At 41.5% G+C, this 137,387-nt stretch overlaps 3 protein-coding genes and 3 long non-coding RNA genes across 15 annotated transcripts; 4 read left to right on the top strand and 2 right to left on the bottom strand.

The window, feature by feature from the left end:
* The first annotated feature begins 4,235 nt into the window (after nt 1–4,235).
* LOC117812443 lies at nt 4,236–5,410 on the top strand. Its single transcript, XR_004631217.1, has 2 exons — nt 4,236–4,841; nt 5,010–5,410. It is a non-coding gene; the product is annotated as an uncharacterized LOC117812443 (long non-coding RNA).
* A 9,732-nt stretch (nt 5,411–15,142) lies between these two features.
* On the top strand, nt 15,143–17,393 carry LOC117812444. Of its 2 annotated transcripts, none has more exons than XR_004631219.1 (3): nt 15,143–15,843; nt 16,964–17,070; nt 17,209–17,393. It is a non-coding gene; the product is annotated as an uncharacterized LOC117812444 (long non-coding RNA). The 2 variants fall into 2 exon arrangements; XR_004631218.1 differs by having other exon boundaries at nt 17,212–17,393.
* Nucleotides 17,394–22,905: 5,512 nt separating this feature from the next.
* LOC117812400 lies at nt 22,906–31,193 on the top strand. Of its 8 annotated transcripts, none has more exons than XM_034683129.1 (11): nt 23,083–23,275; nt 24,268–24,343; nt 25,249–25,383; nt 26,648–26,849; nt 27,518–28,576; nt 28,799–28,967; nt 29,139–29,272; nt 29,646–29,745; nt 30,498–30,597; nt 30,708–30,803; nt 31,118–31,193. In XM_034683129.1, the coding sequence occupies exons 4-7, from the start codon at nt 26,648–26,650 to the stop codon at nt 29,266–29,268; spliced, it is 1,560 nt and encodes a 519-aa protein (XP_034539020.1). In that variant the 5' UTR covers nt 23,083–23,275; nt 24,268–24,343; nt 25,249–25,383; the 3' UTR covers nt 29,269–29,272; nt 29,646–29,745; nt 30,498–30,597; nt 30,708–30,803; nt 31,118–31,193. The 8 variants fall into 8 exon arrangements, 6 of the variants coding, with proteins under 6 accessions (XP_034539022.1, XP_034539023.1, XP_034539020.1 ...); XM_034683128.1 differs by having other exon boundaries at nt 30,913–31,168; XM_034683131.1 differs by lacking the exons at nt 23,083–23,275; nt 31,118–31,193 and adding an exon at nt 22,906–23,069 and having other exon boundaries at nt 30,708–30,879.
* A 13,045-nt stretch (nt 31,194–44,238) lies between these two features.
* LOC117812438 lies at nt 44,239–115,757 on the top strand. Of its 2 annotated transcripts, XR_004631211.1 has the most exons (5): nt 44,239–44,355; nt 85,789–85,861; nt 86,864–87,945; nt 112,764–112,881; nt 115,429–115,757. It is a non-coding gene; the product is annotated as an uncharacterized LOC117812438 (long non-coding RNA). The 2 variants fall into 2 exon arrangements; XR_004631212.1 differs by lacking the exon at nt 112,764–112,881.
* On the bottom strand, nt 51,487–52,475 carry LOC117812423 (gamma-crystallin M3-like). Its single transcript, XM_034683168.1, has one exon. It carries the CDS (start codon nt 52,105–52,107, stop codon nt 51,553–51,555), a length of 555 nt encoding a protein of 184 aa, XP_034539059.1. The 5' UTR covers nt 52,108–52,475; the 3' UTR covers nt 51,487–51,552.
* Nucleotides 66,197–70,643, bottom strand: zgc:158291 (uncharacterized protein LOC572084 homolog). Its single transcript, XM_034683154.1, has 2 exons — nt 70,342–70,643; nt 66,197–68,962 (listed from the first exon to the last, which is right to left on the bottom strand). Exons 1-2 carry the CDS (start codon nt 70,459–70,461, stop codon nt 68,042–68,044), a joined length of 1,041 nt encoding a protein of 346 aa, XP_034539045.1. The 5' UTR covers nt 70,462–70,643; the 3' UTR covers nt 66,197–68,041.
* Nucleotides 115,758–137,387: the final 21,630 nt, after the last annotated feature.

The following is a 137,387-nucleotide window of genomic DNA, read 5'->3' on the forward strand; positions in this document are numbered from 1 at the left end:
GCCACAACGTGTTCACTTTCCCTACTTGCAAATGGCCTTTGCACACACGCACACACGCACACACAGTTGAAGCAGCCTTGTCTGGACTTGTTGAAGTGGTGTGTGTGTGTGTGTGTGTGTGCGTGTGTGCGTGTGTGTGTGTGTGTGTGTGTGTGGTCATCGTGTATTCTGGGTGGTGACAACACACCTGCTGACACTGTGAGTGGAATGAGGGGAGGAGAAAAATTACCTCACTGCAAAAATGTTACATCTCATTAATTTTTCACTTGTCCGTGTCTCGCCACAAGTATCTCCCATCATGCATTTGGTGTTTTTCAAAATATCCCTCACTGGAGTGACAGAGAGTTATGTTTATCTTCTCCCATTTTTCTTTCTGTGTGTTTAAACATATTTATATCGATATATTTGTCACCTCATCAACAGCTTATATTTCACATTTTCCAAGTTGTTTCAAAAATTATCCAGAAAGTCTCATATCCACTTCCCCGATTGAGGGAAGTAGATTATAGGGTTGCAATGACCTGACTCGTATCTCTCAGGCATGCTGGTTCATAAGTTAAACCACCTTACAACCTAATTAATGATTCACTTTCTGAGCGTCTCATAAAATATTGTGTTTCGTCTGCGGGAAACCAAACCTTGAGTTTAAGGAGTGAGTCTTCCAGAAGATGTTTTTATTCATATTTTCTTTGAATTTATGACAAATCTCTTGGTTTGTTTCATCTTCTGTTCATATTGTAAATAAAGAAATGTGATTACGTAAAACAACACCATAAATTCTCAAGCAGATTTGAAACTGATGTAGATTAATTTGATTAAAACTTGTGTTTTTTTCATCTGATGACTGGGCTCTTACAAAGCAACACTCTATAGTGCTATCATGTTCTTTTATGATCTATTTTTTATCATTTTTCCATTTCCCAAATCAAAAATTTATCTGCATCCAGCCTCTCTGTCTGACTCTGGCCCTGAGGGGGGAGGGGTTGGAAGGGCTCAGGGTATGCCCCAGTCTGCTCGGGCAGAGGAAACGGGCACCCTTGCTCTACGACCCCACCCTCACCTTCACCCTCCTCTGCTGGTGGGTGGCAGGAGGACAGAGCCCCATCCTGGGTTATGATTTCCTGTTTACTTTTTTATGAGGACTCTTGCCTGGGTGGCCTTGCCCGTCTCTCTCCGCAGAGCTTGTCTCGTTCGTCCACATGAGCTTCATTTCTTTGACCAACTTAAGCCTTCTCCATGAGTCTCCTTCAAAATATCAAGCACATCCTCATAGTGAGCGCTTACTTTACTATCAGACCAAACATCTGCAGAGAATACAGGCTTCTTCGTCAGATTCACATCTTCACTTTGTAACTGTTTCCAATTTTGCAGGAAGTGGGTTCTGCATAAACTTGTATCGCTGCGAAGACTCTAGCAGTAATTTTATTAATATGAGAAATAATACAAGCCAAAGTCTTTGCTCTTTATCCCACTAATGACACTATTTTTTGCTTCCTGTCCTGGCAGTGTGTCCTGAAATGAGGATAAAGATTAGCTCTAAAGTACGCATGCTGCATTAAAATACAGTGTATGAATGCATAAATTTGCAACAACTGTAAACTCTTAAACTACTAAAAACACACAAAGGAAGACATCTATGAAAAAAGGTCACACAAAGACAGTCCTGGTGCAGAAGTTCTGCAATTGAAGGTGCAACCCTAACGAAGCTCAGACTCAGACACTATAAGCGCACACTCAAATAGTGATACACTGAGACACAGAGAGAAGAGCAGTGTCCATTGATTTCTGGATGAACATCGATCACATGCACAATTAATTGTTCTTTGAGGCGTAGCGTCTCTGATCATCATCCGACTTCAGGTGGAGATCAATACGGAGAGACGAGAGCGTGGAGGAGAGGAAAAATTCAAAACCTTGTTTTACCAATCAGGGAAGAATAACAGTGTTTCATGAAGTGATAGAAACCTGCATAAAGAAGTGGTATATGATCTGTAACTGAAGCAGAACTTTCTGTACCACCTACAGCATTCACTGCTGAAACATCAATCATTCAATCAAAGCACCAAATCCCAACAAATGTTATCTGAAGACTCTTTACAAACAGAGCAGGTCTAGACTTTACTCTATGTTCTATTATTAACAAAGACCCAACATCAAGACAGGATAAGATCCAGTCCCATCTTACAGACAGGACTCAGTCTGATCTCATCTTAATCCACCATGAGCAGAGCACTTTGCAGCATTTAGCAAGTTACAGTGGCAAGGACAAACTTCCTTTAACAGGCAGAAACCTCCAGCAGGATCAGACTCATGTTAGACACATCTGCTGAGACCGAGTTGGAGAGAGGGATAGAGAGAGAGAGAGAGAGAGAGAGAGAGAGAGAGAGAGAGAGAGAGAGAGAGAGAGAGAGAGAGAGAAAGGGAGAGGGAGAGGATAGTGGTGAGAAGGATAGTAGTAGTTGGAGCAACTGCAACATACGTGCAGTATGCTTGAGTTGCTCCGCCATGTTGTATTGATGAATTAGCACACCGTTGTCTCTCCGTATCCAGCTAAATGGGAAATTAAAGCGAACTGTCACACAGTTCTGCACTGAAACTGCATCAATAATTCAGTCTTCCCCCCGGTCGACTCGAGTTCATACACACATGTCATAATGAAGAGATGTACACATGAGGAAAACAGTCTATATAATGATGATGCTCACAGACGAGTAAAAACGAGAACACGAGCTCGACCAAAACACACATTCAGGAGTTCCAGCCTGGCTTTGATAGGAAGGATCAATGGAATGTATTTTTCACTCTTGTAAAACAAAACCTTTGACAGTCACCTGTTTGGGAGATGATGTAAACCGAGGTTAGATTAAAAAAATATCTTAGAAATGTCCACAGTTAACTTCAGTCCAATGGTTCCTCTGGGATGCACTGTATGTCTAGGTTAACCGTACTGTCTCTTCTTGAGTATGACCCAGTGCAGTCCTGTGACCCCTTCACTGGGTCAGGCTTCGCTCAGGTTAGTACCAAGATGTCGGAGGTGGACACACACTGTAAAAGGACGCCACCAGACACTAAAGGAACTGAAAGTCGTAGCTCGAGGTCTAGCTAAGCAGTACCTCCAGAACATTACCCTGACCGGGATCAGGGTAGGTGGTATCAGATCCAGGCCCAGTAGAGCTTCCTGGAGAGGTTTGCCTCCTCCTTGGCCTCTCAGAGGAGCTCTGTGCTCGCATTGGTACCAAGACTTCTTAGACTGAGACCAACTACTTGCAGTCTTTTGCAGCTGCATCAAAGTGGTCCAAAGTATGGCCAAATAACTTATCTAAAACATGCATTTCTTGGTGTTCAGTTAAGGAGAAACTCAATCAGCTTTTGAAACTTGTAGCTGTTTTTTAAGCATGGAACCACAATTTCTAATGCACTCTGGATTTCAGTAACCAACAGGCTTTTGTAGAACACCACCTTGTGAATTTCCTGCTGCATTAAGTAAAAAATAATAAAAAAGAGGAGATCAACAAATGACAAATTTGGGCTGCCTGCTTTGTGGCATTTGCACCACCAAGACTGATGGTTAGCGTTACAAAACAAATCAAGAAACCACTACTGTGCGGCTCTGGAAGTGCAAAACGAAGCCTTAAGACCAGGGGTACTCAAATACAAATCTTAAGGGCCCCAAAAAAATTTTTCAATGAGGTCCATCCAATTAATGAGGTCGGTCAGACCATATGAAATAATACTGTAATATTCAAAACAAAACGTCCTTTTCGTTTAAAACAACAACAAAAATATGAACTACAGTTGTGGTTGTGTGTTTAGATGTGTCAAGAGTCCTGCTTGCAGCTTGATATAATGATTTTAGTGCATTTATTTTGTAGTTCTTACCTCTGAATTTTTAGGAGAGTTTCTTCAGAATTCCTATGCTTCGTCTTATAATGCCATTTTAAATGGGAAATCTTCATCACAGCTATAGTCTCCTGGCATATTAAGCACATGGGTCTTGTGGTGGTTGGAGGGTGAGTGAATTCAAAAGTTTCACTCCATTCTTCTTTCAATCGCTGATTTTCACCATCCACTTTTCTATGAGAAGCGAACTTGGAACACATCGTTTTTGTGGTTTCTAGGGTCCTACAGCTGGCAAAGTGTCAATATGCAATTTGCTCCATGAACGAAAGTGAAAGTTAAAAATTGCACGCGCAGCATTGGACTCTAAGTGACCCAGTAACAGCCTGTCTGCATATTGCTGACATGGAGACAAGTCCCGGTAAACATGCAGTGACCGGACCAAAACAAAGAGTGAAGGAATAACAGTTCGGGGGACACAAATAGGCGGCCGGTGGCCGGATGCCGCCTAATGAGGGCCTCTGCTTTAGACTATGCAAAGTGACCATCTAGAACTCTGAGTTGTAAACAATCGTAGTGTTGGAGAATTATTTTCAGCTCTTGGCTCATTTGGCAGTGTGGAGATCGAAACACAAACAAGGGAGAGAGAGAAATAAGAATCACCACTCCCCCTGTCCTCTAACTGAGCAGAAACCAAATCAAATCTCCGATGACTTTCTGTGAAATTCAAATTCTACCCCAAGCTGAACTCACCAGGGAGGGAAGGTTGATAAAACGAAGGACGGCAGAATGATCGGAGGAGAGCTGAATGAAAGAAAACATGGTCGAGGCGATGTGGATGATGATGATGTGAGCAACGGCAAAGCCCAGCGACTTGTCAGTCGGGACGAGATGTGATCGATGCTTACAAATCATCTATGAAAGCAAAGAGAAACATGGAGAGTTAGAGTGAAAGAGTGGGACGAAAAGAGGAGGGAGGATACAGGATGACTTCACAGGGAGATGTGAGTGACGACGACAGACAATCTGATGAAGAGTGAGATGACAGCAAAGTCCTCGTAATCAACTTATCGCCCTTTCATAACAAAACTCTCTCCTCTCCCTCCCTCACTATCCCCCCACACCCCTCCTTCCTCTCTCAATCTCCATCTCCATCCCTCTTCCTCCACCAGGCTTCAAGCTTCAGAGGCGAAGCTCCATCTGATCAATAATGGATGCTGCTGTCTCCTACACTGCTGGAGAAGGGCCGGTACATTAGGTAATGCAGGGGCTACATTTAACTGGATGGGCTTGTTAATGCGTCCCGCTGGGGAAACACCCTCCCAACGCCACCCCACCCTCTGAACCTCCCCCTTCTTGCAATACACATACACATGAACTCACCCATCAACACTCCCTGCCTGATCCCACACCCATCGCCATGCAGTGCAACTTTTTCCACAGGAGGAGTAGTTGAGCAGCATTCGCAGATTATGGATCAGAGTATAATCTGAGATGTTGGAACAACACCTAGATGGCATGAGAGAGTAAAATGTGTCAGTGGGTAATAAACCTTAATAAACAGATAAATGAAGAAGCTGTGGTCCTCCTGGTTTCTATTGGATGTGTGTGTGTTGTCTGAAAAGTATAACTGTTGAGCAAAACTGGGGATGCATAAAGGAAGAAGTGCCCACATGGAAAGGGAAAGGAGCAGACTGAATTTGCAAAGGTGCATGCTCATAACAGGGGAAATCCTTTCTTTTTAATTACCTCTGCAAACAAATATTTGTGCTTGAATTTAGAGAGTTCAACCTTTGATGTTGTCTCCGAATTCCAACTCTAATTTTCCTCCCAAATCGTAGTTGGGCCGTCAGACACAAAAGAGGAAGCCTAACATCTGTTGGGACCACTGGAAAGCCTGAAATATTGGTAATCATGCTTTATACTTGTCAGCTTACAAATGTGACAACCCTGCCTGTTAGATGTTTTGCAGCCAATTACCTAATGGTGCTTTCAAACAGGGTTGAGCATGTTCACAAGGAGAGACCATATGAATGTCCTCCTCTTATCGTAACAGCAACATCATAAGTCACATTTTCCTGAAAGCTTTGAGATCATAAGTTGTGACATGTCTTGTGACGTTTTCAGAAACAGTGGAACCCATGGAATCCATTTTCATACACATACTGTACATTACGCTATTACCATAGACTGTATAAATAATGGACATAGTATCTGTGACGTCACCCATCTGTTTCTGAAGCACTGTTTTGAAGCCAATCATCAGCGGGAGCCATATTTGAAACTCGAAACTCAACCTAACTTCTGTGGAGCTAGTGTGAGGTAAAGGGGCGGGGTTTGAGCCTCCTAGCCAACAGCTACAGATGCTCGATGAACTGCAGTTTATAACACTTCCACATGGGCTTCATATTTTAAGTATGGTAGTTGTTATTTCTAACTAAGCAAGAGGGTGACTTGTACAACGTAGTTTGATTAACGTTGGCCATGTACGGGACCAAAAGGAGGAATGGCAAGTGTTAATCTAGATCATTAACTTTATTGTGTCTACTTTTGATCCTCTACACAGTGTTTTAGCACAAAGACAAATGTTAAATTTAGTAATTCAACATACGAAGGAAGAAGGACAACGATGGTGCTCTATTGCCGTTACCCAAGAGTTGGGTTCCCATTCGGTTACCACATGAAAGCCAAGCCTTTCATGCACATGATTCCACCACTTGACTTTGCAACTAAATGAGCTTCAATTGAAGGCATCAGGTGCCAGTGAGTGTGGCTGGGCTGTCGTGGACTGAGATCACCTGGACCTGGTGTTCTCAGTCCATGAGAGCAGACCTTGTTTGGACATCAACAACTTTCCCATCTGTCTCCACATTGGAGACAGATGGACAAGCCATTTCCCATGCACCACGCTTCTGATTTATGTTATGTCTTGTAATTTAAATAACATTATCCCTCTTGTCAAAATATCATAAACAATGAAATAAATAATATTCAAGATGTTTCTGTTGTTGCTTTTTTGGGCACTGTGCTCAAACTTCTTTGATTCTAAGAGTGTTTAAGACAAAATCAAAACCTTTTAGCTGTAATAACTCGGACACCATGAAAGGTTTGGTTTGGTTTTTGGCATCAAAGAGCAACCTTGATGAAATTTAACCCTTTATTAAATGTGTACCACGTTCTGTTTGCACCGTATTGCTCTGTCTGATAGCGTACGCCTTCCCCATGAGATCCAGATCACATTGGCACTTCACGAAATCATGGATGTATCAAGATCTAGGTAAAGAGACATTAATCGAAGGAAACATGAATGTCCTAATGCAGCTGTTTCTTGTTTGGAATTGAAGGAGTCAAGCCAGCAACACTTTGTCTCCTAGAGGGATTATTTTCTCATTTTAATGTGCCTTACGCTGACTCCCTCCCCCATATGAGGATGTCCTAATTGGTGTGTATAAATTCAAGGTCCAACGCAAGGATTTATATGTATTTCTCATCGTGCCGTGTAATACTAGAAACTCTGGAGGATTTGTATTAATGCATAAAAGAGATAATCCTTGAAAACATATGTCGAGGTGATGCAATATGCATGCCATTGTTGGGGTGTATCATGTCTGCAAGAACTGCACAGCAAATATCATGTTAGTGTTTGTGCATCAGTCATGATGGATCCACAGCTTTTTATTTAGGATGCAGATTGTAGCAGGAATTGAGTCGGACAAACAGGCTCTTCCAAAGCGCCCCACAATCCACAAGTTAAATCAGACCAGATTTTGGTCAGAGATGAAGAAAATCAGTTTCTAAGTTATTGCTACAAATTTTGTTTGGTCAGAATCCGTTGAGCTGGTGGTTTCTCCGCAAAAAAAGACAATCCCTGAATCTTTTCTGTTTGGTGTAATGTAACAGCGTCTGAATCGTAGGCAACAGTTTGATAAAAAGGTGCGTTTTCACTTTCACTTTTCCATGTGCAGATTTATGCCCAAGGTCTCGGGGGCGACGGCACATCTTCTTGTCACTCCTCTCTATTTGAGAGGCCCTGGCTGGCCCCTCGCAGCCCCTCGTAGCCCCCAGATGAAAACCATGATTGGTCCTCTGTGGGAATTTTAAAGGCCCCTCAATTAGTCGTCCGTGGATCTGCCTCTTATCCCCATTCTGCATGCGGGCCTCGCCTGGGGTCCTGAACCCAGAGCTTCACTTGGCTCTCTTTAACGTGACGGCTGGACTCACCTTGCCAGGCGACATGTATCATATGCAAAAGAGAAGCAGGGCGAAGAGAAGCAATGAGCACGAGAAAGAAAGGAACGAGACCGGTGTGCAGAGAACAGACTGCATGAATATATCTGCATGAGAGAGCAGGAGAGAAAGCCCAGAGAGCATTTATAGGATTGAATTGTTCTGAAAGAGACATATGGAGTCAAGACATCGGCAAGCTCAAAGAAATCTCACTGATAATCTAGTTGTCTAAATAACTGACAAACAAAGCAATTCTTCAGGTGTGACAGTTGCTGTTACCTGAAACCTTTATCTTTCCTTTACCTCACACAAATGAAGTCCTAACCCAACAACATGTGGGGAACTTTGACAACAAAGTCATACTGCTCCCTTCAGGGCAAATGTAGGCAGTGGGCTGCTGTGGTCAAGGTCACCTCTGAAAAAATGACTGTCTCCATCATCATCTTAAACTAAGCAACAAGAAAGAAGCCCGTGCCCAAAAGCTGCAGTTCCTCAGGGGCCCACTTGAAGCTGCAAAAGCTAAGAAACCCATTTCACTGGAGATGTGAACGCAACTGTGGAAGTGGGCTTCTATATAACGGCATACCCATTCAATTCTGAGCGGCATGGAAGCTGTTGAAGTAGGAAGGCTGGTGAGAGGATTGTTGCTGTTGTCCCTGAAATTATAAAAAAAACACAGCAGCATGAACGAGGAAGGACTCAATCGTCTGCATGGGACTTGACCGATTTCTTTGCAGATTTGTAAACCAAGTACGTGCATTTGGCAAGGAACAATGCTTCTGGTGTGGAAGCAGACCACTCGAGGAGGTGCTTGGTCACTGTATGAAACAGATGTGCTTAATGTGACAATGCCTTTAGTGCACACGTCTAGTTGATCCAAGCTGGATATCCATCTGATGTTGCATGGAGGGAGCGGCCAGACTGACACGGAGCTCAGTCTTTGACAGGTTGACCTGAAGGTGACGTTATCTCCTTCATCAATTTTGAAATAACAGCAAGGAAGGATGAGATCTAAGCTGAGTAATCAGTACTCTGAATCATTTTGGCTAAACGAGGATGAGGTAGAAACGGTAACATGATTGTGCACGCTCACACACATACTCCACTTCTTGCATAAGCCAGTGCCCCACTTTGTCCACTCCAGTCAAAACAGTCCGAAGACTGAAACCCAAACAACCACACAACAGAGACAACCTCAAGCACTGAATACGTTTTACATTATCACAGCAGGAAGGGACAAAAAAAAAAAACACACCTCGGACATTCAGTTTCTTTAGGGGAGAGCTCATTTAAATATAGAATAAACAAGAATGAGATTAAAGATGGAAGAAGAGAGGGAGAAGGTGGTTTGGGAGGATTAAATACACCCTCATCCCTCCAGTCCATGTTAATGACCTCTGATGTGCGAGGGAAATAAAGGAGAGGAGGAGGAGGAGAGGTGAAGGGTGAGAAAGGGCGGCAGGTGTGGCTGTCATAATCAATATCAGACGCATGTCTCTGCTCTGATATTGAAACACACACACACATGCACACCTTTGCTCATCCATTTTTGTTTCCTTTTTACCTCCTACAGTTCCTTTCCTCCTCTCCTCATCTTTCATCCCTCACCTCCTCCCCTCCTCTTTTCTTGTCATCACTTCCTTCTTTACTCTTGTCTGCAACCTCCCTACAAGCTTGCTTGCTTACTTCTGCTCCTCCTCCTCCATCTATCCTTTCTCTCCTACTCCACTCTCTCCCCCCTCCTCCCTCGCTCCCTCCCTCTGTTGCTCTTTCACCCTCTCCACACTTGTCGTCCCGATTATGTAGATGAGTGTTTGTGGCGGGGCCCTAAAAAGCAGATTAGGGCCAGGGAGCCTCTTGATTGTGACATGGCTATTCCACAGAGGCCAGCAGGAGGGCGGCATTAGCTCGTGCATGACTCTGTGCGTGTGTGCGCGTGTGCGCGTGTGTGTGTGTGTGTGTGCGTGCATGTGTGTGTGTGTGTGTGCTTCAGAGTAGTGCTCATCTCCATCCCTTGTGTGTTCCCTCATCCTGACATGCTGCTGCTGGTGTCTACATGGATGATTGTGTGTTGCATGCATGTGCCTGTATGTGTGAAGGGAATGTGTGTGTGTGTTTGTGTGTGTGTGTGTGTGTGTGTCTGTGTTTGTGTCTAAGCATGTGAAGGGGCCAGAGTCAGAGTGCAAGATGGCAGGCCACTTAGTGAAGGCCTGTGTGTGTGTGTGTATATATGTGTGTGTGTGTGTGTGTGTGTGTGTGTGTGTGTGTGTGTGTGTGTGTGTGTGTGTGTGTGTGTGTTCGGTGTCCCAGGACAGGTCTTAATGGGAGTCATGGCAGTTGGACAATGTACCAGATGAAAGTGGCACCACTGGCTGTTATGGGATGCACACACACACACGAACATACACACAGTATATTTTATATTGTAGTCCATTGCCTGCTACCTTTAATGGAATACACTTAAGCCACACCTTTATAACATTCTGCAGAACAAGGAATCTACGTTGTTGTTTAGTTATCTTGGAATAACAAGAACACATTTTATGAAAAACTAAAATCTGCTCAGTATTATTTTGGTTTGAGGCATTGGGACATGATATTGTTAACGTTTAGTATTAAGTCGATGTTGCACTGGCACATTACAGCTCTGCAGGTTTTTAAGCTCATTCTGATCTGCAGGACGTTGCAGAATTTCTCCAGGGTCAGCTGAGCCAATAGTCCGTGCTTTATGAATATAAGATGATGCATCTGCAGCGCATTCAGGCTGGCTACGTGGCGACTTAAGAGATACTGTATTGCTACCCCTATAGTGCAACTGATGAAGTAAGAGTTACATTTCTTCAAAAGAATAATGTCCAAATTCAGGGTTTGGATCCTTCTTCTTCCCAGGTAAACGACCTAAGCGTAGATGCTCCGAGTGATGGGTTTTCAGTTTTTTTTGTAATGATCCAGATCGAATCGGTTCTTTTCGCTCCCAAACGTCCTTTCATGGTATCATTCAGCAGGCTTTTAGAGATCACTGGGTCCCACCAGCTCATCGAGATGTCTGCCACAGTTTTGTGTTCCTGCAGTGAAGTCCTGCTGCAGCTTCTTCATCATCTTTATTCCATTTTATGAAGGGTGCCAACAAGCATAAAAAAAACACTGCCGCCCCTTACTTTGAACCAGTTAGATACACTGTGTTATCGTTTTCTTATTTTAAGCACAAGATCAACATTTCAATCTTTTAAATACAGTTATAGCCACATAACGGATACACTACAACAGCCCAGAGATGGAGTTTAGGCCACAGCCTTACTGCCTAGCAAAAGCTGCATTGCTTACATCTGTCAAACAATAAGCCACACCCCTAATTATGCACAACTCTTGGCCTTCATATGATCAAAACAACGATAAATAAAGACATTTCATATACAGGATCCAGTTTTTTGTACCAGGTTGTAAACATGATGGAGTTTCCTTAGCTTTTCGAGCCATCCTCAAGTGGACACTCGAGGAACTGCACTTTGTACTAACGCTTCAGTCCTCAACAGAGGTTGCTGCTTGGATTGCACATTATATATCTTGTTTCTGTGTATGGGCAATTATCTGTAGGGCTATCTCTTGGTCAGCTCAGTGTCACTCTGCACTCTCAAATTTGCCAGGAGTTCGTGCTTGTGTTTGTATGTCTGTGTGTACGTCTGGGCATCTGTTTGTTTTCCTGCCCCTCTCTCCATCCCTCCGTCTGGTGTTGTTCAACCTCTCTCAGCCAGCTGCAGCGTTGCCCTACTTTCAGTCATCTGCCGTCTTTGCATTTGACAGCATGTTTAAAGAAAATTAATATTTCAGCTAGTGAAGAAGCGAAAGCTTCCATCTGACGTGTTTATCTCTGCTCGTCAGGCGGACAATAGCAAGAACTAAATGTAAAATACAAATACTGAGACATCTTTGTGTTGAATTTCCAAGGCCTCTCTTTTTTTAAACTGAGCTCCTGCACAGGGAAGAGAAAATCCAGATTTGTCAGTGATAAGATTAGAGGGGAAGTCACAGGCAATGATATGCTGAACAAAGCTTTAATTTTTCAAAAAGACTTGGTCCATTAAATTTGCAAGTGCCCGTCTCATTTTTCAGACAATGTTTAAACACTGTAGCTGTTTTAATTCAGAAGCCCGACTGTTTCTTCCTCACACAGATCTTGTTCTTGAAGGAAGTCAAGTGGAGGAGAGAGGCAGTTCAGTCTGTCTTTCTCTCTGTGAATGAAACAGTTTCTTATTATGTCTCATTCTCCTGATGGCTGCTGATGCTGTGGAGATGAAAACGATGAAGAGCACAATGAATACCATCTGCGTCTGCCTCTAAAGCCTAAAACATGCAGCTGATCTGACATTTAATAAATACGTAATAAAACAGCCACATTACTTGTTCAACAGCTCCTTTTCTCTGACCCTGGTCTTGAAACGTATCTGAACTCAAGTCAGAAGACAAACAGCTTAATCATCTCATAGAAGAATATATTGGAGTGTTTTTCCAAGTCACTCACAAAGGATGTGATTCACACAATAAAGCCACAATACATCACAACATGTATTGAAAGTTCTTGTCAGATAGTGTTCTCATGGCTCTGCAGTAACAGTCGTATGGTGTACCGCCCAATTCCAAAAAAGTTTGGACTTTGTGTAATGTTGGTAAAAACAGATTCGGATGATTTGTAAATCATTTAAAGGACATATTTCATTGAAAATAGTGCAAAGAAAACAAATCAAATGTTGAAACTGAAAAATGTTATTGTGCTCATTTTAAATTTGATGCCAGCAACCAGTTTTTAAAAAGTGGGAGCAGAACCATAGAGCTCTTAGAAAGTTGTGTTGTATATAAAAACACCTGGAAGAACATCTCCCAACTAATGAGGTTAATGACTCACAGGTTAGTCACATGACTAAAAAGTACACTCCAGAGGGGCTGAATCTCTCAGAAGGAAAGATGGGAAGAAGTTCACCACTCTGTGAGAGACTGTGTGAGCAAATAGTTCAACAGTTTCAGAATAATGTTCCTCAGAGTAACATGACAAAGAATGAGTGGATTTCATCGTCTACAGTTCATAACATCATTATAAGATTCAGAGAGTCTGGAGACATCTCTGTACAAAAGGAACAAGGACCAAAACCAAGACTGGATGGACCTGATCTTCAGGCCCTCAGGCAGCACTGCATTAATAACAGGCATGACTCTGCAGTGGAATTCACTGCATTAAAAACAGACATGACTCTGTAGTGGAATTCACTGCATTAAAAACAGACATGACTCTGTAGTGGAATTCACTGCATTAAAAACAGACATGACTCTGAAGTGGAAATCACTGCATTAAAAACAGACTCCACCTCCCTGCATGGGCAAATAATCACTTCAAAAAGCCATTGTCTGTAAATAGAGTTTATTGCTGCATTCACAAATGCAGGTTAAAACTATAACATGCAAACAGTTTAGTTATCCTCTTGTTAGATCGAGTCCAGCTCCACTTGAGTTTACAAATACTTTATTTTCAAACATTCTAGGAGGCTCTGCATTCCTCACTTCCTACAGTCATTTTTGTTGTTGCAGATTACGTGACATGCAACTTGAAAACTGTCAATACGTTTGTGTATGTGTAATGAATCCTGCGATTGAGAGGAGAATAAATATGGCTACAAATAGGGTGGAACCTCTTTGGGGACAGCACCAAGCAATCCGGCTATTTTGACTGCAATAATCACAGGTGAAGGCGTTAAATCCTGCATGGATCCTGGACTAATGTAGTGTGTTTAGGGCCGATTGAAAGAGAACAGAGAACATGCTCTGGAAAGGGCATTGAAGATGACTGAAGTGAGAAATGCACAAGCTGTGAGACTACCAGAAAGAAAGAAAAACAAAAATGTAATTGATGACTTAACAAAGAGTAAAAAGTTTCAGTTCCAGGACTTTGTGTACGCATGAGAACAGGCCCAGAAAACAGGGAACAGAAAAAACTTAACGGCATCTTTTTTATTGATGGTCGCAAGATATAGCAACCATTAGAGAGGTCAGAAGAGGTGCGGTGTGGTCCTCCAGGGTGGTTAAGATATAAAGAAAGAGCTAACATTGAATTATATGCTAATGAACGGCAACAACAGAGAGGTTGGCCCCGCAGACCGCAGCCTCGGACTGTCACACTGACCCTAATTAAACCCTATTAACCTTCCTGCAGTCGCTCTCACCTCCGTCTTCTCTCTGTCCATTAGCTCGCTGAAGCTAACCTACGCTGGCATGGAGGTGCGCTGTGAATAGCGATGAGCAGCCACAAGGACTTACCATCTACCTTTCTTGTCCCGTTTTAATTAACTGGTGTCCGATGTTGAGGTGAGGAGAGGAGGAGGAGAATCTTAAATTCTGAGTGAAAAAAGGAATAAAAGGTGGATGATGAGGAAGGAGAAGGTGTGGAGAGGAGGAGTAGAGGTGGGAGAGAGAGAGCGGGGTCGTCCTCTCTGCTAATTTGCTGACATGGGGGCATCGGGGAGGGCTGGCCTCCTAATAAGATTGTTTCTTGAAGGAGCAGAGAGAGCTGTGAAGGGAACAAAAGTAACTGTGCCCCGTGAATCCTGTAGTCAATTAGTCTGTATCAATAATTAAAAGCATTGTCTGCGCAGGGGCAGGGGCGGCAGATTGAGTTTCCCTCCACCAGCCTAGATTGTTATGACAAGCAGTGCCTACATAATGATATTAGACATTAATAATTCACAGCTGAGCCTGCGTCGCTGCAGGTGACAGGAGGACCACGCCGCGCTCAGGCAGCCATCAGTCAGCCGGCTCGCCAATTATCAGAGGTCAAGAATCAGAAATGGAAATTGAAAATTGTTCCAGGTGGCTGTGTGTGTGTTTGAGGTGTGTGAGGAATGTTAAGAGGGAAGATGGCAATATGGAGGAGGTGTGTCAGAGGTGAGGAAGAACTGAAACCCTCTAGAGGAAGTATTTTTACTGTGTTTCTTGGTTTCGCAATAACACATCTTTAGATTTGATAATGATGCTCGAACCAAAGTCATCAGTAAGTTTCAAGGCATTTGAATATCTCACATTGGGGGAGCTGGTTTAGCTGGACCAGGTGATCCATATACATCAGCTGCAGGTTCAGCTTCCAGCCACCTATACATTTGCTATCTCTCTTCATCTGTCCTATCCAATGAGGGCATACAAAGCTCCCAAAAAATAAATCAGGTAAAAGTGATATCACATTAATTAAATAAACATTTTGTTGTTGTTGTTTGAGACACTGCAGGCACTTCTTGTGCTCACGTTTTGGCTCAGAACATTCCAAGTGTTGGGGACAGCTCTACTATCTTCTTGTGCCTCTTGTGCAAGTTCTTTTTGGTTCGATGTCAAACCAAAAACAAAACCGTACTGACCGGAATATATGACCGTTTTTTTCCCCTTGAAAAACATCAGCTAATAAAGTCAGGGTTTGGTAATGAAAAACAAGTATTTGTTCCCAGCAGTGAACAGTTATTTATAAAACTAGAGTACCCCTCATGACTGAGTCCAGCCGTCGGTCACAACTACAGCATCCGTTGGATGAAAGATGGAGAGACATGGTGGTCGTCTGGAACAAAGTGGCTCAACAGCAGACCAAGTCACTCAACAACTGAGGCAGAGATATGTTGTAGATTAATTTTAGCGTAACAGTTATCAACACAGCAGAGTGATTGAACAAATGTCAAACAGTTAAGACATATGGAGTCACAGAGGGGAACATCCAGAGATGATGAGCACAAAAAGAGCATCTTAAAAATGCAGGTGAGTAATAAAAAACAGATCGAAGGTAAGCATCATCAGACCCTGAATGAATTTTACTTATTGAACTATGACATTTTGATTTTAAAATACATGAAACATGCTTTTATGTACTTGTTTAACATTATTTTTTTATTCAAATGGATGTTGAAACAAGATTTTGTCTTCAAAAAGTTTTTTTCTTAAGATTAGTCTTGAAAGGGGGGGTCGTCTTATATTCCGGCCAATACTGTAAAATGGTTTAACTGAAGCTAAAGAGGTTTTTCCCTTCCTGTTCAACTACTTTAAAATGTCAATGAATACTTTACTTTGTAAATCTGATCTTTAAACTCTGAGCTTAAAGCTCATCTGATGAGTTTTACCTGATTACGTAATGGACTTGAGTTACAACTGGTGTCGTTTTATGACACACAAAAGTAGAAAAGACCATCAGCTACAAGACTGATTATTTCTGTACAGATATTTCAATGTCTCTTACTGATACTGAGTGTTGTAGAGTCAGACAAAGTGATTCAGTATGCTGCAGAAACAGACGTGTTTGATATTTTAAACAGCAAGGACTTGATGAGTTTAATATTTGACTAAAATGAAAGCAGGATGAGATTTTTCATCATATGCATATCACCAAAGAGAGAAAGGGTGCTACTTTGTCCAATGGGGGGTGCCAAAATCGATGCAAAATTAAAGTTCTTCACCGGAGCCTCAACGTAACTAAAGTGCTTACTTGAACAATAAACCCCGCCTTTACAAGTATGGACAAGAGAGAAGGTACAGTCGCTGTAAACTCTTTTGATTATAGTCTACATTGTGTATTGCCTAATTCTCACTCATTATGCCGATTTTTTTTTATATGCAACACAATTTCATCAAATAAAATTGTCTACTACTTATTGGCTTAGCTTTAAGGATGTTAGGACTATGGAGAGTTGAAATATAGCCCAAAAAATATGTCACAGAGAAAATACCAGGGGAAGGAACAGGCAGAGCATTTCTATTCCTGAGTATCATGGCTCACTCTGCAATTCAGAAATACTGTATGTGAGTACATATGCTTAAATCTCAAGTGTGTGTGTGTGTCTGTGTGTGTGTGTGTCTGTGTGTGTGCATTTGTTTTTCCTCTCAGAATGTGGGTTGAGTTGATTGACAGGGAGGTTGCAGCCTCACTGGCTTCTCAACAACTCCAACATCTGTGCTGGTGGATGGACGAACAAAGAAGAAAGCTGCTGAATGGTACAGAGTGAGTGTGTGTGTGTGTGTGTGGGTGGGTGGGTGGGTGGGTGTGTGTGTGTGTGTGAAAGAAGGCAGATGCAGTGGCCATGTGTGCAAAACCACCACACACAATACGTCTGTCTCCACCTCGTGTCCCAGCAGGCCTTTGCTGTGGGCCGACGCTGAGAGTGGACGCTGCCTGCAGATCATGTCTTTCTGTTGGGCCCTGGTGGCGAGCTGCATGTCCAAGCCCCCCTGTCACAGCAGCAGAAGCTGGGATGACAGGGTCTCCAGGGGTTTCTCTGGAGGAGCTCTGCATCTGGACTCATTGGAAGTTTTTCTTTTGTCACATGTCATTTTTTTTTTTTTTAGATTAAATATGTAACTAATGACCTCATCAATAGGGTATGTTTCATTTCTTTCAGCTCAATAATTTAAGACTTAAATCTAGTGGCTGTTGATGTCCTGAAAACATAATAACTTCTCACTATTTCTTGGTGCCTTTGTCTTTGGGAAGATAAATTAGCTGTGACTTTCCTTCACAACCCAAAAAACACTTTCCGAAAATTTGGGCTCTACAGGAGAGGAAAAATTTGACAGAGCTGCCGGGCGGGTGCATCCTTTAATATACAGCAGAATCTGACGGCAGGTCTAGCAAAATTCTTGAAATTGGCGATTCAGGGAACCAGGAAAACACAGCCAACATTTGTGTATCTCATGTTAAGAAACTTTGCCTAGGTTTAGTACGGACATCCAACATTGAGTGTAACGGACAAATTCCACCGGATCCATGTCCATCTGATGGATCCGATAGGTTACTATTCTAGTCAATGTGTTAACTCCCACTGGATCCGCACTGTTGCATTCCGGCTGTGTCTCTGATCCGGCAGGTCGGAGTCCTCCGGATCAGATACGCAAGACTTCTATTTTTGCCGGATGTCGGAGCACGACACATCAATCTCAACAGAGCAGATGGAGCGGGACAGGAAGTCAGGCACCAAAACAAATTAAAACATCCAGTTAATTTTCCGAATAAAACACTCTGTGATATCGCCAGATCGTTTTTCACTGAACTACAACAACAAACCGTCATGATTGCGGAGCCAGGCCTGGAGTCAAGCGGTCAGAGGTTTTCAGAGGCCAATGAAGACAACATGGATGAGGAGGATAATTCTTGATTCAGTAATATAGTAACTGCAGAAATACCTCGGTCACAGCGGATTGCAGACGTACCAGACACGGATCTGTTGGAAGTCCGGTGTAAGTCTTACAACATGAATCAGTGTGATAGGTCTCCTTTAAGAAAGAAACAAGGGTCCATCATTCTGTTTCCTCATAAAGCTTGCAGGACAAAAAAGTGAAGGTTCATTTGAAAATCTCACAAGTCAAGACTCTAACTAGGTTGTGGCATGATTGATTGATTTCTTTGTTGCTGGAACAGCTGAAACTATAAAACTCTCAAAATGTTAAAGTTAATCCACTACAAAAAGAAAAAAGTTGGGCCGACAGTTCTTGTGGTGATAAACTCCTAAAACAATGCAAACTTTCATCACCACATAGCAACACATTTTGTTTGTTTTCTGTGAAAGTCATAGTGTAATGTGAGTAAATGCAACTGCATCCTGCTTCACATTAAAACTTTTTCAAATTTGCAGGGCTGTAAGTTAATGCAATGCAACTCCTGCGTAATTAGACCTAGCTAACGGATCTATTTTAAGAAGAATGAAGCTGTTGATACAGGCTGAAAGGAAAAACCTGCGTAGAGACAAGGTGAGACTAAATGCTGGACTAGAAGGTGGGGCAAATCAGACACAGGTGAAACACAATGGCAAAGGGTAAGGCTTTGGATGAATGAGGGAAGAGTGAGTGACAAATAAAACCAAGAAACATGAGCAAAGGAGTGATATGAGACATCTATTATGAAGTATCAATATGAAGTATCATGGACGTCAGAGTAGAGCCTGAATCAACCGTCCAACTCCAGCACATTAGATGGAGCTGACAAGAAGTGAAGACATCATCCTCGTGAGACTTTTTCCTGGTGATAAAGTATTTGCTGCTGCTGCTGCTGCCAACATCAAACAGTCAGCCTTTGCTTATTCACTTTAAAGTCTCCTCCAAGGCACAAGCTAATCGGGACTGACCTCAGCATCTCCCGAAAGCAGTCCAACACAACTTAGCATAACAGTTAATAATACATAGACCCATTACAGGGGAAATTGTATTCTTCCCGCCGGCCAGAGAAATGAATAACTCCAACTGAAGTGCGACTCAGATCATCTGATTGACATTTAACCCTGTCATCTCCAAACGCTGAGGGGTAATCAATAAATTAGTGACACGGCATCAGATCTGCGTGTTTTAATTGCTCAGCTGTGCATTATTTATCCATCAGAATTCGACGAGCGGCGGACGGACTCCGGGCGTTGATTACTGAGCTAAAGACTGATCACAGTGAATCCAAGATCGGACGTTCTGGAGCGCCGCAGCCAGACAAGAGTCAGGGAACAAGAGATAACACAGCATGGCTGCTCATCCTTCACTTTTTTAACCCAGACTGAGGCAAAAAAAGGAGTGTTCATGATTATGGTTGCAAAATCTGATTACGTCAAACACATAACTTTTTCATTGTTCGTCCTACTTTGATCAGAAGAGATTTTGTGCTTCCTGCACTTCTCTTAATTTTTTACTATGTCCTTCCATTGTTTGGCTTAAATGATTTCATTTGTCCTTCCTGTGCTTAATTAGCGTGCTGACAACACATGGATGACAGTGACCGAGGAGAGAGAAAGTTTGTGACTGTTATAAAAGAGCTGCTGAACTCAGTCCATTTGTCTTGAATTCAAATATGTAGACACTTTGTAGAAACCCTAACCAATGAATACAAATCTAATCCTGCTTTCTTACAGTTTAATAAAACAGAGTTCTGCTGCATGCCTTACATTATTTATATCTGACACCTACCTGTTGGCAGTGATTGAAAGCATGCATTAAACATTACTATCAAGGAATTATCAGTGTGGTTGCTGACGGTCTTGTTTGGCTTTGCAGGTCTCAAAGAGACATCCGTATTCAATCCAGTTTGGAGATCTCTTACAGGAAGTTCAAAATGAAAGGCTCAGCCATTAACTCTACAGGTAAGTCAGGTACATACCCAGTGTTTTCTTTTGGTGTTTCCAGCAGACAAAGAAATGTTTGTAGGGATGGATTCAGACTTTTTTGACCGGCTCGGTACGACCACTGTGAGTAGCTAGCATCTGTCTGCAGACCCAGAGGTGGCAGACAATTCCAGACTGATGTTGTTTGCGAAAGCACAACCTAGTGCACTGGGTCATCAAGGACTGCAACCCTAACCCTATCTGCAGCACCAACACAAGGGTCCTAATGATGCAGTGATTATTTGCCCACGCAGTGAGTTCCACTACAGAGTCATGTCTGTTATAAATAAAGTGATTTCAACTACAGAGTTTCAGTTCTAAAACTGCAGCCCCAGGCTCTGCAGACACATAAGACTGACTAGGGCACTGACTTGTGCAGAGGTGGCATGAACTACGTGTGTAGACTGAGACAAATTAACAGCATTTAGTTGCCTTTCCATTGACCTTAATATTTTTTGACTTTACAAAGTAACACGTCGCTGTGACAACCTATATATTATCCAGACACAGCCTTTCACCAGCATCTTACTGAAACAGCCTAAATATTTGATTTCATCATACTTTAAGTCCCATTTTCGACAGGGCAAATAGCCAATCATAGTTAAGTCCAGTTTCAAGGAGGGCTTAAGCCACCCCTGGCCATCCCTGTGGATGTGGGATGGAACCCTAAAAGAGCTCTATATATACTTGGTTTTTGATAACAGTGTCGACCAAACAGAGCAAAGGGGGAGCATTTTGATAAGACATACTGCATGCACATATAGTTCTTGCAATTTTTATAAGGTGTGTTGTGTTTAGGTGTCTGCAATGCAGCATTAAATTAAAGGAAAGAAGTCTACATGGATGCACTGCTGAACTTCAAATGAAAATAAAGGTCCGGATCTCCTGTAGAACTTCCAGCATCGGTGTCTGTGAAGAAAAATCAGAGATGTGTGGATATAATTTTATTATAACTCTGACCTTTACCCAGGTTTGTCCTGTGGGGAGACACTTCAGTCCATCTCTGCACTGATGTTTCCTGAGGTGCAGCCTGCAAAGTGATGCAAACAGAGGCTTTGACTTGCTTAAAGAGCCTTCTGGGTATAAAGTATAAATAATGTAACCTGCAGAGATAGACAGGGTTTTTTGCACCATTCTCTCCTTAAAGCACCCTCACTTTAGATCTACGATTTGCTGGGCCGGCCCATCATCACCCTGAGTAGGCCCCTCCCCTCTCCTCTTCCCCTTCGCTGTAATGTTTGCACAAGTTTATATATTTGTTTTGGCTGTGATTTGCCTTTCCATTAAAAAAGAATAAGGGCTTATGACATATTCAAAGAGGGCATGTCTGGAGTATAAAGTCTAGGGAGGCTATGATTCATTAATGGAGCCATGAATAGATAACTCACTGTTGTATGATATCATACCCACTGTTGAATTCATGGCGACATTCACATATTTTCTTGTTCAAAGAGTCACGATGCCATTACAAACTCTATATGAAAGGATTATAGGATGTTTTTAAACTATTTATGAGCACAGAGAGATATTACAGTGATGTGGTGTTTTCATATGTTCAGATTTTGTTGCATGTCAAGATTTTACTTTAAATTATTGAGAAGCTGACTCCAAAGATGTGTGGAAGTTAAAGCTTTGTCATCCAATCACCTCCGATCATCGGTCAATTCATTTATAATCCTGAATATTAAAGGCACACTGAGGAGTTTTCATGTTGTGCTGATTCTGGCGCCCCCTTGGATGGAACTGATAGTGATTTTTTTCTTGGATGGGGACTGCATTTCCCATGAACACCATTACCGACAGATCTTTTTAATCCTACTTTTCTTTGTTCAGACACTTATCAGGATGCTGAGTGATTTGTAGCTACGTTAAATTATGAACTGTAACGTAACAACGACGAAACTTTGTAAACTAAACTTGATTTTTTTACCGTTAGCTTACAGAAGGTGAGCAGATGTACCGGTTTAACGTTACCCATCATGATGTGAACTCTGATGTCCCAATAAATGTCTGAATAACATAAATATGGACACAGCTTAACTCTACACTGTAAAAATTGTCCGTAGAAATAACAGAAAAACACTGTTAAATCCCAACATTAAAAAAACGTAAAGGGAATTACAGCAAAACATTGTTTTCTTTACAGTGTAATTTAGTAATTTTTTAAACTAAATATAACTGTAAATTTAACATGAAAATGCTGTTTTTAAAACATAAATTTGTTGTTAAAATTACTTATTGATGTTATATTGACACATAAATACTGCATTGCAAAAAACAATGCAATGTATATGAAATAACAGTAAAATTGTGTTAAAATTACAATTAAATCCTGTAGACTTAAAACATGCATGGTTTCCAAAATGCTACAAGGAAGACTGCCTATTAGCCACTAAAAAAAAAAGGCAAATGGGGGTTGTAGAAATTAAGAATGAACATTTCATGATTACACACACACACACACACACACACACAGACACACACACACACACACACACACATATATATAGCGCAAAGAATTAAAAATGATAAATTTAACAACAGAAATAACCTGCACGTGCTGGGTTCGAACACTCATCCCCTGCCTCCCAGCCGGATACTCTTCCTATTGCGCTACAGGCTCGCTGCGTGCGAATTGAACAACAAGCAAAGGTAGGCTTGTACATGCAATCACTAAAGATAGATTATGTAAGTATAATACAGCTTAAATGTATTTAGAACAAACAGAGATGAAACCTTTGTAAATGTGCTCTTTTCTGCTGGCTTGGAAGAATGTCCGTCATGTTTTCACGTTATACATCTAAGGAGGTGTGGCCAAGGCTATCTGTATCAGGGGTGCAAATAGACAACGATAATCTCAAGGTAAGTAAACAATGCTATTTTTGTGCATGATAATTTATTTCACAAAGACTAGTGTAGCCCATGGTTTTCTGGAGATCAGTGAGTCGTGCGCGTGCGTGGCGATGTGAGGTCACACGCATCGCAGTGCCTTATGGTCTCACACACTGGTCCCTTGGAGTAGTTCGGCAGCGCAGCCAGTGAAACGTTCCTGTCGTCAAAGTTAGAAGGTAATTTAGTCAAACTATCAGCCTCTCGTTCTGTTAAGTCAGAGTTTAAGGTAGCTGTTATTTTGTTGAAGAGTGGTAAACCCTATGTCAACTTCATGTTACCAGACAGTTAGGTTAGCCAAGCTAGCTAACCAAGTGTACCAGTTAATACCCCTGAAGCATACTCAACTGTCAGGTGAAGTTAAAGGCAGTTTATTTTCAAGAAACTGTGTGTTTCATATACTAATTTCTTCTGTAGGCGATAACTGCTAACTGTAGCTGCATTTGCAGGCAGCTAATAACGGAGAGCTTTAGCAGCTAAGCTCTCCGCGCCTTTTTTCTATTGTTATTTTTGCGGAGCGGTGCAAAGTGAATATCATTGAATCATACTCAATCGTCATATTAAGTGAAAAGCCAATGTTGTGAAACGACACAGCGTGTCTTAATTTTATTTTACACTCATTGATAAGCAGACAACCATCACTGCTGGTTGATTTGCTGTTGGCTGCTAGCAGCTAATTGCTATTTGGCCTGTTTCAAGCTCCCCATGCAACGAATAGCTACCTGTTTCGAGCTCCCCTTGCCATGATTCGTTGTCGTTTTTGCGGGAGAACCTTGCAAACGTTGAAGGGTTATGTGTTGCATTGTAGGATTCATAGAAACGAACCACGCTGTGTGTTCAGGTGTGAGAGTGCAAATTGCAGGCAGACATTTTGCACGTATGCATCATTTAAGTGTCACTTCTATCGGAAGCACAATGTCCCAGCACCGTCTGTTACTGCTAACACAGCCATTATATCAACTTTTGTGTGCGCCATGCCACTTTGCTCACACCGATTCCAGACCGTGCAGGAACTTCTTGTACACTTAAAAAAACATTTAGTGGAGGGAAGATCTGTTAAGTGTCCAGTGGCAGGTTGTCAAAGCACATTTGCTGTGAAGTCATCATTTACAGCGCACTTGTCCAGGAAACATCCACACTGTTCAGTGAATAACATAAATGATCTTTACAGAGAAATCACACCGCAGTCCTCTGCCACGGCTTGTGAAGAGGTTTCGCAGACGGTGGATGGTGCAGCTGAAGTACCAGTAAGTACTGAACCAACACAGATTTCCGATGAAACCTTTCTTAGGAGTGTTTGCCTGTTCTATCTAAAACTGCAAGGACAGCTCCTGCTTCCAGATTCAACGATACAGGTAATCGTTGAAGAGATGCAAAATCTACATGATTTAGGACTTGATTACGCTTTAAGCAAATTACACTCCCTCATGAAAGATGAGTTAAATCTAACTGATGATGTAATGGGGAAAGTCTCTGATTGTATTAAGGATTCTGATCTGTTCTCTTCATCTCATAAAGGCCCGTTGAGAACAGCCTACACAAGAGCTCAGACATTCAAACGCATGTTTAAATATGTAGAGCCCAAAGTAGTAAGATTAGGATATGATGATAATATGAGACAAAGAAATGCTTATTACATACCTGTGAAGCAAACACTGACTAACTTACTAGAATCACAATTTTGGAAAAATTCTGTGTTGCAACAGACTACTGACACAGATGCATGCGTTCTTAGTGACACTTGTGACGGACAGGCCTACAAGTCCAATCCATTCTTCATTGCAAACCCAGGAGCCCTGCAGCTTATTTTGTACCAAGACGCATTTGAAGTAGTCAATCCTCTCGGCTCAGCAAAAAAGACACACAAAGTTCTCGCTGTTTATCTTTCTGTTGCAAATTTGCCAGTTCATTTGCGATCCAACACAGATCACATGTCCCTAGTCTTGTTGTGTAGAGAGAACGATCTAAAAAAGTTTGGATGTGCTAAAGTATTTGCTAACATGATATCTGATTTGAAAGATTTGGCAGAAAATGGAATTACTGTAGGAGGGGAAACAGTCCGTGGGGCTTTGTACTGTATAGCGGGGGATAATTTAGGGTCACATGGTATTGGAGGCTTTAACGAAAACTTCACGTCTCGTTATTTTTGCAGGTACTGTGAGGTAACCAGAGACGAATTTAAGAAGGAACCCAATCTTTGCGGCCAGCAACGAACTGCTGATACCTATGACGCTGCTGTCGCCTCTCTGTCTGAGGAGAGCAGAGAAGTCAAAGGAATAAAACTGAGGTCAGTTTTCAATGATGTCCCAAACTTTCATGTATGCCAACCTGGTCTCCCACCATGCTTAGGCCATGACATTTTTGAGGGCGTGTTGTCCTATGACCTTGGTCTGTACTTGAATTATTTCATCAAGACAAAGAAATGGTTCACATATACCCTTTTGAACAGGCGAATCAAACAATTCCAGTTCAAAGGTTCAGATGCTCTCTCCAAGCCATGCACTGTCCCATCTGGTACACTCAAACTCTCTGGTAATGCGGTTCAGAATTGGAATTTTTTGAGGTTGCTACCTGTTCTAATTGGCGACAAGGTGCAAAATGCTGATGATGACGTGTGGCAGTTGACTCTCCTCCTCAAAGATATTGTTGACCTAGTTTGTGCACAAAAGATTTCACTGCCACAGATAGCGTACCTTGAAATCATAATCCAGGAGTATCTGGATTCAAGGGCGTGTTTGTTTCCTCATAGTACTCTCAAACCAAAACACCATTACATGAGACATTATCCCTCACTAATCCTGAAATTTGGACCCCTCATTCGTCTATGGACGATGCGTTTTGAAAGCAAACACAGCTATTTCAAGCGATGTGCCAGGCATTTGAAAAACTTTAAGAACATTTGCCTAACTCTTTCTGAAAGGCATCAGATGTTTCAAGCATATGTCTCAGCAGGACCAGGATGTAGTGAGCTTCTGCTAATTAAAAATGGTTGTGCTTTCATTCCCAACCTTTACAGCGACACAGTCAATCATGCTGTTAGTGAATACGGATTTTCAGAAAAAGATACAGTTGTCTCGACAGAAATTCAGTACAGAGGTACAGCATACAAGAAGGGGGATTTTTTGGTCTTGAATGAGTCTATGGAATTTGGCGAGATTGTCATCATTTTAACTAAGGATAATGCTGTGTATTTTCTTATGGATTTACACAAATCAGACTGTCTTCCCAAATATCACCTGTACGCCATTACACAACAAAGTACAGAAATGAAGTGTGTTAACATTAACGACTTGTTAGATTTTTACCCATTGACCTCATACATCATTGATGGACACAGAGTCATCCCACTGAAACACAGCATTTTGTCAAAGTGATTTGGTCAGAAATGGTGGCTAGAATGATGAGTCTGAAGTATTTCAAGATTTTCACAGACTAGTTTGGGCCTAATTCATATTGAAGTTAGAGTTGTGCCCAATATGAATGCAATGTTCTGAAGTAAATGTAGTTAATCAGCTACATATTGTAAATATTTCCTTATGATTTAAATACAGATGTCTGAATCATTTCTACGCTCTGCCATCACGGAGGCCTTGCCTGACCTTCCAGACGTAGCAAAGGATATCCTGCAAGAAACTCTTCAATCTCTAGGTGTAGAGACCCATGATGACTTTCAGTTTGTTAAGGAAGAAGATTTGTTGTCAGCCTTGAGGCCCATACAAGCCCGGAAGCTGGTTGCTGCGTGGGGTCTAAAATGTAAGTCTAACATGGTTGTTTAAGATGGTCACACCCCTCCATTTAGAAACCCAACTGTTCCAACAATAGACTTCCATTATTCAGAATGGCGGGGTTTCCTTTTTCACACACACACACACACACACACACACACACACACACACACACACACACACACACACACACACACACACACACACACACACACACACACACACACACACACACACACACTAGTGTTGGTATTTTTCTTCTGCATGTACACCTCTTCTATGATATTTTTACCAGTTTGTTCAGTCTGGAAAGTAATTTCTGCGCCGTGTGTGTAGCCAGAGAGAGCCGGGGACAAGTCTACATTTAGACAACCCCCCATTCCGAATCTCTCTCTCTCTCTCTCTCTCTCTCTCTCTCTCCACACGGCGCAGATATTATTTTCCAGACTGAACAAACTGGTAAAAATATCATAGAAGAGGTGTACATGCAGAAGAAAAATATCAACACTAGTGTATGCATGAAAAAGGAAACCCTGCCATTCCGAAGTACGAAAGTCTATTGTCGGAACAGTGGGGTTTCTAAATGGAGACCTGTCCCCGTTTAAGATGTGATCAGTTATCAACATTGCTATTTAGTTAAATTAAAATGTAAAAACATCCATGTTATGTCTGTTTTGTGTATGTGTGCTTTTAAAGGTCCCTTCCAAGAAAGTGGTTCTTCAAGCCTTACTGCCTCACCAGGACCTTCCCCTTCCATGGTGTCTCTGTCGCCAATTTCAACGTCATCATCCAGCAGTCAGAGCCCAAGAGGCAGTCTTCCAGACTCATTCATGATACCATGGGGACAGTTCCCAGAGGCTTTGACACAGGATTTGGAGAGAGGAAGGCGTCCAAAACCAAGTATGAGGAAAGAGATGGTCAGAATTGTGGTCCGCGAAATGATGAAAGCAGCCACCTCATTAAGTAAGAAGAATGCTACTGATGTGGCTAGGCAATTAGTGTCAAAATACCCCAAGTCACTCCAAGATGTCATTGAGGGCGACATAATTGGCACAGGGTACAGCTCCCTCGTGAAACAAATTCAAAATCGGATCGAAAATGTGAAAAGACCTACAACACCAAAAATTCAAAAAAGAAAATCACACTACTCTGACACCGACGAAGTCCCCCCTGAAAAACGGGCAGCGATTCAAGACACCTATGGGTGCATCCGTTGGCATGTCAAGTTTCTGCCCCTTGGGGAAACGCCCGAAAGCCAGCAGCAGAAGAAAGAGGAGCTAAAAAATCTGTTCAGCCAGAATGAACAAAGCCCAGGTCCTTTGAAAATGCTGATGAAGTCCACATTCTACAGCCAGCGACAAGACGTGAACCAAGGGAAAGACATGAAGTACCTCCTGGAAAACTGGCCATATTGGTTTCATGAAAATGGCATGAATGTTCACTTTAACGAGCTCACTGGAGTTGCCCTGAAGGAAACCTTCTTGAAAAATGTGGAACAGAAGGGGGAAAGGCTCTTGAACTTCATGAAGACAGTTGCTGTCAACAAATCCAAAAGATTCTATCAAGCTGCAACAAAGCTACAGATGATGATGGGAGAACACCCAGGCAACACACAGGTCACAGAGATGGTGCTGCTTCTTCTGGCTTATTTTGACGAGAGAGATGATGTGATGTTCCATTACGTGGAGGACACTTGCCTGGCTGGCGAAGTGGTCATGGACCGAGTTCCCTTGACTCCCACAATTGTTGTATGTGGTAAGTTAACCTCACTCACCTGAGTTGAAGAGGAAAGGCTTACACATACAGTAGATGCTGTCTGGGAATAATGGATTCACACCTCTTTTTTCTGTTGGTGTGGGTTTTTTCATACATACTTGTTTTCACGCTTGACACACGAGTTAGTGACTGACATGTGAAAATGTAAACTTGATTTCTGGATTATTTTTAATTTTCCTTTTTTTCCCCCTTTTTTTTAAGGACAATCCTGCTATTCCTCCAGAAGGATGATGCTGAGTGTGGATCACGTCATCGTGAATGAGAACATCTCTTCCTTCATCTCGTCCTTGTGCATGCTGTTTGGGTCTTATTACTGCTTCAACATCCATTACCCAACTGCACTTGCATCCACCCTGGAGTTCCTACAGAGGTAAGTAGTTTTCTACAAGGTGGCGGTATTCATCATACAAAATACAGTGGTCATAGTACACTAATGCAAATACCTTGGGGGCAAAGGGTGTTTTGATGCAGGTTTCCTTTGTTGACTAATGGAGACGGTTGTATCATGTATAAGTGATATGTGTTCCCTCTGTATTCCTAGCTGTTTCTTCTCCATTAATCCAGAGAAGGGGACGAAAGTGGAGCGAACAAATGCAAAGCGCTTGCATGTCAATCCAAGAGTCATTACGTTGATTCAGGACCTCTCCGACCACGAATGGCGTTCCGATTAAAAAGGTACTAGTGCTAGTGCAACTATTGTCTTTGATTATTGACTGACTTTACAAATGAAATTAATGAGACAGTGGGAACGGTAACTGTACTGTTGCTATTGTCCTGTGCAAGGCACTGTTCCATGATGCTACGCATTGTCACGAAACAGGCACTGCCGCCATCCTGAGACAGCCAGGTATTGTCCAGGGGTGCTAGGCACAGTGCCTGACTGTGCAGGACAGACAGTGCCTGGCTGTCTCGGCACATTGCCTAGTGTCCCAGGACAGTGCCTGACTGGCACTGGGACAGTCCATGGGACTGCAGCAACCATACAGAAGTTATTTTTCCCACTGCTACTGATTAATGGAGACTTGTGTGTGTGTTCTCTATTCCCCAGGTGTTCCTCTGAGTGACCACAGCGGTTCATGTTTCCCTAAATGTTCTTCAGGGTGTTCTTCTACATGTTCCCGCCCATGATTGGAGAGCCACTTAAAAAGGTGCGTGTGCTAGTGCTAGTGCTACTGTTTACTTTGATTATTGACTGACTTAAAGGGAAATTTCGGTTTATTTCAACCTGTCTCCTATCTTCATGAATTTGCTTCGTGTGACTAGTGACGTGTAAATAATAGTTGTCATGTTAGCCATCATCTAGATACAGCCGGGACGCTGCTACTAGCTTCAGACCGGTTGAAATGAAAGTGAACGGACACAGGCAAAGTTTGTCCACTAAACAAGCTTGTTTTACACTAAAACCGGCACACATAGTTAGAAAATGTCAGAACATATAGAAATGGCATGTAAATGTGCGATGTTAGCTTACCTGTTACCCAATGCAGCTTTCATCCAACTTTCATCCACACGAGTAGAGGTAATTAGCTCAAACATGTAAACAAAGACGTCTTAAAACGGGTAAGCTAACACACACTTTTCCATGTAGTTTCTATATAATCTCTGACATTTATACTAACGATGTGACGTGGTTTTAGTGGAAAAAAGTTTGTTTAGTGGACTAACTTTGCCCATGAAAGTATGTCCGTTCACTTTCTTTTCAACCGGTCTGAAGCTGGTAGCAGCGTCCCGGCTGTATATAGACAACGGCTAACATGACAACTAATATTTACACCTCACTAGTCACGCGAAGCGAATTCATGACTATAGGAGACAGGTTGAAATAAACCGAAGTTTCCCTTTAACAAATGAAACTAATCGGAGTTCATGTATGCGTTTCTTTCTCTTCTCTATTCCCCAGGTGTTCCTTTGAGTGACCACAGCAGTCCATGTTTCCCTAAATGCTCTTCAGAGTGTTCTTCGAGATGTTCCCGCCCATGATTGGCGAGCCACTTAAAAAGGTGCGTGTGCTAGTGGTAGTGCTTCTGTTGTCTTTGATTGTTGACTGACTTAACAAATGAAACTAATGGGAGTTCGTGTATGTGTGTCTTTCTCTCCTCTATTCCCATAGTTGTTCCTTTGAGTGACCAAAATACGGGGCTGATAGTAAGGCAAGACTTCTAACTTCTAGATGTTCCCGCCCATGATTGGCGAGCAATTTAAAAAGGTGTGTGTGCTAGTGCTAGTGCTACTGTTGTCTTTCATTATTGACTGACTTAACAAATGAAACTAATGGAGTTCAATTATGTGTTTCTTTCTCTCCTCTATTCCCATAGTTGTTCCTTTGAGTGACCAAAATACGGGGCTGATAGTAAGGCAAGACTTCTAACTTCTAGATGTTCCTGCCCATGATTGGCGAGCAATTTAAAAAGGTGTGTGTGCTAGTGCTAGTGCTACTGTTGTCTTTCATTATTGACTGACTTAACAAATGAAACTAATGGAGTTCAATTATGTGTTTCTTTCTCTTCTCTATTCCCATAGTTGTTCCTTTGAGTGACCACAGTGCTCATATCTCCATTGTTTTTACAAAAATAAATTTGTATTCTTCTGAATCATTCATTGACTAACGAGTGGTTTGTTACAGCCTATCTTTAACTTAACATTTAGAAGTAATTTAAAGCGCTGCTGATAAGAAGAAAACTGTAATACATGTGTACATGTCCCGTTGGTTTTACGGATAAAAACTGGCAGCTGTGGTTGCCAGAATAATCCTGTTAAAAATACAGTACATACTATATGTAAACATTACAGAACAACTTGTAAATTTTACATTCTAAAACTGCTTATTTTACATGTCCCGTTGTTTTTACGGATAAAAACTGGCAGCTGTGGTTGCCAGAATAATCCTGTTAAAAATACAGTACATACCGTATTAAACATTGCGGAACAACTTGTAAATTTTACGTCCTAAAACTGCTTATTTTACATTGAATCCTGGTGAAATGTTCATGAAATCATTGTTTATTATACATTGAATATCCGTAAAATTAACAGTTATGTATTGATTATTGTACATTGCATACCTGTAAAATTTACATTTAGTTATCATTAATTGTACATGGAATCCCAGTAAAATGTACAAGTTGTACCGTAATGCTGTTTACATTTGACTGTATTTTTAACAGTATTATTCTGGCAACCACAGCTGCCAGTATTTTTCCGTAAAAACAACGGATTTTTTTTTACAGTGTATGAAGCAATCACACGCTGGCATAAACAGCATCTCCCCGTTTTATGGCGAGTGGCAACCAGCATAAAGAACCACTAACGCCCCCTATGAACAAATAAGTCACACGGTATTGCTGGAAGATTTTTTTTTTGCTCAATCTTAATTTGAGACCGTTACATACAGTTATATATTGCGACAACCCTTCCTGACATCTTGGTAAATGTAAATTAGGTTCAACACTGAGGTTTCCTTTTATTATTATCTGCTTGTGTGCTTTATTTTGAAAGTCTAGCCTGATGTTTTATATTAGTCTTAGTCGACTATAGAGCGCTGCATGTGAAAAACTGACATCAGCAAAGGGCCGCAAAATACAAGTTGCTTTTTTGTAAATTAGTCTGGAATAAGTGAAGCACTGCTGTTAATTTTTTTATATATATATTTTTGGGGCTTTTTGCCTTTATTTGATAGGATAGTGAAGAGAGACAGGAAATGTGGGGAGCAGAGAGGGGGGAAGACATGCAGGAAATGGTCGACCAGCCGGGAATCGAACCGGCAACCCCTGCGACGAGGACTATAGCCTCTATATGTGGGGCGCTTAGACCGCTAGGCCACCAGCACCCCTCACTGCTGTTAATTTGAAAGTAAACAGACCTTAACTTTAATCTGGAACAATGTGCAGATGGAGATCAGGTCAGCTGAGTCAGTAATCTGTTTTACAAACTTCTACCTGTAAGCCTTTCCTGATTTTGTCTGCATTAAAATCTTATTTTTGTAACATTTTATTTGAAAAATGTATTCAAATGAATTTATATCTTTAATATATTTGTCAGGTCTTAATCCTGTGTAATCCTGTACTCATGTTTTATTAGCTGCATGTTTTATTTTGCTGTCTCTGTGACGCACTGTGATGTGGATATATTGAAAAGTGCTCTATAACTAAAGTTAATTATTGTTTAGACTTTATGTTTTAGATCATAATCACATCGGTTTTAATCTCAGTGTGTTTTACAGGATTCATTTATTATTGCTAGTTAATGACGACTGCATGAACTCTTTGCTTTCTAGTAAATCCCACCGGACAACGATGGTGCTTCATTAGTTAATTACAACTGAATGGTAAAGAAAGAAACCCAGGTTAGGATGTGTGTGTGTGTGTGTGTGTGTGTGTGTGTGTGTGTGTGTGTGTGTGTGCGTGTGCGTGTGTGCGTGTGCCTTTTATGAATCAGCCAAGCAAAAAAAAAAAAAAAAAAAAACTACAGCACACACTGTTCTTTTCTTGGAAGTTGCGTAAGCTTTGTTATGAAATCAGCAGGGGGAGCCGACTTCAAGCTCATCTCATCAACACAAAGAGCTTGCTTCATGCACGATGCTCAAAGAGAAAAAACAACACAAAGATGTCAGCAGACGCACGCGGCCATTCATCTCCAGCTAATAACAAAGATGAGACTAATCCGGCTGCTGTTGTTGTTCTGGCTTTGGTGTGAATCGCTCCGTGCCGCTCGGCTCTGTTGTGCTTTAATAAGTTCAGCTCAGTTCAGTGTTGTGCTCTTTTCTCTTTCTCTGCCATTCTGCTCTCTTTTCTCTCCTCCTGCCTCCACACAGCCAACAGCTGGACTTCTCTCAGCGGATCTTCACCGGCTTGACTCTGCAGCACAACAGCCTGGCCTAATTGCTGTGGACTCTCTCCTCACCGGCCTGCTTCTGTTTTGAAAAAAAGGCTATGTTTGTAGCTGGCTGTTCAGCTTTTATCTATATTTTAAGCCACACACAAGGTGTAGAGTCGGCCTGGAGCTTGTTACAGGGCCTTGCAGCTGCATAATTCATGAGCAGGAGCTGCCCGCTGCAGCGGCTAAATAAAAGATCTGCCAGCGGTGGATGGCAGGACAGAGGAGCTCACTGTACCTGCCCTGCCACCTGTGTGTGAAGGCAGGTGTGTGTCTGTTTTGGGGTTGTTTTCCTGTGTGTGCATCACAACCCCTGAGTTTAAATCAAGGCTGTTTGACACTCACTGAAGGATACACACTCACAGTCCTCAGTGTGCTGTGTTGGAGTGATGTTGGGTGATCTGTCCATTACAGCTGCTGTTGTGTGTTTGCACAGAGGAGACGTCCACACTCAGGTCCAACATCAGATGTGTCATCTTGTGATTCTTCATCTTCAGATCAATCTTTCCTTCTCCAAGGAGAAAACAGAGACATAGGAAGTTTCTTTTTTTTTCCCAGCTGCAGCACCGGCCGTATGCGTTGAAGCAGTTTTGTGAATAAGTCACTTATGGGTCGTTCAAGGAAACTTTGCATAAAATTGCATGATTTACAAACAAGCAACCTTGTAAGGTGTCCTGTTTGATCAAGATGATGAAATTTTAAAATTTGCAGGTTGCAGACAGTGTGATTGCTGCTGTCCATGGTGCTGATTCTAGAGATACCCAAGCAATATTTCCCCGTTTTTTTTTGTCTGAAAAGGACAACAAAATGATCTTTCATTGAAAAGATGCCTATGTTTATCAACCTCATCACTTGCCATGCTTGTTAAGGGAAACTTTTGCAGGCTTCAATCTGATCTATCACTCCAAATGTATCACATTGTGTGCAAAGAATGGACCCACTATTGTCGCTAAGGATCTCTGGACCTCTGGGATGCAGCTGCAAAATTTGTTGTTTTATGCATCCCTTAAGACACGGGTTCCCAAAGTGTGGGACGAGACCCCCTGGGGAGTCGAAAGATGTTTTGAAGAATGTTTTTTTCTTTAGGTAATCTAAAATCGCATATGCTACCCGTTATTGTAAAAATATCGATAAAAATTGTCGCAAATAATATATATATTTTTTGTTTTCTGACTTTCTTTGTTGCCTGATGACTCCTGCAGGTTCATTCATAACAGCAGATAGGCTAATTTATTGCAGAACAGCTAAATGAAATATGAAGCAACATTAAATCACTTCCAGGGACAGTGAGGGTCACAAATCTTTGGCGCTTTATTTTTGGGGGTTGCGGGCTGAAAACTTTGGGAATCACAGCAATAAAAGAACTACAGTATAAGTCAGCATGGATTTCTAGCCTTAAAAACTATACAAACTAGCTGTGAAGGTACACAAAGGATAAAGAAAATGACATCCTAAAATATGAGTGCAAAGGATTTTATGTACCAGGTTTATTTTGACTGAATAAATATTGGCTTCAAGGATCGATTTTGAAATAAGTAAAGTCAGTCACCTTTGCATTAAATCACAGGGGCTACAAAGTCAAATTTGACCTAAATAGTTCTTTCAAAGTTCATAAATCTGTCCACTGTAGTTTCAGTTGGCAACAGTGAACACGGTAAAATATATGAGCTAATTTTTTCAGAGCTTTCTTTGTAGTGTAGAGTTTAGTGTGGAATGTATTGCTTAACTACTAATGACTTTTACCATCAATACAATTTCATTTTAATAGCAATAGCAATTTAATCTATAAATCACATTTACAGGTCAGCTGAATGCGCTTAACATTGAGGATTAACATAGACAAATTGTAGATACACCCAACATACATCAGACACAGCAAACAGCAATCAAACAAAAAGCAAGTGATGCTGCACATGCAGCCAGTCACACCAATCATCATATTCACATTTACACAGAGTAACATACACTCTGGAAAATAAATAGGTTTTGAGTTTAGTTCAGTCAGACAACTCACATTTACTTAAGATAAAGTTTATTGCAGCATACAGTATTGTGTTTGGCGTATGGGCTCCGAACCTCATTACTATTCGTAGATTATTTAAATGCAAACATTTAGGATTAATGAGATAGGACTAACCCCCCTCTGCCTGAACTGGCTTGCAGGCGGCGCTCCAGAGACGGTTTAGATGGACCTGAGGTCAGCGGGCAGTTTGTTCTAGAGAGAAGGACCGCAGTAACTAAAGCCCCCCTTTGTGGTACTGCACAGCTAGGGTTGCTAACTGTCCTGTATATTGGGCTAAATTGGTTTGTTTCACACGGGACCTCAATTGCCCCTTATATTGACTATTAACTCTTGTAAATACAGCAGACTGCACTCTACAGATCTTAGATCAGATAAAACGACAGATCATGTGCCAATCACACTGCCTGTCATCCAATCACAGGCCCCCTTTTCGATGGGCAAATGCGCCAAGTCCTGCAAAAAAGTGTGGAGAGGATTTTCTCTGTGATGGCCATTAAATGGTCAGACTCAAGAAACAGATGCAGCACAGAGCTGATCAGAAAAAAACTTCAAATATCTGTAAACTGTGACTTGTCATGTAAGGACTTCTCTCTGTTCAAAAGGACCAAAGACTGCTTGAGTCAGTCAAGAGCAGCAAAAAGTATCCATGGAAAAAGTACATGTGGTGAGTCATACTCCTCTTTTGCATTACATTTTTCTTTTGCCTGTTTTTTGATGTAAAGAGTCAAATTGTGGTTTCTTTGAGATTTATTCCTATGAGGTTACATAATGATACAGTAAGGATTACAGGGAATATACACACTTTCTGCATTTCCAGTTGAATCAGAATATGAATATACGCTGAATTCACAAATCATGCTCACACCACCATGGCACTGTGCACCTGTCCCTCATTTAGTAGTGAGAAAGTTTGCAACCCTATGCACACCCAAACAGGGAGCCACAGCAGCTCCCTCTGTGGGACAGGGATCTGGACAAAGAAGACGGCGTCATTCAGAGACTGCAAAGTAAGGAGGGAATGCATGACAGCTATTTTACTAACATTCATGCACTTCTGGCAAAAGTCCGCTTCATTGTCCTCAAATCAGTCTGAAAATGTAATGGGATAGCCTTAACCTTTTAAATGAAGTAAGGGTTCAAAGAGGAGGATTGGATTTCATGATACAACTTTGATAGGAACAGAATTACAACTTGATGTTAGTGTAGTGATGTAATGAGACTCGCTTAAATAAGTGCAAACGTGTCAGAAGCTCCACCTTAGAGAGCATTTTAAATCTGAAGCGCCTGCTGTACAGTGTTTGAGTAAGAGAAGTTTTATTCCAGCAGAGCACTAACCGTTCGTTCTGTGGTAGCAGATCAGGGCTGATTGTAAGAGATGAAATAGTAACAACATCAGGAGACAAGGCCGTCTGTAAGCGAAGAGAGGCATGAAACCGCATATGGAAGATGGCAGCTGTAAATTGGACGGTGGAGATGGTGGAGTCTAGCGGCCGTACAAAATGCATGAACCCACAGAAGAATAGCTGCTCGTTGTTTTCTCCTCTGTTCTGCTTCTCTCCATTCTCTCCTTCCTTCAGGTTTTTTCTCCTCAACTCACTCCTCGTCACACTCCTCCTCACGGGCCAGAACATTGCTAACATTTCTCTCATTCTCTTTGTGTTGTCTCTTCTGTTTTCTCTCTCTTCGTGAGCTCCGGCAGGTAGCTGCAGCTGCACGGGAGCTGTGTGGAGGGAGGACAGGTCAGGAGGGAGGAGTGAGGAGGCAGTTAGGACCAGGGATGCCGAGGTAGGGGGGAGAGACAGCGTGTGGAGGCGCGTGGAGCAGCAGCAGGCTGGGAGACACCCTGGATGCAGATTGAGAGAGAAGAGGAGGAGGAGGAGGAGGAGGTGTGTGATCCCTCTAAAAGCCTTGGTTCTTCCAGCAGGCTCAAATTATTACAAGCGTGCGAGAAACAAGGGCTCTGCTTGGGGGTGAGCCACCCAGGAGAGCACCTAGCCTGGGGGTGATTTGCAGAAGAAAGTAACACAGGAGAAAATAATAGGAGGTTGGAGTACAAGGAGGATGGAGGGGATGGATGGAGGGAAGGAGCAGAGGGTTTCAGAGCTGCTGTGGAGAAAAGTTAAGGGGATTTTTATTCTCCTCTGTTTTCCCATCGCTCTGAACGCCTCCTCGGCCCTGCACTCGTTCTCTGAGGCCTTTCATGCTCTCTTCTTCACACGGGCCTCTCTCACTCCTTCTTTGCTTTCTATCAATGCCCCTGTGCTCAACTTCTTTTTTCCACAAGGCCATCGTAGACGCCTGTTAATATGGTAACACAGCTCTTTAGGCAGACAGATCGTTCCTCGGCCTCCCTCCCTCCTCAGGCCTCCTCTCCTTCCCTCTCTCTCTCTCTCTCTCTCTGTGCCTCCATCAATCTGCTCATGATAGATGTCTGAAGGCTAGTTTGAAGCTGTCTCTGTTGCAGATTTTTGTCTATCTCTTCAGTCACTACAAATATTTCTAGGACCTATAGTGTGTTGATGGTAGGACTTTTTGCTAGTTTCACAGAAGCATACATTTGGTCGTGCTCAGATGTTGGGTTTTGAGGCTGCTCTGAAACCTCTGCCAGCTGAAACAGATGGAAAGGAGCTTCAAAACCATCGATGCACAGGTCCATGTCCTGGTCTCGCTCAGTGAGTCACATCGCAGTGAAGGCCGAGATGCAGCAGTTCCTGAAGTTTTTCTGGAAACGAGCATTTGCCTGAAGTTCCTAAGCTACTTGATGCTCCCCGTGATAATCGAGGGCAGAGGAATCTGGGTGAGCTGTTGTTTCTTCAGACGTACTCTAACACTTCCTTTTTATGTCACTCTTTACCCCACTGGATCCATGAAAACTTAGCGCGGTAGCTATCAGCCCCAATGACACCAAGGCCAACCGATATACAGAAGATACATTTTTACGTTAGTGGAACAAAAAGTACTTAATCATGAAGTCAGGGGGTGCTAGTGGCCCAGTGGTCTAAGCGCCGCACATACAGAGGCTACAGTCCTCGTCGCAGGGGTTGCCGGTTCAATTCCCAGCCACATCTCCTGCAAGTCTTCCCCCCGCTCAAATCATGAAGTCAGAAAATAAAGAATAAAGAACATTAAAAAACACGTCCAACACTGGAAGCCAAGCTCTCACTCAGTACCGCTCTCTGCATTCACCTGCACCCATTTTCATTACTCTTAAAAGAAGACCCAAACCAAAACAGAACACAGTATTGCACATGCTCAGTATGTTGTATGGCTTCACAAAGTAGTGAAGAAAGAAATATGTTTCTCTCTTTCTTCAGTGAAGACTGTCACAGTTTGTGTTTCATCATCAGTCGGCTAAGTGAATTGGTCCTGATGTTCAGTTAGTTTTGTTTTATTTAACACCTTGTTGAGTTCCTGTCCTTGTTTGTTAGCAAAATATCTAAAACCTTAAGACCTCTCACAGGGCTTCAGAAGAGAGATTGCCATTGGAAAGCTGTTTATTGTAAGTTTTTTTATTTAGCCTTTTACTGCCTTACAACTAGGTAACTCCCTTACCAGTTTTGAAAACATGCTTTTATTTTGAAAGGACACAAAACCTCTGCTTGAGTGGATGAAGTTACAGAAGTGAATTAAAACAGCTAAAAAACTAATTACCTTTAGAAATGTCCAGTTTCCCTGGAAAGGTCTGATCTGTTAGGCTGCTTCACACCAGACACAAATAAAATCTCATGAGTGAATTGCACGTAAAGTCTGAATGAAGACGTAAGTTCTTTACAGTGCATTCAACGTCTTCTTGCTTCATTCGCTCATTCAAAAGGGTTGAAAAAATCTAATCTTCAGCAAATCATTTGTGCTGCCATGGCCAATCAGAGTGAAGTATGGTGTGAAGAACTGACTGGCAGAGGTCCATTCATCTTGAAAACATAGGAAAAATATATCGTATCGGTGTGCAGCTTCAACAAACTTTGACTATCCGTTTGTTATGTGAACAGCAATAAACAGGAGCATGCTTTTAAAGAAAGTGAGTTGGCACAACATCACTGGCCTTGTGTCTTTGGGTACTCGCGACTTGACATGATAATTGATTGAGTTATCCCTGCAAATTAAATAAGTAAACACAGAATGTTTATGTAGTGTCAGTGACATCAGTCATTGTTTTCTGAGGCGAGGTTATAAGGCCAAATGATGGCAGTCATCATATATTTCAATCAATCTAACCTCAGGTACAGAGGTAGAGCTAAGACAGGCTTTCAGCCTCCTGGGAAACAGCTACAACGCACACTGTCAGCTTTACACATCCCCCAATGCATAACATTTGCTGTAATAACTACAAATAAAAATCTCCCCTCCGATGCCGTGTGAAGGAATAAATAATTGAGCCATACAGACCTAAACCATTTGTATCAGGCTGTAAACATGTTTATTTCTGCAGCAAAAATGAGCACCTTAATTCAAACCAAACGCGAATTCAAATCCTTCTCGTGAATTAATCACATGTAAAGTCTATAGAATGACGTGAACAGACGCGAGTAGTTGTCTGGCGGCACAAATCGCGCAACTTGGGGGACGCGAATGGTGCCATTTGCACAAATGACGCAAATTATTTGCATGATTCACGCAAATTCAAAATATCTGAACTCAAGCGAATCATTTGCTTTGCGATAGCCAATCAGCGCGCAGATCATCCGGTGACGTATGATGTGACGTATGGACCTGTTGAATTTCATTCATTTTCTAAATGGAGGAGAAAAAAATAGTGGCGGTGTTTGGCTTTCCAAAGCTGTACAACACCACATCGTGTTTCTTACAGAAACAGGAATAACAAGGAGCTTGATTGGAGGAAAGTGAGTGAGGACATCGGGTTTTCTGGTAAGTTGTGTAAACTTTTGTCTGTCGCTGGATTCCAGCTATCGCTTGAACTAGCGTGCGCCTCTGGAAGATCTGATGAACCCAGACATGGCGGCGTCTAGATCTCTGACGGTTTTGGGCTTTCCATAAAAGATATAAAGCAGTAACTCTCTCGAGGTGGTCAAACTCGGCCATGTTTGTGACCACACACTGGAAGTAGGGAGGGAAGGAGGGAGGACAGCCCCTCCCTTCTCACAAAAATATGCATCTTGACACGTGATCTCAGTGAGTCCTTCGCACAAATTGCGTGTTCGTTCGCGCCTGGTGTAAACGCGACATTACACAAGTACTCAAGCGGTATCCTCGGCTGTTAATGCAAGCCTTTAGTAGACACTGAAGGAACTGCGTTTATTTGCAATTAGCTTCATTTTTCAGAGGTTGCAGTTTCGTAAAGACACTTGCTGAAGTTATGCAAGGAGTAGATGGAGAAAGAAAGCAATGCCCACTGGTTTATCGATAAGGGATGAAAAATCCAATACATTTTTTAAAAAAGGAAATGATAAAATGGTCTGCAAATATCTTTTGATTGGTTGCCCAAGTAACTGCAAATTTTCCCGTGCAGCCACTGGGTCTGTACGCCGCGATTCAGCTGAACAATGATGCCAAATAAGGGAAGCCAATGGCAGGTAGCGCCCTCTGCTGTTTAGAAAAGGGTACCTCTATTCATTTTTCATTGCAATGATGTTATCTGTCCCTTATGTGTAATGACTTCCGACAGATTTATTAATGGGAATCCACCTCTCCCACAGAGGGACGGCACAGAAGTTGAGACAGGACAGTGCAAAAGGAATAGACGGAGATTACCACACAAGAAGAAGAAGAAGAAGAAGAAGAAGAAGAAGAAGAAGAAGAAGAAGAAGAAGAAGAAGAAGAAAGAAGAAGAGGAAGAGGTGCTCTGAGCTACATTAGTGTGGAAACTATGAAAGACAAAGCTATATGTAAGCTATTGTTATGTTAGTGCTCATGAGGTCTTTGGGTTGGAACTAACTGTTGTATAATTGTAATCCTACAGGCCCTAAACTTACCCAAGAAGACCTGCTGAGACCGCCGCGCTCCATAAAAACGTCCTCATTCCAAAAGGATAAAACTCAACCAAGGACGAGAACACACACTCGCTGACGCACTTACTGCTCTTCTCCACACCCTCCCTCTCTCCCAGCGATGTGAAGCCCACGGGCCACGGCGTACTCTGACTGATATGCATTCTGACATGTCAAATGGGGAGGCGGTGCGGCGCTGCCCGTGGCAACCAGGAGAAACATGCTAATAGCAAGGTGCATTAGTGCACTCACAGACAGCGCTGCTAATCAGAGAGGACATTCACCCCACTCTGACTCCCTGGCAGTGAGAGTGGCTCCTCTATCACTCCCAACACCCATCCACCATCCTTCAGAGACAACTCCCCCACCCACACACCCGCACTTACCTCCGCTGACTACACCTTAAAGTCTTGCTTGAACCCACATGGACCTACTAAAATCAAACATAAGAAGGAGTACTTTCACTTCAGAAACCATACTTCCATTGCCTCTCAAGGTTTTAGGGCTAACGTGTTTGGAGGTGCATCCATTAAAAGTTCTCACCCGCTGAACAAAAACCAATGCTGTCCTAAGAAAGGAGATCTTCTTAACATTTTATTTGTCATCTAAAGTCTTTGTCCTGAAGCAACATCTAATAACTTTTTCATTCTGCACTTGCGGGCCTTGTGTTTTTAAATCGGTGTGAAAGACATCCAGCAAATGGTCAAACCAGCGACTGTTCTAATGCGGACTGAAGCCTCAGTAAATGGGGCGCATGCTTTAACAACAAAGCCAAACCATCACCTAAGTATTGCCTCTTTTTTTCACGTTTATTTTTCATTAATGACCAACGCCATCAATGAGGTGTTTATCTTTATTAACAAAAATAATGCATAATCTGCACACGTGTGTCTGGACTTTAGCATCTGCAGTGTTCTGTTTTTTGTTTGCAGTAAAAGTAGCATCATCTATTAGTGTCTCACTGTGTTGCCTGCATACAGGACATCTCCACTATACTGCAAATAATATATGTGTGAAGTAGCTAACATCAGCGTTTTGAAGACAACATTAGAGGCATTCCTCCTTTTTTGTTTTATGGTAGATCTTTTATCTCCCCAGCTGGTAAAATATCTTCCCCTGAAACGAGCAGAAACTGCACTCAGGCTGAATTCATCTTCTGGACCCAACTCCCTTCCATTAGGTGACCATCATGAATATGCTAGCATGTATTAGGCTAATAAAAGCTATAAATATTAAATATACCATAATATACATACCCTACATACTTTCCTCCTGTCAGTTCAACTGCTGTATCATACAGAATTTTAAAACGGGAAGCATGATTGTTAAAAAAAAGCACAAAAAGTCGGCTTAAATATTTCAATATTCTTATTCAGCTTTATCATTCTGGAAGAAAGTTGCTGAAAGACTAACTTTCATGTTGTCAGTTTGGGGTTTAGAGTCTATGTCGTCGTTAATACATCGCAAAGATATATGAAATTAAAAGCCTGACATGAATTTCCAGCATTACACGTTAAATAGACATTTCTGAATGAGGGTTAAAGAATGGTTTGAATTTCATTAAATGATTTTGTGCTAGAACTTTGAAATATAAAACAGACATGGAAACTGGATTTGGTTCATATTAACTGAGCTGAGATGTACCGCTTTGCTCCTTGGGGAAACATGAACAATGACTTGAGCGTGCACAGATCATCTCTGGAGTGCGTGGTGCTGATGGAAAATGATGCACACGCTTCCTGCAGAAATAACAACTTACTGTTGGAGCTGCACTTATAACAGACAAACACACTTACTTTTTTAATATTTACATTTTTCTAAAGTACTCCTCACATTTCTCTTTACTTTCTATTATTTATTTAATTTGAATTTTTTATTATCATTTTCCATTTGTAAAACACTTTGTAGCCCTGTTTTGAAAAGTGCTATATAAATCAAGTTTATTATTATTATTATTATTATTATTATTATTATTTATATTAATATTATTATTATGATCACTATTACTATCACCATCATTATCTTTATCATTATTATTATTATTATTATTATTATTATTATTATTATTATGATCACTATTACTATCACCATCGTTATTATTATTATTAGTTTTAGTTCATAAAAACAGAACGCTCTCTGTCCTGCACTTTTGAGGGACACATGAGGAACATAGGGAAGTGGCAGAAGTGACTTCTAACAGCTGCTCTGGTTCTGAAAACCCTCCACTCTCAGGATCAGTGACCCAGAGCTCAAGGTATCAGATTTTATTAAACATGTTTTTTGTGAGGTCCACTTCTTGTGAGTTGTCATTGTTTGGACTTTGGAACTTCTGCTGCAACAAAGAGAGTTTTCACTTAGGAACTAACTAAATAGAGCATCAAGTTTTTGTTTTTCTCCTACATTTTGTGTGCAGCTCTCAAGCTAACAGCAAACACAGAAAAGAGTAGCACTCACCTCTTCCTGGTTGTCTCCTCAGCAGAGGGTGGAGTCAAAAGCTTGAGGAAGGCCTGAGCACCTGGTTAAGAGCTTCAGGAGCAAACCATTGAGATTCAGGGGGGGGGGGGGGTGGTAAAGGGCCAAATAAATCTGATACACCTGAGTGTTTTATGAGTATATGTGATTGATTCACTGTTTATAGTTAGTATTTTTGTGAAAATCCATTATGTGTGTTGTCTTTTGGTGTTGTGTCAGTCTTTATAGTTTGGGTCCCACAGAAGTGGTCTGTTCTATCTCGTTACCTGCAGCATGGAGGGTATTTAAAGCAGCTTGTTGTTTTTTATGTAAGTTTGGTTTGAGTCATGGTGACTGTGGGAAACAAGGATTTTTTTTTTTAAAAGGCCAGGATTATGCTGCTACCCAGTGTCTTTGTGGGGAAACTTTGATTTACTGAGGGAAGATTTAACCAAAGTCAAGAAAAGGTGAGTGCATGCACCTTTACATTGTACCTTGTCTCCTTTTCAAGCAGCTTTTAGTGACCAACAATTACAGGAGACTTGATATGATTGTATGCATGGACACAACTGCTCACACGTGGGAACAAGAAGACATCATTTAAAATGAGTAAAATGGGGCAAGAAGCATCCATACAGATGTACCAGTGAGTAATGTAAATGGGATACTAACTTTTTGTAGTTTAATCATGTCTGTTTTTATTGCTTGGCTTTTTGGTTGTGTAGCACGTGACTCAAACAAGACTTTGTGGGTATGTTTCCTTGATGAAGTAGTTTGAACAACCCCAATTAAAAAAAAAGGTTGGACCCTAGGTAAAATGTTGACCAAAACAGAAATTGATGGTTTGCCAGCCGTAGGGAGGACTTTGGGGAACTGAGGAGACCAGCTTCTTTAGTTTTGAAAGTGAAGTGTCCCAATCATGCCTGATATCAGATTTCAGTTGCTCAATAGTTCAAGGTCTCTTTTTTTGCATTTTCCATTTAATGAAGTTTGAAGGCCAGTTTAGTACATGGACTCTTCTACTACAGAGCCATGCTGTTGTAATACGTGCAGAATGTGGTTTGGCATCATCTTGCTGAGCTATGTAAGGTCTCATAGGTGTTACAGTAGCTCACTATGCAAATGTACATTGCCATTGTTTTCACACTGTTCTCCCAGCCTATGATAGTAGAAGGCACAGGAATGGTCACATTACCTCCAAATCCCTCCAATGATCAGGGTTAGTGTCCAGTAGCAATGTTAAACACTGGTTTTATGTTCAGTGACAGGATGGGCAGAATATCACACCCATAATCCAAGCAAGGAATCATGTGGGCCAAGAGTCAGGTGGATACAAGCGATGAAGCCATGCAACAAGAAGAGTTATTGCTGTAAGAACAAATGCTACTCTTTTAAATCATCTGAAAAAAGCTGAAAATGCGAAATATATCACGTTAACTCGTGTGATCATATTCAGTACAGCCTTGAACCCTCTCCATCTCATCCCCTCCATCCCCCCACTCATGCCCTGCTGACAGACAGCTGCACTACATGTGAAGTTGGACCAGATCTTTGTGATCACGCTAATTCAAAAGCTCCTGGATCAGGGTGAGGATATTATTTTTTACCAAAGGCATGAGTCAAACGGACTTCTTCAGCTCCGTTATACACACTCGCCGGTTTGATGCTCAGGACGTAAATCAAAGACTTATCATTCTATTTGATTTCATCCATCAACCATGGGGATATTATTAAAAGCTATCAAAGAGCCCCAATTGAAACCTTTTTGCTCCATGAGAAATGCGTACCCTCTTTCCCACCATCCGTGCAGTCCGGCTTTGGGGAATTAAATATATAAAGAAGAGGAATTTCATAAAAAAGAGGGGGGAAAGAATATTATCAGCATCAAGTGAGGATGATTAAACTTTAATGGCGAGCCAACAGTCTTCAGTTTCTCCAGCAGTGGCTCCAACAGGTCTTAATCCCCAGCGGCCGACATAACAAACCCCTGGACTGAAAAGAAAGTCAGGTAGAAAATTATCGACTCCTTTCTGCCTCCTCTTCAGGAATCAAACCGCTGACTTTATTTGGAATCAATAGTCTCCCCCGTCTTTTTGTTTGGTGATTGAATCGAGTGATTCCAGTGTGAGTCTGTCAGATCGTTCTTATAGTCAGTGTGCTCATTAAGCTCATCCCAGTGATAATGTTCTCATCAGAACTCATCAATCCATTATTTATGGCTCAAAAGGAATACAAAGTAGAGAGGCAGTCTGGATTTTCAAGCTGCAGATCAATGGAGCCCGCTGAGCTGCTGTCTACGACTCATTTCTGCACCCCCTCTTCCTCTTTTTTACTCCTTGTTTTCTGATGCTTGCTCCATTTACTTATGTTTCCTCTACAATTTTCTCCCCTCGTCTTCTTTCACCACGTTTTGTTTGTGCATCTCCTTCTCCATCTGTCTCTTTCTCCGTCCTTGTCCTCCTCTGCTTGCTCTATAACTCCTTGTCCATGTCACTTATCTCTTTGGCACTATCTCTTTGTCCTGCGTAGAAGCAAACTTCTTTCTTAAGGTGGATTTCCGGTTGTTAAAATGCATGCAGTGTGTTAATTGTTTTGTTATGGTGATGTTTACTAGAGTTACTGCTTTTGCCAATGCAGCACATATCACTGTTGTCCAAAGATCGACAGTGTCACTGTGTGGTGGAACAAAGGCTATATTTGTTATATAGGGATGTTTCAAAGTGACTAACATTGAAACAAGTCATTTATAAATACATTTTAATCTTGACAAACTCTCAGATAATATTCAAAATCACTTTATTTGACTGAACACAGGATCAAAGTCAGTGCGTAAATGCCAATCTGGTTTGCAGAGTGTGGCTAAAGTTAGCAGAGCTAGCACCGCCTGCCTTCAGTCCTCCTTGCAGGTTAATGTCCACATGTCTGTGCTGGTTCCTCCTTGCTCTGTTGGAGTGGTTATATGTCAGTTTAAGAAGACACAGCCTACATGCAATTGTATCTCCATTTACTAGATCAACATACTGACAAAACACGCAGCACTACCAGATGACATCGATCACCTGTGCTTGTTTACATCCAGGTAGTAGAGCTTTAGAATATCATGGCAGTAGCCATTAACCAGACAGTGATATTTTAGAAAAAAAAAAAAAATAGTTCAACCAACTGGAAATTCTGGTGCCAACTATAGTACCTGCGAGCAATTGATTTTTAATCCTAAAGAAGAGTATTAAAGCCACGGAGAAGAAAAAAATGATGAGAGGTGGTACCTTTTTTTTACTATGCATTTTGAGAGAAAAAAAAGGTGAAATGTTAAGAAAAAAGACGACGGTTGCTCATTGGTGACCTCACAGTGTTTCCCTGTTGCAACACTCCGTCACTCTTTAGTAAACACTTGACGTCTCACTCGTTATGCCAGTTCACTTTTGAATTAATACCAACACATTATCAAAACACATGGTAAGCATGTTGAAATGAAACTTGGTATCTGCTAATCTGCACAGTCTGTCATCCAACACTGCTTAGGTTTGAATGTGCACAAGATGCCATCACCATCTATGACCCATGACTTCCATCAGATCCGTGTCCGGTCGTCTCTGATCCACTGCGGTCCGGTTCCGTGCTCTCTCACCCGTCAACCCCCACCGGTTGCATTTACAGAACTGAGCACGAAGCAGGACCGCCGGAAAGCTGGAGTCATGTGATCGTTTTCCCACGGTAATAACTGCATTAACGAATATCCTCCTCCTCTTCTTATCCATGTTGTCTTTATCATCCTCTGAAAACCTCTGACCTGTTGACTTTAGGCCTGTTTCAACCAGATGTTTTAATTAAGTTTTGGTTCCTGATTTCCTGACTCGCTTCATCTGCCCTGTTGAGATTTATGCGTCGTCCTTCGGCATCTAGCTAAATCTTGTAACCTATCCTGAGAGCTCTGGCGTGCATCAGAGAGGCAGCCAGGATGCAACAGAGTGGATCCAGTGGAAGTTAACACATTGATTAGAATAGAAACCTATCAACTCCTGCGCCATGACGGATCGGAGAAAGACCGGACACGGATCTGGTGGAATTTGGTCGTGAGCTCATACCAATTTAAATGTGTAAATTATTATTGTTTATGAACCCATGGCTTCATGCAAACGTCAGGGAACTTCATAGACGTTTCCTTTGCAATCATTTAAGAACGTAACCAAAGTGATCAACTTCATCCCTCTCTCCTTCTCTGTCCCATCATACATCAAATTTAAACCTTATTTTTGCAATTTACATGATGAAAAAAAACTTGCTCTCTTATTTTGTATTCAGCTCCTCTTTGTACACTTTGTAATTCTTTACCCAAGCTCTCCAAACTGAAACTGTTTTGCAATCTTAACTAATTGTTGCTATACTAAAAGTAATAAAGAAAATCACAGACAGTTTTGCAGGAACAGATTATATTCTGATGCTCTAATCTAACTTTTCACATTAGCTAATTCCAACATATCTGCTTTTTTCACAATTCTGTCCAGCTGTTGCATATTTAGCCATGTGTCTGTAAACCGGACACTAAGGATGTACCTGGATCATCATATTTTAAAGCACAGGACCTCTGAGCAAAGAGGGGGAATATTCTCCTTCTCTACATCTCTGTCTTCTGTTCCTGCTTCTCCATATCCCATCCTGTTTCCTCCTCTGCTCTACTTCTTAATACTCCATGCACATCTTCATCACCATCACCTCCTTACGGTCTTCTTTCTATTTTGCTCCATTTCTCCCTCCCCTTCCTCTGTCTCCATTTCACACTTTTTACCCCTGCTCTCCGTCTTCTTCTCCACCTGCCGCACCTTTGTTTCCTCTCCTCCCTCTCCCTCATCCTCATCTTCTTCCTCTTCCTCATTTGTAACACCACCAACCAAACTTGCACAGATGAGGACCAAACAGGCTCACAAACGAAGCAGGAGCAGAATTTGAATTCATTGAGGGATTTATAGGCTGCGAGGCTTGTACGGTAATTCTGTTAACAAAAGGTATCCTTAGATGGAATTAAATATTTATCCGCTCTATGAATAACAATTGGCGAGGGATCGGAGAGGCAGTGTTTACTTTTGCAGGGCTGGTGGGGAGGAGGACTGACTCTGTGCTGCATCCCGCCTCGCTGAGCTGATTACAGAGAGAGGAGGGAAAGGTCGGAGAGGCGACCCCGAGGCTGCAGGCAGTCATTACGCACGGTACTGAGTCCTGTTCCTGCTGTAATCCTCACCCGGAAGCGAAGCCAAGCTGCCCGGAACCCAGCAGGGACTCGGCTTGATGTTCAGCCTGACGTTCAGGCTCCCGCTGCTTGTTTGTGGAGGAGGAGTTGTGGGGGAGCTGACCTCACTCTGCCCCCTGTAACGGCATCCGTTTGATCCACATGTAGTGTCGCACAAGGTTAGATATCATGCACAGAGGAGGCCTGTGTAGTCGACGTGATGATATAGTTCACCAAATTCATTGTATAACTTGTCTCTGACCTGAAAAGCACCCTCAGTCTTCTCACCGGAGCCCCAAACTGTGGGTTTGAAGCAAACACTCACAGTAATGGAAGGTCAATGACTCCTGTTTTTACGGTAGCTGGGAAGTGCAATGCAAATTTACAAAGGATGAAACTGTTTTACATAGTTGGAGGCAAATTTACATTTTGGAAAACATTTTTACATTTTACAAAAACAGAATTACATTAGATAAACACTTTTACCTTGGCCAAAACGAATAAACATTTAAAAAACAAATGTACGAAATTAAATACTTATACAAGCCGTGACACAATTTCACCAGTCCCGAAACTAATTTACAAACGGCAGATTCTATCAGAAAAGGAATGTACTAGGGCATAGGTATAATAACCATTTTTTAATGGTGACTACCTGTATTGGTCTGTGCTAGGTGACTACACTGGCTGGTTTTGGCATAACATACCTATCTCGTCAGGGTCTCTTATGTAACGTGCACTGATCCGCCCCCCAATGTAATGCTGATTCCTGCTTTCCTTTAGTAATTTTGGATTCCACACAACAGTCTGCCACTATAGCCTGCACTGATAGTGTAAACTTTTGTTACATCATCCATTTTATCAAAAGGTATAATTGCTCTCCAAGTTTCTGCTCTTAACAAGTCTTTGCTTCTAACTCTGTGTACTAGATTAGGTTTTTTAGCTGGAACCTGGCCTGTCCTGGCGGCTGCGTACTGTGTGGTTGCATCATACTCATCTGTTTCTGTGGTTGCCTCAGTGTTGACTCCTGCGTCGGCTGTTCCTCCTGGAGTTGAGTTGTTGGCAGCATCCACGCCAGGCTGCTCATTACCATCAGCAGATAGATCAACATCATCTTGCACCCGTGCAGCGGTTGAGGTGGTACCAAGTTGTGCTCCCCTCCACCTAGATGGCCATTGGTATCGCTCAGACCACCTCCATGTGGGCCCCTCTCGCCTCGTCGTGTTCCACTTTCCAAATGCCGGATGTGATCGAGTGAGCGGTTCGTTTTGGCGGAGATAAACACTTTCCTGTCAATCACGGGTCGTTCGGATGTGTCCTTTCAAAATAAAAGCCAAACGAAGTTTTAAGAAATAGTGATAATCCTGGATTCAATCAGAGATTAAGAAACAATCTCAGTTTCCATCAATTTATCATAGTTCAGACTAATAGAACAACCTCATAATGTATTCCAGCCAATCACATCTTGATCTGATGCATAAATTTAATATATCAGCCATTTGAGATTTGAAAAAATAGCGTTCTTCTATTTATTTGAACTAAAATGACTGAGTGGAAACTGAGATTTGTTAATAATCTCTGATTGAATATATCCAGGATTATCACGTTTTTTTTCAAATTTTGTTTGGCTTTTATTCTAAAATGACACATCAGAATGACCTGTGATTGACAGGACAGTCCGTTTCTCATTGTCAAAACAAACCGCTTGCTTGATTATTTCCGGATCACTTTGGCATTCGGTAAATTCCTTTTCTGTCAGAATCTGCTCTTTGTAAATTTGTTTCGGGGCCAGTAAAAATGTTCTGTTGCTTATGAAGTGTTTCAGATTTTCTTAATTTGTCTTCTTAAATGTAAACTTGTTTTAGCCTTGGTTAAAGTGTTTTGCTAATGTCATTTTGTTTTATAAAGTGTAAAAATGTTTTACAAAATGTTAATTATTCTCCAACCATTTAAAAGTGTTTGATCCTTTGTAAATTTGCATTGCACTTCCCAGCCACTGTATGTTTTAGTATCTGTTACATTTCATGTTTGATGCAACTTCATCATCACCATCACCATCACCATCACCTTCATTATCCCTGCTTATCTGGTAAAAAAAAATGCTGAATGAGCCTCATTTGTCAACAAAGCTGTCAATCAATCAGCTTTTTAATAGCAAATATGTATTTAAATCTGCTAGAATGAAGGAGGCAGACTTTAAGACCTGTACTGCAATCAGCCACCAGAGGGAGCTCTATAATTTTTGATGTCACATTGGAACAGCTGTTCTGTCCATGGTTCTATACTTCTACACACTCACTCACACACTGACAGCTTTTGTTAACCCTTTGCATTCATTCGTAACTTATTTAACCAATGACAAAACAAGAGGTTATTCATGTTTATATTTTTTATTTCTTTAGCAGTTTAGGCTTTGATTCTTTCATTCAAAGTCAGGAGTTTACTGGCAGGAGTCGGTGATACGCTTAATGCTCATGAACCTCATGCTGCTGTTGCCCATGTTCATGAAGTTCCTGTACTCGCCGGGCCTCATGTAGATCATCCTGCCTCTGAAGTGGGGCTGCTCGTACATCAGCCAGTGACCCTCCATCACGTTGCAGGACATGCACTGGGACATGCGGTAACGGTCCATGATGTTGTCACAGTCCTCCATCACCTCGTGCATCTGGCCGCCGAAGTTCTCCCTCTCATAGATCTTCATCCTGAAGGATCCCCTGTGCATGGGGATCATGCGGCAGGACCTGATGCAGTCGCTCATGCCCATCATGCTCATGTAGTCGGCGTACTCGCCCCTCCTCATGAAGTGCTGGTTACCCATGAAGTTGGTGCGGTCGTACACAATGAAGCAGCCTCTCTCCACCCTGCAGGAGTGGCACCTGTTCAGGTAGGAGGACATGTCGGGGCAGTCGCTCATGCACTCATAGGAACGACCCTGGAAGTTCTTCTCCTCGTAGAAGACGATCCTGCTCATCATGTTCATTCCAGTGGAAGTCATCTTGTTGGTCAGAGGGCTGCTGTTGCTGCTGCTGTAGCTGTTGCTGCTGCTAGACTTGGTCTGAACTGTACCTTTCCCTGTTTAACCCGTTCCTTTTATACCTGCTCCAAAGACTGATCCTTTTGTCTAAACCCCTGAGCCAGCAGCAGCGTCATAGAAATGCACAGAATATGGTTTACTCTTTCAGGGGCCAGTGGGCTCACAGAGTCTTTCTCTCAGCGTGGGGGTCACAGAGCGGGTGAAAGGGTTAACGGCCAGAGGTCACACCTTGACATTGTTTTTTCAGTGACGCAAACTCTTTTTTCATCAGCAACATTTTTTCTGTTCTTTGTTTCTCACATTTCTGTTGTTTGTAGAGTCTCTGTATATTTAACTTAAACCATTGAGGACTGTTTTAGAAGATGAAATATAGTATAGTGAAAAACTGAGGACCCATATGTAGAAAGTAAAAATGTAATAATAAAAGAATAAAAAGATAAACTAAACTTACTAAAATGTTCAAGAAATTTTATTCAGAAGAAAAGACTAGAAAAGCTGGGATATAGAAACACTAGAAACACAAAGACTTCCAATAAAACACAAGAAAAAAACTAAAGTAAAGATCAACTCATGACCCATGACCTCAGAACCCCCTACTAAAAGGACAGATACCAGACATTCCAAAACAAAAAGCCAGCAGTGGAACATGAAGTAGGGTGGGAAGAGGGGGGCTGGAAGGAGGGAACTGGGAAGACGACAGAAGAACTAGGAGCTGGTGTTGGCCTTGGAGCCCACAGGAGAACCAGGAGCTTGTGTTGGCCTGGGAGCCGGCGGGAGAACCACAAGCTGGTGTCGGCATGGGAGTCAGTGGGAGAACCAGGAGCTAAGGAGGCCTGGGAGCCGACGGGAGAACCAGGAGGTTGTTTCGGCCTGGGAGCCGGCGGGAGAACCACAAGCTGATGTCAGCCTGGGAGCCAGCAGAAGAACCAGGAGCTAAGGCGGCCTGGGAGGCACTGGGAGAACCAGGAGCTGGTGTCTGCCTGGGAGCCGACAGGAGTACCCGGAGCTGTTGTAGACCTGGGAGCTGACAGGAGAACCAGGAGCTGGTGTCGACCTGGGAGCCGACGGGAGAACCAGCAGCTGGTGTCTGCCTGAGAGCTGACTGTAGAACCAGGAGCTGGTGTCTGCCTGGGAGCTGACTGTAGAACCTGGAGCTGGTGTCGGCCTGGGAGCCGACGGGAGTACCAGGAGCTGTTGTAGACCTGGGAGCTGACAGGAGAACCAGGAGCTGGTGTCGACCTGGGAGCCGACGGGAGAACCAGGAGCTGGTGTCTGCCTGGGAGCTGACAGTAGAACCAGGAGCTGGTGTCTGCCTGGGAGCTTACTGGAGAACCAGGAGCTAAGGCGGCCGGGGAGGCGATGGGAGAACAAGGAGCTGGTGTCAGCCTGGTTGTTTAACCTCACCTTGACATCTGGCCCTGTGCTATGCAATCATTACAGTGATGGATGAAGGAATTTCAACAGAGCAGAGCAAAACTTAAGGTCTACTCAGAAACATTAAACGAGAGGACCTGTGCAGATTTAACACGGCTGAAAAAGGCTTTAAACTCAACCATTATCCTTTTTAAGTCTTAACTTGTCTAGAGTTTGAAAATAAAAGGCACGTCAGTTTCAATGGTGTTCCAGTTTTTCAACTTCTTTAAATTTCAGGTCCAGGTTCAGGTTCATACAAGTGGTGCCAGTGATCCTGAAAATGATCAATATAAAATCACAGGGTTGTGAATCATCTTTAAAACACCAGCTGATTTTTTTTCCTTCCTGGTTTTGCACATTTTTCCTCTCTGCCACAGCTTCATAAATACAATCAAGCAATGTGATGTTGCTCCTGTGACCCCTCTCTGACCACATGCAGGGTGGAAGGTCTTCTCCACTCCTGCAGATATAGATCTTTTCTTTAATTACCACAGGCCGGAGTGGCTCCCTGCTATACTGAGTGCAGCTGGCAGAGGCTGGAAACACTGGTTAAGCAAATTGGTATTTAACTGGAAACTTGCTGGCCTCGGAGCTCTGCATTATTCATCACCTAGACAAGAAAGTAGCGCTTCATACATCCCTTCAGCAGCAGCAGCAGCCTGAGCCTCAGAGCAGAGGGAGAGAGAGAGAGGGTGGACAGATATATAGGGCAGAGAAATAAAGCAACACAGTCCACAAGGAGCCAATCCCCCAAACACAAGCCCCAACCGTCCATGTACACACCCTTATATCCACACACACCAATTATTGGTTTCTCTGTCAGTTTGTTTCTGTTAGCTTGAACGGGACTTCTGGGAGGATGAGTTTTCTTTTTAATCAAAGTGTCCCAGCAGCCTAATTTTTTAGTTTTTATCCAGCCTATTTTGCAGATTTCCCTCTGTCTCAGTGTGTGCATGATGTTTATGCAAAAAGTGGTCCAGTCCAGCAATACTCTGGAGCAGCTATGATGCATAAAAACCCACCACTATGAGCAAAACAAGACTTAATTTATTTTTTCTACACTCACTGTAACATGAGTTTATTTACTTACATTTGAAGTAATTTACATTTTGAGTTATGCTGTATGGGCAACATGCTCCTCTGCAGCTACAACTTGTTTACTGTACATGGTGAGGATACACACAACCTACATGTGCACCTGCAGTGTGTTAACTCCATCTGTCAATAATGATGTGAAATGCATGCACCTTATTGCAGTTTCTGCAAAATTTGAATCATAAAAATAATAATTTATTATTTATCTTCTTTATTTAATCTCATAGATTTGCACAGACTTTCCTAATACACTATCTCACATTATTTGAGACTTGATTGGAAAATAAACGGGTAATTCAGAAGCATAGTTTAATATGCTGCAGCAATATGGACTCAAATCTGTTTTCCAGCATGTGGGCTTTTCACGCAGCTGAAACCAGAACTGTGCTCTCCGCCGTCAATAAATTTAATTTCATTAAAATTGTACTGAAACTAAACGCTGAAGTTTAGCCGGTGTCCGTCCGAGGAGCGAGGCTTCATGTTGTAGCCGCCCTGCGTTTCGGGCATCCTGTCAGTTTGAAAATGCATTATTGATGAGACATGATTAGAGAGGCCCGTAGCAGGGCGTCTCTTTGAACATTTTTCTCTGAATTAAGTGGAAGTTCGTATTTATTTCTTGTTTCTTCCACTCGGTTTCAAAATAACGTCTTGGATTGGTTCAGATGGGTTTGGATACTCCAGCTGGATGAGATATCCTCCATTTTTATTTCACGTGATTCTCCCCTTCACACTGAGGAGTGTTCGGTTTCTTAAAGAAATGCTTTTCTGATCAGCTGATTCATCGATGAAAAGATCCCACCTGTAAACCCAACAGAATCCTGACTGTCTGAGGTTTTCTGTGTGAGAGAAGCAGTCAGGATGTGAAGCTGTATCTCTGCAGCGCGCCTGGTTCTGACACTTGGCAGATATTTCCGCTGTTGACGGTCAGATGGAGTGTGATGGTTCCGCAGCCTGCAGGCCCGCGGGCTCCGTCACTAGCCCTCACTGCTGATTCGTATTTTGTGTATCGATGATGAGATGATTAGCATCAAGCTCAGGCGGCTGGTGAGGGGCTGATGTATCAATAATTCTGGCGTGTGCACGTGCACGCGCGCCTGTAGTACGTGTGAGAGGGAGACATGGAGAAATACTTTATTTTCTGTCCAGCTGTGGAGGAGTCAGGGTGAGGGTTATTTTTATGTTTGTGATTTAAGAAAAAACCCACTGGAACCAAAACGAACATAATAATAATAATAATAATAATAATAGCCTAATAATTGTAATAATAGTAATAGTAATAAGAAGAAGAAGAAGAAGAAGAAGAAGAAGAAGAAGAAGAAGAAGAAGAAGGATAATAAGAATAATACAAATGACAATAAAAAAAAGTAATAATAACAATAGTTCCTGCTATCGCCTGACACCTAAATACGTTGGCTACGCATGACAGTTTTTTGAAAGCCTACATCCTATGCCTAACGACAATGACATACGTATGAAATGCTTATTAAAAATACATACAACTGAAAATTAATAATTTTATTTTAACATGTATATTTCTCTCTGGTGTGATTACACCTCTTACACCTAATCAACTGCCCTTATTTTCTATTTTTCACCTTGAAATAATCGCCAACAGCAGATGTAAAATGCCATTTTGTGTGGTCGTTTTTGTCCTTTGTAGGCCCAAAAGGAAGAAAAAAAAGACAACTTAGAAATAAAAAAAAACATATCTTGTGTACCAAAAACCATTTCAGTTTTAGTAAACCTACATTTAATTTGAAATCCTCTGATATTTCGTTTCATTTTTAAGCTTGCAGGTTTATGTAATCTATTTGTTTGTGCAAAGCGCGTGAGTCATATGTATGTTGTGTGTTTTTTACAGAGGCACGTGCGCGCGTGTACAAAGCACCCTCTCCGCGGCGAGGCCTCAGCTCTCCTCGCGCGCATTAAATAAAGATGCAGGGACAGGTAGGTGCTCGAGAGATCAAACGTGTGCGGCGGGCAGACGCGTCTTGTTGTTGGTTTAGTTTTTTATCTTATCAGAGAATATGAGTCGTGTTGACTTTACGCAGCAAATATACAGTCTGTATTAACCGAGTGTAAACGCCAGATGAATATTTAAATGGAGGGCGCGAGCTACATTATTGATAAGAATTGAAATCGCATATTTAACGTGAAGCTTGACACAAACGAGACAGAGAGGCTAACCGGGGAACGATACCGGAGTGAAAGATTAATTTCTTATTGAATATCAGTCTCAGAGTTCGGTGTTTCTGTCAAACCACGCAGGCCCCTGACGTGAAGCCTTCATCATGGATAAATAATCACAAAAAATGTGCAAGGTATTTTTTATTGTATTTTATTATTGTATGATCGGATTTAAGATTATTTATCAAAGCTGAACTATTGTATGGAGAAAGAGAGAGATAAGGAGAGGAGGCCCTTGTTTAGTATAGTCTTCTTCTTCTTCTTCTTCTTCTTCTTCTTCTTCTTCTTCTTCTTCTTCTTCTTCTTCTTCTTCTTCAGCAGACTAAAATAAAAGAGGGTTTCCCAAGATCTGGGATCCCTGGTCTGTAAATATTGATATCGCTGCTACGATATTGTTATGGTTTTCATAATTCATGCCATTGCATTTTTCATAGCGTCTGGAATTTATCCAGTGGATCCTGTTACTGTTATATATAAATATTCAGCCACAACACACCAATAATATCACCAATAATCTCATTAAAATAATTATTATTATCCTACATTTACTCCTGCACCTCTGCTTCAAAATATTCCCTTCTTTCTTTGTCTCTCTTTATTATAATTAATATTTATTTCATCTTATACCTTGTATATTTCCCCCTCACTGTTTCTCACCACTGTGCCGATAATAAAGTGTAATAGTGCGGTGGGTGTTGAATGAACAGTGGGACTGTCATCGTCTCTCCGCCCATTAAGCCTCATATCTGCGCTGTTTGATCACCGCCTTGCCCGCCCCTAATGCTCATTAGGCCTGATTAGTTATACAATGTTCCTAATTACGGCCGCCATGTTTTAATTACCGCCTCATATGCATAATGTCGTCACACACCCAGCCTCAGCGTCACCTTCACGCACACACCAGCGCCCCCCTCATCCATTACCATACTGCCATGTGAACCTCTCCTGAGGATTTTATAGATTTTCTTGAGGTATAACTTCCTTTTTTTTTGTACATTTAAACCTTTTTTGAGTTATGCTTTTGAGCAAAAATGTTACTCTACGTCTATTTTGTTATTTTGACCTTTGACCTCCCTGCAGAGCGCCTTCTGAAAATTTGGAGAGCATATCTATTTCTATCATTTTTGTAGTCCAACTCTGTAATCGGCTTTATTTAACCGACAGTGACATGCACCTGACAGGAGGAATGAGGCTTTGCAACATGCTCCTTAAAGTGTGTGTTTTCCATGTGTGTGTGTGTGAGAGAGAGAGTGTGTGTGTTTAAATCCCCCAAAATGAACACCCCTTCAGACGACTGAAACGCAGGATTGATCTACGGCCGTCGCTGATAAATATTGCATCAACAGAATTGAACACTTCCACTGTGTGTCGGAAGCTTGTGTGCCAGTATGTGACTGTGTGTGTGTGTGTGTGTGTCTGTGTGTGTGTGTGAGTGTGTGAGTGTGTGTGTTTAAGTTCATGTGTGTGTTGCTGCCAGCATGGACTTGTTTTTTATCTCCATATTGAAACACTAACAGGGGTCGATAGCCCTCAAGATACAATAAATAATAAGTGGACAAAAAATAAAAGTGTGCAAATTAGTCCAATGCTGCCGACATCCCTCTCACTCCCACACACAAACACACACTTTTTCTTAATCCCTAATACACACACACACACACAGACACACACACACACACACACACACACACACACACACACACACACACACACACACACACACACACACACACACACACACACACACACACACGCACACACACACCACACCCTCCTCTGGTCCTGTTCCAGCCATGCTGCCAATAAGCGGCTGGCTTGCCCATGCACCTCTGCAACAGAGTGGTTCATGTGTGTGTGTGTGTTGTTGTGTGTGGATGGTGGGTTTAAGGGGGGTCTATGTTTGCATTAGTGTGTGTGTTTGAGAGAATGAGAGAGAGAGAGAGAGAGAGAGAGAGAGAGAGAGAGAAAGAAAGCCATAGTAATGTAACAGAGGGCTGATTCTCCAAGGCCCCGGCGCTGCACTCAAGACTTGGAGCTTCATTAAAATTTCATCGCCGCAGCGCTCGGCCAAGGTCTATTTATGAAAATGCGCTTCCTTGCTTCATGGAAAACACAAACCGGAGAGCAGCGGATGGAGTAATCTAAAGGAGAGAGTGGAATTAACAGAATCATACGCCTTATTGGTATAGATTCTGCTCCCCTCTGAGCAGCGTAGGTCTCTATAATGTGCTGGTGAGGGACAGAGAATCGTAGAGACCACTTTCCAGTTGACTTGATGTGTATATCTTCCCCCGGTGCTGCATGAGACGAAGATGCATGTTTTCATAACAGAATATTTTGTGCACCAGGGATGCGTTGAGGCCTGTTTTTTAAAGCCTTCTATTTCTGTATCCGTACCTGGTAGGATTTTTTTGTACAAATGCACCCTGTGAGCGTGCAGCAGAGAAAGAGACGAGGCAGAATCAATCTATTTGTCCAAAATGAAGCTCTGCCTGCTGATCCAGACACCAGGGTGAAATCTGTGAACAACCAATTCAAATATGAAAGCATGAGAGAGGAGTTTCAGAAAAGCATTCAGTGAGTGCTTTATGCAGAGAAAATGGAACCCACATTTAAACATCTCCCCCCATCTCCTTCTAAACATGTTCATGCACAATAAGAATCAAGTGCTGCATGGAGGTTGAATGTAATAATCATCATCCTGCTACTTTATCATCTGATGATGTCAAGATTGTTTAGAATCTCATCTCATCAAATACAGAAGCTTTAACGGTGGCCCAACACGCCAAGATATGACAACACAGGGTTCATTTTGTTGTCATGTAGGATGCCAGATGTGCTGTTAACGTCACGTGATGTTGTTTGAGGAGCCTGAAAGTCCACTGTGTGGAGGCTGGGTGCAACATCCTCAGAAAGTCATAATACGCAAGTCACATTTTTCCAACATCATGTTTGTTGTAGATAAACGCAAGTTATTTTCAAGAAGTAATGTACAATGGTTACCTAACCTACCTCAGACTACAGACACTCTGCAAGCCTTAGTGTAGTCTGTATCAGAGTCCGGTGTGAACTGGTCATTCACATGGCATTTGCATTAAAAAAAAGCATCAGAGAGGTCAAACTCAGCAGAAGTAAACAGAAGTATAGGCATACTTAACCACCTTATGTTGAAACCAAGCAGCAACCTCCGGTCTTAAAATATGAAGCCCATGCGGAAGTGTTATAAACTGCAGTTCATTGAGTGTCTGCTTGAGGCTGACTGCAGAAACACAAGAAACCACATACACACCCATTCAGAAAACATGATCTTTGCAGCATTAATAAACATGTTTACAGCCTGGTTGAAAAAGCGACTTCAGTCTAAATAGTTAATTTCACAATCGGCACACTGTACGGGGGTGATTTTTTTTATAACGCGACACTTCAGAAGATACAAAGATATATGAAGATTACAAGTTTTGCCCATTTAAGGACATGACTGACTTTGACTGACAGTCAGGAACACTGTAGAGGAGTGTTGGTGAGGAGGCTCAAAGCCAGCCTCTTTACCTCGACAGAAGATAGGTATAGTATTGAATTGTACTATTTATTTTGACATGTGCTGCTGACCTCTTGCCAGGTCACCCTTGTAAAAGAGATCTTAATCTCAATGGGTTCTCATCTGGTTAAATAAGGGTTAAATAAAAAAGGTTGAGTTCAGCATTTCCAATATGGCTTCCACCGAAGATTGGCTTCAAAACAGCGCTTCAGGAACAGATGGGTGACGTCACGGATACTCCGTCCATTAATTATACAGTCTATGGTTGAAATTGATGTGCAGTAGAAGATGGCGAATCTCTGAGCAGATGAAGGAAGGGAAGAGTCCTGCCAGTGTAACTCTGACGAGTGTCACTCAAGAGTGACGTCAAAGCTGCTTGCATTCTGACCTGGCTGTTCACACTGAGGTCACATTGAATTCTCATTACAATCAGTGTCTATCTAGCTTTGTTTCAGATACATATTGCAGTTGGGACTAAAGAGTTGTTGCAAGTTCTCTTTTTGGCCAAAGGTGCTCTGAAACAGCTGACTGGGGGAGCAGCTGAAACGAGTTGTGAGGGGGATGAAGGGTCCTCAGTGATGCTGACTGCTTTCCTTCTGCACGGCTATAAAGATGCAACCTGTGTCTACTTTAAGACTTCATGAAGAGCAGCCTGATCAGATTCCCAGTTACTGATGCTGTCTAAACTAACAACAAATCAGATCTCCTTTTGATTTCTGCCCGCAGTGAGAACAGTCAGGATGCCTTAACCAAACCAAACTGCAATCATGCACAATGTTAAATGTGTTAATTATTGTAGCACGCCCAGAAGTGATTAGATGTAGAGTGCTTCAGTTAGAAAGTCTGGAGTCAGTACAAAACTTCCGATTCAGTTTCCATAGTTGAGCTTTAGTTGTTAAATTGCTCACTTATGTTGCAAGTTAATTTTCTTACCTTCTTATAGCTGCCTTTTTTTTTCAGCATGCTGCAGTCAGGCCAATCTTAGACCTCTCAGAGCAGTTTCAGTCATTTTGTTAACTAATTTCAAGCACCTTTAGTTGCTCCTGTAAATCCTTATTTGTGGTATCAGCTTGTACAGATGAGGCTGAGGTTCTGAATGTTATAGACAGGATATAGGAGGTGGACTTAGCCACTGTGACACCTGCAACAGAAACCTTGAGGGGCGTGTCCATGCTACTTTGGCTACAGTAGTGTTTACCCTCTCTGTCTTTATTATCAACTGGAACAACCATCATTTAAGTATCGTACAGACTTTATATTCCTTTTGTTGTTTTTTTAATTTAAAAAGAAACCAAACAGAGTGGCGACACATCCCTAAATCTACAGAGCGTAATTCTTTCGGACTTTTAAAAATGTTTATGCAAAGTCACAGCTGAAAACACTTAAACACATCCTCATTAACAGACTGAAGTGTAAGGATGGTTTCTGGGGTGGCCAACCAGGTTCCAAGAGGAGGGTCAGTGCCACCTTTGGTCTCCCCTATGTTCACGCCCCTGGATGTGACCATATCAGAACATGAGGATGGAGCTGGAGGAGAGAAGTGAACAGTGTTTCCAGCAGAATAAGACGTCATGTGATGTTCCTCTTTAAGGTTAAAGAAAGATAGGAAGCCAGGAGGATTTGTGGATTCTAACACAGTCATCAGGGAGCAGCAGGTGCAGGAAATTAAACCAGGTTCAGCCGCTTCTCTGGCCTTAAGTGATTAGTCTGACTCACACACGATGGGCGCCTTGAATAAAACCATGAACATGCAACAAGGTCACATGCTAGATATGGTTATTTGGCTCACAGAGAGATATCTGCTATGTAGTGCTTACATATAACATGCTATACTCCTCTCATGGGGGAAGAAGGTACATGAACTTTTCCTCTTTTTAGCAAATTGAACTGCACAGCTGTGTGTCCAGACTTTACATGAACATCTTCTTCAAACTCAATTGTTTTCTGGGACCTGCGTGCATACCTGTTTGTTTTGTAAATTGTGGCAGTGTTACATGATGCTCTTTGGGGATTGACTCACTGTTTGATGAAGCCTCAAGTGGCCTTTGTAGGAACTGCAGTTTTGGTCTGATATAAGCATGACTGTGATCTCTCTGTATCCAGGTGTTTAACCGAAGAGTCGAGATCAGATGGATGGTCTTGGCAGTTGGTTCATTGAACTCTCTGCTTAACTAAACTGGCTCAAGAGGCCAGAGCCAGACTGGATGACTTCTATCTGGCTGCAGATGAGTGGAGTCGCTTGGCTGACTGTGTACCTGAGCATGAGGCCTGTTAGAGCTGCAGGAACGCTGTAGTCTGATTTGCTCTTGTTTGGATCTGATACAGGAAAACTCAGCAGAGGAGAACGAGGCCCCTGTTTCTTAATTATTTAAATCAAACAATTAACTAGTGCTGTCCTGGGAAAAGCTCTTTTATCCGCTCATGCACAACAACAGCAGCCTTGGTCCTGGGTGGAGTCTGGAGGAGGACGGATCACATGGAAAACAACAACCAATGGAAGAAAACTCAGTCATTTCTTTTGTACTTTTTAATAATTCAGATCAGCTTTTTAGACTGTACAGGTGCGGTGCAGCGTGCAGGCAGAGGCCTTCAAAATCACAGCTTCCTGTTGGTTTACAGAGCATTTTATTTCTGAGAGGTTAGAAGTTGTGCTGAATGAACTGGTTGCACTCTGTCATCAGTATTCAGGGATTATTTCTCACTTAATCTCTCAAAGAATAGCTTCAACCTTTCAGAAACATTCCCTTCCTGAGTGTTTTAAAGAATCTGTAGCAGCTTCATGGTGTTTATGTTTCAGGATATTTTAGCAGAACAATGGGTGATAACTTCTCTCCACCTCAGTCTTTGCAGATGTACTATAGTGATGTCTTATTGCGTGCTTATTTTCTGTTCAGTGTATAATTAGCATCCCGTCACTTTGTCTCGGGGAAGCCTGATACACTGTTCACATTGATTACACGGTCAATTATATTTTTTATAGGCTTCAACTGGAGAGCCGCTCCTCGATTAAACTTTGATGAAGCCATGTACTACATTCTTTGTTATAGACCAACATGCCAGCCACTGTCTGCCAGGCAAAAATATATTTCTGGATATTGACAAATGCACAATATACAAGTCGATTTTCTTCATCTTAAAATATGAGAATGAAGTCAGGAGGCCCGTGGACCACATCAGAGTTCCTCCATGACTCAAAACACAACATTTAACATAAGAAATGTAATATGTTTCATGCATATTTAGTAGTCAGACATTTCAGGAATAAAAACAAATGTAAATGTTTTGCATAAAACATTATACAATGTTTTATTTTGACAAGCAATTTATGATCGTATTTGTTTTGCATTATTTTTACTCTTATTTTGAAAAGGTCTCAGTTTGTAGTCATTATTTCCTCTTTAAGGCCCAGTTTATTGATTTATTTCCTGTGTTTCCTCTAAGATAGTCATCTGTTTTTTCCTCTGGAGGATCTGTGAAAGGATATTTGTATGATTTTGATCCTTTATAGAAACAAGTTAATGCCTTCATGGAAGAGTATGCTAAGAATAAACTCCGTCTTTTGTTCCTTTGGCCCTCAGTTTAAATGTTGAATGCTTTTATTGTTGCTCTTCAGAGTTTCTTCAGTCAGCTGTTTCAAGCAAATTCAAGCATCCAAAAATAAAGTCACATTCATCGTCCCTTGTTTCCCTGTCTGACCTGCTGCTTCTTCTCCAGCCTCTCTGTGTGACTTTTTTTTAAAGGCCTGTATTGAGTTGCACCGAGGGGATGGGGGCTGAGCTGCTGTTGTACAACAGAGAAAAGGAGCTTCTTAACAAACACTTGCAAAAATCAATAGTATCATAACAGCTGATATTTATTATTCATTAATAACGAGTTTACAGGCCTAAACCACCTGCTGAACCAAAGAGACCCGTTTAGAAAACTATAGAAAGGACTTAATCTGATGCTGGTTTATTCTCTGGAATAAATGTAGATGAGGATTCTTCAGAGTCAGCTTGTGAGTCTGATTTTGGTCGTTTCTGATTAATCTGCTGCAATATTCAGATTGCATTGACCATTTTTTGCTGCCATGATGCTTCCTCAGTGTGATATTATTCATAATGCAAGAGCAAAAACACTGCAGTTCACACATTTAAGGTTAGGCTGCCTTTATTGTGTATCTTTTGGATATCTAGTGCGTTTAAGATGAAGTCTCTTGTCTGCAGAACTTCCTCATTTATCACCATCTTGCTCAGCATGCATTAATTCTGGTCATCTCTGCTCTGTTAGTGCCCTGTTTATGTGTGTTTTTGTGTTAGTTTGAGAATTTTAAATGCTCCAAAAATAGGAAGTAAAATATTTACTTTATGTCCTGGACAGAGGAATAAAATGATGTTTACGTTTAGGTTTCAGAACCACACGCTGACAGCTCATAATCATTCAGAGAGCATATCTCTTCCACCAACAATGTGCAGCTTTGAAATGTAAAATGAGCTTATTTGTTGTTGCTCTCTTGGTCTCTTAATTGCAGAGGAGCTGAGCTCCTGATCTGTACGCCTATCACCTGACAGTGTCATTAGGCTGGATATGAGCTGTCTTAAAGTTAATTAATGAGAGAGTTGACATCCTGAATTTTAAGAACGCTCACATCACCATAATAACAAAACAAAGACAAAGTTTTAAACTTGCATAAGGGTTGTTTTTTTTTTTGCAGGTTTTGCAACCCAGAATAAGCTCCATGTGTGTTGGTGTTTTCTGAACTGATTTTGCTAATCTGAAGATTTTTAGACAACATAAAGAAGAAATTATCAACATTTTCTTTCCCTAATTTCTTTCCTGATGAGTTAAAACTGCCTTTAAACACAATGAGAACCACATTTTTGTAATTTTACCTCTCAGATTATAGATTCATTACCAATCTTGTTAATTGTCCAAATATTGGGGGGACGTCAGGGGGGCTAATGTCTCAGTATTTCAGAGATCTTAGCTACGGCCCTGCTTTTATTCTTGAGGCAGGAAAATTAGATGAGGCTGTTTTTTTATTATGGTGCAAACATATTTTGCTGCTTTATAAGTCGTTTCATGCAGGTTTATGCAGCCGGAAGTAAACCACTCGGATTAAAAAGTTGGCGTTGTTCTTTCTTTGAAATATCTCAGATCCCTGAGTCAGCGTGGAGAAATTACATTATATTTTTTTGTGGTTGAGTCTGAGTTTCTTTTTTGCTTTCCGTCGGTCTGTCTCAGCTCCTCCTTCTAAATGTTCCAGAAGAGTTTCATTCCCTCACAGAAACGTTTGTTCAAAACTAAAAGCATCAGATCTGCGAGGCTCCTCCTTGATGTGATAGAGCCGTGTGTTCTCCTCGTAGCCGGCAAAGCTGATCAATATGAGAGTCACTCAAGTATCAAATCCTATTCATCACCGCTGGGAAGCAGCTTTCAGACGGACCTCCTTCACCTCCAGGCTTCTCCTGTTTCAGAGCAGCAGCTGCCCTCCTCCTCCTCCACCACCTCCACCTCCTCTTTGCACACACACGCGGAACATATACCCAACACACACGCAAACTGTATCCAAGAGACACACACGCGCGCACACATGCTGCTGCTCAGAGCTCAAATTGCATCGGTCCATTAAATCTATCTTTTGAAAAATGCTTCTAACACCTCTGTCAGCAAACACAGAGCAGCCGATGAAAAGCTGATCAGACTGACGACAGACAGTCTGATTTTAGAATAGGTTAAAAAGCAACACGCGCAGCGTTAGGTACGAGTGAAATGGGGAAACGACGACATTTATAAGCATTCATGTTTCTGTTTATCCAAAGAGAGAATGTCAGAGGATGAAGTAAAACGTGCACGGTTTATTTCAGCTTCTGTCGCTTACACAGACACATTTAAAGCACACTTTCACAAATGAAATATGATTTTTTTTCTCCTCCAAAATAAATAAAGATCAAGTTAATAAATAAATAGATAAGGGCAATGAAAAGAAAACGAAACAAATCTGAAATATTTTAAGTGTTAAGTGTTGGAAAAGCAGTTTTAAATAAGGCTGACCATCGTCCTTCAGAATATCTACAAAGTGCGCTCCACAAAGGTGTCAGTGACCATAACAATAATAATAATAATAATAATAATAATAATAATAATAATAATAATAATAATAATAAAATAATAGTAATAGATTTGTCTCCGTGTTGACAGAAAAGCTGGAGTTAAATCTGAATAATAATAAAATTAAAGCTGTAATAATCATAATTTGATTGTCAGAGCATCATTGCAGTGAACATACAACAGGTTTACACATCAGTGAGTCTTCTAGGCCTAATTCACCATGAACCGGTGGAAGAGGAACACAAAGAAACCAGAAACACATTAGAAAAAAACCAAACAAAAAAATGACCCTACTCCACTTTTTTTAGTGTGTGTGTGTGTGTGTGTGTGTTTTAAAAATCACCATGAACGTGCCAACACTTGCGTAATGAGGTAGCCACACAGCTATACCGTGTGAATGTGTGTGTTCGTGCGTGTGGTTGTGTGTGTTTGTGTCTATCTTCTTATTGCAATGCATTCACTTTTGGGGGGTTATTTTTTGGACGCACAGAAAAAAACCCTCTCCCCCTTTAACGAGTAAACCATGCAATGGATTACAGGAGTTATTGCGCCTCAGTAATTAGACACAGACCGACTGTTTTCACTCGATCTGCCCCCCCCAAAAAACTAACTAAACACCTGGGAGAAAAGACAATACATATCAATGAGCTTTTCCACACACGGAGGTGCAACATATTCACAAATATGTACAATGATAAATATAAAAAAGCTATTCAGACTAGGAGGAAAATCATCCCCGATCCCCGTCATTATTATGCTTATTTTTTGTACAATAATTGCCATAAGAATGAATGAGAAGGAGCGTGTTTCTTCCACGATGTCGATCACTTCCTCCCGTGTCTCAGAGAGGGTCGACCTCAACTCTGCGGAGAAGCGTAAATATGTGAGTCTCAGGTTTTTGGACAGGGTCTCAGTCTTTCTCCCAGTCCTGGTGCTCCATCTCCACTGTCACAATAAAAAAAGGTACACTGTTGAATCCGGTTGTATCTGGAGCTGAGCCTTCCTAAAGGAGTTCCGGTGGAGTTACAGTGAGAGGAGAGTCAGGCGTCCGACATCCGAAGCTCTCAGAGAATCTATAAATGCGGCTCAAGCACTTCCAGCCCGTGGAAAGAGGCAGAGCGTGTTTCTGACGCACTGAAAACACTGATGAAACTCCACAGACGCGCAGGTTGTTCTTTGCATGTAATTTAAAAGCACAAAAAGATAAATACTTTCAGCAAGAAAACGGGAATCAGGAACTTGTGCAAAGAAAGATGTTCCTCAAAAAAGGTGGAAAACGCTGAGAGGGCTCTTCTCAAGTCAATAGTTTAGTGGTAAAATCTAATTCGGAGTACTTTTTCCGACTCAGCTTAATTTCAGGCATTTTTGGAGGCAGAAACCACGTAATCATGAAGTTTTACCTTCAGAACAAATGGCTCAAGAGTTTGAATGCTTGTAAAATGATGATGAAAAGGTCCAGTTCTCGTTGACAGCAGGCGCAGCTGTGTACCTTGTTTTTTTCTGACAGTGCGCAGCAGCAGCTAGTCTCTGATTTGTCTTTTTGTAAACGAGGCAGAGTTTCCTCCGCAGGTCTTAGTGCGTCGCAGAAAACTTCATTCGTTTCTGCTTTTGCCTCTGATTGCAAAACCAAACCCGGACCACGTTCTTTTTCAGGTCCAGTTTCTCTGCGATGGCAGCGATCTTCTCCGAGGAGGGCCTCGGCTGCACGGCGAAATAAGCCTCCAGGGAGCGCTTCTCCGGGGCCGCGATAGACGTCCGTTTCCTCTTTTTGTCGCCCCCGTTGAAGATCTCCGGCTTGGCCATCTTCTCCCTCTGCGCCCGCTCCGCCTCCTCCAGCCAGGCCTCCAGGATCGGCTTCAGGGCCACCATGTTGTTGTGAGACAGCGTCAGGGACTCGAACCTGCAGATGGTACTCTGGCTCAGACAGCCCACCCCGGGGATCTTGAGGTTGGCCAGGGCCGCGCCCACGTCCGCCTGGGTCACCCCGAGTTTGATCCGCCTTTGTTTGAACCTCTCAGCGAAAGACTCCAGCTCTCGGGGATCCGGCTCGGCGTCTAAACCACTCCCCAGGGAGCTGTGGGAGCCCAGCCCGTGCGCGTGCATGTTCATGGACTGTTGGTGGTGGTGGTGGTGCTGCATGTGGTTGATGGCCGACATGTGGGCGGCGTGGCTGTGAGAGGCCGAGGAGCAGACGTCCGAGCCCATGCCTCCCAGAGAGATGCCCGGTGTGAGGTGGTCCAGCAGGTCTCCCTCCAGGCCCTGAGACGGCTGGTGGTGCGCAGGGTGGTGGTGGGAGGTGAGCACGGATGGGTGGTGCAGGTGCGCGGAGGAGGAGGTTGGGGTGCAGGTCATGCTGGTCATGGTGGTCATGGTGTGGTAGGTCGCGTCCGGTTTGAAAGGGTGGCTCTTCTGGGCCACAATGTCCACAGCGGCGAGAGCCTCGGCCCTCTGTAGCAGAGTCTCATCGAAGCCCGCGAAGATGTTCCCCTGAAGCTGCATGAGGAGCAGAGAGAGGCCGGTTAGAGGAGGGAAGTCTGAGCAAAACCATCACACAGGCCACATGTAGTCATAAGTTGAATCTTTACACTGTGTCTGAAACATTCATAACATTTCTTTGACATAAATCATCTTAAGTGTAATTTTGATTGGACTTAAACAGGTTGCAATATAAGAAACATAACAACAGTATTTAAAAATATATTAGTTTAATTTTCTCTACTGCAAAATGTTATTCTGAATGAGAGGAAGGTTAGAAGAAAAAATGAAATGTTTGATCAAAAACAGTGTAAAAAGCTCGATGCAGATTGAGATATCTTGCTCGTGGAATATAACCATACTAAATATATAATTGAATGTCATGTTTTCACGTGGAAGCTTCATGTAAAGTATTGGTTTCTGAGAGACTAAAACGGGGGTACTAAGTGTGGACACTATTTGACTTCATCCCAAAATACGTTTCTACAGTTTCCACACACAAGAATTAAAATTAATTTCGTGCAACTTTTCTTTCACTTCTCAAAAAATTAACCCAACGCAACTTGGACATCAGCGGATCGGCCCAACAATGTCTGGAAAGTGTGTCAGCGTGGATGGATATTCATTTAAAATTAATATTTACGATCTCTTGAATAATTTCTGCGGACAATGAAATGAGACGAGTGTGAGTTTGAATATGAATGGGACAATATGAGATAACATGCGCTCAGAGAATCCACGCCGCCTCCTCCATCTTTTATCTACTTTCTCTTTCGACAGAGCTCACACTCTCTGGACTGCGAGAAGGTTTGGGTTCTCCGAGATACTTCAGTGCGTCTTTACGCAGAGACTTTTGACCAGGAGTAAGCAGAATGCCTGTTTTTCAATTACTCTTATTTTTCCTGCTGGTGCTACTGATGCCCTCCTTCGTATCAACATCCTCACTATCTTTATTCATTTTGTTTATTTTGTATTTCTTAAAATCTCTTACATTTGAACAGTTACAACAATTTATTCTCCTCTCTGTTTCCAAACAAGACGGGCTCTTCTCCTGCTGTTTTCAGGTGGCTGAGTGTATTTCATACAAAAAACGAAACACATGATGTTATCTCATCGAAATAACTGCGGAATCATTTTTCAAAGTGAAAGTGATGGTCATTTAAGGCCAGTGATTATCTTGTGTTTAACTGCGTTTTAGTTTGAACCTCATTTCTCATATTTCACGCGCGTGTTTCCGTAAGAAGATGACATATTATAAAGCCAAACAGAGTGAAATTGATACTCCTCTCTATTTTCTTTTGTTGCTGTCTGCCAGTGAATCGCACACTCGATGTTCAGAGAAGATTTGCTGTCAGCTGACAGCAGAAACGAGCTATACTGAAGCGTTTTGGACTCACCGACGGTGTGGGCAGGCAGGCCCTGCGGATGGCCTCCGAGCTGGAGTGCAGCGGAGTGTATTTGGGCTCGTGCAGTATGGGGTGCATACTGAAAGGCTGTTTGCTGTTCATCGACATCATGATTGCAGAAGTTTGGGAGGGTCGTTGTCCGACTTCTTCGTATGGCTCCTTGTTGGTTTATTTCTGCAAAGAAACGCCTCAGAGAGGAAAAGTAGCCGGACAAATTTTCAGAGAAAAGTTGTCGTGATCGGGTCTCACGTGCACTCAGGTTCGCTTTTTGAATACCAAAACAGAGAAGGAGAAGTAACTCCTGGGCGCCTGCGGATCTCCTTTCTCCTTACTAGCGGTAAAGTCTCCTGTAATAAAGATGCTCCTCGCCTCCAGCTCCTATATCACAGCCTCTCACGCGCAGACTCCTCCTCATTGGTGGAGCATCACTACCTCCCTCTGGATACCTCGGCCAATCACGTGGTGCTCTCTGGATTCAACCACGCCCACAAGCGCGTCTGGCTCGCTGGAAGGGAGAAACTGTAGGAAGGATGCTGCGAGGATGCACTGCTAAAAGAAATCGGCTGAAATTACTGGAATCTACAGGAACCTGAACAAGAGTTAAACAGCAGAGGTTTGGGAGAAGTGCTGACACCAGACAATTTAGAGATTGAGAATACGTTATAGATAAATTCAAAGAAGCAGTTATTCATAAGGTCTATTTTAAGAAACAGTACTCAAAATAAAATACAAATACAAGGAGTAACATATATTTAGAAGAAAGATTCAATCAAAGGAACAACAAAAGTAACATTAAAGACAAAAACATTAAAACCACAACTGTGTATTATGCTATTTAAAAAGTTGTGAGTGATTTGAATGCCCCATGAGTTGTATTTCCCCAGAGTATCTGTATTTAATGACAAATAATGTCAACAGTGTGACCTGAAGGTTGTCAAACGTCAAATGAAGGCATTCTGATTTTGTCCTCTAACACTTGCAAGTGCATATTTAAATTCATAATTGAGTCTCTTTTTGTCTTTCTGGAGCCTCTCTGAACGGACTCAATTCTAAAACATCAGCACACTTCTTTAGAGTGCTGCAGAGATCCTTCAAAACGCAACAGACAGGTTATGAAAGCTTTAGTGTGATGTTTTCTGCAGCTCATGTTTATCCTCTTTATCTGCTGCTCACTGTTAAACAAAAATAACATCAATAAAGTCTTCATCTTTAATCATAGGAAACATTAACAGTGACTGGATCATGACAGGAAACCCCTCAGTTTATTGTGGGATCATCTCTGGTTGACCGACATGTTCCTTCTTCCCTCTCTGTGATTGGCCCCTTAAGTCTCCCAAATGAAACTGTTACAAGCGCGTAATTGGGTACCTGTTCCGAAACATATGCACATACACACACACCCTCTGTGTGTAAGTGTGTGTGTGAGATAGATAGATAGATAGAGAGAGAGAGAGAGAGAGAGAGAGAGAGAGAGAGAGAGAGAGAGAGAGAGAGAGAGAGAGAGCACGGATGATTAATTAATGGAAGACGCGCAGGAATTCCTTCGCCTGAACCCCATTCACGTTCTTTGCAATTAATCCATTAATTAATCATGCTTCATTTACTTTGTGGCTGTAGTGAGCCCCCCCTAGTACACACAAACACTCTCTCTCACACACACACATCTCTCACACACCCATCTCTCAATTAAAGAATAAACAGGCCTGAACGGGAACTAAAGAGCACAAACAGACGATGAAATATTTACAGATGAGCCGCGCGAAGTCATCGGGGCGGCTGCTTGTCAATCAAAAAGGGGATTTCCGGCAGGCAGACAAGCGCGCGACAAGAAGGAATAATTACGCTAATAATCACCTAAAGGCGTCCCTTAGGGGGGCGGGGTCAGAGAGTGGACGCAGGGGGCGGGGGTCTCCAGGTAATCCTACTTTAGTAGGATTATGGCGATAATAATAATAATAATAATAATAATAATAATAATAATAATAATAATAATAATAATAATAATAATATGCAATTGTAAAAAATAACAATAATCATGATAATGGTAAAAAATAAAATAGAAACAGTTACAATAATACAATTTTTATAATGATAATAATCATAATAATAATAATAATCATAATAATAATAATAATAATCATAATCATAATAACAACAAAATAGAAATAGTAATAATAATGAAAATTGTCTTAGAAATATGTTAATGATAAAAATGATAATACTCATAATAATAACAATAATAGATGCAATAGCAAAAATAGTAATAATCACAAGAATAATAAAAAAATGAAATGGTTATAATAATAATAATAATAATAATAATAATAATAATAATAATATTTGCTGTTTAAATTTGAATTAAGAGTTAATTTGTTCAGAAAATATCCCCTTAAAGGTAAAACAACACGTGTTAGCTTTAACAGACTGCTGACTGTTTTCAAAGGCTCTGTCTGCAATAATCTATTTGTTTTATGTATTTAATTTTGCATCAGTAAAACATCATGTGACAAAGAAATTATACAAAAAATATGTAATTATAATAATAAAATCATGTTCAGTATACACTTAAAAATGACATTACAAAGCACCTGATCCTCACTGATGATGAGAGGTACTTGCATGCAGGTCTTCTGTTTCCAGGTTTTTGTGCAGAACTAAATATTAAAAATTGAGGCTTCATATCAAACCTCCTCATCAGCATCTCAAAGAAAGCACCGTCACTCCTCAGCCTCTCAGCGTCGGTGTGTTTTGGTGGAGTCTGACTTTTACAGCCGTTATGGTTATTCTATCTGCAGAGATGAAGCCGGTCAGAGCTAAACCAGATTAGAGATTCATGGTGGTAACTCTGATCCAGAGTAGTAGATGAAGTTTGAGAGCTTCTGTCTCATGACCTAATTTTTGAATAACCTTTTTTTCAGAGGGGAGAGAACTGAAACATCTCTGAGAAGAAGTTATCCAACTCTGTATTTCATTTGAAACACAAGTTGATGAAGTTAAAAGACCAGTTTTTGAAGTCTTGATCCTAGATCGTGTAAACTGCCTCAGGACATTCATGCAAATTGATTAGTTTAGTTTTGAGGGGGGCTTTTATTTGACAGGACAGCCCAAGAGAGACAGGACACTTGGGACGAGAGGGGAATGACATGCACCAAATCATGTGGGGCTGTGAATCGATCCTACGACCAGTGCAGTGAGGACTGTAGCCTCTGTACAGGGCAGAAAACTCACAAACGTAACGGAAACTGTGCGTAAATATTCCCAACTATAATTTGAACATGTGTTATACTACTCCGGTGTCTTTAACTTAAAGTGTAATCCCAAAAGAATCAGATTAAATTGATTGTTCATTCAAATCAAACTCAGGTGTTGAAGTCTGTCCAGGTTTTACACCTTTAAACCCTGATGACGCTGGGCTGAGTTGCTCCTGCTGTAACTCTGCCTCTGAAACTTCAGCCCTGACTCACCAACTCGCCCACAAAAAGAGCAGCAGTGTGTGTGACGGCCAGCAGGAAACCTGAGCGAGGCCCATTGTCCTGCTGCAGCCTCGGCCCTCCAGAGGGTCCCCAGCACCCGCTCATCAAATATACATTACCCACCTCCACCGGCAGGCAGGACGCTCCTCTGGGAAGGAGACACCGAGGGGGGGGGGGGGGGGGGGGGGGGGGCGTGCAGGGAGTCCAGCTGGGGCGAGAGAGAGAGAGAGAGAGAGAGAGAGAGAGAGAGAGAGAGAGAGAGAGAGAGAGAGAGAGAGAGAGAGAGAGAGAGAGAGAGAGAGAGATCATTTAAAGTTTGAGTTCACTTCTTCTTTAAACAGTTTAATGCTCTGGTGAAAATAAACTGCAGCTCATCATTTCCTGTTTAATACAGGAACTAAGACGCACACAGAGTCAAATCCATCCTGTGAAACATCTTACCTCAACTCCCCTTTGTCTTATGTGTGCGTTATAAAGAGAAAAGCATGATACAAAATGCTACTTTCCTTCCTTCCTGTGTGGACCCCCTCTTTACACTATGATTGAGTTGAATTCTGCTCATACTGTAGGTTGTTTGCTAGCAGCTCATTAAGACCCATATTTGCCATTATGTTCAGGGTACCATTTACGGGCGATAGTTGTAGGTGTAACACAAAACTCTGAGCCTCTATACCTGCATCATTCTAACTAACTATCTCACTATCACGGCATACCTGTACACTCAGTCTCCTCTCTCCCAGCAGTCTCACTGTGTCTACTTGATGCTGGCTCTAAAAGCTAAAGTTGGAGTCATATTCAACTCTTCATTTTGCATAAATAGACATAATATGGCATGGCTGGTGTGACTGACTTACATATGTGTTGTATCTGTTTGCCATAAGGCTCATCTCCATCACATTGCCTGATTCTAGGTTTCAAGGCCTTGTTCAGACGAGAACAGCCCCATCAAAGACAGAAAAGTATTTTCTTTGGCATGTTCATACATCAGCTTTGTGAAAACAATCTGTGTGCATGGAAACGTAATGTTTCAAGTCCCTCAGAATTTTTTTTTATTTGTTGACAAAACATGAATTATTATGTTTTGCTGACAAAAAATGAAAAACCCTTTTTACAGTGCATGCAGATCTGCAAAAATGACTGAAAACGCTGTAGCATGCATGCCAGACCAGCAGTTTGCAGTATAGATTGAGTTAATGAAACACCACTGAGAGCATAAGGCTGTGCATAAAGGCGTTTTAAAAAGCATGTGTGAATGGGGCTGTGATAGCAACCAGTTTCAAAAGTTTGTCTCCAGCCAACTGAAACACTGTTTTCGTGAAAAGCAAAGACCAAAACGAAACAATGGATCTTAGTTTTCTGTTGAATATTATCTGAACCATTCTGATCTGCACAGACCATGCAGAACAGATCATACCTCATAAACAGAATACACAGAACCTTTTAAAGCTACAGTGAGGATTCTTTTGTTGTTGTCGATTCTGGCGCCCCCTGTGATCAAACTGGAACCTCTTCTCTTTACTGATTGTGTCCTGTGCTTTTGTTTGTTGTGTTAGTTATTGGAAAATGTCACTCCGCTGCCTTTTCATGGTGTGAGTACCACTCATTGTTTCTGTTTTTTTGGCTGTGGAAAGTGTAAACAAAGACTGATTTAGTGTCTGTATACCCTGTGGCAACAGTTTCAGACATTAAAAGAACAACATTATTCTAAACCTTGTTGATTATGGTTTTTATATGGTTTTGTTTTGTTACATAAAGAGGTAACAGAATAATTTCAGTCTGTTTCAAAACCAGAACTCTTCACAGGAGCTTTAAATTGATCACCTTTCATCATACTCGTCCAAGAAGAGCACCTCTATTGTTGGTACAGCTGCTCCACCTCAGGGGTGCTTGTAGTTTTGTGAAGTGTTTGTGTTTGAGTGCACTACAAATAGCAATGATTTTGTTTGTGTGCATATGACCCATACATGTGGACGTGTCTGTATGCTGTGTGCAGCTATGCATGGCTGGCTGTGTGTTTAGAGTGCAGGGTGGACTCTGAGGGATCAGACGTCCGGCAAAGCTTTCAGCGAGCACAACATGGCTGCCACACTGCGTATTTCTGCCACATTTAGCAAATGGACACTGAAGTGCAGCCTTCCACTGACATCCACCACCGTCTGAACACACTCCTCCTCCTCCGCCCTCGCCTCCTCCTCTCCTTACCTCCTTTTCCGTTCACTCTTGTCCTCCTTTCCTCTCCCTCTCTGCTTCTTCCAGCTTGAATTATTGATAGTGAGTAAAATCTGACGTTGTAAACTTTGCGACCATTCACCAAACCGGCTTCGGCTTCTCACCGAGGGGGCCCGCCGAAGGGTAGGCGGTGTCTAACCACACACTTTTAATGTAATTGCCTGTAGAGTCCCTTGTAAATATTTCATTGTCTGCCAGTACAAATTAAAGACACGAGGCTGGAGGAAAAGGTTAGTTGGTTCGCTCTGGGAGAGATCCTCAGCACTTTACCTGCGCCTGCAGCTTTGGAAAGGGTTTATTCTCCCGTCTTTCTTATTTCTGAGAAGAAACAGTCTGTGGTGGAACATCTTTCTGCTCGACTAAGCTTCCAGATATCACAATATAGACAACAAAGCTACGCCTGTGTCCTTAGTAAAATATCATGCTGGGTTGCTGACGGTTGACGACTTGTATGACATTTAAAGTAACAGCACTGTAAGGGGACGATCTATTCCTCCAACAGTCTCCTTCCATATTGGATATTATTTGTTAAACTTTTTCTGTAATACTATCTAGAAGAAAAAAAAATCTCAGAACTTTCCCTGCAAGCCATCATACTTGCATTGACCAAAAGTTAATCTAGAAGATCCTTGGAAGCGGAAATCGCTTTGTTTGGATCATGTCGGCAATAAAAGAATAAAATAAGTTAAAAAAAATAGGGCCTGTGCATTTTTTGTACACTGGCATCACGCACAACCTCAATTTCCTGAGTTTGCTTTTCTTTAATGTAATTTCACAAAGAAAACTTCAAAAAATATTGATTGAAATTGTGTCATAGCATTAGCAGCAGCTTTAGACCTGATAAATTTAACCCTCTAAAAGACAAGTTTGTTTGTTTCTGCTCCTTACGACTTCTGCCATTGACAAACGTGTTATGAGAGGTCCCCACCCCTCTTGATTTTGACCGGTTGTTGAGGGAGAAGTGACATTCACAAGGCTGAGTGATGAGAACGCTGAACTGTATTGGTTGTTGCAGAAAATGGGTGCTGCCAGCCCAAAAAATGCTGTTAGCACACAGGCCCTTAAGCTCCATGTCTGATGAGCATGAAAAGAGACAGTAAGAAAAGTCCAGGCCTTAACATCCCTTTGTGTACAGTTAAAAGAGTGCATTTAAGCATACAGTGTTTACTTCTAATATACAGAATGAAAGTTCAAACCAGGATCATGTCTTCATCTTCAAGTCCCTGCTTGTTGAACTTCCAGCAGAGCTCCCTGACGGTCCACATGTCCTGTGTTAGGGTCTGAAGGAGTCAGGACCTGGATCTCAGGGTCGATGAGTCTACAACCGGACACATGAGATTCTTTACAAGACAGCGACATTGTGCTTCAGGTCCAAGAGACGCAGGTGGATGAGTGAGGGAGAGAGAAAGAGAGAGAGGGAGAGGAGTAAAATATTCATGAGGATGGTTCTGTAAACAGAGTGACCAGGACAGGATGTTACAGTATCAGTGCTGCTAGCAGGGCAGCCATGTTGTAAAACGGCTGGGGAGCACTGGAGGGTTTTTCCAGGTTGAGTCTCAGCTGAGTACAGGGTCTTTCTCCAACCACCACCTTCATCCTCTTTCTACACATTTCAGCTGTCTGCATGCTCACATTTAGAGACCAAGAAGTAGGTTCAATGCCAAGCAACTCAGAAGGATGTGAAGCTGTATTTGTTGATATTTTTTCTTTACATCCAGGTAGAAGACTGGTAGAGGGTAGGATTCCTGTTGGAAGTCATGCTTAATGTGGCAGACCCATCTTCCAAGCTTACATTCATTGGTAATGCATTTGCTGTGCCTTCAAAGCATTGATTTAATACTATTAGCATTTAATAACATATATTTACAAACACTCACACCGTACTTTTAATCTTTGCTTCACCTTTTACCCATGAATAATAACCAGCAGCCTTAGGTTAAAGAAATCTATCCGTCTCAGTCCTATTATTCATGCTCTCTTGAACAACATTTTCTAATTTGGGCACACACCTCGTAAACATGTGAAGGCTTGGTGGTTAATTTATTAAATACACATTGATATTCATAAGAAATCTAATCAATGATAATTTGCCCTTGTTAATTGTTGTCCAAAACTTGTCAAATGTTTCTCTATTTCTAACTATTTTGAAATTCCAGCTAGATGATAATTGTGTTGGCATTATTGCTTGATTGATCTGAAAACCTTGTACTTGGATAGTTAAAACTAAAGAAGTAGGTAGATTGTTGTATATGAAGAGAAGGGCTTCCAACCAAGCTGCCATATTTGAGTTGGAAATCAGAGTGTATTAATTTGTTTTCATAATTTAAAAGAAAAAAGAAAAATAATTTTTTTTTAGAGCAACGCCTATGACCTCAGTTTTTAAATTTGTATTAGTTGTCCAACCACTCCCCTTAGTAGAAATGAGTGTGGTTAACAGTGCTCTGCCATCGCAAGAGTTGATATCAGAAGTCCCTCCTCTTCTTGAATTCGATTGGCTGTTGACAGAGGATGACATTGACAAACAGCGATATCAAAAAGTTGAATTATTTTCAAATAATTATTTCTCTATAGGTATTTTGATGTTAAAAACCCCTGGCAGGGGTATATGTCAGAAAAACTGCAAACCTTTGAAAACATTTCCAAGGCAAAGAATTCCATTAGAGTTAAAACAAAGCGTCAAAATCAGAGAGAGAGGACAAATCAGTACATACATTTTTATTCTGTTTTTTCATTCTAACATGGTTTTGGAGGTATGTCTCATTCACACTGTTTGCATTTTTCATGGTTACACCTTTCATTGTCTCCTCCTCTTTAAGTATAACTCATCTTTTCTTCTTCTAATCTGTTGTTGGGTCCGTCCTCATGCTGCAACCAGCCTGCTGACGGGGAAAAAGAGCAAACACAGAGTAAGGAGAAGTGAGCAAGAAGCAAAGACAGTGTATGACAGAATGAGAGAAAGACAGACAGCAAATGAGACAGGGAAAGAGAGAAGACATATTTTGGATCAATAGATTAACTGAGTGCTCATGTATTATGCATCTGAGCCCTGCAGCACTTGCACATAAAGGGAATGTTGGGCAGGATTGGCGTGTAAAAGCTTTATAACCGCAGGCCTGTTTACTCAGAGAGTACGAAGGGACCACTGTCATGCCGAACCAAACTGAGCCGAACCAAGATGAGACAGGGTCCGCCCGGAGCAGGCTGCTCTCATCCGTTTTAGGTCATTTTCAAAACAAAAAGTAATGCTCCATTATTCGGAAATAACCTAAGTAACCAAAAGCTTATGTGGAGGTCTTATCTTAAGCCATGGAGTGATGGTTGTAAAAAGCATAATGATTAGACCAGTTTGAGTCCTGGTCAGGGAGCCAGTTAGGTTGGTCGACAAGGGCAGAACGTGCTGCTAATGCTAAATGATGTGAATTCAAAAACACATGCAAAACTTCAAAACAAACACAACAGCAGGAATGCACAAATGAAAAAAAAACATCTGACACAACTGCAAATACACAAATACACAAAAGCAAAAAACAACTGCAAAAGTAAAGACTGCTGGAAATCAAGAATTATTAACAAAAGTTCTCCAGGCCTGTAGGGGCTCTAAGGGAGCCAGTTTTATTGTTAAAGGGACAGAGAAGAAGAGCAGATACTGGATTCATCCCAAGCAGCAACCTCCGGTTTCAAAATATAAAGCCCATGCGGAAGTGTTATAAACTGCAGTTCATCGATCATCCACTTGAGGCTGACTGCAGAAACACCCGAAACCACATACACACCCATTCAAAAAAGACAATCTTTAGAGCAATAACATGTTTACAGCCTGGTTCAAGAGCCAGCCTTGGTTCTGAGGAGCTAATTTCTCTATCGGCACACACTGTATGGGGGGGTGAATTTTAGCTGTTGGCTAGGAGGCTCAAAGTCCACCTCTTTACCTCACACTAGCGCGACAGAAATTAGGTTGCGTTTAGCTTTTCCAATATGGCTCCCGCCGACGATTGGCTTCAAAACAGCTTGGGAACAAGAACAGATGGGTGACGTCACGGATACTACGTCCATTAACTATATAGTCTATGGTTCATTATTAGACAACAGGAGCAGAGTGTATCAAACGATAATGTCCACATGTGCAGATCTTCTGCCCTTGCATGTACTGTCTGAAACTAAGAGTCAGCATTGATCATTATGTTGACCTACACCATGATATGTTTCTCAGACCTAATCAGGTTGTCTTGGTGCCTTAACCATAGACTGTATAAAATATGGACGCATTATCCGTGACGTCACCCATCTGTTTCTGAAGCGCTGTTTTGAGGCCAATCGGCGGCTGCAGCCACATTGCTGCTGTCGAGCGATTGTGACGTAAAGGTAAAGGTGGGCTTTGAGCCTCCTAGCCAACAGCTACAGTGTTCCCGCCTGTTGATCGAGTCAGCTGGACCTCTTATTGGAAGACTCGTAATCTCAATATCTTTGAAATAGCCGCATTATGAAAAGAATTCACCCCCCGTACAGTGTGCACCGATCAAGAAATTAGCTACCCAGACTACACTCGTTTTTTGTTCAAGGCTGTAAACATGTTTAGTTCTGCTGGTAAGATCGTCTATTTTGAATTGGTGTGTATGTGACTTCCGGTACTTCCCGAGCCAGCCTCAAGCCGATGCTCGATGTACTGCGGTTTCTAGCTCTTCCGCATTGGACTCAGAGGTTGCTGCTTGGCCTTAACCAGGACCCTTACATTACAACACAAAAGAATTACACTGATGCAGAACTGCAAAAAACTGTAGTTCCTTGAGTGTCCACTTGAGGCTGTCTCCAAAAGCCAAGGAAACACTGTTAGAGCCCATATGAAAATGCAACAGATTTGAACATGTTTACAGCCAGGTATAAAAAAAACCACTTATGGTCTCTATGCATTTATTTATGACAGCTAGAGATTATTTTTTACAGTAATGCTTTTGTTTTTATTATAGAGATAAGTGCAATGCATTATAATGAGGAATGTGAGTGATATGACTGACAGGCTGTTTGTCAGGTGGAAGAGACGGCAGTGTTTTTGCAGTGCTGGAGATTGTGACTGTGGTCAGAGTCAACATCTTTTGTGAGGATATGAATGATAAAGTACTACTATAAGGGGTTAAAGAGACTTTGAACGTCTGGTCCAGTGATCCACAGTGAACTTTGACCTCATGAATGCAACATCAGCGCTCTTCACACCACCCTGCTGGTTTCACTCGCCTGTTTCCTGAGCTCCTCGCTTCTCCACAGCGACATCCTGACGCTCCAGAGGGCCAGGCATCAAACAGCTCAGCCCTGTGAGCTCTTCCCTTGAGAGCCGCCACACTCATTTCCATACAAACAAAATCCTCAGCTCCTCTCTCTGCTGTACTACAAGAATAGAGAGCAGTCGAACAAAGGGAAAACAAGTAAACAAACAAAATGCTGTATGAACGTGTCACTGGGATGAGGGGGTATAACGAGGATTAGATGGAAATTAATCTTATTTTACTTCCATGTGTCTCTGGTGTTTGAGACTGCAGGGAGCAGCAGGAAAAGACACAATGATACTCAGAAGAATCAGAAGAAACGTGTCAAAGCTATTTGAAGAAGCTGCTCAGAGGCTTTGTTACAGCTCTGATCCGACATGTAGCTGTGATATGATAGCATGTTGATAACCTTCAGACAGATGTAAGAAAAGGCTGCAGAGTCTGAAAGGATGACACAAGATGGGCAAAAACTGGATTATACATTTGCAGGTAAATTTCCTTTCTATGAAGACTAGTGAAAAATATTGTTTAAAGAAAAATATCATTTTAAACTTAAAAATGTTTCAAAACAGTTAATACTGGGACAATCAAACAGGTAAAAAGTTGTGTTACATAAAAAAAACACCTGGAGGAACATCTCCCAACTAAAGAGGTTAATGATCAACAGGTTAGTCACATGACTGAGTATAAAAAGGACACTCAGAGTAACATGACAAAGAATGAGTGGATTTCATGGTCTACAGTTCAAAATATCATTAAGGATTCAGAGAGTCTGGAGACATCTCTGTACAAAAGGGACAAGGTCCATAACCAAGACTGGATGACCTGATCTTCAGGCCCTCAAGCAGCACTGCATTAAACCATTAAAAACAGACAAGACTCTGAAGTGGAATTCACTACATTAAAAACAGACATGACTCTGTAGTGGAAGTCACTGCATTACAGACAGGCATGTGTCTGTAGTGGATATCACTGCATTAAAAACAGACATGACTCAGTAGTGGGAATCACTGCATTCAAAAAATGACTCTATTGTGGAGGTCACTGCATTAAAAACAGATGACTGTAGAAATCACTGCACTTAAAACAGATATGACTCTGCAGTGGAAGTCACTGCTTTAAAAACACACATGACTCTGTAGTGGAAGTCACTGCATGGGTTCAGAATCACTTCAAAAATGATTGTTTCTTCTTCTACAATAATTCATCAACACTGAGTGATTTTAGTTACTGAATTTTTTAAAGAAAAAGTCAGCCAAGAGAATACAGCTGTTTAAACCTGATAGTGATTTGTTAAATATGTGGAGGAGAGCTTTGTGACTCCATGGTTTGTATTTTTGCCTTTCTGTTTTCTGGCTTTTCTCAAATTTAGTTTACTTCACCTAAAAGTCATGTAGCTATAATAATCTTGAATGGTCCCATGCATTTCATGTCAACTCTTGGGTACATGATTTATTGCTAACAGAAGATTTTGACTCTGACCCAGAATGAAAGTCGGGATACTTTCGGCATGAGCGTAGCCTGAAACCTCAATCTATTTGTGCTCACAGTTTGCAGCCCAGTTTTCCAAAGTAGATTTAATATGAACTCACTTTGAACTGCCTAATTATACCAGTTTCTGGGGATTGATTAAGAGAAACAGACAGTGATGGTGGTGATGGCTGCAGAAAACATCTGAATGAAGAGCAAAACCATTTTCAAAAGGAAACAGGAAGACGGACAGAAAACCGATGAGATGGATCTCAGAGCCGGACGTTCCTCTGTAGTGAAATATTAATAGTCTTCGCCAGGGGCCATTTGTGTTTATGCCCTGTGATTTGGATCTGCTGCTCATTGGCTGATCAGGCTGGTTGTGTTTTCATCTATGGTTCAGACAAATTCATATTTTACCACTCACCATGATCTCTGCAGTTTGTTGCATGTAGAGTATAATGGTACACATGTTAGGATGTAAGCCTGGCTGGGTGGTAAAGCTTTGAATAATTTAACCTAAGTAAACTTTCAATTTTGTCAGGTAATAACATTTTATATATGTTACATGTATGCAGATTTATCTGCGAGTAGAAAAGGCTGTGATGCATTTCAAACAGATTATTTTGTTGGTTCAGGTCTACAAAACTCATGAGACGGTGCTGGAGTCAAGGTCATTCATTGGAAAGAAAATATATCAGTTTAGTTGAAATTTTGTGTTCTTGTTAACTACGAAGACTTTATATTTCACGCAGACTCAGGGTGAATGGAGTGGATCATGATTTTATTTTATCAGGCTGTGTTTGAAAGCGCAATCAGGTATGGGATCTTGACCTCTGCACAGTAAAAATCCTCCCCGTATCTTTAGTTCAAACTGCCGTGAAAGATATGGGGAGAATGGTCAATGTATGAGCAGTCCATTCTTGAGCAGAGTGTTGTCTGACCTGTCACATGTCGTCCACTCTCAGTATGAGCTCTCACCAACCGGCAGGCGATACAGTCCCCCAATTTAAACTGAACCACTTTAAAAACTCCTTTGTGCCCACCTTGATCAAAATATGTTTTTTCTTGAGGCTGTACAGTTTGTGCAGTAGTGTTACAATGCTCTTATCTTTTCTTCCTAATCTTATTCGTGCAGATCTTGTGCAATATGGCTGATGTGCAATATACACTGTTAGTGGTTGACTTTGATATTTAGGGATCTGTTTACATGTGGATTTTTTTTATTTTTATGTTTTATTATATTTCTATTACTATGGAAGCATGTGCAGTACTTGAGCCCACAACAAATTTCTCAAGGTGACAAAGAAGTATATCATATCATATTGCTGCTTTATTTGAGGGAAATTGCCCCCCCTATTAAAAGCTTTAAATAGCTTCCTTGGGGTCATCCCTTTCCACACATCCAACCATTGTGAAAATGTTTACTGAATATATAGATATGTACATTTGTGATGATGTGTGTGAATAGACTATACTAAACATATATCTGATGTATCTTGCCACATCCTATTATATCCTACTGCATTATATTGCTTCACATCATATCGTGTCATATTGTATCGTGTCATTGTATCGTGTCATAGCGTAATGTATCTTATTGTATGGCATCCAATTGCATCCCATCCCATTGCATTGCATCGCACCTTAACATACTGTATTGGATCGTGTGGTATTGTATCGTATCATACCGTCGAGCATTGTATCTTGTTGTATTGTATCCTATTGTATCATATCGTATCTTGTCATACCATATTGCATCATATCCTGTTGTATTATATCATACAGTATGGTATCCTATTGTATCATATCATATTGTATCTTATCGCATCTTTTCGCATCGTAACCTTTACCGCCGTATTGTATTGGTTCGCATCGCATCATATCGTGTTATATTGTAATGTATTGTATCACATAATATCACATTGTATCTTAATGTATTATATCATTGGTACTGTCCTAATGTACTATGTTGTTTCATATCAGATCATACTGTATACAATTTTGTTAAATACTATCTCATCCTTTTGTATAATTTTGTACTGTATCACATCACATCATATTGTATCAAATAAACCAAGTTCAAGGACACAACACACGTTGTTCAAGGGGGGTATTCAGGTCTCACATTCGCCTCAGTGCTCCAGCTGGTGTGGGCTGAGGGGGTCTTTGTGTCCCATTTTCCCCCATGTCCCTTGTCTTCACCCTCTAGCCCCCCGCATCAACAGGACCTCAGCTCCCCTTTCCCCTTGACTCCCCCGTCTCACACTAACAGGATTAGTGGACGGAAGGTGCTCGCTCAGCAGACCTCAGGACGTATGTGTATGCGAGAGACGGAAAGCAATAAAGGTGGTCTATGTGTTTGTGTGTGTGTGCGTGTGCGTGCGTGCGCGTGTGCGTGCGTGCGTGAGAGAGAGAGAGAGAGAGAGAGAGAGAGAGAGAGAGAGTGAGTCTGAGGCTTAGTGTGAAAAAGCACTGTCTGATATACGTAGCTCTGATGGACCCCAAAAGCCTTGAGACGGTGTCCCCAAGGGACAAGAGACCCAACTGGGACAGCTAATCTGTGCATGCTGTTTGTTTGGGGTAAACAGTATATTTAAGGTATCACTGTTTTTTAAGCTTATTCATTTGGCTTTATTCTGGCTTTATCCAGACCCCAAAATTAAATACCAAAATATTGGATATTTGAAGTTATCGTACGGTATGACTTAACCCCTAACTAAGAGGCTACACATTTTTGTTTTACTATTTAACATTCAATGTAGTTCAAGCATTAAATCCAGTGACTTACATAAATAAAATAAATCAACATGCAACGAATGACATGGTGCAATTTCTGTCACACTAGCTGCATCACTATGATAATATATGCAAACTTAGCTAAAGCTAAGAGAGATGAGGGTGAATCAAAAAGATTCAGGAGTTACCCGCAGGTTCACCTTCTCTTTTGGGAAAAATAATCTAAACCCTGAGAAAAATTAAACATTCCCTTCCTTTTGTCCCCCCAGCAGTAGCAGCTGTCCCGGTCGTCCTCTCTGAAAGAGTATGCTTCATGGTTGTTACACCATCACAGACAAAAAGGTAAGGTTGAATGTGTTTAAGGTGTAACACCCCTGGGTCTTCATGAGTCCGTGGGTCTTCTGTATGAGACTGAATTTGAACTGGGGGCCCACCTGTCAGTCATGTCTGTAAAAACATGATCTGTGGCGGAATCACTGCATGGGTGCAAAATTACTATAATTGAACACGGTTTGTCGCTGCAACCACGAATGCAGGTTAAAACTGAAAAATGCAAAGAGGACAACAGATATACAGTAAATATGGTTCTGAAGCAATGGAGACTTCTCTGGACCTGAGCCCGTCTAAGACGGACTGAGGGGAAGTGGAAAACTGTCCTGTAGTCTGATGAATCAAAATCTGGCATTCTTTTTGGAAATCATGGACGCTGTGTCCTCTGCTCTAAAGAGGAGAGGGACCACTTATTCTTGTTATCAGCTCACAGTTCAAGGCCAGCATCCCTGATGGTATGTGGGTCATAAGGATCCATGGCATGGGTAGCTTACACATCTGTGAAGACTCCATTAATGCTGAACAATAAATACATGTTTAGGAGCAACATGTGCTGCCATCCAGACAATTACTTTTTCAGGAAGACCTTACATATTTCAACAAGATAATGCCAAACCACATCCTGCATGTATTACAACAGCATGGCTCAGAAGAGTCCAGGTGCAAAGCTGGCCTACCTGCAGTCCTGACTGAAAACATAAGGTGCATTGTTAAAGTTAAAATAAAACACAAGAGACCCCAAACTAACAAGAACAGGACATTTAACTTTCAAAACTCCAGAAATGTGTCTCTTGGGCTCCTAATTGTTTACTGACTTTTGTATAAGAGATGATGCATGTTTGAACACATCAACCTTTTTCAAACCAGCTGTAGTTATCATGTTTGAATATTGATGGAGTTACATTAATGATTCATGTTTTTTTTTTTAAAGTCACCATTGACCTGACGCTGCATGTTTTTCTCAATCATCCTGTCCATGTTATGTTATGATTGGAGTAACTTTCTTTCTCGCAGATGAAAGCTGTCTCCTTCATGCATCTAAAAACAGCCTCATATTAGTGGATTATCACTTCACCTGTCACACTCTTCCATCTGTATCAACATGTGACAGATGTTTCCAGAGACACAGATTAACGAGGTTCGACCTGTTCCTTGTGCGTACCTGAAGCTCGGGTCTTGCCTCTGGGCCCTGGATTCAGGAGAGGCCTACCTGCCAGCGCAGGGTGCATCAGGAGGGCCGGCGCTCTCATTACAGCTACAATGAAATAATTATGAATGGTGCGCAGAGACCTCATCACAGGAATATCTATTGTATTATTTATTCAGCCAGTCCCCTGGTTCAGGGGGAGAGAACACATATAAACTTGCAGCCTCGCTCCTCTCCTCCTCACTCAAGCTCCTGTTTGCTGCTCAAAGCAGAGGTGCCCGCACGCTCGCTCACTTTCTTTCATTCTTTCTTTTTTTTTTCATTCCCTTTCTTTGTTGTTTTTTCTTCCGAGATGTGGCACAGGGAGCATCCATCGAGGCCCTGAGGCCTTAACACAGTCCAGCCTGCCAGCTGTGGACGCTCTACACTTGCCCTCTTCTTTATTTTTTTATTTGCTCTCTTGTTTTTCTGTGTTTTTGGGGTTTTGTTATTTTTTTGTACAACTGGAGCAGGTCAATTTTACCAGAGGACTACAAACAAGAACTAGCAGGGATTTGAAGGGATGCATTCTCAGATTCCACAGCCTGGCTTTGGCTGAAGAACATCTATGAAAACAATTTATTTTTATTTTGCACTCGAGATAAACTTCCCGTGAATATATTTGCGCTGTGGAAGAGAAAGAGAAGTACTTGAAGGACGACATGACGGCCTGACAGACTTATGAAGAGAAACTTTGTTATGCAGAGCACCGAGGGTCACGGAGGACGATGCTGCTGCAGCAACAGCATGCACGCTGCACAATAGGCCTCATTCAGAGGGTGGATGTGTAGGTGGTGCATGAGATGATGGACAACAAAGAGGCATAAAGAGAGAGAGAGAGCGCTGAAGTGGCTGGGATGACAGCTGCACCATGGGGATCAGGAGGGAGGCGTCGCCCGGGGCACAACAGGTGAGTGATGCTGCCTGCCGGCTGACTGTCCGGCTGCTCGACTGGAAGCACCAAGCGAGGGTTAATTGTTACTGATTGGCTGCTCTGGCTGACGTGTTGCTTGTATGAAAGCTAGTCTATGACACAAAATTAAAAGCAGTGATGGTGTTTTGGAAAGAGAGACGGAAACAGGAGTATAAATGACACTTCATAATGAGAATTAGAAAGTGAAACTACTAAAGCAAAGGGGAGTGACCTTTTGAATGTTTGCACACAACAAGACAGGAAGAATGAAGCTGAAATCTACCAGGACCAAAGAGAAACATGTTTGGCATCTGTCTTCCTGTTAAAGGGATACATCAACTTACAGAAAAGACAGTCAGTCTGTGAGCTGTGAGCTGATTCGTTGGAAGAGCTGCTGCTGCTGCAGCTGCATGGACTCTGGGTGTCGTGTTCCAACAGATCTCATTTCACTTTGTCAAAAATAGAAATTTTGGAAGTTTAAAAAGACTTAAATATGACTCAAAACAGAGATCAAAGGATTCCTATTCACAAAAATCAGATTTTTAACTCTCAAGACCTCAAAACTACAACATTAAATCTAAACATTAAACCTCTGCATTATGTAACGCTCAGTTGAAAAGCCCTTAATAACCACTGTTTCATCGTTTCAGATCATTTTCAGATTTTAACACGTGTGCAAAGTTTAATCTTTGATCTTTGGGAAAGGATCCTTTCACCAAATCATACTGAGGCAAATGTAGAGACTGTTAATCTGCCTCTCTTAGATTGCTGAGGTCTGATGTCGAGCCGGCTAATTCAGTGGCAAAGTTTGAGACTGAGGCGACAGTATCGATCAAACTCTGGAATAACCCAGAAGATAAACTCAGAGATGCTTTGATGCAGTTCAGTCTTACTTGGGAATACTTTGTGTGCATCTTTGTGGAAGCAGATCCACAGGTATGCATGTGTGGAACAATGTTTATGTGCAACAATGTCACATATAACTTCCTGTTTGAACTTCTTGGACCAATTCTTTATCATTCGGAATGTTTCTCCAACTTTTTGTTTATATCCTGATTTCTTTTAATGTAGTTTTGTTCTTAATTTCCCCACTGATTTCATTTTACACAAGTTTAAAGTCTAGTTGCTCTATAGAGCAACTGCTGTTATGACTATTTGACTGCTCTGTACTGCTGGGATCAGGCTTTAATTTAGGATGAGTTCGACTTATCTCCTGGGAAGAAGTCAGAGCTAAAACCAACAGTAAACTTGTCCCCCTGGTCAGCTCTGCAGAGTGCTCTCTCTCTCTCTCTCTCCTGCTGCTGCTGCTGCTTGTTGTGCTCTGCTGGGACAGTTTGGGTGCTGCTTGGGATGCAATGAGCGCGCTCCATCAATAATGCAGAATGTTTCTGTGGTAACTGCCTGGCAACCACCGAACGCATCGCCTGCATCCTGTATGGGAGAAAGGGAGAGGATGAATGAGAGAGGAAAATGAGAGGGGGGTGAGGAAGATGAGACGAGGAAGAGAGAAACAGGAAAGAGACGTACAGTATAACATGAGTGAAGTGAGGAAGGAAAATGTGACAAAAGAGGAGAGTGTGAGGCCTCAGATGAGAAGAAGAGGAGGTAAAAATGAAGGGAAGAGAGAGAGAAAGAAGAGATGGGAGGTGTGTGCTCCCCTGGGTTCTCTTATTTCTGACATTTGTTTGTGTGTCCTGTAAGCCAGCTGTATATCAAACAGTGTGAAACCTATACAGGTACATTCACATGATCCGCGTGATAGATTAAAGGTGTCATCTGTTCCCCTCAGTATTCTGATTCCCACAGCACTACAGCGCCATCATGGACTCCTTACTCTTAGAAACAGAGGTCATGTTTGTTTACGTATCAATCATCAATCAATCAATCAATCAATCTTTATTTGTATAGCGCCAAATCACAACAAACGTTATCTCAAGACGCTTTTACAAACATAGGAGGTCTAGACCACTCTATGTCAAATTATGAACAGAGACCCAACTTCAAGACAGGGTAAGACTCAGTCTGACCCCACCTTAATCTATCATGAGCATTGCACATTGCAGTATTTAGCTAGTTACAGTGGCGAGGAAAAACGTCCTTTTAACAGGCAGAAACCTCAGGCAGAACCAGACTCATGTTAGACAGCCATCATGCCTCGACCGAGTTGGGTCTGGAAAGACAGATAGAGGGGAGTAAGAGAGAGAGGTGACAGTGATGAGACGAGTAGTAGAAGCTGTTGCCGCTGGAGTCCAGCACGTCCGTATCAGCTGGAGTCCAGAACGTCCGTAGCAGGAGGATGTCTACGGCAGCTCAGAGGAATCTACGAGACAATGGAGCTCAGGGAGTTGGTGGAAGAGTATCACCGTATCTCAGTGAGGGTTGCTGTTTCAATGTGGTTGGCTAAGTTAACTTGGTGAGATTACAAAGCAATAATAGAGATATGAAGAAGAAAAAAACACCCGTGGTTGTAAACATGTTTATTTTTGCTGTAAAGTTCAGCTTTTCCTAATGAGTGTGTATGTGGCTCCAGGGGCGTTTGCAGCCAGCCTCAAGTGGACATTCGAGGAACTGCAGGTTTTAACACTTCTGCATTAGCCTAATTTCTCAAGACTGAAGGTTGCAGCTTGTTTGCAACATCTTCCAACCAAGCAGCCACCTCCGGTCTTAAAATATGAAGCCCATGCCTCGAGCGTCCACTTGAGACGGGCTGCAGAAACATCGGAAACCACATACGCACCCATTCAAAAGACAATCTTTGCAGCAGTAATAAACATGTTTACAGCCTGGTTCAAAAAATGGTTAAGGTCTGAATAGCAAATGTATCTATTGCCACACACTGTACAGGGGTGAACTTTTTTATAACCCAGCAGTTCAGAAGATATTAAACTTACGAGTTTTGCCAATTTAAGGACATGACTGACTTGACTGACAGGTAGGCATCCTGTAGCTGTTAGCAGAGAGGCTAAAGACCCGCCTCTTTACCTCACACTAGCTTGACAGACGTTAGGTTGCGTTCAGCATTACCAATATGGCTCCTGCAGACGATAGGCTTCAAAACAGCGCTTCAGCAACAGATGGGTGACGTCACAGATTCTATGTCCATTAATTATACAGTCTATGGTTCCAACTTTCAGCTCATCAAAAACAACTTTGCCTGCATGTGGTCTTCAGCTTTAAAATATGAAAGTGACCATACCTCACTAATGTCAGGTTTGCATCTGCAAGACTCTGCAGCCAAGTTCAAATAATAATGATAAAAAAGACTGCCAGATCAGATCTACAAAACAAGCATTCTGCATGTAATAATGATAAATTCATTATTAACAATTTAAATGGGTGCTGTATATTTTGACTCCTTGACTAAAAGGGCATCTTGACTAAAAGAAAGAGTAGCAGGATTTAAATAAGTACGTACTAATTTGGTTACATAACTAACCTTGGTCTGTGGCTGAAAAAAAGTTGACCTTGTAAGAAATCATCTTTCGCTTGACAAATATCACACAGGTTCTTAAAGGGGTTCTGGTCGGGCAATTGGCTGGCCGATCAAGCCCAGTAGTATCATGGTCAGCATCCAAGTTAGAAGTTTTGGCGCTGTGGACAGGTGCTAATGGCCAATTCCACCAGATCTGTGTCTGGTCTGTCTCTGATCCGTCATGGCACCGGAGTTGATATGTTTCTAATGTGTTTACTCCCACTTGATCCACTCTGTTGCGTTCCGTCTGCGGACAGGAAAGCCAGGCACCAAACAAAATGAAAACATCCGATCTTTTTTCACTTTACTACAACAACAAACCGTCATGATGAGCGGAGCCAGGCCTGAAGTCAACAGGTCAGAGGTTTTCAGAGGACGATAAAGACAACATGGATTTATGGAGGAGTCGGGTAATCGTTGATTCAGTGATTACCGCGGGAAAACCTTGGTCACATGACTCCAACTGTCTCCAAGGTCTCCAAGGTTCTCAAATGAACTTTTCCTGGCAATCGTCTCCAGGCTGCGCTCATCCCTGTTGCTTTAGCACCTTTTCCCTTCTGGTCATCTTTCTATTAATATGCTTTGATACAGCACTCTGTGACAACCAGCCTTTTCAGCAATGATCTTCTGAGGCTTACCTTCTTGTGGAGGGTGTCCAAGATCGTTTTTCTGGATCAAAATTAAAAACTGAAAACAGCTTGAAACATTTTAGTTTACTAGTCTAAAATTCATAATTTTGATTTTTTTCTGATATTCTAATTTGTTCCAAGTCTGTCTATAAGGCACAATAAACATTACCAATAAATCTTAAGAAGTGTTAATAATGATAGGTAATAATAGTGTCACAGTGAGTGAGCTGTAAAGTGTTAGCAGTATGTCCCAGCTTCACCTTATGTGCATGCCTGTGTGTGTCTCCTCTGTTTACCTGTGTTTTGTTTATACCTGAGACTATAAATGCAGACCGTGTCCATCCTGCAGGCCAGCAGTCAGCTAGGAGATTCTCTGTGTGTGTTTAAAACATTCATCACTCCCCTCCTCTCCTCGTTTGTAGCAGTGAATTATTAAACGCTCACCTATTTTTCAATTATTCAAATGGGAGATTTCTCGCCTTTTGGTGTTAATCTGAGCTTTTACCGACACTTTAACATTCTTTTTAATCTTCTTCATTCTTTTACCTGGTCTCTCACTTTTTCAAATCTTTCACTTCATCAAAATTCAAAGAAGGAAATCTGAATATTGTTTTAATAAGTAGCGTGACAGTGGCCTGGCTCCTCTCTTTGCTACCGTCGGATGGATGATTGAAACTCTTCTGTCTCTATCTGTCTCTGGTGGGACGGTGCAGTTGGATGGGGATTCCTCTCTGTCCTATCTTCCTCTCTAAAACATGATTAATACTTGATGCTGCCATGATAGCTATCCCTTGTACGTTAGCATTTGGTGGAGACTATGGGGAGATGTCGCTCCTTGTGTGTGTGTGTGTGTGTGTGTGTGTGTGTGTGTGTGTGGTGTGTGTGTGTGTGTGTGTGTGTGTGCGTGTGTGTGTGCGTGTGTGTGTGTGTGCAGGGGTTCTTATACAACTTTGTCTGGGTGATTAAGGCCACATGTTATTGATTGGCAGGCCCCTTGAAGTGCAACATCATCATAAATAATTCTCCTGCCTCGCAGAATAAACTATCACCTTTGTCGGCCGCGCTGACAGCCTCCCATTGAAGAGCGAATGCATTTTTTATGTTTTTACTTGACCTTAATTTAAGTTGTACAAGAGCGATTTCTTATTTACGAGCTCTGGAGGAAATCAACAGATGTGCAAACCGTTTAAGGCGCCCAGTTCAAATATTCACCAGGAAGTATTTGATATCATTGGTCTGTGTGATTTTTGCAGGACTTACTCAACTGTATATTTGCTGAATTACATTTTCTTCATACCACCAACACACTCAGTAAATCTGCTGCAGCTCCCCAAACACCTGTCATATTATTCATTTTTATTAAGATATAAAATTACAACTGGAGTACGACTCCAGCCCTGATTTCCAGGACTCAAGACTCAGACTTGGACTTGAGGATTGATTGCATCAGGACTTGGGAGATGAAGAAGTGGACTTGTTGTTTTAGTTAGCTTTGAGGCCCTCAGAGTTTGTTCGATTTTAAACGTGAGCTGCACGTGTGTTCGCCTGCATGCACACTCACGTGCCGTGTTGTTCAGCCGTTCCTGCCAGGATGCCTGAAGAGGTGCCACAAGTTATGAGTTGTATTCAAAGAATTCACAGAAAATGCAAAAAGCCAGGGCAACATACTCCATACACAAAAACCCCCAAGAATCCAAAGTTCCAAAGATATATCTTTTCTTAGCTGTTGCCAAAGTTTGGATCATATCTGGAGAATATCTGGACAATTGTTGATGCACTTTATTTCAGGAAAAATGCATTCAGAATTTCCCTTGTATAATACAGTGTGTCCATATATGTCTAATAAAATATCCAAATATGCTCCTACATCATATCTTGAATATATGGACTCAGCATTTGTCTGCAGTATTACCAAATCTGTGGCATATCATCACTCTTCGTCACTGAAGTATAAAAATACAGAGCTGACATCAGATGTGTGACGTGTGAAGCATTCAAAATACAGCATCAGCCATGTCAATCAATCTTTATTAATATAGCACCAAATCATAACAAATGTTCTCCTCAGAGTCTTTACAAACAGAGCAGGTCTAGACCGTACTCTATGTTCTATAATTAACAAAGACCGAACATCAAGACAGGATAAGATCCAGTCCCATCTTAGTAGTTTGTAACAGCTGGAGTCTGGCATGTCAACAGCAGCAGGCCATCTACGGCAGAGATCCAGAGGAACCTACGAGACAAGAGAGTCATATCAGAAAACTATCGAAGAAATCAGTTTCATCAGATTTTGACATTAAACTGCAGTTTAATTTCTTATACTGAATATCTATGCATCAAAATTTATTTGCCTCTGAATTCAACTCTTCCAACTTCCAAGAACTAACTTTGACCTTAATTTTTCAGTGTTCACAAATTCTGAGTGAAACATTCAAATTCTAAAAATTAATTAAACCAAATTCTGATGCTAAAATACAAGGCCCGCAGAGTTGTCATGTGACCAAAGGAGCGTAACCTGATTGGCTGGAACTTGGTTTGACTTGATGTCTGAACATTACTATTCTTTGGGGTTCCTGAATTTCAAACATCGTATTTTGCCCATCGAAATTTTAGGCAACTTGAAAAATATATTAACTGAAATTTTTACCTCATATTTTGGCTCCTGAATTTGAATCTGAATTAATTTTTAAATTTGAATATTTTCATCCAGAATTTGTGAACACTAAGAAAATGAGGGTGAAATGTAGTTCTTAAAAAGTCCAAGTGTTGATAGTTTAAAGGGAAAAAATCCGTGAAGCTTATTTATTTCCATAAATATCTTTACTCTATATTCTCATAGTGTCAAAAGTCTCTTCAAGAGATCAGATATGCTCCAGATATGACATTTTACAGCGCCGTCGTCAGACAAAGATTTGATCATGTATTAGCTGTTTTGTGAACATCACAAAAGAAAAATCAAGGAGAGGACGAGGACAAACTCAAACAGTTTCTGTCCAGGATGCATCAGGAAAGAAAAAGAGATACTTAAGCTCCTGGACTGTTGATTACCTTACCGTCGCTTTAAAGTGACTCAAACACTGGGTCAGAGATTGTGCGAGTTTGCTGTGAACTGTCCCAAAGGTGAGAGGAAATAGCTTTGAGCTCCAGACCGCATATGGCCGCACAAACCCTCCACCACTTCACTTAAAAGCCTGCTGTACAAAAAGCCAAACACACATGTTCAACGAAACAAAGACGTGCTAACCGCTCACAGAGGAGCAGATATAAAGAAAGAGAAGAGCCAGCAGGGGGAAAGAGAGAGATAAAAGCAACCAGCCAAAACCGTCTCTAAGCGTTTTTTCTACATGTGAAGTCAGTCGCGTGGCCTTCTGGGATACGCTGCTCGCCTGTTTGATGCCTTTGAGACTCTGAGACGGCCTCATCCATATTACATCATCTTTACCATGAGCTGTGATCGCTCCTCTTAGAGACGTAAAGGAGCACAGAGGGGAGGTGAAGGGGAGAGTGGCATTTGGGACGGAGGGAGGAAGAGAGGGGAGGGGGGAGCGGGGAGTGGGGAAAAAAAAGATTAGGAAGGAGACAAGAGAGGATGAAAGGAAGAGCACAAGTTGGGAGAAGAAATGAAGGGGAAGGGATAAAAAGGAAGGAGGAAAAAGACAAGGGGGAGGCTTTTGCTAAAAGACACACCGCTTCTTTGAGTCATCTTTCTATAACCCACCACACACACACAGACTCCCATCAGCCCCCTGTCCCTCTGCATTAGGAGCTGCCTTGGGGCATGCGAGGCAGAGATACAGAGAGAGGGAGCAGAGCGGTGGTTGGAGCAGATCGGCTGTTTAGAGCTGTCGTTTAGATAAGGTTAGCAGAAGGGAGACATTTGAGAAGACTGAGTCAGTGGTGTGAACATGAGTGTATCTGTCACATGACTTAATATGAGTTGAAAAGAATTCTCTGTCAGTGTTCATATTACCCCAGAGTTATCCCTCTTTAGTCCACTGGACCCCATTAACATCAGTAAGAACAAGTTATGAGGCTCCAAGTAGAGTGATTTCTATGAACCAATGACCATAATCTTCACAGCCGCCATCTTTTTTGACCGAAAAAAAACAGTTTTCCTGTGATTAATGGGAATTAACACCTTAAATCTGCCAACATAACATCATCATAATGAAGGTCCATAAAAAGTGCATGCAAGGTACAGGGAGTCTTGCGTCATAGTCCTCTTATATTTTCATGATATCTGAGTCCTGACCAGAGAATATGTTGGAAGCAAGCGGCAACCGTCGGTCTAATATTTGAGTGATATTGGAAGTGCTAAAAACTGCAGCTCATCGAGGATCCGCTGAGGCTGGCTCCGGAAAGTAGAAACCACATTCACACCAATTCAAAAAAGACGATCTTTACAGCAGAAATAAACATGTTTATAGCCTGGTACAAAAGACGAGTGTAGTCTGGATAGCTCATTTCTTGATCGGCACACACTGTACGGGGGGGATGATTTTTTTTCTAACGCTGCAATTTAGAAGACATTGAGATTACGAGTCTTCCAATGAGAAGCACAGCTGACTTGATTGGACAGGCAGGAACACTGTAGCTGTTGGGCTCAAGTGCCCGCCTCTTTACGCCGCAATCGCTCGACAGCAGCACTTTTGGCTGCCGCCAACGATTGGCCTCAATGGTTGGAAGTTATTGTCTAAAGTGAAGCCGACCTTACCTCCTCAACTTACATGTTGCGGCAACTAGAGCCAGAGTCTGGCCTGTGGTGAAGTGGCTCCCTACCTCAGGTCGGGGCGGTGTTCTGAAGCAACTTATTGGCTAGTCTTATATTGTAAATTAAACTACCGACAAGTCAACTAGTCCAAAGGTTAGAAATAAATATGGAAAAATGGGCTGGCTAAACACATGAACACAGAGTCTTCAGGTAAACAATGTCAACAATTTTCTGTGAATCCCTAAAGTTAGCAGAGCTAGCACCACCAAGCTTCTGTCCTTCTTGCTTGTTAATGTTCACCTGCCTGTGCTAGTTACACATCCGTTCCAGTTAACTACAACTACATCTCCATTTCTGTACACTCAGGATATGCCAAACTGCACGGCATTGTGAGTTTGCGTGTTTGCGAAACAAGTACTAGAGTTAGAGCCCCAACTAGTGGCAGATGGCTGCACAACAGCTCAGACACAACATTTGCATTTCAGGCCTTCATTGATAAAAGACTAATAACTCATTTAACTGACTTATTCTGGTGTCGACTAGTGAGGCAGATGTGGTCTTACATGAGTCTGGTCCTGCTTGACGTTTCTGCCTGTTAAAGGAAGTTTGTCCTTGCCACTGTAACTTGCTAAATGCTGCAAAGTGCTCTGCTCATGGTGGATTAAGATGAGATCAGACTGAGTCCTGTCTGTAAAATGGGACTGGATCTTATCCTGTCTTGATGTTGGATCTTTGTTAATAACATAACATAGAGTACGGTTGATTTCTTTCCAAGTTCTGTAATAGTGAAATAACACGCACACTATGATGTTAGTGCACATGCATAGTATGCATAGATTAATCCACTAGACTTAAAATGTATAGAGCAGGCAAAATAATGTAATGACTGTTATTGTTTTGTTGTCACTGTTAGTAGGAGTACAGTGCTCTGAAGTGAACTCACATGAGACGGGGGGTCGAGGGTGAAAAAGAGATGGAGGGGGGGTGAAGAAGGGGGAGGGAGGAGGAGGAGGGGTGATGGGTTCTTTAGTGGTTGTGTGATCTCAGCCACCAGTTCCACAGCTGGTGCACCAGCAGGCAGCCCAGCCTGGCCATATGCTGCCTGGGCTGCTCCCATTGCTCCCATTATCCTCGGTTGAGGACCCCCCCTCCACATCCACACCCTCACCCTCTTCAACGCCAACACTGCAACTATTGTCATGAAACAATATATACATTTTAAAGATTACACACTTTATACTTTCAGGATCACTTCTGCAGGCAAACAGGATGCAGTGATAGTGTTTTTTTTGTAATCTGATTATTTTGACTTTCGATCCATCAGGAAGATTTTATGTGTGCCCGATGCTGTCCTCAAAATGCTGATGAGCAACCACACAGTTTTGATACAGGCGTTAAATCTGAAAAGACTCATATGGGCTGTGTTTGCATGTAGACGCGACAAATTGTTTACATCGTTTAAGAACTTGTGGCGTAAAAATTTGAGTAATTAACTTTATATTTTTTTTACTATCATCTTGCCTTGAGATGTCAAAGATGAGGAGATTCCTGCATTGTGCTCATGCAAAATGCAAGATAATATCTTAATGGTTTTGGCTTTATCCAATCATATTAGTGCTTCTAAAATTACCTCAGCTTTTTGAAGTGAAGCCACTCCAACAAGCAAGATCAATTGATAAAAAAATCGATTTGATCAATAAAATTATATTATTATTATTATTATTATTTATTATTTTATTATTATATTTTATATTATATATTATTATTTTACTATTATATTTATTATTATTTTTATTATTATTATTATATTATTATTATATTATTTATTATTATTATATATTATTTATTATTATTATTATTATTATTATTTTTATTATTATTATTATTATTATTATTTATTATTATTATTATTTTATATTATTATTATTATTATTATTATTTATTATTATATATTTTATTATTATTATTATTTTATTATATATATATATTATTATATATTAAGAAACTACAAAAGTAATGGATCATTATTCATACATAGGAATAGTAGAGGTAGCCGTCTAGTTAAAGTCATGTGGGACAGCAGAAACACAGTCCAGGCTGAAAATTCTGGTGCAATCAAAAAAAGTAAGTGCTTGGAAATCATTTAAATCTACAACATGATTCTTCATGAACGCAACAGTAAAGTTTTTTGTGCCAAAATGGGATCAAACAGGCTACAAGCCAGAGATGCCAAAATTGTGTCTGTTACAGGAGAGCTGTGACAGTGTCGGTATTTGATGATCAGGGACCATAACTCTGAGAGCATGTGTGGTTGATTTGATTTACAAGATGAGGAACAAACTTTTTATTTCACCAAGACAGGGAATTTGAATTCCTCTGCTCATGCTCACAGGTGATGTGAGGGAGAAAAGTTGGTACAGTATTAAGAGCCCATGACTGACAGGGGTGTAAAAATATGAGAACGTTTGTGGTGGTGACGTTGTGTGATTTTTTTCATTGGCCCCAAAATTCTCAGGCTAACAAAAGTCTGTGTTATGATGATTGAATGTTACACACGCTAATGTTGACACACCTCTATTTTAAATGCACTACAAAAAGAAACACTTACATTTCTCATCATATTTTGAGAAAAATGGGAGGATCAGAAACCCTGGAGGACATTTTTTCAGTCTTGATTTTTTTTTTCTTCACCTCAAGCCATCTTTAGCCTCCCTGCAGTGTCCCTTTACCCTCCTTCTCAGCATTTACCCCCAGGCTCTTCTCAGCCCTCTTACCCCTTTAATAACCCTCCCCCCTGTGACACTGTAATCTGCCCTCAGGTCTCCTCCCTCGTCCTCACCCTCCCTCTCTCCCCATTTCTCCGTTTCTCTGTCTCTCGTCCTGTGTGGGCCCCCATTGGCACCTCAGGGTCAGCTACAGTTTCAAAATTCCTGCTCTCACTGCTGTCACCTACTTAGCCGTGACCCCCCTCATCTCCCAACACACACTCACACACACTGGGCCACATAACCACATCGACAATGCTGCTTGTGCATCTTCTCCCAGTAACCTCATGACCGACTATTTTTGGTCATGTTCTTACATTTTGTTTTGCCCAGTAGCTCCTCAGGCTGCTCTCACATCTGTGCCCGCTAACTTTCATTAATTTCCTCACTCTTAAGACCAGCCTGAGACCACAGTAACGTTTTTACCCAGTGTCAACAGGCAGAGGGGGAATGAGACAATCTATTTTCTAATATGACGTGTGATCAGTTTGTCTCAAGCATTCCATTCTATTCTGCTTTGATCCTTCCTGTTTCATTCCCTTCTGTTTCCATTCCATTCTGCTTTGATCTGTTCCATTCCATTCCATTCTGCTGTGATCCGTTCTATTTTAATCCATTCCTGTTCCATTCCATTCCATTTCATTATATTCTGCTTTGATCTCTTCCATTCTGCTTTAATCCATTCCATTCTGCTGTGATCCATTCCATTCTACTTTTATCTGCTCTGTTCCATTCTGCTATGATCCTTTCTGTTTCATTCCCTTCTGTTTCCATTCCATTCTGTTATGATCCGTTCCATTCAATTCCATTCTGCTATGATCTTTTGATCCATTTAATTCCATTCCATTCCATTCTATTCTCTTTTGCTTTGATCCATTCCATTCCATTATATCCTGCTTTGATCTGTTCTGTTCCATTCCATTCTATTCCAATGTTTTTACCACAGTGTCAACAGGCAGAGGGTAAAAGTGCCTGGCTCCTTGGATAGGGGGAGCAAATTAAAAACAGCAGAAACACTGAAGAAAGGGTGTTGTGACTAAAAACAAACTCTGCTATCGTTCAGTTTGACTTTGAAGCTTTTGTCTTCTGTAAGTGGAGAAGAATCATACGTCCCTGTATGTACGTCAAGATGTTGGCTTTATCTGACCTGTTTGTGGAAAGTTTTAAACCTCCCTTCTGCAACTGAATGGCATTTCATTCAGTTTGGGCTTTAAAACCGTTTATGATCAGGACATTATGCTCCATAGAAATGCAGCTACTGATGCTTAGACTCATAATCTGTAGCGTAAAAGGCCACCACCCTGTGTTTGATTTGCAGAAGTCCTCCTAATGATCCTCCTCTCACAGAGCATACACTTTAAAAAAACAAACATTTCCCCTCTGTTTGTCTCTGAGACATGTTTTTATTTTCTATAAGCCTTCGATCCCTGTCCTAAAACAAGTATCAGTAAGTTGTCAACCTTCATGTCTTCACACTGCTGGAGCAGAGTCATATTGGCAGCCTGGCAGTTAGTCCTCATTACATATTGATACAGCTGAACATACAGTAAAGTGTGTATTAAGTATTAAGCACTTTAAATTTTTCCCTCTCTCCAAATTTGTGAGCCAAATTTGTGCATCTTTAATGTTTTATTTACTTGCAGCTGGTGAGCTGCGGTATGATAATTTCTGCCTCTGCTGTGGGGAGCTGGGGTTTACAGTGTCACACACACTCCTGGGTGGCTCACACACAAACACACACACACACACACACACACACACACACACACACACACACACACACACACACACACAGACATACACACACAGATTCACAAACACAGAGGCACATATGAAGCAGTGTGCACAAACACAGGAGGAAATACATAAACATGGATTTCTACACACATAAATTAATAACCCAGATATAAAAATCTTACTTTGAGTTTTCAGAGGCAGATCTGATTGGAGGGATTTACCTCCTATCACAGGGTTAGGGTTAGGGCGGGGTTATGGCGGGGCTTGCAGGTTCCTAACTAACTGACCCTCGATGTTGCAGTCATCTGTCTCAGTTGCAGATGTCAAAGAGCCGTTATAAGAGAGGGAGTGTGTGTTAAGATGTGCGGGTGGGGTTTAGGTGTAGAATGCATGTGTTTGTTGATGTTAAAAAACCTGCAGTGGTTTGTATTGAATTACAATGCTGAATGTGTGAGATCAGTTAACAGCTCAGGATAACTATAAATGTCTGTCTTCAGTGATACAAAGCTCTATCACCATTTACAAGTCCTTATTAGCGACATTTAACACTAGAAGGGCCAGAATTCCATTTCTAGTAGAAAGACCACGAGAGGTAATTTTGACTGCTAGATTCCAAATTGTATCATCTGTTATAATAAATACCCAACATAGAGAGTGATATGTTTATTATTTAAGGATATACTACATATTTATGTAGAGGATCACATTTTCCACAATGACTCATTTTTATCCGCTTCTTATTTAGATAGATCCTCGGTCTGCGATGTACATTTCCTGGAACATCTGTCAGGCTTCCTCAGCAGTCATCTCTCTCTTTGAGCTTCTCTTTGCTATGATTGCCAAAATAGAGTTGTCTACTTTTCTCAGTTTCAATCCAAGACCTTTCAAATTGCTTTGAACACTAACTCACGGCCGTTCTCTAAGTTTTAAAGAAGTAGTTAAGCATGATCATATTGTTGCCTTTTGTGCAGTTTGTATAAACACACAACTTTAGGAAAAGTCAGGAACTGGCAGCGCTGTAATCTTTTTTTTTTAAATACAGAGTTTTTGTTTTTTTATAGGATAGCTGAAAAGAAACAGGAAATGTGGGGAGTAGAGAGTGGGGGAAGAGATGCAGGAAATGGTCGACCGGCTGGGAATCGACCCCTGCGAAGAAGACTGTTCCTCTGTACGTGGGGCGCTTAGACCGCTAGGCCACCAACGCCCCAATGCTGTAATCTTTAATTTAACATAGTTACATGACATATAAATGGGAAAACAGTCAAAATGCCTCCCATGGCCGTTCTAGAGTTAAAACCTGGAATTAAGATTTATATCGAAACTCGTCAGGTTAATGTGGCTAATTTTAAGTGCAATGAGTATCTCTCTGTGAGTGTTACAAAAGGACCTGATAATGAAGAAACTTCTCAGCTCCACTGACTTTAGTATCCTCAAATATTGTAACAATATTTGAGCTTGTTCAGAGGTTTCAACAATTTGTTGAAACCTCTGAAGAAGCGTCAAGACTTTTACACAGCCAAAAACATAAGAGCTTATGTCTTTTCTAGGGGTGCAAAACACAGAACACTTTCCTGTACAATCTGTTTGCCTCTTTTGACCTTTCAAATTAAAGTGTGTTCGATCAAAACAAGAATTAAAGCAACCCGAGCATAAGAAAGTAAAAAATAGCAAAATAAAAGCATAACTTAGAGCAGCTGCATGAGGTAGTCTCTTCATTAGATCAGTGAAAAGATAAATTCTTGTTCTGTATTTGAAAAGTCATTGGTATATCCGTCAGTTAAAGCCAAGACTCCTGCAGAAACATCTGTTTTTGAAAAGCTGCTGGTGATCATTTGGGCTTTCACACAGAAATGCAGAAACTTGATAGAGAAACACACTCACATGTTTCTCTATGAACCTGATGCTGCACTGTGGTTTGATAGTCAGGCCTCTTCCTCCTCTTCCTCACTGCACACAGGACACAGCAGCGGTCAGTGTTTTTTGGTTAAAACTGCACGACAACAAGGTCGAATTTCAGAGAGAGAGAGAGAGGAGAGAGGGAAGGCAAATATGACACCTCTTCAGCATCCCTTTAGAAACTCTAACACACACACACACACTCACGCACGCACCCACACACCACACACAAACACACCTTTTGTTTACTAATCATTCCACCTTTGAAATATTTTTAGAGTTGGGAGTCTGTGTGTGTGTGTGTGTGTGTGTGTGTGTGTGTGTGTGTGTGTGTGTGTGTGTGTGTGTGTGTGTGTGTGTGTGTGTGTGTGTGTGTTTGTGTGTTTGTGTTGCACTTGTGTGTGTACGTGTGCGTGCGTGTCGTTGTGTGGAGAGAGAGAAGTACGAGGTTACCCTAGAGACAGCTGACTATCAGGGGAAGAGGAGTTGATCGCTGTGTGTCAAAGAGAGACAGACTTGTGTCATTTATTTTTAGAGTATAGTGTTCATTCGCAGTATAAAGTACATCTTTATAGTTTTACTCATAAAGGGACAGATCTTTTTTAACATGCACATTCAGTAATTTTATTTCAGCACGTATAATCAGAGCTGCATGATGGTGCAGCAGTTGTGGTGTTTACACCTTACTGCTGCAGTATTGCTAGTATTGACTTTCTGCATATTTGTTTGTGCACTGACTGACACTAAGCTCCTCAGCTCAGGTCATTCAAAACATAATGGGAGCTATAGCTGCTGATTGAATGCAGGCAGCATACTTCAATTTGTTGTAGATGCAGGAAGATACAGAGCAGGCCAATCTTTCTCTTCAAGTAATGCTTGAGGAGATGCACGTCAGACTATGCGCATAGGCTTCTTCTTAGCTACAGGACTCCACAAACATATGCTACGGAGTAGATTCAACTGAGAAGTCTAAATCAGACTTATCAGTGATGGAAAGAGACAATGGCTCCAACAAATATTGGAAGACAGGGACTTCAAATACCGAGTGGAACCTGAAGTCAAGATTGAGTGAGTTGACACAAGCTTTAGGATAACCTACTGTTTTTTTTTTGTGCAAGTAAACAACAAATCCAGGTTTCAAAAAGCAAGACAAGTCCTTCTCCTGGTTTGAGAGACCTGATTTTGTTACCAGGAGAAAAAAGGATGTGGCATGTTTACGCCAAGCGGCAACCTCCGGTCTTAAAATATGAAGCCCATGCGGAAGTGCTAATTGCAGGTCATTGAGCATCCACTTGAGGCTGGCTGCAGAAACACCGGAAACCACATACACACCCATTCAAAAAAGATGATCTTTGCAGCAGAAATAAACATGTTTACAGCCTGGTACCAAGAACGGTTTAGTTCTGAGTAGTTAGTTTCTATCGGCACACATTGTACGGGGTTGAACTTTTTTTTAACTCTGTATTTTCAAAGGTATTAAACTTATAAGTTTTGCCCAAATAAAAACATACCTGACTTGACTAACAGGCTAAAAGCCGCCTCTTATCCTCACACTACCTCGTAAGCAGTTATGTTGTTTTCAGCATTTCCAATATGGCACCTGCCAACAATAGGCTTCAAAAAAGGGCTCCAGAAACAGATGGGTGAAGTCACGGATACTACGTTGGTCTTTTTACACAGTCTATGGTTTAGGCTTTATCCCAGTTTCTGGAAGCTGCCGGCTACCTGCATGAGCTTGGCCTCAGCTTAGTGGTGCATCAGCAATACACACATAGCAGTGGCAAGGAGAGCAACAAAGAAACTGAGATATGTCTTTCAGTAATGAAAAATGAAATATAAGAGGAAGTTTAGTTGGAGAAATCATAGACACGCTGACCTGTTCAAGTCTGTGGTGAACCGCTAACATCGCTCCCTTGTCGTTTACAGTGTCAGTGACAGCCTGACAGCAGTCAGAGTTGAGGACATGTTTAATATTTGCTGTGCTCATGCCGTATCTGCAGCACAATGTTGGCATTTCAAAGTGCTAAGACTAGAGACCGCAGTCTTTTCCCCAAACATGTGTTTCAATATGACCCAAATGTCAGTGCTTCAAATCACTAACCAGCTGTTAACTCACGTGGGAACTTATAAAATACGAAACGTCTTACTGCAAACTTTATATTGAGAGTCCGACCAAGGGTTTCATTGCTGATAATTTGACCACTGAGAGCTGCGAGTGCAAAAGGGATGCAATAAGAGCATGCTGTATTTGAAGGGTTAGAGCAGGAGCGGCCTCTCAGTGGTCAAAGAGATGCAAACAGACTGAAATGTTCTGTATGATTAAAATGATATGAGATGAAAAGAAAAGAAGAGGGCATGCAGTTAAAGTGTAAACATCTTAAATGAACGGAAAAACTGCCCCAACATGACTGAGTGCTCGAAGGGAAACCACACATGCACGAGGACCTGAACCAGGAAGCTTCTCTCTGTGAGATCAACCACAAAAAACGGGTTCAGGGTCAGAAGAGCCAGAGGTCACAGAGAGGTCAAAGGTCAAGGAGCTCATCATGTAACCTGAGATGGAAAATGAGGTCAAAGGTTGGATATGACCAGAGAGTGGTGACAGATTCAACGTGGTCGTCTTGTCTCTTCTGTCACTCCTGCTTTCATCAGGACGGAGGATCAGCAGAATAACTGTCTGGATTTTCAGGACTGTAGTTATTTTCCACTTTCAGGCGTTAAAACACACACCACACACAAACACACACACACACACACACCACACACACACACACACACACACACACACACACACACACACACACACACACACACACCACACAAACACACAGACTACACACACAGTCACAATCCCTCTCCCTCTCTTTAATCACATCTACTTTCATTGTTTTAATATGCCAGCCCTCCCCTCTTCCTCCTCTCTCCTGAATCTCATTGGACAATGAAATCTGGAGTAAAGTGGGACTGATCCTCATAAATCATTAAGCAAGGTTTGTTTTGCCTTGCGAATGTAATTAATACATAATTAATATTTAAAGATCCACTCGTTTATCAAATTTAATTTCTCTACCGCGACAGATGCAGAAGAACGGGGAAAACAAACAAACGGAGGTGTTTCTGACTCAGAGAGAGAGAAAGAGAGGAGAGGGGGAAACAAACAAAGGAGGGAGGTGAAGAGGAATTAGCGCTAATGAGGAACAAATGAGGCGACGTCTTAATTAGCCGACAGGTTGCAGCTCGGTCCCAGAGGCAGAGGAAGTTCACTCCGTCGCTTTGTCAGGTTATAGATGCAGTGATTTACTTTCATATCACAAAAATGTGAGGACATTTATCCTGTTTCAAACTGAACAGTCAACGATTAATTCACAGTTTTATTATAATTTGCAAAAAATGATTAAAAACTGAAGATTTTATCAACCAATCAAAACTTTCAACTTTAAAATCTGCTTTCCCTGTCGTTTATTCCTCCCTCCCTCTCTCTCTTTCTCTCTCTATCCACGCTCGTCCTCTCTCTCTCTGGAGACTGTCATGAGAAGGCGCTCTGTGCCGTTAAGTGGGACCACTTTACCCTGTCGATACGTTCAATAGAGAGCTATTGACCTGAGCAATGAGAGGAGCTCACAGAGAAAGAGAGGGAGGATGAAGAAAAGAGAACACAATGAGGAACAGTAGAGGCACAGTAGACAAATCTTTGTTATTCAATATAATTAATTATGAATGATTTAATATCATTGTCAGTGTTTTTAATTTCTTTGATCACTATCAGTCTGTTTGTTTCTTTGTGAAACACTTTGGGCTTCATTTCTAAGAAGCAGGCCGTTCCTCCCCTCTCTTATTGCCCCTTTTTACTTGTATTGATGAAGTATTACTTCCTTGTTTTTAGCCAATAGGCCAGCACATTCATGAAAGATCCTCCCTCTCAGCTGATCAGAGAAAAGGCTGGTTTATACTTCTGTGTTGACCCTACGCAGATGTGGTCGATGCGGGCGTGAGAACTACATACTTGTGCGTCCATGTGTCCATGTTGCAATTGTCCGCCAAAACCCTTAAGGGCAGGCGGTCACCTTGCTTACTTTTTCACACCGATGCCAGCGTATTATGTTAATTTACAGCTGATACATGTTTATCATACAGACATGATTACAGGGAAGAATAGAGAGGCGACGTCAGAGGAGAGGAAATACACGGCCGATGTGCAGGGATCCCGGAGGGCTGTAAATGTGGGAAATGAAATGCCGCTGAGCGGACCAGTCACAGGGCTTGCGGTCCGTGTGGATCCAACGTGTACTTTGGAGGAGGTGCACGTCAGCTATGTGCGTAGGCCTCTGCGTAGGTATGGGAGCTACGCCCTCGGTTCGACGCAGAAGTATAAGTCAGTCTTAACTCAATATGTGTGCAAGCCGCTGCTGAAACCGGTCCCGATGTAGATCTTAATTTGTGACGCTTCGGCTATTTTTAAGATGTTTGCTGCTATGTAAAATAAATGCAGTATAATCACAGTTTTGATTTGTTAAATGAGGTTATTCATATTTATTTTTACTCACGCAGCTTAACTTTGCAAGAAGAAATAAGCACAGTAAGCCAAACAGCACCTGTATGTGATGAATGGCAGCAGTTATTGCTCTCATTTATCTGTTTTTATTCTTTTAATTTGTTTTGACTTTTCTTCTTCACTCATATTTTTTCTTTAATTTGATTTAGTGTGATTTTTATATTAACTGCTGCTGAGTACAAACATCTTATAACCAAACTATTATTACCAGGCTTCTGGAGTTGACATTAATACTGTCTTTTCTGAAATGTTTGTTGAGTTAGGGAGAAGGTGTAAGAAAGAAAGATAGGATGAAAGGAAAGAAGTTGTCAGTAGAAATTTTAACTAAAGGTACAAGAGAAACACAAACTATAAGACAAGTGATTGAGAGAATAAAGGAAACAACAAGTTACAAACCTTTTTGTTTGCACGTATGCCTGCATGAAATAGCAGGAAGCCTCTCTCTCTCTCTCCTCTCTTCTCCTCTCCTTCTCTCCTCTCTCTCCTCTCTCTCTCTCTCTCCTCTCTCCTCTCTCTCTCTCTCTCTCTCTCTCTCTCTCTCTGTGTCTCTCTATCTCTCCTCCTCTCTTCCTCCTCCTCTCTTCCTCCTCCTCCTCTCTCCTCTCTCTCTCCTCCTCTCTCCTCCTCTCTCTCCTCCTTCTCTCTCTCCTCTCTCTCTCTCTCCTCTCTCTCACACACACACGCACTTCCGGGGCCCTCACTCTGATGAAAGCAGTTCCTGGCTAATGGTTAATTTCATTCCACTGCTCTCTGCCATGTTGAGGACAATTAGCCCAGAATGGAGCTGTGAATATTTAATGACATCCACTGCAAGGTACAGAGAGAGAGAGAGATGAGAGAGAAGGCGAGAGAGAGACATGGAGAGAGAGAGCGAGAGAGAGAGAGAGAGGGATTAGTCAAAACATTAAAGAGGGAAATGCCCGTCAGAAGGAGGGGAGAATGATGAAATCTGCCCGCTTTGCTGCGTCTCCTCAGATTTAAAGTCTTTTTTTTTAAAGGGGGAGTATTTTTGCCTTTCTTTGACAGGACAGCTGAAGAGAGATAGGGGTGTGGGAGTAGAGAGCGGGGGAAGACGTGCAGCAAATGGTCATGGCTGGGAGTTGAACCAGCACTGATGCAATGACCCTGCCCAAGCTGCACATGTACTCCGATTGGCTAGGGTCAGTGAGAAACAATCCTTCCTTCAGTTTAGTGACTGGTCACGATAAGGAAAATATAGAGTTGGTTAAAGAGTGCAGGACTTCCTGAAAAGGCCCTAAACGTTGGAAAGTGTGAATCATAGAAAATTAAATAAATCAAGAGCGATATTGTCTAGGGAGGCTGCTGTCCCGATTCCCCATGACTCTTCGTGACTCATAATTGCTTTCTTTCACTCTCTGTAGTTTTCTTACTCAAATGGTGATTTGGTTTAATTTTCCTCATTCTCATCTCTTGGAACTCACTTCTCTCTGTCTTACTTTTTTGTTTCAGACCAAACACAGCCCAACTACTATAGTAAATTAAATATAAGGAGGCATTAAAACTGATCACATTACTCCAGACTGACACCATCACCAGGTTCTTCTCATATTGTCTGTTGTTTCCTCAGTGATCATTTGAATCTGTTGCACAGGGGCGTGTCCTGAGAGGTGACCCCCCCCCCCCCTCCTTGAAGTCTGATTAGCTCCCCATGATGCCACCCCAAATATCCCATGTGAGGTGGGACTTAAATGGCTGTGTTGCAATAAGTTAATGCATGTCCCTGTGGCACTCACATGTTGATTGTAAAAGTAGATAAAAGAGTAAATCAATACTGTCACTCGTGTTTGGGCACACACACTTCATGCAACCTTTCAAAGTCAACGCTGCAGCTGGGCCACCCTGGTTAAAAAAAGTCAAGATGCACATCTGCTTTTGCATCGTGCTTCGGCCTTCATGGTCTCCTTTTGTTTCAGTACATCCTGAATTTTAAAGCACATCTCTATTTTTAACTTTTGACTGCATATACGTGGACTTAAGCATCCCACTCTTGTGTTCATGCATGAAAACATCAAATCCTGATTTAAAAAAAAAACTAGAATAAGACTTTAGCCGGGGTTTGAGAAATCTGATTTTGCAACCTGAGGAACTCTGCAAGAACAGGGGATAGTGCTGCATGTTTATCACTTTCTCTTGTTTCTGCATCTCACTACCCGAGAAGGCAAAGCCTCAGTGAAGTGATGCATCAGCAAAACGCACATAGCAGCAGCAACAAGAGCGTCTTACTTAGTCTTGATCTTACTAGTTGGGGAAATGTTTAATATTTGTTCTCACTATCTTCTCCGGTCACTGGAAATTAGGTGCACGCGTTGTATCTATACACACAGCAAGATACTCAATCAGGAAAGCAGGATACAAGTATTTTTCATGTATACAGAGATATGAATAAAAAGGCTTATCTGTGTGCATGTTAACTGTGATGGCTCATCCATGTAACACACTTGAGTGTGAAACTCAGCCCTTCACTCTGCAGCAGAAGTTTGAGCTGAGGAGTCTGTGCTCACATTTTAAAGTGTTTTGTGACTGTAGCTCCAGAGTTGACACAGACTGTAGAAACATGACCACTTTTTACAAGACTTCAACTTTATGCGCTTTTCAAACTGGAGTTGGAGTTTAAATTTAAAAGAAAAAGAATGAAGAAGTGATGTTTACTCCACCGGGGCCCGGCTGCTTCACCTCCTACTTCTGCTACAGTAACTCCGTCACCTTTGGACTCTCAAACTCACAATTAAGCTGAATACAAGATGGCGGCTTGGCAGATAGAGTTCTGATCAGATGGACTATTCAGCTCGTACCCTGAGGTGACATGTGATGGCTACACTGTGGCCTGTCAATCCAAATCACACCTGCAGCGGACCGACACAGAAAACTGACAAACACGGAGCAGGACGCCTTAATTGGTGAATTGATCCTCATCTGCCAATCAAAACTCTGAATTATTAATTGAATGGATGACAGTATTGAGGAGTCTGATTGATTGGATGAGGAGCTGGGATGCTGATGGGTTGTTATGGTGATGAGGGTTGTTATGTGATAATGGAGGGCTCATCATTGAGCAGTGGAAGGTATTGATTGTGTGTTTGACAGCTTTACTGCCTCAGTGTCTGGCTGAAACAGATTATATTACATGTTGCACGAGCATGCTCCTTTAGTTTTTTCCTGAAGTCTCTCTGAAAGAAACAGCTTTAATAAGAGCTTAGCAGATTAGCAGAACACCTTCAATGATCTTTTGTGTAGTTTATTGTCAATTTAAAAGCTATGTACAGAAATGTATTTGACATGCATCTGTCTTAAAAGCATTAGAATATTCTGAGGCTGATAATTGGATCATAATATACAGATATGAGCATGGTATGGAGAAAAGTATCCAGCTGCAAGTTTGTTTTGCCTGTTTCAAATTTTACAGACCCATACAGCTCCAATTTTAGTATGAGGAGAAGTTTCTTCCATCATCATAAATTTACCACTCTGATTGGTCACTCATCGGCTCTGATGACGCTGAGACTGCAAAGAACAAAATAAACATATTCCCATTTCAGGATGGTCACTCTCAAGTCGACTTTTAGATCTTAATCAATTTCAAAACCGTGGAAGACCCATAGACTGTTTAATAAATGGACGTAGTCTCTCTCTGACGTCACCCATCTGTTCCTGAAGCCAATTGTCGGTGGGTGCCATATTGAAAATGCTGGCTCAACTTAACTTCTGTCAAGTTAGTGGCGCATCTCAGCTTTGTCTCAGCTTCGTCTTGGGAGCGTGCCCCTGCGCTGCTCTGTCAGAGAAAACGCTTCAAGTCTATTTTCGACGGAGCCCGCGCCCAGCACGCGTCGATCTTCGCACAAAAGAACGACCTGGCAGGGAAGTCAGGTACGAAGATCGCATGAACATCCGCCAATTTCAAAAATAAAACATCATATGTGGACTCCCGACCGTTTTAAAGATTGTTTAGAAAAGAAATACTCATCGATTATGGATGATAACTACAGCCACATATATGTGATCCAGGTCGACTACAACAGGACTTTAACTGATAACTGTGTCAGAAGGTAAACAGGACAACAAAATAGAGCCAAATTATTCAAATTAAACTCTTCTAAACCTGCAAAAACGAACTTAACAGTTATGCAGCATACTCAGTGATGATTAAAGCACAAAAGTAACAGAATACTGCCCAAATGGGCAGAAATTCAACCACAGAAAGGCTCTGTAACCTGTTGTTTGTATGTTGTTCTCTCTATGCTGGACCCAGCTGATCCTGCCTGCTCTGAGTTGGAGCTACGCTCCAAACACGCACCCTGTGGACCAGGGCGCAAGCCCTCAGACGGAGCAAAGCCGTGTCACTGACGGAGCGTGGCGCACAAGCATCCTGTGAATTATCGGGCTAAGTGGAGGAGAAACACTTGGTCAGGAAGTAAAACTCAACTAGACACACAGGGAGCAAGAATACCAAAATAAAATGGGAAACACAATAGATTACAGTAAGATACAAGATGAATATTACACAAGACATGGATCACTAATAACATGAGGAAGAAAGAGGATAAATTATAACTACACAGAAAACCACACAGGGAGGAAACAAGACCTGACACACAGGGAAATCAAGAACATGAAACAGGAAATTACAATACAAGGAGAACACAAACTAAAGAAAGCCACTCACAGTTCAGACAGAATATATTTTGAATATATTGTATTAAAGTGCACACCAATTGAAAAAAATACCACAACATAACAATACCAATTAGTAAAAAACAGAACAGTAAAAAGAGGGGGAAACATTTTATACGGTGAGTAAACTAAAGCTTTGTTCCACTGTGTTACCGTCTTTAATCATAAGGGACAAACTGCACCATCCAGCTAGTGACCACAATTGTACTGTGAGGGGTTAAGATCGAGTCCTCAGGTGTAAACAGTGCAGCTCCAGTTTATGTTTGATTGTACATTCCTCTCTTTTCAACATATTTCCAGAAACGTACAATCATAGGGCGTTTAAAGTATGTTCCCTAAAGTATGTTTCTGACATGTCTTACAGACGGGATATGTTAGAGCAACGTTCATCGAGAAACAGATTTGGAGTATCATCAAGTATGCCTTGAAGACACAAAACAGTTTACCTGTTGCCCTCCCACCACACCAGGAAACAGCCAGAGGTAAACACAGAGACCTTGGTAATAAGAACCTTCTCCACATCCAGGAGCCTCTCTGGTTAAGCTTTACCTGGAGCCGTGGGGAGAGCATATGGCACATGAGGCGGAGGATCAGCTCTGCAGTCCTGAATACGATCCTGTTACTGTGTGGTGACATACAGATAGTTGTGTTACCGACAGCTGCTGCTCATGAATGCCACGCTTGTGCCAGCGCCGGGTTAGAAGCCAAACGATGTGTAACTCTTAAATTAAAGATCCGGAGAACCGCTTAACTTAGAGGAGAGAGTATCAATTAACTGATGATGACTTCCAGGAGGGAGGGTTCCAAAAACACCAACATATATACAGGGAGAAAAAAGGCAAACATGCAAATACATCTGATGTCACATACAGTATTACATAAGTATATAGGATAGGTCATTATGTCAGTTATTGAGAATCTTTTGCATGATTTACAGCTTGAAAAATCTCTGTGTTTATCTTATATTGCCTTTAATGCTTCAGACACAAGAAGCACCTCTGGTCTTAAAATAAGAAGCCAATGCTAAAAAGCTGCAGTTCCTCAAGTGTCCACTTGGGGCTGGCTGCAAAAGCGGTGGAAACCACATACACACCAATCCAAACAAGCTGAGCTTTACAGCCAAATAAACATTATTTATTACAAATGAATTTGTAAGTTGAGTAATGGTCGGAATTTGATCTGGAGGTCTGTGTAGTCTTCAGTATTATTGAATGTCTCCTGAGAACTTTCGTCTTAAGTAAACCTTTTTCTGCCCATCTGAGAAAAAACAAGGATTCAGAATAAATGACTTCTTTAAGATCGTCTCTCGGGTCACTGTCAGTTTTCTTTTCTCGCACTCTAAGCAGTTTTCTCTTCTTCAGTCTCTGGTGTATCAGGAATGGAAATGAAGAGCAGGAGCATAATGCACCATATTGATATCTCACATGTCAACAACAGAGCAGATTACCTTCACATCTTAGAGGCTCTGACCCAACCTCGAGTGCATAACATCCGCACTTCAAACTCATCAAGTCCCGTCACTCAGCCGGCCTCTGATAGTTGAGTCGCCTACTTCCCCAAGATTTAAGCTCCCATCGACCTGGATCACAATGTGTCATTACCAGGTTGGACAAGTTGACTTCCACTGGCTTAAACTGACCGTTAATAGGTTTTAGCTCATTTTTAAATCAATCAATAATTAGCTCAAGCCCTCGTAGCGTGAGGAGATTATATCAACACAGGAAAGCTTTTTATTTTAAGTTGCTCCAATTTGTTTGTGTTTTCATCATGACAAAGTTTACAACCAGATTGTGAAAACATCAACTAAACAATGAATAATAAGTTATATAATGATCTTTAAATTTGTTGGATATAGATGTTATTACCTGGGGCCAAAGCCAGGTTAGCTGATGTCCTGTTTCCAGTCTTAAAGCTAAACTAACCTAGACCAACTGCAGGCCTTTGCGATGAAGTGGAGTAATTTTCTATTTAACCCTTGATAAGAAAGCAATATGTTGAACTTAAATGTCAAAGTATTGCTTTGATATAGCAGTAAGTTTTATAGGCACTACTGCTGGGATGAGCAATTATATCATACAGTTTGTAGTTAGTAAGTTAGACCATGTTGTCAAGTCACCTCACCTCTAGTGTGAGGAAAGTCTCAAGTCTTCAGTGTTCGATTCACCAAAGAAGAATCTAAGTCGAGTCCCCATTAGCTGAAATCAGATTCTGACTGATCCTGTCAGTGTGTCTGGACATCAAATCATCAGTGAAGTTACAGTGCTGCGCCTCTTTGTATGAGGAGACACATTCATCGATTCTGCTGCTGTGGGATCAATGCAGGTGTCCTAACAAACTCAAAAATACCTGCAGCCCACCTGCCTTCATTCGGAATTTTAACCAACCAAACATCTTAGACCCAGAGATTGAGTTACTTTAGAGGCTGTGTTAGCGTTAGCTTGATAGTACCGTATACAACAGTCCAAGAAGCTTGAGGATCTTACTCAAGTGTCTGGTTCATCCTGAGCAGATGTCCACCAAAGTTGAGTTTGTCTGTCTTCTCCTCGATGCTCTGTTACATAATGGACCTGTTACACTGCACTGCATACTGTACACTATTTGAATGCAAACTCACATTCGAAACTCACATTCGTAGCGTCTCTTGGACATCCTGGTAGGAACTGTTGGTGCACATGACAGCACATGGGTATGCTTGCAGATGCACAACATGACAGAAAATACTCCAAACTAAATAACTTATTAGGTCCTGCAAAAAAACAAACGAACAAAATATATATATATATATAAACAAATAAAAATTATACACCAGTCTTTGAACATAACTGTGTCCTCCTCCACATCGTCTGAGTCTGAATGCAGTCAATGCTTGAGTCCTAATTGAGTCATGAGTCCTAAATCCCAGTGGGGAACAGAACTCAAGTGCTAGAACACTGGTCCAAACTGTTTTCATTTTGCATTCAGTCAAAACTAAATCCAAGGAATCTTACACTGATCTCATCTCTGATTGTCTGCATGTTTCCCTTCAACAGGTTCATCGTGAAGGTCAGGATTGGCCAGACTGCAGCTTAAAGCACTGATGTTCAATACTGCAACCCTCTGAACATCCTCTGAGTGCATGCTTGTGATGAAGAATCAAGGAGGAGGAGTTGAAGTCAACTTTTCTGCATTTAACAATCTGGTTCAAACAAAGACATTTATTTGCAAACTCTTGTAGCGGTCACTACGCATTGTGGAGCCAGTTTGAGGTTCAGTGTTTTCTACTTTTGATCCTTGTGGAAATGTCATTCCTAGGTTTTTTCCTCAGCAGTGAAGCAACTCGTACAGTCATTTTGAAGCACATTATGCACAGTTAAAGAAATAAAACACAATCAATTTTTGCATTCTTAACTTCACAATCCTCATTTCTCTGATTTGTGCTTGCGTGTGATTTTTTTTAAGCCTGTCTGGTTTGGCTGGAATGAAGTGCACGGGGATAATGCACCATATTGATATCTGATGATGTCAAAACACAACAAATTACCATCCCGCCGTCTCTAAGACAGACTCCCTAAGATTTGATCCATAAATCAGCCGCACTCGGCACTCATCAAGCTGTCTCACTCACAGGAGCATTAATGCGTTTTGTTGATCAGCATTTCAGAGGCCATTAAGAGCAGAGAGAGCTTTGATAGAAAAACACAGAGTTACAGACCTACCTACAGAGATGGGGGGTTATTTCTGTACTGATGGATGTTTGTGCACATTAGGGTCTGTTTTGAAAATCATTAAAACACACTCACATTGTTCCTGGCACCAAATGTTACCACTTCTCCTGATTAAAAATGATGAAACGTCTATTATGAGGCACCAAAATGAGGTCAAGTGTGCAAAACTAAAATATAAAGTGCCAAAAGATGTAATATTTAGTTTAAAAACAACATGCGTCAACAGAAAGATCTCCTTGACAACACTAAAAGGTAAACCAGACATGCACACATATCGACACACAACACAAACGATCAAAGCAAGCACACAGACTCACAACACACACGCATGCACACAGACGGTAGATCACAGGCGTGTTTACAGACAGACAGACAGAGCAGACGGATGAATAAATGATGTGTGTGATCTATAATGAATGCCTCTCATTCATTACACATTCTCACATTCAACAGGCCATTCCACAGGCCAAACACTGTCCTCCTCCGTCTGGGTCTGTATGTGGCCCATCACTGCATTGCACAGATTAATGTGTCTGGGAGGAAGGGAGAATCTCATTGGTGCGTTTAAATATGAGGAGGCGGAGTCAGAGGACCACAGGAATTTTTGGAGGGTGGGTTTAACACACAATCACAAATTTAATCTCAGAACTGTGGCAGACTCACTACTAACCAGCCATCAATTATTTAATGCTACTTAGTTAGAATTTTGCTACACAGGAGCTGACTGTGCAGGAACATATCTGCAGCATCATACCATAACGATGTGTGATCAACATAAGGACAGTTTACTAATAAAAGCATGAAAAATATGTATATTTTTTGTGAACTCCGGAAGAGTATAAACAAAACTGAGCCTTAAAGTATTTAAATTATTATATAGAACCTTTATTTTGACAGGAATATCCCCATTGAGGTACAGAAATCTGGTTTTCAAGGGAGTCCTAGTCGAGACAACAGCATGAGAAGTTTCACAGAAACATTAAAAACAACCAATCTAAATATTTATCAGTGACAATTAGTAGAAAATAAAAGAATATAAACTGGGACCAAAACAAAACACCTTCACATGAAAATTATGCTGAAGTCAGCAAAAATGAAACAAAAACTTCCAGGGTTTTCATTGGCTGAAGGTAACCATGACTCTGAGAGGGTAAAAGAGCAGCAGACAGAGGATTAAACATCATCCAGATGAAGCTCAAAGATCAGAGGGGGGATTAAGAGAAAGACAGAGGGAGTAAGAGGGAGGGTAAGAGCGCCCTGAGGGGTGAGGAGGGAGGAGTTCTGTGATTACTTTGTGCTTTTATGGATGCTGTCATATAACTCAACTCTTTCCTGTCCTCCCCCTTCATCCCCTTTTAGATTTTCTTTAGAGCTCGACATAAGGACGGATGTGAAGTGTGGCATGGACAGTATCTCTGTTGAGAACTGTCCCAAAAAAGTAGTAGTAGTAGTGGTAGTTTCATATCAGTGTTAAGGTGAAAATGCTGAGAATAAAAAATATAATGTTCATTATTCATGTGAGAAAATGATCAGAGGAAGATTACCTAAATCAAAGTCACTTTGACCCCTAATGTTTCTTCCCTTATGACACTGATGCTAAAAGTTTACCTTCATTCTCACCCTTTCATTTTATTTTTGTCTCAACTTAAAGTGTTTTTACACTACATGTCAGTGTTAACTAATCCCATTCACAGTCAGTCACACGCTGCTAGTTATGCACAGGAGCAATTTGGGGTTCAGAGTCTAGAGAGTGTGCAAGCCACAGATCTGAGAGCATGTCCAGGCACATAGGGGGTCTAAAGGTCTCTTATTTTGGAGTAAGTGCATTTTAAAATCTAAATCAATAATTATACTGTGTGCACATTTGAACCAGTGCAAGCTGCATGCTGAGACGATGTTATGACTCCTGCAGACATTTGACTTTTAATAACAAATGCACTCTGTCTTTTGCTCATAATTCACCGATAACACAAACACGCTCTTTTAAACCGAGGTCAGCCAAAGCAGGGAATCACAGGCGGGGAGCATTTAATTAGTAGTCATCTGCAAAACCAAGTCTCCATTTTCTAAAAGAGCCAATTGACCTTTGACCCCTGAAACCTGGTCCCCGCTGGGGCTGACGGAGCAGAACAATGGGACCTGCAGGCCAGCGCGCTGCTCTACAAGTGTTACAGCGCCCGAGGTCGGCCATGTTACCATACGCTCATGTCTGGACCTCTTAGAGCGGGCTTCACTGCACACACACACACACACACACAACCACACACACACACACACACACACACACACACACACACACACACACACACACACACACACACACACACACACACAAAGTTACCATCAGAAGAACCTAATTAGTTCTGTATAATTAGAGGAGTAATTGGATTTTGTTTTGGTTGTTGATTCTGCTTTCACTCGTCGTCTGTTCACATCAATCCAAGCAGAAAGATTTAGAAGCTGTCAGATAACAATGGTGTGAAAATTCAACTTTCATTGATGGTAAAGACACAAAAAACAGCCAAATGTGACTTCATCAGTGTGGATGCCCTTTGTTAATAAGGCACGAAAACAGAAGATGTAAAAAAGACCTCCATGAACTACAAGACTTTTCTTCTACTTAAATAAAACCATTTCCATCTCTGTCACATGGATCAGTTACCAATTTAATAACCTTTGAACAGCATGCAATAAAACAGGGCAGCCTTTTTGTTTTTTAGCAATTGAGAGAAAAATAATGATATTCCTCATGTCTGGACTATTTTAAATCAATCAATCAATCCATCTTTATTTATATATCACCAAATCACAACAAATGTTATATGAAGACTCTTGCAAACAGAGCAGGTCTAGACCCTAACTTTTTTTAACAGGCAGAAAACCTCCAGCAGGACCAGTCTCATGTTAGACAGACACCTGCTAAGACCGAGTTGAAAGAGGGATAGAGGGAGATGAAGAGAGCGAGAGATGATAGTGGTGAGACGGATAGTTGTAGTTGATCCAAAGGAACCTACGAGACAAGGGAGCTCCAAGACTCCAGAAAGTTCTATGGTTAGTAACTTTAATGGGACAGGGAGGGTTAAAGTAAGTGACAGGCAGAAAGAGGAGAGAGAGAGAAGGACAGGATCCAGTGTGTCAGTTCTAAGTCTATCAGAGCTGGTCCAAGCCTGTTGCCTGGAGCGTTTCCTGTTCAGAACACATGAAAAATTCTCTAAACTTCTTGTGGATAAATCATGACAAGTGCCCAATGTATGCCCTAATATTGAATGAAAAATATTAAAGTAACCTCTCAGATACAAAGTGATGAGGTCTTCTGATTACAGAATGCAAAGAACAGACAGGAAGTATACCTCTGCATTTAAGTCCGTTAAAGGACACTCCAATCAGCAACTTTTCCGTTAACTCCCGTGGGTCAAATCACTTCGTCTCCGGAGGACAGATTTTTTTTCTTACAGCCATGAAAGATAAATCCCTTCTCCTTGTATCTGTCATTGTTTGAGAGACAGCAGGGATCACAGTGGCTCAAACCGACACACTCCTTTGGTGTCCTCTCGGCTTTGTGTGGCACGTGGCGTTACTCATTGTTAGCAGGTGTGAGTTTTGTTTCCAGGGCGTGTGTGTCACTTTCAGGTGTATCTGATGACCTGGGTGTGTTGGGCTGCATGGCGGGAGATTCAAAAGCTGACAAGATATACCTTTACAGGCTCTTTAATGAGGTACTCTTGTAAGATCTGATCAAGGCATTTTAAACTTCACTGTGCAATGAGAGATGTGCTAATATCTTTTCCATCTCATCACTTACACCCTTAAAAATCCTGTGAGGATCTTTCTATTGTGTCAGTATTTGGCGCTCCCTGTGGACAAAGTGACCCCTCTTATCCCTTTGCTTATGTTTTTTCGAAATCCTGTTTTATTACTTCTGCATCAAAGCCTACACCCTTAACGTTCATGGAGCCCTGTACCTACGCAGAAGCCTATGTATGTAGCCTGACATGAAATGTAACTATGCTTCAAATCAACAGACCCTGTGATTGGTCTGGTGCAGCTTTGCAGTCCATCTCCTCTCTTTTCTTCTGTGCAATACTTGCAGTATGAACAACATAATACACTGGATTCAACCGCCATGAATGGCAACATAACTAGCATAGAATCACATTACCAACTAGTGTTTAGGCAGGGTATTTCAGGGCAATGTTGACCCTACAATGCACAACTATGTAGTGCTCACAACAGCATAGCTGCAGCGCTTCTTTTAACAATGAATGCATCACTCACTGTGAATCTTTGCTGTGGAAAAAGGAGAAGTTAAAGATTGCTCCACATTACCCCTACCCTGATTTATTTAAGATTAGGAAGACTTGAAAGGTCTAAACACAGGAATGATCTTTAAACAGAAAGTAAATGTACAGGAATATGCATTCCCATGTAGAGACAATTAGATATTTTTACACTTAAACAAGTCTCAAAGTCTCAGAACTAAGAGTGATGCAAAGATGAGCCTCAAGCTGATGTCAGGGACATTTTGGAACAGGTCAAAGATAGTTTATTCTTTTTAATTAAAGTAAGCAGGTTTTGTGAGAACATTTGAAATTAATTATATTTTTTTAAAAACATATCAGGTACCACATTCATGTCTGTCGCAGTACTTTGATGCAGATCTGCTTCGAGATGTTCATAAATGCATTTCATAAAACAATCCAGAGAGCATTCTGATACAGTTCAGATATAAAAACATCAATAATCACAAAAATAAAATAACACATTTATTTACACTTACCTTACCCTTAAAAGAATACTTGAGTTCTGCATTATGTATCTACGTTTTAAGTCATTAATCAATCAATAATTGCCTGCTACTAAATGGATGTTCTTTGTGTGTGTGTGTGTGTGTGTGTGTGTGTGTGTGTGTATGTGTGTGTGTGTGTGTGTGTGTGTGTGTGTCTGTGTGTCTGTGTGTGTCTGTGTGTGTACCTGTACTTCCTCCTGTGTCCTGAGTGTGTGTCGTTTGGCCTGAGGCCTGGCAGATAATGCAGTGTGGCTCTAGCAGCCGTCACATCTGTCTCTGTGCACTCAGACAAACCTGTCTCTATTGACCCGACGCCCTCTGCTCCCTGTCTGTCGCCGTCTGTAAAACAGCTGACCTGCTGAAGCCTTACGGCCGTTTACTCCACAGGAGTGATCCAGAATGACGCGTGACGATCAATGATTAACTTTTATTTAGCTCTTTAAAATCACAGAGATCTGTTCAAGCAGAGAAACTGAAAATGATCCTTTTTTATGCGACAAAAGATCCTTCCTAAAGTTTACCACTGATCACCAAAATGTTTTGCGGGATATAACGCATAAAGGAAAGAAAAAATAAAAACAACAATAAAAGACAGACAATATACAGACAAATATTAACGGTAACAGTAATGCGGGTTATGTATGATTTGTCTGAGTGAGGATACTGAATGATAAGAGTATCGCAAGAGTTACTTATAAGGACAGAGAGGTGCGGTAAGAAAGAATATGTGAGCATACTGTGTACATGGAACATAACTTCCGTGATTACGCAAAATGTGGTAGGGCTAGACAACAACTATACAATAAAAGTGTAATAGCGGCTGTCCACAGTCAGTTGGGCTAAATTCACTGCTTCCAACACAAACTTACAAAAATGTTATAATTCAACTAATAGGCTGCAAACCCTTAAAATTTAAATATGTTGCAGTGTCCAAAGGCCTACATCAGTATGTGTGCGCAATGTGATGTTATTCCTTGAAGTATTTATTAAATCTATCACCCCTCGGAACTAGGAAGGTTTTGCCTTTATTGATAGGACAGCTGAAGAGAGACAGGAAATGTGGGGAGCAGAGAGTGGGGGAAGACATGCAGCAAATGGTCGCGGCCGGGATTTGAACCGGCGACCTCTGGGACAAGGACTATAGCCACTGTATGTGGGGCACTTAGACAGTTAGGCCACCAGCGCCCCAGTTTCTGTGTAGAGTTTGCTTGTTGTCCCTGTGCATTCTTACTAAGAGACATACCTTGTTAGGTAACTGGTCACTCTAAAATAGCAACCATTCCACCTCTGGCCCAACAACAGCTGGGATAGACCCCACTCCCCGTGACTGATTGGCACAAATGTTAAAGATAATAGACTGGACCAGATGAGAACCACTGACCTGGATCATCACATTTAAAGCACATAGCTACTGAACAAGCAGCCACATTTGATAACAATGGAGTGGGAATACGTTTTGTACTGACAGGGCTTCATATTTTATTTGCCATCCATGCATGTGTTTAACTTTTTCATTGAATTTCTCTTCATGTAAGAATAAAATCTCATAAAGTAACAGTCCCCCATCAGCTGTTTAAAATAAACTCCAGACACCCAACATGATGATAAATCACTGACTTCATCTGCAAGGCGCGGCCATGATGGATCATTTGAATCAGTGCAGTGTTACTAATTGTCAGACTAATTGCTGACCCCTCTGAGTGTCAACACCCATAATCCCACACTGCTTTTGAGGGGAATGCCAATAAGGGAGCCACATGCTAAGGTGTTGAGTGCAGATTGCATGCGACCACTATTGACTGAGCGATGGGGAAATGTCTGCAATGATTGTGGAGCAAAGCTTCTGAAATGTCTTCCATATGGGATGAATAATGAGTCCATAGTTTGATTCCAACAAGCCGATAAGAAAAGAACAGATCACAAAAGAGGAGGTTAAAAAAATTGTGTGCTCAAAGGGTGGACAATAACATCAGAGGGCCTGCACTCATCCCTCCGTCACCGTCCGTGCACTCGCAGAGGTCTGTGGTCCCCGTGGAGTCTTGTCACAAGGATGTCAGGACCAAACACAACACAGCGTCACATCATCGATCAATAAGTGACGACGAGATGAACGAGGTCAGGGAGAGAGAGAGAGAGAGAGAAGATGGGATGGAGAGCGGTCGCCCCTCGTTTGTTCTCCTGTTCACACTCTGCTCTGCATTACCTGGATCACAGAGCACACACTCCCTGTGGGGCGCACACACACACCAACACACACACACACACGTTTACATACACAGCGGAACAGCGGGCGAACAATCAATTTACACCACTTAGTTTGTCATTTGGAGTTCATCATTTAGATTTTATCACTGCTTTGTATTGATCCACACAAAACGAGACGCAAAGTGATTTCAATAAAGAAGAACTGAGCCCCAAAATGTCCTCCATACTTTGACTGAAGAGCAGATTTGAAATGAACTCACAAATCCCCAATTCCACCTCAGAATAATTTCATCTATCAAGCCAACAAATGTAGCCACATATTTTAGAACAGAACTAGTGATCAGTTTTAGAGATGTGGTTATTCAAACACTTTTGGGTGTATAAAATGGAATAATATTTTTTTTAAATTAACTGACCTCTGAATGGAATGAGCTTGTTTTACATAGGTGAAATAGTCCTGCTCAGCTTTTCTTGTGTCTAAAATGTGTTTACTGTTCCTAACAGCATCCTTAAGTTTCACTGACTGTGAGCCAGAATGTTTAGAGCTCCCCCTGCTGACTGTCTGAGGTGCAGGTCATAAACCCTGCCTCCCCTATGTTAATGAATGAATCGTAGTTCAAATTATAATGAGAAAAGATGTCAATCTTTTTTTACTTATTAATTTATTTCTTATCAGTTGATTTATATCCAAGTGTCCTACTTAACTGAGAAGTTCAGTTTTAATCACATATTCATCATTGATTTTATAAATTTCATCTCTCTTATATCTTTGAATTTTCGGCTGTTATAGCTTTTTTTCCCCTTTTGCTATAAATTGTTTGTTTTATTCATCTTATCTGTTGGTGGTTTGAGCCTTCTCATACTGTTTAATTTCTTTTATATTGTTTATATTTATATTTATTTTACACTGTTTCATTAATTTGTATCTCATTTAATTGTAAAAAAATGTTTTATTCTCTTTATATGTGTCAGCTCTTTTCATAGTTTAATTCATTTTATAATGTTTTACTTTTTTTTAATTGTTGGATTTATTTGTGTGTTGTTTTGTTTATTATAAAATTGTTAATTTGTTTTATATTATATTACTTATCTTTAAATTCTTATATTTCTTTTTTTCAGTGGTTTTATTGCTCTTTATGTTGTTCATTCATTCAATTCATTTTTGCATTTTTTTTTATTTATTTTATGTTGTTTATTTATTTTATCCTTTGGTGCTCATAACCTTTTAACTCTTAGCTTTTATTCCTTTTATTTCATGTATTCCACACATTTCTTTTTATTTTATTTTAATATCTTTAAATTGTAAAGCACTTTGTAACCCTGTTTTCAATATAGCAATATAATTAAAGATTATCATATTATTATTATTATTATTATTATATTATTATTATTATTATTATTATTATTATTATTATCATATATTTGAGTATAAAAAGATGATTGATTGGCAGCTCTGTTGACAAATTCAGGCTCCTGGCAAGAAATAAATAACCAATATTGCAGCTGATAATCGTTTTTTCACTCTGCAGGTCATGAAGAGGCGTCAGTATAAGAGTGAGACAATCCAACATCAGTAACAAACTCTTCACTTTAAAGAAAGAGGTGATAAAAAGTAGCATGTGGTAATTTGGCCGGGTGCTTTAAGAGACTTTGAGATCAAATGACTGTGATGAGACTGTTATCAGATTAAAGGTTAGTCCTTTATGTGTTGAAACACAAGGCTGGGATGGAGCAGGTGGGTGCAACTGTTACCTGACAAACAAGCTGTTTTGTATTAACCCTTTGTCTCTTCTTCTCCTTCCATTCACTGCAGCAGCAGGCGGATGACAAGCAGTCAGAGCCCGGGGGCAGGGAGCTGATGGGTGATCTGGGTAATGAGGACTGGTTCAAGTCAATCCAACAAGCTGTGGGCTCCTAGAGAGAAGGAGACAGTGGAGAAGAAACGCCACAAGTCTGTGTCACATAATCCAAGTACACACACTTAAAAATATGAGGCAAGAAGTGAAAACAACACCTGAGCAGCACAGTTCTTTTCCATGAGAGTTTTGACGTCACTCTTTTCAGGACCCTGAAGAATGACAGGTGTCATTATTCAGTTCTACAGTTGGGATGTCACCAGTAAGTGATGATAATTAGAAGCACACACTGCTGCACATTACTCAAGACAGTGAGTCGTAATGAGTGCTGGATGCTCTTCTGTTTGTCTTATCTCTGTTGGCGTGGTCGGATATAAAAGCACTTAACTTCCACGCAGTGTGCTGTGTGAGGGCGGCAGTGTACGGCTTACCTGGCACCGCTCCACTGCTTCCCTGGAACTCCTGCAAAGATTTTCAGAAACAGGATTTCACACATGCAAATGCCCTTGGATGAAGAAATCCTCATTTGGTTTGCAGGTGTTTACTTTACTTTCATGGTGCACTACTTTTTAAATGTGAACACTCACGGTACAGTGAGGCTGCCAGTTAAAGCTCTTTGCTGTGTGGTCATCGGCCTGATATATTACTCCTTCACTTGTTCAGCTAAATGACAGTAACTGAAAATAAAAGCATATCCAGTTCCTAAGAAAAGATCCACAGGTTTTATCTTGACTGACTGTTTACCCTAAGGGATATGCAGCTGGTGTGTAAATGTAAAACCTGCATCAAAGTTAAAACCCGTAAGCTGTGTCTTCGCCAAGAATGCATCACTGACTGTATCTGCTCTGCAAGCTCGGCACAAACACTAATGGATTTTGGTCTTCTTGACAGAGGTGTCAGAAACAAGATTTGTCTCTGCTGTCTCTCCTTGATAGTTTCTCCCTTTTGTCATTTTTCTGCCTGACAACTTGTCTTTCTTTCTTTCTGTCTACAGTATTCATATGGCACAGGAGCTTCCCAGTGTGTTTGGATCACTTTTACTGTTACTCTGCCAAACAGTGAAGGGTCAAAACCTTAGAGAAACACAGATCCAAGGACGTCAAGTCAGGATACCTATATTTCTGTTCAGCTCTAATCCCTGTTTCTATTCCACATTGTCAGATGTGTTTTTATTTTCATACCAAATAAAATAATGAACCAATAACAGGCCACTTGGCCTGTCTTTGTAAGTTTTACCCAAATTAAAGCTCCTGTGGGGAACGTTTAGTTTATATTGATTTTGGTGCCTCCTGTGGACAAAGTGTTCCCTCCTATCTCATAACCAGTGGTGGACAGTAACAAGTAAATTTACTTGAACCCCTTCCTTAAGTACATTTTTTGAGCATCTGTACTTAATTTTGTATTATTTAGAGTATTATTTTTTGGGGTACTTATACTTTTGACTCCACTACATTTCTATCAGTGCTCTAGTTACTCACTACTTTTTCTTTAAAGTCAGCTGATGAGTTTTCTTTTCCAAAATCAGATCTCAAAGACAGTAACTGTTTGTGTACTTGTGTTTGGTTTGTCTCAGTGGTGTAGCCGTACCTCGGTTAAGCGTAGATCAGACAAACGTTCTTCCGATCAGTTCGCTCATTGAGTCGTGTTGATGATGGCTATGGCTGAGAAAGATGATGATTCTGTACCTGAGCACCATGGCCATATTTTAAACCTACGTTGAGGTTTTGAAATAAAGAATGATTGTTTGTATTGTTGTAAATCTCTGATCTGTTTACACACAAACTTCCTCACAGCCTACAAAACATCACCATCTAACCTGAGAAAGCATGTGGAGGTCTGTAGCTAACACACTGCTTTGATTCCCGATGAACATTTGAAACTTGTCTGTGCTTGTAGTAACTAGTTTATATTTCATGGTTTACTTTTAAGATGTGAAATAATGTTTTCTAGATAAACAGAACATTGCAGAATGTACACCCACGCATTCTTGACTGACCTCATGCTTTGTGAAAATACGTTTAGAGATACTTTAAAAAGTACTTTGAATGCTTCAGTATTTTTAAAAGCAAGTACTCCAGGACTTTAACTCAAGTCATAATCTGACTGAACAACTTTCACTTGTATTAGAGTAAAGTTAGACCAGGAGGATCTATATGTTGACTTTAGTAATGAAGATGTATACCTTGTCCACCACTGCTCATAACTGACTCAACTTTTCTGACAAAAATCGTGCCATCAGTTATTTTAACACTAAAACATGTCACTCTTTTGAATGCCAAACTGGAAAATGTTATAACAAATCCTGCTCTTACAGTTGCTCGACTGACACCTACACCTCACTGCTGGTTTAGACTTCAAAAATAACAACAACAATAAAAATAATCAGTCTTGGGGCTGATTGGCCCAGCGGTCTAAGCACGCACCCTATGTGCAGAGGCTGTCGCCCTCGTCACAGAGGTTGCAGGTTTGATTCCAGCCTCGACCATTTACTGTGTGTCCTCCCGCACTCTCTGCTTCCCACGTTTCCTGTCTCTCTTCAGTTGTCCTGTCGAGTAAAGGCACAAATGCCCCAAAATAGAACTTAAAAATAGAGAAGTAATCAGTCTTGTTGTTGATGGTTTTGTTTGCATTTGTAGCTCATAAAAACATCTAAAATGATTTTAGTCTGTTTCATGACCAGATAAGGAGCTTTAAGGTCATAAACTACAACCTCGGTTCGAGAGAAGATGGGACGCTGGGTAAAATGATGATTTAAAAAAATGAATTTAATGAACATTTAGAACCTAAATTGAACTACATAAAGTAATAGTACAGACATATCAAATTTTAAAACTGGAAAATAACATGGTGGAGCAAAAAACTTCAATAATACAGTTTTTTAAAGGAGATGTTTGTTTTACCAGCAACATAAAAAGATATATATTTAAATTACTGATGCCAAAAACTTGAAACTATTCTCTAAGGTATACTTATAAAAGATAAAACATGCGATTAACTTGTGATTAATGGGGAATTAACTACGTACGATAATGCAATAAAATAATCATGTGACAGCCATAGTGTTACCCATCTGTCAGTCAGCCTCCCTCTCTCTCTCTCTCTCTCTCTCTCTCTCTCTCTCTCTCTCTCTCTCTCTGCATCATCTCTTTCTGCAGCAGACAGAAAGCATTTCAGAGTAATGCCATCACAGTCCTGCTCAATGTATGTGTGTGTGTTTGCAGAGTGTAACAGCACTATATATCATTCATAGCATCATCTTTCTTTCATACCTAAGGGGAGTTTGTTTGGTTCACCTGCATCTTCTCACATCTTTGTTCACACATGTATGTATCGAACATAGGTTCAGGGAGACAGCCTGACTGGAGAGAATCCCAGCAGACTCTCACTCCAGTGACCCCCCTTAATCTCCTGTGATTGACACCTCTTAGATAACCACAATCTCTTGCTCTGTGACGGCTGATGGCTGAGGCTCAGCCTGCACTTCAGGTGTCTGAAAGTACAGCAGCAGATCGCCCCCCGGGCTGCAGACTGAGTATGGAAACCGGGAGGAGACAAGCAAGTCCCTAGACTCGCCTTTTGCGTCTGTGCTCTCGTCCCGTGTCTCGACCTCTGACCTCTAAAGGCCTGACCTCCTGCAGATCAGTTGGCAGAGTACACTTGGCCGGTCAGAGGAGTACAAGTTTAATATTTAATCTTTTTCTTATTCACTTGGTGTGATCCATTCACTCTTCTAGCTCTTCTGTTGCCCCAAAGCAACGAGTGACAGGAACATGGCACTGTATGAAAGTTTAACAACGCACCAATGAGCTGACGTTGATTGACTGGTTGACATGGAGGTAAAGTTGATGTGGATCCTCAGACCATGAAAAAATGATGCTGTGATCCCCTCTCCACTTCTGCCTGTCCTGTACCTGATTATTCTTCATCGTTGTCACATGACTGTTCCCCACATTCAGCCTGAAATAACAGATGGGTTAAGCCTGATATATCTGTATCTGACAACACCACAACCTGCCTTATGGAGCTGACACCATGATGGGCTAAAAGGGATGATATGTCCAAAATTGTACTGTGTTATCCTCAAGCTAACTGCTCTGTGTTATTGAAGCTAAGTGGGGATGGATGGGTCAAACTGTTATTTTAATCCAGGATAAAAAGTTTGATTGACATGTGAAAGAAGAAGCTTTCCTTTGAGAAGTTGAGGACTTTTGGTTTGCATCAGTTTCGAAGCCCCCTGTGGACAAAGGCTCTTTTTTCTAATCATGTCATAAAGCTCTGTCTATCCCGTACACTACCTTACAAACATCATCCTAAATTCAGGGGTAATTCTCCCACAGATCCGTTGTTCATAGAAAATATTTAAATAACACATCCTCCAATGGGTTACTTTTACACCCAGCCTCTTGGCAAAACCAAATTTTTTCTATTTGGATCACTCAATTTGTGCTCCTTTACTAAGGACCACAGAACTTTACCTTGAGGCTGGAACCAACAGCAGGTAACAACACTCACACATCACCTGCTGCAAAGTTGTGATAGTGTTTTCTTATCATAATTTTTTTTCATTTTAGACCACAGCTAAGAGGGAACTGCAGCTTACACAGTGTGCAACCCTTCTCTAAAAGAACTCACGTGGTCCACATTGCTGCGACTGTCAGCCAGCTCTCCTGGAGCACACGCAGCGTGCCGTCCAAAAACCTACTCAGCCAGACAAAAGTTAGAGGACTGCTGTGTGGTTCCATGAATAGAAAATCGTAGAAGTGTCTCATCCCACTTTCTGTGAGACTCAACACGGTATTTACCAAGTATGCACTTTCTCTCCAATGGTCCTTGATTTCCGGGTGGTATGCCCTGGAAATTTGGTGCTCAACTGACATCTCTGTTGTGACGTGCAAAAACCTCAGACATAAAATTGGATCCCTTTGGCCTTTTGCACCGTCTCTGCATAAAATGTGTCCTAAGTTAGGAACACAGTTGAAAATAGTTAGTTCGTAACTTAAGTTGTGTCATTGTTTGGTTGCACCATGGAGTCTCAAGATCCATCTTAACTAGTAGACCATAATGTCCAAACTAACCAAAACATTTTCATGTTTTGATGTTTTCGTTCCATTTTTAAGCTTGTTAAGATGATTCCCTCTTTTGAGGATAGTGCCCCATGACAGCCCGTCTTTTCAAGAGGACTTTACACCTACTCACTGCTAGGTGTTAAATTTAAGACATAACTTATGCTTACATGTTAATGCCATCCTAAATAAATGCTTTAATGCATCAGTTAAGAGTTTATGCATAGTAGTTACACAAGTTCCTAAGTTGCTTTTTTGCTTTTACACAACCAAACTGGAGTCACAAGCCACGTACACGTCAGACTTCCAATGGTAGGTCCGGTCTATCTCTAATCCACTGCAGTCTGGCACCGTGCTCTCTCATATGTCAACCCCCACTGGATGCGTATCCAGAACGCAGGACTAGGACCGTCGGACAGCTGATGTCGTGTGACCAAGGTTTTTCCGAGGTAATTACTGAATCAACCATTATCTTCTTCCTCACCTCATCCATGTTGTCTGTATCGTCTGAAAACCTCTGACCTGTTGACTCCAGGCCTGGCTTCGCTCATCATGACTGTTTGTTTTTTTAGTTAAGTGGATTACGATCTGGTGATAACACAGTGTTTTATTCTGAAATTAATCAGTTTCTGACTTCCTGTCCCGCCTGGTCTGCACTGTGCAGATTGATGCGTCGTGTTCCGGCAAAATGGATGTCTTGTGAATCTGACCCGGAGGGCTCCGGTGTTCCGGATCAGGGCGTAGCCGGAACGCAATGGATTGGATCTAGCAGAAGTTAACATATTGACTAGAATAGAAAATAAATCTGGTGCCGTGATGGCTTAGAGACAGACCGGACATGGATTGGGTGGAATTTGGCTGTCAGCCTCTTCGCAAGGTAGAATTTTTTTCTTCCTTTCACACAACGCCCTTTGTGCTTTTTTGCATTACCAACACAACACATCAACACATTTACAGCTGTGCTGATGTCAAGTACAATACCATAACCTCACTTGTGAAATTACTTTTATACAGCAGTTCAAAAGCATCTGAAGTGCTTCTTGTCCAATCAAATTTAACACTTCTGAAGGTGAAGAGAGAGGAATCGTTTCCTCATTTCCCATCTCCACACTCAGAGTATCAGCTCTTAACTGAAGTAACGTATGAGCTCATTACTTCTGAGGAAATGAAATCACTGAATGCTTGTGAGGTAGTTCAGAACAGAACGAGACTCTGCTGCAGAAACTAAAATTAGAGCTGGATGAAATTCTTTAAAAATATACAAAAACCAAATGTTAACGCTTATCCTGTAGGCTTCTGTTCAGGTCTGTGTGTTACACTCTGTCCATAAGTGTGTGTCTCAGAGGTGTAGTAAAGACAGGGAGTGGTGGTCTGGGGAAAGCAAAGGCAGACTAATGGATATTACTCTAATGGGCAGCAGCAGTACAACTATTCAAGCAATTAGAACAGGAAAGAGAAGGAGCGAGGATTGGTGATGATGGACCCGGAGTGACTGCTACCACTCAGACCCCTGAACTAATGAACGCAGCACACACGCACACATACACAGCATCAGCCACGCTGGACGTCAAAGTGATATTTCATTTTAAAAGGTAAAACATTTCAGGAGGACGGGAGATTCCTTGGGCCTTTAGAGGTTCCAGTGGACATAAATAGAAGGATGAGAAAGAGGAGCTTTGCCCGTCAGCAAGGATGCATCTGAGATTTACTCTGCAGAGCGACTCGTCAGAGAAACTGGAAATACAGATTGAAAATAGGCATCCAACTAGAGCTTTGATTTTTCCTGAGATGACTCAGCTGCTTCATCCTGATTGTCACATTCATAACTGCTATGCAGAGCCAGAGAGAATCTACAGCCTCCGCACAGGATGATCCAGCTTTCATCTTACAGTGATGCGTGACAAAAGTGACATTGTGTTAAAGAGTCTCTTTTGAGTGTATGTTTGGGGTGACACATGGACCAAACAGCACAGCAGCTTCACCTAAAAGACAAATGTTTGTGTCTCAAAAAGTCTGAAGTGGTTGTAACTCATTGTTAGACCCCGTCCACATGTTGGTAGATATTTTTGACCTTACAAACGAACTGAGTTTTAGGTCACAGAGAACCATGGTTTTCTTAAAGATCTGAGAGTTTATTGACGTGTGGACAAATGCTGGATAAAAATGCTCACAATGTTCTTATATGGCACCTGACATGACGAAGTGATTACATATTATCACCCCCAAATGGCCTGTCATGCCTATGTAAGTGCTTTCCACTGTTTGTCCATTGTTGTGGCTTCAAATCTCACACTGGGCGGAAATGAAGGCATGTTCATTTATACACAGTGGATGAGATAAAGCAGCAAAAATTGATTGATCTCGGATTACCCTGATGCTTAATAAGACTCAAATTTTTGCCGTAGTTTTCTAAATCCATCTATCATATCAGACTTCCACCAGATCTTTGTTCTGGACATTTCGACTTCATGCTCTTTGGTGAGTTTGTATAGAAGTCTGCTGTGAAAGGCTCTGGATTGCCAGAGTTGAGACGGAGCACAAATGCAATGCACTGACTAGAGTGAACACGCATCTGGTGGAATTTCCACTTTTCCACATTCCAGGTTATTAATCGTATTATTAAATGTCTCCTCTTTGTTGCAGTTCGGATCCGTGCTCTCCCAGGCGTGAATATCCATGTTACATGAAGTATGATCTGGCATTAACTCGTATCATTTTATTCTGAAATTTAACAACATATTTAAGAATTCTTCAGTGTTTCACATTCTGCCTCACTCATGCTTTTTGGTGAGTTGGTATAGAAGTCTTGTGTATCTGCTGTGAAGGGCTCTGGATTGCCGGAGCTGAGATGGAGAACAAACGCAATGCATTGACTGGAGTGAACACGCATCTAGTGGAAGTTCCCTGTTTCACTAACAATTCCATGGTGTTGATTTTTTTCCTATGAACACAAATTGGATGTATAATTTATTTGAGGTTATCTAGAACACTCGGCTTGGAGGATTCTGTTCTGTTATATTTTTTATAACAGAAATTGAATGCAAAATTTTCAATAACTTGAGTCACGCCAGGTAAAACAAATGTGAAATCAGTAAGCAAGTTCAAAGCAAATCAGCAACAGTTTCATAATCACCACTTAAACGAAGAGCAGAGGTGTGGAAATTGGCTGCAGAGTAACATTCAGTTGAATGTGTGCTGCGTTTTTGTATTTCTATTGAAAACTGAAGAACCTTGGTGCTCTTGTAATCCGTCTTTAAATGTTGAATCATCTCAGCAGCTTGATTTAGCTTCATCAAAAAAAACAGAAAAAAGTGCATTATGTTCTCGCTGAAGTCTGCAGACGCTACGGGACAATACTGTGGTTATCTGAGAAAGATCTGAGCAGCCAGCATTCAGAGCTCATGATGGATGAATCCTCAGCAGCACAGAGTTGGCTGCGTTTGGTTAGCGGGAAAGGTTTTGACACGCGCACTAACTTTCATTACAGCCTCTGAAATGCTGGATGCAATTTTAATGAAGCCTTTTCATAAACCTTTATACTAATGAACCACAGAGTGTGTTAGGGCAGCTCCTTCACACTGAGGCCGAGTTTGGAAACATTATATTCCACTGCAGTCACAGCTGATCTGGATCTGATCCTGATATTATTAGCAGCAGCACTCCTTTGGAGGGATTGTTAAATTGGATCAGTTATGAGGTTCAAAGTAGCGTGAATCCCTCCAATACAAGAGGCTTCAGTTAGCTGGTAAGATGTCTGTTTTATAACATGATTCTTTGGGCAGCTAAATTAATATCAACTGGTTTGAACAGTGATACAAGGATCCAGAGCATTAAAGGGTGTTTGGTCTTTTCAGGTTCGGTATGTTCTCACTCATGAACGGCTCATTCAGGGTTCCCACTCTTTTCCAGAGATCATTTTCCAGGACATTTCCAGGACATTTTCATTGATGATCAAGCTGGTATGACAGTCTAAATTTAGTTCCTGATTTAGTTCCTAAATAGTCTAATATGTTCCTCTCAGTGGAAGTCTACATTGAAAGACGTGTAGTCTATGGCTATCAGTGAAATCATCTCTTACATACTTAGAAATTATGGCAAATTGATAATAGAATAATGCAACCACAGACGTACAGCACTTCACTTTATTAGTGCAACTAAGTAACAATGATGGGCAACATGTCAGCTTTCTCTTTTCTCAAAAAATATAAAATGAGCTAAGAAAAAAACAAAAGAGCCTGAAAAGGAATCAGGAAGCTGCCTTACTGAAATAATTAAATAATGATAATGATCAGAGGATCTTCTTTGGGAGCCGATTTAAAAGAGCCGGCTCTCTGAAAAGAGCCAAACTTCCCATCACTAAAGCACATGCTTACTACCATTTGCACTCTTAGTTTCCCTTGGAACTATTTGTATTGTAAAATGTATTAATGTAAATACTTCAGACCTGTACCATAGTGATAAACAGATAACACTTCAATTTGAATCAAGTAAATACCACTTGTATACTTTAAAACAGAGGGTCATTTCATTCCTTGTGGACTCAACATGACAGCATTTATACTCTTCAAGTAATTGATCTTAAACGCTTTCAGAAAATGAACAGTAGCAAGACTCACATATCCCTTCGAGCCACCAAATGGTATCATAACAATGGTGTATGCTGTTTTGTAATGACACAGCACAATTTTATAATTTATTAGAAATGTATTCAAATTATTTCACGTACCCCCATGCTATAGTTCGCGGACCCCCAGGGGTTCCAGGACCCCACTTTGAGAACAACTGAGCTAGAGTACGGTAATTGAGCTCTCAGCCTGCAGAGAAAGTTGTGAGAAACAATAAAACTAGACAATATACCCCCGTTTTCTGTGAATGCATGATTATGAAACGAAGGAGAAAAGATGAGAAAAAAGTTGTGCAGTGTTGCAGTCTTTTTCAACTTTCAATGAATGGGGATGTGTTTTGCTAATCGGGTCAGGTCGCGCGCAGCCATGTTGGAATAACTTTCCAGGACTATATCTGATTTTCCAGGACATTTGACTTTTTCTCCCATTTTCCAGGTGTTTTCCAGTACTGGAAAACTGGTCAACTGTTTTCCAGGTTTTCCAGGACGGGTGGGAACCCTGTCATTACAGCAGCTTCAGCCCAACACTTCAGGAGAGGGCTCCTCTGGAGGAACTTCAGGATGAGCTCTTCTGATTAGATGTGTATCTGAGGATGGAGATGAAGAGCAGAAGTTCTGCTGTGTGAGACAGTCGGTCAAACGATGAGTCAAACCGGCAACGGGAATTTTATCCGGTTGACTTCCTCTCTTTGATATTTAAACCTTGGCATTCCTCAGAGTATTAGCATTTCAATCAGGAGAGACAAGTTAGTGAAGTAAAGATAATAATTATTTTATATAGCTTGAATAATATTTAATTAAGATGCCCAAATTCATTCATGACTTATTGTCAGTCTCTTTGGCGCTTGACAAAACCTATCCCCCCATGGAGTTCAGACACTGGTAGTGGAGGTGTTGTCGTTGAAGGTGTGTGAAGATGCTGACATCAAGGAGTGGATTGAAACTCCCAAGACTTGGTAGTAATCATGAGATGGTTTATGCAAGCAGCAACCTCTGGTCTCAAAATATGAAGCCCATGCAGAAATGTTATAAAATGCAATTCATTGAGCATCCACTTGAGGCTGGCTGCAGAAACAATGGAAACCACATACACACCCATTCAAACAAGAGGATCTTTACAGCAGAAATAAACATGTTTACAGCCGGGTTAAAAAAACGGCTTCGGTCTGAAGAGCTCATTTCTCTGTCGGCACACAATGTTGGGGGGGAGAATATTTTTCTAACGCGACGGCTCAGAAGACATTAAGAGTACCAGTTTTGCCCAATTAAGGACATGACTGACTTGACTGACAGGACAAAGGGAGGCTCAAAGCCCGCCTCTTTACCTCGTACTAGCTTGACAGCAGTTAGGTTGAGTTCAGCATTTCCAATATGGCTCCCGCCGACAATTGGCTTCAAAACAGCGCTCAGGAACAGACGGATGACGTCACAGATGACACACATCCATTATTTATACATTCTATTGGTTGATGAAGTCGTCTAGAGCTGCTGATGCTGAAGGACTGCAAAGACTGGGCAGCGATGGTGAGATTGCTGGCGATGTCGTCTACGGTTGATGAAGCTGCGAAATCTGGACGTGATGGGAAGGTGGAGGGTCGCAGCATCAAGTGAATGAATAACTGAAGGAAGAGAGAGACATATTTAAAATAGGAAGCAGCAAAATGATAGGCTAACAATTAGGGTGTGTTGAAGTGTTATTGGATAGATATGACCAGGTGATGAGAACAGCTGATGACCATATGTGAGTGAGCATACGCGGAGGAGACTTATGCTAGAGCTTCATTTGTATTAGCATCAGGGCCACATTAAGGAGATTTCCAGAATAAAGTTATTTTATGAGTTTGTGTGTGTTGATGTGTTTCTGTTCATAAGTGCCTTACATCTTAACAAGTACAGAATGAGTACAAAAAATATTTAAAAAACTAAAAAATACTGTCATCTCTGACCAGCCGTCTTTCAAATGACACCAGAAAAAAGTGAGCCTGTTTCCAAAACAAATAGAAGATTTTTTTTTAATCTTTGTGTATGAAGTTATTACATTCACATTAAACACTATAAATATGGTTAATCTGATCAGCAGTTTTAATAAACCTTATGCAGTGTTAAGTTTCCTTTTCCACACGTGGCTAAAAACCACCAGTGTATCACCGAAAGGCCTCTCCGTCAGAGTCTGTTAATCTGTTTTATGATGTTTTGATTAGAACAGCTTGTTGAGCTCATTAGTGGTTGGTGTGTGAGTGTGTGTGTGTGTGTGTGTGTGTGTGTGTGTGTGTGTGTGTGTGTATATGCACTGGGGGTCTCTATGTAAATGCTGGTGTCTTAATCACTGGGAGGTGGTATCTGCTCTTCGTCATGTCAGGAGATTTGCCTCTGTCTCCCTCTCAGGGCCATCCGTCTGTCTGCCTCTGTCTTCATTAAGTGAACATCAGGTGCCAATTAGCTCTGAATAACTTGTCCCTCATATAAAAATGGCTCTTTGCCAGGAAAGGAAACCGTGTTGAGTGGCACCCAGGATGATCCACAATGTGAGCTCTGACTTGTACTGCCACCTGGTGGCCAGTCTGGTCTCTGCCACAGTGAGGAGTCTACATGTGCGGCCCTGCTCTGCTCTCTGCTGGCAGGTGATCTACATTGGAGCTGATGGTAGCCTAAGGTGATGTTAGGACTGATCATGTCAGATGATGAAACGCTTCTTCCACAGCAGAGGGAGAGGTGGGAGGGAGCATCTCTTCAGCCCAGAATTAGTTTCA

This window comes from Notolabrus celidotus, chromosome 5, assembly GCF_009762535.1.
Source record: "Notolabrus celidotus isolate fNotCel1 chromosome 5, fNotCel1.pri, whole genome shotgun sequence".
NCBI classification, from domain to species: Eukaryota; Metazoa; Chordata; class Actinopteri; order Labriformes; family Labridae; genus Notolabrus; species Notolabrus celidotus.

Excerpts from the sequence above, each read along its gene's own strand:
- LOC117812400 (XM_034683131.1), top strand. The coding sequence starts at position 26,648 with ATGTCTGAATCATTTCTACGCTCTGCCATCACGGAGGCCTTGCCTGAC. Across the intron at positions 26,850-27,517 it reads TGCTGCGTGGGGTCTAAAAT|GTCCCTTCCAAGAAAGTGGT; the intron begins GTAAGTCTAACA and ends GTGCTTTTAAAG. Across the intron at positions 28,577-28,798 it reads TCCCACAATTGTTGTATGTG|GACAATCCTGCTATTCCTCC; the intron begins GTAAGTTAACCT and ends CTTTTTTTTAAG.
- LOC117812423 (XM_034683168.1), bottom strand. The coding sequence starts at position 52,107 with ATGACTTCCACTGGAATGAACATGATGAGCAGGATCGTCTTCTACGAG.
- zgc:158291 (XM_034683154.1), bottom strand. The coding sequence starts at position 70,461 with ATGATGTCGATGAACAGCAAACAGCCTTTCAGTATGCACCCCATACTG. Across the intron at positions 68,963-70,341 it reads CCTGCCTGCCCACACCGTCG|CTTCAGGGGAACATCTTCGC; the intron begins GTGAGTCCAAAA and ends CTCCTCATGCAG.